Here is a 115,105-nt window from a genome sequence, read left to right as displayed (position 1 = left end):
CCCTCCCCAATGTCTATCACCCAACCACCCCATCCCTCCCACCCCCCCTACCACTTCAGCAACCCTCAGTTTGTTTCCTGAGATTAAGAACTCCTCATATCAGTGAGGTCGATTCCTCTGTCTCTTTAATTTTTCTGATGGCATAACTCCTCTTCTAGAGGCTGGGCAGCTGCAAGTCTTAACCAACCCCTCCTGCCTGCCATTCTCTTGTTCCTTTGGATGTTTATATTCAGAGGAATTGCAGCAAGCTGGATGTGAGAGAAGTGTGTGTGTGACCTGTATGTGTATGATTTGCTCCTTTCCTGAGTCCTGTTTCCAGCCAACATGGCGGGGTGGTGGTTTGGGCTGAGGTGAGACTTGGATACCAGGGCTTGGGAGTAGGGGTTTGTGGGGGAAGTGTCCTACACTGGCTGGGAGTAAGGAAGGAGAGACTTTTTAAAAAAAATTTTAAAGATATTATGTATTTGACAGCACAAGCAGGAGGAGCGGCAGGCAGAGGGACAGGGAGAAGCAGGCTCCCTGCTGAGCAAGGAGCCCAGTGCTGGGCTCCAACCCAGGACCCTGAGATCATGACCTGAGCCGAAGATAGACGTTTACCCGACTGGGCCACCCAGGCGCCCCGAGAGACTTTCTGAAGACTGACTTAAACATAAGTAAAGATAAACACTGCTGAGACTACTCCTGGATCCTGTTTGGAAATACTTAACGATTATGGACAGGAGTAATGAAGCACCTTAGAAGATAGCTTGAGTTCAGTACCGTAGTTCTTATTCAACCTCATTAGAAGTATAAACTCTTCTAAATCTGCTTTCATTTTGCCTGTTTCCCTAGCTCCTAGTTGCACATGACAGACCCTTGGTAAATGCCTTAGAACTAGGTTGTTAGGTGAATTTTCTAGTGAGCTTTTTTATTGCCTCTCAACAAGAAAATTAGAAATATTAAAATCTGATGATAGGTGTCTTGGCTGATAGTACCTTTGGAGACAATGCCATTTTAAAAAACTTTATTTTTGAGATGATGCACTAAAACAAAAAACCCTAATTTTTATTTTGAGGCAGTTGTAGGTTCACATGGAGTTGTTAAGTAACACGCAGATCCCTTACACCCTTTACACATTTCTCCCAGTGGTAACATCTTGCAAAACTATAATACATACCATAATCAGTACATTAACATTGAAATATATAAGATACAGAACATTTCCATTATCAAGGAGCCCTTGTGTTATCCTATGATAAGGAAATCTGTGTGATTTAAAAAGTTAGAGCTTTGGGGCGCCTGGGTGGCTCAGTTGGTTAAGCGACTGCCTTCGGCTCAGGTCGTGATCCTGGAGTCCCGGGATCGAGTCCCGCATCGGCCTCCCTGCTCAGCAGGGAGTCTGCTTCTCCCTCTGACCCTCTTCCCTCTCATGCTCTCTCTCTCAAATAAATAAATAAAATCTTTAAAAAAAAATAAAAAGTTAGAGCTTTTGCAACTTTATTGCTGGTTACATAAATTTGGCCATTATAATGTGCAAGCAATTGGAAAAAAAGTCAAGTAAATGCTTGTTTTTATAGCAGTTCTCATTACAAATATTTATGTGGTAATGTCTATAAACAGCATCACTTTGATTACAGTAAATGTAGTGTTGTGATAAATTGTTTAATGGGGGAAAAGCTTTTCATTATTGAGTCTGATGTTAGCTGTGGTTTGTTATATGTGGTCTTTATTATGTCTACCCTCTTCATTGAGAGTTTTTGCTATAAACAGATGTTGAATTTTGTTAAATGCTTTTTCTACATCCATCAAGATGACCATGATTTTATTATCCTTCAATTTGTTAATTTGGTGTATCACATCTATTGATTTGTGGATGTTAAACTATACTTGCATGCCTGGAATAAATCCCACTTGATTGTGGTGTATGGTCTTTTAATGTATTGTTGAATTGGGTATGTTAATATTTTGTTTGGGATTTTTGCATGTGTATTCATCAGGGCTGTTGGCCTGTAATTTTCTTTTTTGGTGGTATCTGTCTGGTTTTGGTATCAGGGTGATGCTGGCTTTGTAAAATTATTTTGGAAATATTCTGTCCTTTTCAGTTTTTTAGAATAATTTGAGAAGGATGGGTACTAACTCTTCTTTAAATGTTTGGTAGAATTCATCTCTGAAGCCATCTGTCCCTGGACTTCTGTTTTTTGGGAGTTTTAAAATTACTGGTTCGGTTTCATTACTTGTAATCAGTCTATTCATATTTTATATTGCTTCGTAGTTCAGTCTTGGAAGGTTGTGTATTTCTAGGAATTTATCCATTTCTTCTAGGTTTTCCAATTTGTTGGCATATAATTGTTCAAAGTACTCTCTTTGATCCTTTGTATTTCTGTGGTGTCAGTTGTAAGTTCTCTTTCATTTCTGAGTTTATTTGGATCCTCTCTTTTTTTTTTTTTTTTTTTTGATGAGGTTGTCTAGCTAAAAGTTTGATTTTGTTTATCTTTTCAAAGGGCCAGCTTTTAAGTTTTGTTGATCTTTTCTATTTTTTTTTTTTTTTTGCTATTTATTTCTGCTCTGATCTTTATTATGGCCTACTAAATTTGGGCTTTGTTCTTTTTCTAGTTCCTTTAGGTTTAAAGTTAGACCGTTTATTTGGGATTTTTCTTGTTTCTTGAGATAGGCCTGGATTGCTGTGAAGTTCCCTTTTAGAACTACCTTGGCTGCATCTCATAGATTTTGGAAGGTTATGTTTCCATTTTCATGTGTTTCAGGTATTTTTTAATTTCTTTTTTATTTCTTTGTTTGACCCATTGGTTATTTAGTCTCCATGTATTTGTGTTTTTTCCAGTTTTCTTTTTGTGATTGATTTCTAGTTTCATACTGTTGTGGTCAGAAAAGATTCTTGATATGATTTCAGTCTTCTTGAATTTATGGAGACTTGTTTTTTGGGCCAACATGTGATCTATCCTAGAGAATGTGTCCTATGCACTTGAAGAGAATGTATGTATATTCTGTCTTTGGATGAAATGTTCTATATATATCTGTTTAGTCCATCTGGCCTAATGTGTTGTTTAAGGCCAGTGTTTCCTTATTGGTTTTTTTCCTCTGGATGATAGATTCATTAATGTAAGTGGGGTATTAAAGTCTCCTACTGTTTGGGATTATTGTCGATTTCTCCCTTTGTGTCTGTTAATATTTGCTTTATATATTTAGGGGCTCCTATGTTGGGTGCGTAAATACTTATGAATGTTATATCCTCCTGTTGGATTGACCCCTTCCTTCATCATTATGTGTAATATTCCTCTTTGTCTTTTGTTACAGTCTTTGTTTTAAATTCTTTTGTCTGATATGTGTATTGCTACTCCAGCTTTCTTTTCATTTCCATTTGCATGGGATATCTTTTTCTATTCCTTCACTTTCATTCTGTGTGTCTTTATTTTTTTATTTTATTTTATTTTTTTTTAAAGATTTTATTTTATTTATTCAACAGAGAACGCGAGAGTGGGAACACAAGCAGGGGGAGTGGGAGAGGGAGAAGCAGGCTTCCCGCCAAGCAGGGAGCCTGATGCTTGGCTCGATCCCAGGACCCTGGGATCATGACCTGAGCCGAAGGCAGACGCTTAACGACTGAGCCACCCAGGCGCCCCTCATTCTGTGTGTCTTTAGAACTGAAGTGAGTCCCTTGTAGGTCACATATAGATGGGTCTAGTTTTGTTTTTTTGTTTTTGTTTGTTTGTTTTAATCCAGTCACCCTGTTTTGATCCGTGTGTTTAATCCATTTACATTTAAAGTAATTATTGATAGGTATGTACTTATTGCTATTTTTGTTGTTTTTTGGTTTTTGAAGTTCTCTTGCCTTTCTTCTTCTCTTGATCTCTTGCCTTGTGTTTCGATGGTTTTCTTTAGTGTTATATTTGGTTTCCTTTCTCTTTATTTTGTTGTAACTGTTGTAGGTTTTTGGTTTGTTGTTACCGTGAGGCTCGTATTTGAGATATATTTGTTTTTAACCTGATAGTGCTTATGTTTGAGTGCATTCTATAAGTTCCTTTTTATTGCCAAGTAATAGTCTATTATATGGATGAACTAGTTTAAGGATTCATCTGCTGAAGGATATCTATATTGTTTCCATTTCTTTGGCCATTACCAGTAAAGCTGCCACTAGTCTCTTATGTACAGATTTTTGTGTGAACACATTTTTATTTTTCTGAGATAAATGTCCAGGAGTGCAGTTCTGGGCCATATTGCCATTCTGTGGCAATTTTGTAAGAAACTGCCATTGTGGCTGTACCATTTTACATTCTTACGAGCAATGAATGAGGGATCCAGTTTTTCCACATCCTTGCCAGCCTTTGGTGGTATCACTCTTTTTTATTTTAGGTATTGTGATAGATTTGTAGCAGTATCTCATTGTGATTTTATTTTTTTTAAATTTTATTTATTTTTTAAAGATTTTATTTATTTATTTGATAGAGAGAGACGCAGCGAGAGAGGGAACACAAGCAGGGGGAGTGGAAGAGGGAGAAGGCTTCCCACCAAGCAGGGAGCCCGATGCGGGGCTTGATCCCAGGACCCTGGGATCATGACCTGAGCCTAAGGCAAATGCTTAACAACTGAGCCAGCCAGGCGCCCCTCACTGTGATTTTAATTTGCATTTCCTAATGGCTAATGATATTGAACATCTTTTCATGTGCTTATTTGCCATCTGTATATCTCTTCTGTGAAATGTCTCTTTGTGTCTTTGTACATGTTTTAATTGTATTTTTTCAATGTTGAGTTTTGAGAGTTCTTTATGTATTCTGGGTACCAGTCCTTTGTTGGTGAATATTTTCTCACTGTTTTTAGCTTGTCTTTTCATCCTTTCACAGAGTCTTTCATAGAGCATAAGTTTTTAATTTTGACTGAAATCCAGCTTACCCATTTTTCCTTTTATGGATTGGATCTGGCATCTAATAACTCTTTTCCTAGTTCTATATCCTGAAGATTTTCTCCTATTTTTTAAAAAGTTTTATAGTTTTGCATTTAGTAAATGCAAATAATACGAATAACATAATTTTTGTATATGGTATAAGATTTGGGTTGAGGTTCCTTTTTTTTTTCAAGTTTTTATTTAAGTTCCAATAAACACACAGTGTGATATTAGTTTCAGATGTAGAATTTAGTGATTCATCACTTACCTACAATACCCAGTGCTCATCACAGCAAGTGCACCCCTTAACTCACCCCCCCCACTTGAGGTTCTTTTTTTTTTTTTTTCCTCCTGATGTCTGATTGCTTCAGCACCATGTCGAAAAAATATCTTTCCTCTATTGAACTGCTTTTTACCTTTATCAGTAATCTGTTGGGCATATTTATGTGGTCTTTTATTGGGTTTTCTCTCTGTTCTATTGATTTATGCATCTATTCCTCCATTAATACCACACAGACCTGATTACTATAGCTATGTAATAAGTCTTGAAATTGGGTAAACAGATTCCTCCAACTTTATTCCTCTTTTTCAAAATTGTTCTAGCTATTCTAGTTCCTTTATTTTTCCATATAAATTTTGCAGTGTCATTGTCTACAAAAAAGTCTTTGTGATTTTGATAGGAATTGCATTAAATTTGTATATCAGTGTGGGGAGAATTGATTTATTTACTCTCAGGTCTTCTAATATATGAACTCCATATTTTTTTTTAAAGATTTTATTTATTTATTTGACAGAGAGAGACAGCGAGAGAGGGAACACAAGTGGGGGAGTGGGAGAGGGAGAAGCAGGCTTCACCACAGAGCAGGGAGCCCGATGTGGGGCTCCATCCCAGGATCCTGGGATCATGACCTGAGCCGAAGGCAGATGCTTAACGACTGAGCCACCCAGGCGCCTCTGAACTCCATATGTTTTAACTTTTATTTTGATCTTCTTTAGTGTATTTGATCATCAGTTTGTACTTTTTATCATATAAGTCCTGTATGTGTTTTGTTAGATTTATGCTTGTTTTTGAGTGATTGCAAATGATATCGTATTTTTAATTGTGTGCATGTGTTCATTGCTAGTATATAGAAATAAAACTGGTGGGTGCCTGGGTGGCTCAGTTGGTTAAGTGACTGCCTTCGGCTCAGGTCATGATCCTGGAGTCCTGGGATCGAGTCCCGCATCGGGCTCCCTGCTCAGCGGGGAGTCTGCTTCTCCCTCTGACTTCTTCCCTCTCATGCTCTCTCTCTACCATTCTCTCTCTCTCTCTCTCTCTCTCTCAATAAATAAATAAAAATCTTAAAAAAAAGAAATAAAGTTGGTTTTTATATGTTTATCTTGCATCTGTGACTTTGCTGAACTCACTTATCTAAAAGCTTTTTTTCTTGTAGATCCTTTGGCTTTACAGCTAATCATGTCATCTGCAAATAGGTACAGTTTTATTTATGATTTATGTGTCTTTTATTTCCTTTTTTGGAAATAAATTCCTTTCATATTTTCCTTTTCCTTTGTCTTATTGCACTGGCTAGAACTTCCAGGATTGTGTGGAATAAGAGTGATAAGAGAGGAAAAGAAGTGATGAGAGTAGATACCTTTGTCTTGTTTCTCATCTTAAGGGGAAGGCATTTAGTCTTTCACCATTAAATATAATGGGAGCTGTGGATTTTTTTTGTAGATGTGCTTTATCAAGTTGAGATAGTCCCCCTCTATTCCTGTTTTTCTGGGAGTTCTTATCATGACTGGATGTAGAAATTTGTCATATGCTTTTTTTTTGCATTGATGTGATTATGTGATTTTTCTTCTTTGGCCTCTTCATGTGGCAGATTACATTGATCACTTTTCGAATATTGAACTAGCTTTGCTTCCTTGGAAGAAACCCCACTTGGTCATGACTTATAATTCTTTGTATATATTGCTGAATTCTGTTTGCTAATATTTTAAGGATATTTATATCTGTATTCATAAGGCAAAGAGGTCTGTAGTCTAGAAGGATTCTGTCACCCATAACAAGCCTGGGTGGTGAGTGATCCTGACCCGAACGCCCTGTGCTGCAAGGTGGTGGTACTGATCACTGTAGCTGAAACTGGAGACAGATTTCATACCACCTTTTCTAATTGGACGTCTCATTGTAGGGAAAACTACCCAGAGGGTACACTTGAAGTAATGAGCCAGTTAATCTTCCTAGAAGCTCCCCCTGAGTAATTAAGATTAGTTTTGGAGTGATTGCCACTGTTGGTCTGCTTGTTGGTATCCAAGAGCTTACTTGTGATGTTTTTAAAAACATCTGCTAGACTAAGATGCAGTAACAGTGTTTTGGGGAGGGAGGCAAGTTAATACTTCCACCAAAAAAAAAAAAAAAAAAATCACAGGCCTGGGGGTGCACATGGTGTCCTTGGAAAGAAATTGCTTTACAGTTTATGACTGGGACCCACCTGGCCCAGAGGGCACAAGGCGTCAAGGCCTCCAGTATAACCTTTGGCCAGCTGGTGGGCATTAGGGTTTTCACTTGAGTACACATCATTGCATTTGGAACTTACTTTTGGAGGGACTGTCTGAGGGCAGTCAGTCTGGTCTGTCTTGTTTGTCTTTGCCACTAGCTGAGTGGCATTTGTCCCATGGCGTGGCTGTGGGGAGGGGGTGGCGTGCGGCAGTGAAGAAGACACCGGCAAATGTTGGCAGGTGTTTTGCATGGGAGGCAGAGGAGCTGGGATCTGCGTTTCTGATAGTTCTGCTAATGGTGATCCTGTTGTGGTCAGAGCCATCTTTTAGGACTTGGCATTCTCAAGTGTCAGTAAATTGGAGGTCCTTAGAATAGTTTGGGGGAAATTCAGCAGGGTGTTTTGCTTCACGAGGACTTTTGTAGGGGCAGGTAGTTTTCAAGACAGAAGATCTCTAATGAGCGATCCTTCCCGCCCACATCTCCTGGGGTGTAAGTTGTTCTTTGTGTAGATGCCTTGGATGCTGAGGTTATTTCCTTCCCTCCACCTCTACAAAAATCTGTGTGTCTCATTCCAGTAGCTATAACTTTACCTTTCTTCTAATTAGCTCCTATTTGCTGAAGAGATTTTTTTTTAAAAGATTTTATTTTTAAGTAATCTCTACACCCAACATGGGGCTCGACCTCACGACCCCAAGATCAAGAGTCACACATTCCACCGGACTGAGCCAGCCAGGCACCACCCCACCCCCGCGAAGGGAATTTTTATAAAACTCACACAGGCCCATTATGTCCCCCACTTTGGCCTGCAGTGTATTTGACTGGTCATTATGCTTGTGATCTAGGACTTGGTCAGTTCAACAAGAGAATCCAGAATTCAAATCCCCTAAGCCCCTTTTGGCTCCTTGTCACATGGAGGGTGTAGCAGTTGGGCTGGCAGGGGGGTTTCTGTAGAGGAAAGAAAGAAGCATTATACAAAGGAACGGCCAGGGTGGAATCCCAGGATTTCACATGGGTCTGCATAAACGCCCCTCCCCTGCCTCAGTCTTGCGTGTTTGGATCATTACCTGGGAAATGGCTGCGAGAGGCCAGTCCTTTTCTGGGGGTGGCCAAATTCAGTGCACAGACCGCTGCCCCATGTTATGTGCTCCCAGAGGTTGGGCAGGTCGGCTGAGAAATCTTTTTGAGTTGATTTTTCAGGAGGCTTTTTCAATGCGTCACGAAGCCAGATGGCTGGGGATGGTGGAGAGGAGTGGAAAGTCTATGGAATACCTTGACTTTTAGCCCATTGTTCCTTAGTGTTGATGATAAAAGATGAACCATGGTCAGACTGCAAATAGGGTGGAAAACCAAACACATGGCATGGGCTCATTTCACGGGTCACGGTGGCGTGACCAGAGTCAGGTGATTTGGAACATGAATACTGAAACCTGGAAAAAACTGCCATCGGGATTGTGGAGTCCTGAGAGGAGGTCAAAGGCCGAATGTCATCCATCTGCTGGGAGCAGGGGTGAGGGTTGGGCAGCAGTGTGTGCCATGGGGCCTCCCTCACTACAGGACCAATGCGTCAGCTTCTGGCTGTATTCACAAGCCTGGCGGTGGCCCTCCTCAGAGGTGGAGTTCTTGTTGTTGTGCCCGTGCATGAGGACAGACCCAGCTGGCGGTGGTGGCAGTCTGGACGGTATGGGCTCCAGCAGGAGCTGGAGGCCGGCGGTCTCATCTGGGAACAGGGCATCTAGATGAGTTGCCCCGGTGGTTCAGTCAACAGCTGAGAATTGTCACAGTTCACAGTGGATAGTTTTCCAAGAGGCAGAATAAACCATTAGGCCTTTGGTGACAGCTCAAATGTCAGTAAAAATATAAGCTCCATCTGTGGGAACATTAGCCAGGGCTAGGGGAATGGCCTTGAAGTTCTGCCACTGAGCAGAGTGACCATGTCCATTTTGGGTTCTTCAGAAGGAGGGAGGCCGGAGAGCTTGTGGTGGTGTAGCTCTTCCCGATAGGGGAAGAATCCCCTCTGGCACTGCATACAGGGAAGTGTAAGTAAATGTAACATACCATTCATACATTCGCATGTGAAAACAACAGTACTTTGGAATTGGCCTGAAGGGCCCCCATCCACTGGGTCGTGTTAGTCTCTTTCCCACCGTGAATCCTGTCCAAACCCCATTGACTGAATCTGAGTACTTCCTCCCAGCACAGGACCAGGTAGGATGGTACCTGGGTGCTTGTATCCACAGAGCCATGAAAGTTTGAGTCCCTCCCCTCCCTGAAGTTCCCCGGCGTACTTGGATGCGTAAAGCTTTCAGTCTCTCTTAGGGACAGGGAGAGCCCAGCCTACCCATCATCCTCCTCCTCCTTAAAGCAGATGTCAGGGTAGAGAGTGTGGGGAGGAATTGGGGGTGCACAGCAGGAGAGCAGCTCTGTGCCACTCAGCAAGGCATGCTTTTAGTTCCAAGTGGCCTGGCTCAACTTAATGAACTTTTCAGTCACCCAAAGCTCTAGATCCTCATTGCTGACATCATTTGTTTCGGCTTTGGGGACTCCTTCACTGTTGCTGCAGCCACATTGCCTCTGATCAGAGGGGTGGGTGATGTGCAGCATTGCTAGGGAGAGTGACTGACTGACCCACCGATTGACAGCCAAAGCACCACTGGTCAGCTCCTTGCTCCTTGCAGTCCTACCCTTTGCTGCTCATCCTCTAGAAGCTAATTAACCTTTTCTCCTCCACACCCACTGCTTGGACAAGAGCATTTGCTGCCAGATCCCAGGGGATCTTCTTATATCCCCTAAGCCCATGAGACCTTTGCCTGATCCAAAAAGCTGTGTCTGTGGCAGCATCCATTCTTGTCAGCGACAGCTGCCAAGAACTGTGAAGAAACTGAGATTTTGTCCTACTTGAAAGCCGACAGTCAAGCCTGTCACAGTTTGCCAGACACTGGCAAAAGACACGGCACTCTGGGGTCAGAGACAGAGGACTCTATATAGCATGGGTAGAAGCATGAGTTGCATGTTTGTGTCAGTGTTTCTTGCCTCACAGATCCCCCAGGGGCAGTGGGAAGGGCCCAGAAGGATGCTGCCCACTCAGTGGTTTTGAGTCAGGCTGGAGAGCCCTGAGTTCAGGTAATCCTAATCTTTTATAAAGTGCTGCGAACAAACCTGCCCAACCTCAGCCTGGAGGGAGACACTACTTTTATTATACTGGACAGCAAGCAAACGTGCCTTCTCCTCTGGAGAGAGAGGATATTTCTAGGCTGTTTGCTAGACACACACCTGTGCATAGAGCGTTCAGAACTGGAACAGCCAGTTCCTCATAAGAGATGCAAACGTGTGAGAGATCTGTGGAGACTCGCCTCCCAACACACAGTACAGAGATTAACGTTCTCACTGATGACTGTGAATCAAGAAAAGTAGAACTTGTATTCCATATATCGTGTTTCAGAAGGAAAGTGTGTGAAGTATTTTTTCCTAAGAGTTAGGTGTCTAACCCCTTTGGAAAACTCAACTGTCTAGGATAGTCAGTTCTCTGAGTATCTTGCCTTGCTTTGAGCAGAGAACACAAATTATGATTTTGTGTATTTGCCCCAATTTGAGGGTCACAAAGGCAGGTCTGTGGAATTATAGGTGTTGATTTTTCAGGGGGTAGTATACTCAGAGTGAACAGCATTCAACGGTTTGTTCACTAGAAATCCTTATGACCCTTCCGCAGGAAAGGGCAGCTGCTAATGGCATTATGCAATGAAGTACTTATAACACTGAGAAGCTTTTGGTAGCCATCGGATTTAGCTAATATTCCAGAAGAGATTAAATTAACGTTTCACTTTTAGTCATAATCTTCAATGTGATATGATTTCATTTACGAACTTCATAAATGATTCTTATGAACTTTAGAAATACAAAGTTATTAATTGGCCAAGGTTGAGTTCTCTTTAAAAGGTGAACATTTGGGCGCCTGGGTGGCTCAGTTGGTTAAGCAACTGCCTTTGGCTCAGGTCATGATCCTGGAGTCCCTGGATCGAGTCCCACATCGGGCTCCCTGCTCGGCAGGAAGTGTGCTTCTCCCTCTGACCCTCTCTCTCTCTCAAATAAATAAATAAAATCTTTAAAAAAAATAAAAGGAGAACATTTATCATTCACCTACTCAGCAGGTGCTCAGTATTTTTAAGAGTAATAAAAATAATGGTTTTTTCCCCTCTCCTCCCCAGGTCTTTTTTTTTTTTTTAATTTTATTTATTTATTTGACAGAGACACAGTGAGAGAGGGAACACAAGCAGGGTGAGTGGGAGAGGGAGAAGCAGGCTCTCCACTGAGCAGGGAGCCCGATGCGGGGCTCGACCCCAGGACCCCGGGATCATGACCTGAGCCGAAGGCAGACGCTTAACGACTGAGCCACCCAGGCGCGCCTCTCCTCCCCAGGTCTTAAACAACTTTTTTTTTTTTTTTTTTTTTTTGTGAAATGACCTATTTAGATGATATTTAGCAATACATATGATTATTTACTCCATAATCAGTAAGGTGCGATTTTATTTTTTTTATTTTTTGTTTTTTGAAGATTTTATTTATTAGAGAGCGAGTGGGAGAGAAACAGCATGAGAGGGGAGAGGGTCAGAGGGAGAAGCAGGCTCCCCACTGAGCTGGAAGCCCGATGTGGGACTAGATCCCAGGACTCTGGGATCATGACCCAAGCCAAAGGCAGTCGCCTAACCAACTGAGCCACCTAGGCACCCAGTAAGGTGCGATTTTATTTTTTATTTTCTTTAAAGATTTTATTTATTTATTTGACAGAGAGAGACAGTAAGAGCAGGAACACAAGCAGGGGGAGTGGGAGAGGGAGAAGCAGGCTTCCCGCTGAGCAGGGAGCCCGATGTGGGACTTGATCCCAGGACCCTGGGATCATGACCTGAGCCGAAGGCAGACGCCCAACGACTGAGCCACCCAGGTGCCCGAGGTGCGATTTTAGAATCATTTGCATTTCAGTGATTGTCATCTTAGCAGAATTCCTTCTTTATCTTACTTTTATACCTGATCATCTGTGCCACTTTAGTTTCCTCACATAAAGGAACAATAAACTCTCTCTCTTATCCTCTTTTTATTGATTTGTTTCAAAAAGAAGGTTAATTAACTTTTTGCCCTTTAATATTAGTTCCTAACTCTAGAGGAAAACTAGGCATTTAGTGCAATATACAAATATATTCTTTGTATTTGCTTAGAACAGTACTTTTTTGAAAGTTGTACCTTTTTTATGTGGGCAACACAAGGTTTTTTTTTTTTTTTAATTTTACTTTTAAGTAATATCTATGCCCAACATGGAACTTGAACTTACAACCCAGAGATCAAGAATCGCAGGGTCTGCTGCCTGAGCCAGCCAGGGCCCCATATGGGTAAGATGAACTTTGAAGCAAACTTGTTATATGGCAATTTTGGCTTTATAATATTTGCATTTAGGAAGTAGATATAACTTTACAAAGAGTTTGAGTTTTTCCAAAATGATTCACCCTAGGGGTCTGTTAAAATTCAAGTCCTATCCACCACTTCTCAGAAACCTGCGGGTTGCAGGAAGGAAGGTCACCCAGTGCCCTCTTCTGTCTGGTGGTTATAGAATCCTCCTCCATTTTAACTGCTGGAATGTTGAGTGCTTTCGTACTGTTACAGCTTCTAATACTTAACTTATTTTGGATTCCATTCTCTTACAAAAAGGTCAAGAGCATACTTTCTTCAAATGCTTCAAAGGCACATGTCCTTTTTTTGGGTAATAAAGTCAGTCTTCCTTATTTGCATATTCTTTGTGAATTTGCCTACTCACTAAAATTTATTTGTAACCCTGGAAGCAAGACTCAGAGTACTTTTTTGGTTGAAATGTGCAGAACACTGAAAAATTTGAGTTACCAATGTTCACATTCTCAGCTGAGGTCAAACCAGGGGACTTTCTTGTTTCAGCTCTCATATTGTAAACAAGTGTCTGCTTTGCGCTCTGTTTAGTGCCATGCTTTTCACATTTTTGTGCTTTTTGTTGGCGATCTCACTATTTAAAATGGCCCCCACCTGGAGTGCTGAAGTGCCCAGGAAGGCTGTGATGTGCCTGAAGGAGAAAAATACATGCCTTAGATAAACTTTTTTCCAGACCTGAGTTATAGTGCTGTTGGCTGTGTGTTGAATGTTAATAAGAAATCAACAATATAAAATAAGGCATCTTTAAACATAAACACACATAAAACGAGGTTACATATTGGTCAGTTGATGAAAATGGTGCGACCAGATGCACCAGTGACTCATGAGAACCTAGCCCTATATTTCCCTAGGAGCAGCGGTTCAGTATTCACGAATTCAGTGTTCGCGACCACTTGATAGACCTTATCCACTGCGAATAACCAGCATTGGCTGCAGTTAGTTTCATTTATCTCATTTGGGCTGACAGAGGCCCCCCTCACGTCAACAACTGAGTGTTCTGTGAGTATGCATATTTTGTCCTTGTTGTCATGGTAGACTCTGAGCCTTTTACATACTGTGCTTGATTTTTTTCATCTCAGGAGCCCATGCCAGCTGGTTGACAGTCCCCTCACTCAGAATTTTGCAGTGAGGACAGGGGCCAGCTTGGAATGAGAACAGCTGGGTCTTTAGGGAAGCTAGCATGCAGCTTGGCTTGGCTTTCCCTGATCCTTCCATGCTGAATTTCCACCTTTGCCGTTCATGCTGCTGGAGCCTGGGCCATAAAAAAACAGCTCCGACCTGTCCTGTAAGGACCAGGGAATTCTAGTCCAGGAGGGGAGGCTGCTGGGCTGCATCCATTCTTGGCTCTAATGAGACACTGGTTACCTGTCAGGGACGTGGGAGCTCCCTGTGAGGAGATGCCTACACAGATTTTGTGTTTCTTTTGTTTTTTCTTTGTTTTCAAGAGTTGAGTTTGCTTTGGATATTGTGGCTTCTTCATTATCCCAAACCAGCTGGGTAGGTATCAGCCAGAACAGGTTTTTTTAGGCAGGGAGGTTTAAAGACCTTCCTAACCCCTAGGCACTGTCACTTTCTCTCTCTCTCTCTCTCTCTCTCTCTTTTTTTTTACACCCCTCACCCCTCAGTACCGTTCCTTTTCAGATCCTCACCCTACATCATATAAAATGTACACATATCCTATATTAAACCTAACATATGATTATGAATAGAGTTGAGTTGCTGTTGAAATGTTATATGGTGCAGGTATTTGATTAAATGTTACTTCTGATTTTTAAAAGTTTTCATATTCTAGAGCAATAGGGCTTTAAGGTCTCAAATATTTTCTTTTTTTTTTTAAGATTTTTATTTATTTTTGCGACAGAGGGAGAGAGTGTACATGCGCGCACAAGCTAGGGGGGTGGGGGGTGGGGCGGGGGGAAGGGGCAGAGGAAGAAACAGACTCCCCACTGAGCAGGGAACCCGGTATGGGACTCGATCCCAGGACTCTGAGATCATGACCTGAGCCAAAGGCAGACGCTTAACCTTCTGAGCCACCCAGGCTCCCTAAGGTCTCAAGTTTTTTTTTTAAGTCTTTTTTTTTTTTTTTTAAGATTTTATTTATTTATTCATGAGAGACAGAGAGAGAGAGGCAGAGGGAGAAGCAGGCTCCCAAGGAGCAGGGAGCCCGACGCGGGACCCGATTCCAGGACTCTGGGATCATGACCTGAGCCGAAGGCAGATGCTTAACCATCTGAGCCACCCAGGCGCCCGGTCTCAAATATTTTTATGGGAAGTGGAAAAGCTCATAGACCCGAGGTACTATGACTGCAGTGCAGGAAAGGATTCAGGTTTTCCTCAGCCCCTTAGCTGCACTTGGTTCTGCTGACATTGTTGGTTGGGGTTCTGGTGTGCCTCAGGCCACACGTTGCTGTATCCAAAATAATCCGTATAGCGTTCTTTCCCTCAAGGGGCTGATAAGCCAGACTCCTTCAACAGCTGTCTTTCCTGTGGCACGACCAGGTGCTGTGGGCAGCCAGAGGGTCTGGTAGCTGAGCCCAGAGCAGAGGAGTTGCTGATGGCAAGGGTGTCCTGGAGCAGGTGGTCCCGACTGAGTTTTGAAGGCTGCCTGCGTGGTGAGGCAAAGAGGTGCAGGACAGAGGTAGTGTGGGGAAAGCTGGGGGCCGAAGGTATGGCCGATGCTTGGAACTGTGGTATGTGTGGGGGACTGTGGGCTGTCTTGGCTGCTAGAGTGCCGTATGGAAGGTGGATCGTGGTGGTGACAGGTAGCATCAGAGTGGAGGGAGGGGCTGGGTACCGAGGGCCTTTGTGCCATCTCAGACAAGATTAGACTTGTCTTGGGTGTGTGACCTACTTCTGGGACCTCTGACTGTTGCATGCATTTGAGATTTATTGGTATCCCTTAACTGCATGTCAGTTGCATAACTAAATTTCTCACCCTCTCTATCCTTGACAGTATTGATACATCAATTCTGTATTGTTTACTTTTGTCCTGTTACCTCTTAAAAGGAAATGGCTTTGTTTTAAAAATAACTTTTTGTCCATGCAAAACACACCAGAGAAGCACAAATGTTAAGTATACAGTGAAACAGCTTAACTTAAAAACACATAATCGTTATTAAAACATCAAGCAATATTAAAAATATATAAAACAGAGAAGTCTCTTATATTTCTACCATTCAGAGATAGCCACTGGCAACATTTTGGTAAAATGGCACTCTGGATGTCTCCGTGTGCTTATGGAGATACTACATACCTATGGTTTTCTAGCTTGTTTTTTAGTTCACTGGTCTGTCATAGCCATCTTCCAAAATAGTACCCATGGAACCATATTGCCCTGTAGTGGCTGCAGGGGATTTTATCTTATGGTAACTGTGTGACAGAGTTTCCCTAAGCAGTTCTTCGTTGATGGGCATCTAGATGGATTCTAATTTTTTGTTAACTCCTAGAAGCACTTCAGTGAAAAACAAGTTCCTTGAATGTACATCTTTGTGTATTTTTCTTAAAATGTTTCTATTGTGAGAAATTTTAAACATATAAAAAATAGAATAGTATGACGAGGTCCCGTATATACCCAGCTTGAGCAGTTGACAATGTTCTGCCTTTTTTTCTTTTAATCTATACTCTCAACTGACATACTGGTTTTTCCTCTTCCAGGGTGTTTGAAAGCAAATCATTCATACCATTTCACCTATATATACCTTACTCTTATAAGAACTCAAAAATATAATAATATCAAATAAAGAGAATTAATATTAATTCTTAATATGGTCATATTCTATTTTTTATATGTTTAAAATTTCTCACATTAAAAACATTTATGCAAATCAGAATCCATTTAAAATGTTGCATTGGTTGATCTCTTTAAGTCTCTTTTAATTTATAATCTTCATCCCCTTCTTTATTTCTTGTGTTATTTATTGAAGAAACCAAGTTGGGGATGCCTGGTGGCTCAGTCAGTTAAGCGTCTGCCTTCAGCTCAGGTCATGATCCCAGGGTCCTGGATTCAAGGGCTCCCTGCTCGGTGGGGAGTCAGCTTCTCTCTCTGCCTGCCGCTCCCCCTGCTTGTGCTCGCGCTCTCTCTCTGTCTCTCTGACAAATAAAATAAAATAAAATAAAACAAAAAGGAAACCAAGTCGTTTACTAAGCAGAATTTTCTAGTCTGAACTTGGATGCTGACCTCCTCTTTTTTTTAAAGATTTTATTTATTTATTTGACAGAGCACAAATAGGCAGAGCGGGAGGCAGAGGGAGAGGGAGAAGCTGACTCCCCACTGAGCAGGGAGCCCGACATGGGGCTCGATCCCAGGTCCCTGAGATCCTGACCTGAGCCAACGGCAGCTGCTTAACTGACTGAGCCACCCAGGCGCTCCTAAAGATAGCCAATTACCTTTACCCATGTTTCTACTAAGGTATTGGTCTTTTCTTACATATTTCTTTTGTTACACCTATCAGCCTTTTTCTGGGTGGTTGCTGATTTTTATTCACTTAGGAAGGCCTTTCTTACTGTAAGATTATAAAAATATGTGCCCATTTTTCTGGTGCCTCTCTATGATTTTACAGTTAAGTGTAAATATTTGTTCCATGTATGATTATTTTTGTATAAGGGATGCGGTAAGGATCTAGCATTACTTTTCTCTGAATGTCTGACCAGTTTTTCCCAATGCCATTTATTAAATCTTTTCCCCACTAATATCAAACACCACTTTTTTTTTTTAGATTTTATTTATTTATTTGAGAGAGAGAGACAAAGATAGTGAGAGAGAGCACAAGTGGGGAGGAGAGGGAGGAGCAGGCTCCCTGCAGAGCAAGGAGCCCGATGCGGGACTCGATCCCGGGACTCCAGGATCATGACCTGAGCCAAAGGCAGACGCTTAACTGACTGAGCCACGCAGGCGCCCTCAAACACCACTTTTATACTCAGTTCCCTAATCTTGAGTCTATTTCTGAATTTTCTGTTGTGTTCCACTGATTTGCCAGTTTTTCCTGCTTCATTATCACAGCTTGAATTGTTACAGCTTAATTGTCCTTTAAAATTTTTATTACTGACTTTGGTGAATATATGAATCATACCAGCTTATTCATGTATACTATTGTATGTCTGACTATTGCTTAATAATATGTTTTAATAATTGGTGCTGCCTTTTTTTTTATGACTTTGCTGACTAAGCTCACAAATTTATTCTTCCAGATAGGTTTTAGAAATATTTGTGACAGGTCTCCCAAGGTATCCTTTTATGTTTTGATTGAGATTTTATTCAGTTTCTAGATGAATTTAGGAGAAAATTGATTTCTTTACAACTTTGAGCCTTCATAGTTAACAACCTGGTCATTTCATTTATTCAAATCTTTTGTCCTTGAATATTTTTTATTAATTTATTCCAAAGTTTTTATTGGTTTTGGCTTCTCTGTTGCTTCAGTGGGATGCCTTTTAAATTTGACCAGATTTTTTTTTTAAGTAGTTGAACCTCTGGGAAAATATCATATTTTATAATCTGTAATACTAGCTTTCTAAACTGTCTCTTCAGTATGCCTGCCTCCCTAAACTAACAAGCTGTAGTTCTTTTTTTTTTTTTTTTTAAGATTTTATTAGAGAGAGACAGAGTGCAAGAGAGTGAGTGGGAGTGGGGGCTACGTAGCGGGTGGGGAGAAGGGCAAAGGGAGAAGCCGCCTTCCCCACACCCCCCACGTGGGGCTGGATCCCAGGATGCTGGGATCATGACCTGAGCCAAAAGCAGACCTTTAACAGACTGAGCCACCCAGGCGCCCGTACAAGCTGCAATTCCTGCCGTCCTTAGGACAAATCAGGTAATGGTTGCCTCCTGACAGCTATTTTTTTTTTTTTTTTTGACATGGAATGTTAGAAATTTCTTTATTCTTACTTATTTTTATTTTTATTTTTTTATTTTTTATTTTTTAAAGATTTTATTTATTTATTTGAGAGAGAGAGAATGAGAGATAGAGAGCACGAGAGGGAAGAGGGTCAGAGGGAGAAGCAGGCTCCCTGCCGAGCAGGGAGCCCGATGCGGGACTCGATCCTGGGACTCCAGGATCATGACCTGAGCCGAAGGCAGTCGCTTAACCAACTGAGCCACCCAGGCGCCCCCTTACTTATTTTTATTAAGCACCAGCTTAATGCTGCAGAAAATTTCAAATCACCCATTCTTCCCTCCGCCACCCAAATTCTTGATAAAGAGCTCTTCAAGTGAAGACACGCTCTCTTCTCTCTTCTCTATAAAATTTTATCAAATAAAGGCAAATAATTGTGTACATCTTGCTGTAAAATGCTGCCCACGGCTGTGGAAAGTGTCTGCCCAGGCTCCTTTCACTGTCCAGGTCCTGAAAGACTCTTGTTTATGAACTGTCTCTTCACAAAGCAAGTTCACCACTTGCTAGGTTTATCATTCTGAGGGCCAGAAACTTTCACAAAGTCTCAGTCCAGTCTCTTGTCTCAGTTGCTGTTAAGTAGGCCCTCATTACCTCATCTTCCTGTTTGTTTGCAGGCTTGGCATAAATTGCATTAAGTGGAAAACCAGGCTCTCCAGGAATGGGAAAATTAGTGATTCCCAGCGTATACATTTCTTTTTCACCTTGGCTTTTGGAATTGCACTTTTGGAGTTTCTTTAGACACTCAGAAATGTAGAGAGTTATATGTATCAAGGTTCTATCAGCTTCATTCTTAATCTCATAGTTTTTGAAGAAGACATTGGCCTTAAAGTAATAGATGGCTTCATCCACAATATCTGTATCTTTTGTCTCTCTAGGAGCAGGTCCCTTGTACTGACTTCTGATAGGCAACGGTGCCATGTTTCCAATGAGTTTGGTGTCAGGGTCCGTGAGAGAAGAGTGGTAAGCTGGCATCTTGGTGGCGCCCGTATTTCAAGCTAGACGAGGAGGTTGGGGCAGTAGTTATTATTCTTTAGTGACTGAGTACAAATTACAACAAATTTCTGATGAAGACGACAATGCATTGCTGACCAAAATTAGATATGAACACAAATATAAAATTTCAACTATTTAAGTATGACATTTGGGCAGCTTTTTATTAAGTGGAAGGAACAAACCTCTAATTATAAAAGTTTCACAGGCCATGCATGTGACAGTCTGCCCAGCCTCCTTAGATCATTTATATGATTTATTTATTGCACTTGGGATTCTAGGATCTTCTCCTGCCACCATGAGCTGTCCTTATGCCCAAACCTATTTTATCCCAAGTTGACTTGCTAAAAGCGGCTACTATTCATTAAGATTCTTTTTTTTTTTGTTACATAAATTAACCCATTTATTATAGGCTAGTAATGTTTCAAATGGTGAAGCTTCTACTGGTCTTTCAACTCCTTCAGTCTTCTGATAGCCGACTTTACTGTGACAGCAGAAGTGGTGTTGTAGGTCCAAGCGCCACCAGCGACGGTTTTCATGCAGGAGCCACAATGCCAGATCCCCACAGCTCGTCTTTTCATCTTTGTTTTGCCACAGAAGGAGCAAGTGTACTTGGCGTGCAGGCTTATTTCAATCTTCTTCACCATTTTCCTGAGGGAGGCACCACAACGGGTCCCGTATTTACCCACGATTCCGACCTTCTTGGTGCGTTTAGCCATCTCGTCTATTCAGTAAGATTCTATTATGTGAGATCCAAATGTGTGTTACAGCAAAGAGGTGGAGTTGATTTTTAGTTAGATCTGGCCATGTCTAAACTCTTTGGGGACTTGGACTACATGATAGGGCTTCCTGGTATGTGTGCCTGGATGTGTGTGCGTGTGTTTTGGAGGGCTTCTTTGTTGTGGGAGCTCCGTGACAGGAGGAAGTGGTCATGATTTCAGCAAACCTGTAACACTGTTCTAAAATCTTTTACAGAAATCTTTTACAGTATCCCTTTTTCAAGAAGTATACTTTATCAAGTACTTCAGTATATCTTACATTGTAATTTTGTAGATGTCTGCTGAGGTGCTATTACTTGATAGATTCTAAGATCAGAATTTTGGGGGAGCATGGTAATTCAGATTTAAGAAGAAATAATGTCATCGCTAATATTGGAAGTATCCATTCCAGTTGTTAATTTGAGGTCATTAAGTACTAAGCAAGATTATAAGGTGGGCCCTTACCATATTTTAGAGAGGAAAAAAATAAAGTTCATTAAGAACCATTCATTTAAATACAAACGATATAAATTATAATTATAAATTTTTGTATTAAAACAGCTTGAACCTTTGCTTTTCACACATAATGTGCTACATATTCTCTCAACCTTAGTAAAATATTTGTTTAAGCATTCTATGATACAGAGATTTTCTAGGCCAAATTAGTGTGGCTTGTTTGGGTATATTATGAAATAGTACAGACACACTAAAAGGCATAAAGAGTAATACATTATCCATGTACCTAACATTCTACTTAAGAAACGAAAATTCTACCAACATAATTGGCCCATGTACTTCTCTCTAATTGCATAATCCTTCCTTTGCCTCAGAAATAACAATTATCTCCTTTTAAACATAATCAAAGCTATGTTTTTGAACTTTAATATAAGTGGTGGGGTACTGTGACTCTCCTGCAACTTGCTTTTTTTTTTTTCATTTGCCGTAATATTTTTGAGATTCATTTATGTTGATGCATAGGTCCATTCATTTTTGCTGCTTGTACTCTTCCACTGTATGCCATAATTTCCTTATCTCTTCTGTTGACAGACATGTTGTTTCCAGTCTTTGCAGTTAATTAACAGTGTTCTTCATATGCACGTATTTCACAGATTCCCTAGGGTACCTTTGAAAATTGCTGGGTCAAAAGATACCTGTTGGGGATGCCCGCCTTCCCTGATTAAATTCTCATTGCTTTACACAGTTCCTTGCCAACACTAGGTATTATCAGATTTTTTTTAAGATTGTTTGGTGAGTGATAGGTCTCATCTTGAATTTCTCTGATTACTAGTGAGGTTGGACATCCTTTCTAATGTGTCGTATTACAGGTATTTTTTCCTAGTAAAATTGTATATTATGGCTGAAAATTATTATGTAAAGTTGAAAGTACCATGAAGTAGTTACTACAAGATAGAAATATACCATAATTGTATCTTTAGAACATTGGCAACTTTGCAGATTTTTTGGGAGGAAATGATTTGGTTTCCGTTAGCATATTAAGAGCATGGACTTGGGAATTAACTGATGCTTGAAACCTGGCTGCATTGTTTTTTGTTTTTTGTTTTTAAGAGGGGAAGGGAAGGGCAGAGGAGGAGGGAGAGAGATTTGTCATTTTGTGCCAATCAGGACATTAGTGACTATGACAGAGCTGTCTAGGGTCACAGTGGATAGGTGGGAGTAACCTTGGGACCCCTGTGGGTGCCCGGGCTCTGACCTGGGTTTGGGGACTGTCAGTAACCATATGATGTGGGAGAGATGGCTGGGTGCCCTGGAGGTCATGGTGGAAAGGCAGGCTTGTAGATTATTGTGAATTTATTTTATTTAGACTGTTCTCATGTCTCTTACCACAGGAATTTCTCCACATGGCTTCCAAAGAGGTGACCATTACAGTTCGCCTCGTTCGTTCATTTGAGCATCGCAATTTCAAGCCTATAGTATATCATGGAGTTAATTTGGACCAAACTACAAAGGAATTTATAGTATTTCTAAAGCAAGGTATGAGATGTCTTAGTCATTTTGCTTTATTAGTATTTTGAAAAAATAGTTGACTATTACATGGATGGTAATCTTTTAAAAATACTTTGAAATATTAATCTAGTAGGTCAGCTCCTGTTCTGTTCCTTGGCATCAGCCTGAAGTACCTTCCCGAGGCTCATTTAGCACTGTGTATACCCACCTCAGGAATTATTACCCTCATGTTTGGCTTCTACCTTTTTTCCCTCCTTTTTAAATTTTTTATTATTTGTTATTTTAAAAAATTTTTAAAAGATTTTATTTATTTGAGAGAGTGAGAGAGAGCATGGTGGGGGGAAGGGGCAGAGGGAGAAGCAGGCTCCCCACAGAACAGGGAACCCAACATGGGACTCGATCCCAGGACCCTGGGATCATGACCTGAGCCTAAGGCAGATGTTTAACCATCTGAGCCACCCAGGCACCCACTTTTTTTTTTTAATTAAAAAAAGATTAAGATCTAGGTTTTCTTATAATGGGTTTATGTATTTGGAGGTTGATTAACAAGGGAATGCAATGTAGCCAATTGTGTTACCTGGCTGAGCACACAGAGGGCCTCACGGGGAGCAAGCTAGGAAGGTGACAGGCCTCTGTACGGCCAGAAAATCATGAGAGCTGTTGGTCACTGAGATCACAGAAATGACAACCAGACCAACTGGTGCTATTTTATCATTTCGAGCTTAAAATTCAATAGGTATGAAGTGAGCTTGCTTTTTCCCCAAAGATTTTATTTATTTATTTGTCAGAGAGCAAGAGAGAGCGAGCGCACAAGCAGGGGGAGCAGCAGACAGAGGGAAAGGGAGGCTCCCAACGTGGGACTCGATCCCAGGACCCTGGGATCATTACCTGAGCCAAAGGCAGACGGCTTAACTGACTGAACCACCCAAGTGTCCCAAGTGAAGGCTTTTGATAGGACCTCGATGGGTTTCTAAACCCTGTTTTTTTGTTTTTTTCCCCCAAAGATTATTTATTTATCTGACAGAGAGAGAGGGAACACAAGCAGGGGAGTGGGAGAAGCAGGCTCCCCGCGGAGCAGGGGGAGCCCGATGCGGGGCTCGGTCCCAGGACCCTGGGATCATGACCTGAGCCGAAGGCAGCCGCTTAACCAACTGAGCCACCCAGGTGCCCTCTAACCCCTGTTTTTAATTATTGAAGTGTTCCAATCATCAACATTTGATAAAACATCTAGAATGAGCTTTGGTTATTTTAATTGAAATGTAATTTACATATGGTGTACAGATTATAGTTCCATGAGTTTTGACAAATACAGTGCTTTATATCCATCTTAATTTTTTTTTTTTACTTTGACATACTTTTAGACACAGAAAAGTTGCAAAAATAGGACAAAGAATTCCAACTTTGGGTAGTTTTACTGCTCAGTATTACCTGAGTAGGGAGTAGGCAAGGTAGGCGACCTATACAGAAGACAGACCGCTCAGTCTCCCTTGTAGTGACTGTTAAAAGATTTCATAAGGAGAACATCATTACTCCTTAAAGTAACTGTAGGCTGACATATGGAGCATATGTTGTTATTGCTGTGTTCTTAATTGTTAGGGGGAAATTGAGAGTTGGTACTAAGATATTGCCAATTACAGAGTGTCTTGCTTTTGAAAAGATAACACTAGAAGCATATTTGGATTTTGAAATAAAAACAAATCCCTGTATTTCTTATTTTGAAATCTTTATGCATATTATGAATTTTATAGTGTTTCTTAGTATTGTCGTAGTAAGTGCTACGATGTTCTTGGTACAGTGCAGGATAAGTTCTTCTCAAAGCCCTTGAGAATGAGGTATAATCTTCAGCTGCTGCAGTGGTAGGGGAAAATGTACTGTTCCCCTCCACCACCCCCACTGATTCCACCCCCCACCCCCCGCCCCGGGTCACTGTGCTCCTCTCTTCCCAGATACCTTTGGTGCTTTCCCCATCAGAGTAGTAGTACGGATCACAGCTAGATGCTCAGCCCTGCCTGTCCACATCTTTCACCTGTGTTGGTAATAACATAACTGCTACTTGTTTTAATTGTATGTGTGGCAAATGTGTCCCACTGACTAAAAGGTGAACTTTTGGGGTGCGGGTTCTTTTGACTTGTGGGCTCTGTGCCCAAGCCTATCTGATTGGAGGCACTGTGGAACTTCTCTGAAAGGGTGGTGGGCCACATATCTACCTTTTGTAATTTTGTACATAACAAAGACCAAAGAGTTTATTTTGGGGGAATTTTTCAAGTTAATGAGCAAAGCAGGGGAAGTGTTAGAGGGAGAGGGAGAAGCAGACTCCCTGCTGAGCGTGGAACCCGATGTGGGACTCCATCCCAGGGCTCTGGGATCATGACGCGAGCTGAAGGCAGAAGCTTAACCAACTGAGCCACCCAGGTGCCCCTTATTTCATCCTTCTAAAGTAGGAACTGTTTTATCGCATTTTATAGGTGAAGAAACTAAGGAACAGAGAGGGTAAGAAACTTGCCTGAGGTTACATGGCTAATAAAAGGCAAAGCTGCAGTTCAACCCAGGCAGTTTAACTATATGTGTACTATTTTATTTATTTATTTATTTAAAGATTTTATTTATTCATTTGACAGAGACACAGCGAGAGAGGGAACACAAGCAGGGGGAGTGGGAGAGGGAGAAGCAGGCTTCCCGTGGAGCAGGGAGCCTGATGCAAGGCTTGATCCCAGGACCTTGGGATCATGACCCAAGCTGAAGGTAGACGTTTAACGACTGAGCCACCCAGGTGCCCCAACATTTAAAAAATTTTTTTAATTTAAATTCAGTTAATTAACATATAGTGTATTACTAGTTTCAGGGGTAGAGTTTAGTGATTCATCAGTTGCATATAACACCCAGTGCTCATTTCATCAAGTGCCCTCCTTAATGCCCATCACCCACCTCCCCTCCAGCAACTCTTAGTTTGTTTCCTATAGTTAAGAGTCTCTTATGGTAGGGGCGCCTGGGTGGCTCAGTCGTTAAGCGTCTGCCTTCGGCTCAGGTCATGATCCCAGGGTCCTGAGATCGAGCCCCCATCGGGCTCCGTGCTCAGCGGGAAGCCTGCTTCTCCCTCTCCCACTCCCCCTGCTTGTATTCCCTCTCTCGCTATCTCTCTCTCTGTCAAATAAATAAATAAAATCTTTAAAAAAAAAAAAAAGAGTCTCTTATGGTTTGTCTCCCTCTCTGTTTTTATCTAATTTTATTTTTCCTTCCTTTCCCCTAGGTTCATTTGTTTTGTTTCTTAAGTTCCACATATGCATGAAATCATATGGTATTTGTCTTTCTCTGATTGACTCTGCTTAGCATATGTACTCTTTTTTTTTTTAAATTTAGATTCAATTAGGCAACATACAGTGCATCCTGAGTTTCAGATGTAGTGTTCAATAATTCATCAGTTGCGTATAACACCCAGTGCTCATCACATCACAGCGCCCTCCTTAATGCCCATTACCCGGTTACCCCATTCTCCCACCCCCGCCCCTCCAGTAGCATGTATACTCTTACACACCACACTAAGTTGCCTCTCTTCTGTAAAGTAGCTGGTCCGTTGGGTGAATACTAGGAGAGTTTGTTTCTTTGTATCTGATGCTCCTGTCCACATTTTTCCCATTACTAATGTCTTACCTTAGTCTGCTACATTTATTGCAAGGAATGAGCCAATATTGAGTCATCATTAACTAGTCTATGGTTTCTTTTGGTTTCTGTAGTTTTTACCTAGTATCTTTATTCTGTTCCAGGATCTCTTCTAGAATTGCACACTACATTTAGTTGTCATGTCTCCCTAGGTTCCTCTGGGCCATATGGGATCCTCAGATCATCTTCCCTGCTTGACGGCTTTCACAATTTTGAGGAGCACTGGTCAAGCCTATTGTAGGACAGCCCTCTAGTGGAATTTGCCTGCTACATTTCTCGTGATTAAACTGGGGTTATGGGTTTTTGAGAGGGAGGCCACGAAGGTGAAGTGTCACTTTTATCCTGTCATATCGGGGACATGTACTTTCTACGTGATTATGATCATTGCCGTTAGATCACCCAGCTGTGGTAGTGTTAGCTTCTCCACTGTAAAGTTAGTCTCTCTCTTCATCTCGTACCCTTTGGAAGGCAGTCGCTGTGCACAGCTCACATACAGTTCAAGAGTGGGGAGTTCCGTTCCCCCTCCTTTATGGGGTAATATCTACATCATTTATTTGGAATTCTGCAGGGGACATTTTGTTTTGTTGTGCAAACTCTTCTGGCTCTGCCCGCTGGGGACCTTGAGTTGTCTTCTGTGCCCCTTCTCTCTGTGTGCTTGTGTTGAGTACTTTCTCACTTTCTGGTGCTATAAGATGCTTCAGGCTCATCTTGTTTATATCCTGCCCCAGTCCCAGAATCAGCCATTTCTCAGTTCCTGAGAGCCAGATCTGGGTGCTAGCTGGGCTCACTACTCCTAGGGTATTGTTTTTTAAAGCTCTCTCAGCTGGAAGAGCAAAGAAATAGATCACCCTGTACACATACACCTATCTATGAGTATTTTCATGTCACCATCTGTATCTGTAGGTTAAACATGAGTCCTTCCTGATGTTTTCCAGTCCATTCCAACATGTATCCTTTTGGCTTCCTCCCCTTGTGTATTTATATTCCTACCCTAAGTGAGGAGTCTGGCTCCCATCATCTGCCATCCATTTACTTAATTTTTTAATTCCAGTATACATAGTCATTAATCTGTACCCTCTGGGAAGCAACTTGATATTAACTAGAAGTCAACACTTTGGTGCAGTTCCTTTTGCCTTAGATTTAAAAAATGTCTTCATTGCCACAGTTACTGATGTCAGCAGCTTTTCCTCCACTGCCCTCAGGAAGGTTGTTTCATACATTTGCAATACGTCTAGATTCTCTTGTCATCGTCTGTATTCTCGTCCTCCTGAAAGGTGGTGTTTTGTTTTTTTTTTTTTATTTGCATACATTGAAGTTCACTCTTTGTGCTGTAAAGTTCTGCGGGTTTCAACAAATGAGTAATGTTGTGTCACATTACACTGCCATACAGAATAGTTTCACTGCCATAAAAATCCTCCATGCTTCACCTCTTCATCCTCCCCTGCAAGCCCCAGGCAACCGCTGATCTCTTTACTGTATCTAGTTTTGCTTTTTCGAGGATATCATGTGCTTGGATTTGCAAAATATGTAGCCTTTGCAGACTGGTTTCTTTCACTTAGAAACATGTATTTAAGGTTCCACTGTATCTTTTCTTCTTTTTTTTTTTCCTTTTTTTTCCTTTTTAAAGATTTTATTTATTTGACAGAGATAGCAAGAGCAGGAACCCAGGCAGGGGGAGTGGGAGAGGGAGAAGCAGGCTCCCCGCCAAGCAGGAAGCCCGATTTGGGGCTCGATCCCAGGACTCTGGGATCATGACCTGAGCTGAAGGCAGATGCTTAACGAATGAGCCACCGAGGCGCCCCTCCACTGTATCTTTTCATGGCACATCCTGTCTTCCTAATTTCCTTTAATCTGGAACAGCCCCCCACCTTTTGTCTGTCATTGTATTGATTTTTTTTTTTTTTTTTTAAATCCAAGTCCATGTTCTTATAGACTGTCCTAAAGTCTGGATTTATTTGCTTGTTTTCTTGTGATTAGATTCAGGTTAAACATTTTTGGCTAGACTATTCTGTAGGTTGCAGGTCAACGAGCTATGACAAGCTAAGACTGACCTGCTACCTGTTTCTATAAATGAAGTTTCTTGGACCACAGCCACAGTTGTGACCTGGACTGTATGTCACACAAAACCTAAAATGTTGACTAGCACGCCTTTACATAAATAGTTTGCTGAAACTGATGGAGGTGATTCCTTCCTGTTGCATCACATCAGGAAGTGCTTGATGTTGCTTTGCCCTGTTATCTGTCATAAAATTTCAGTCATTTGGTTAAGGCATTCTCTACCAGATTTCTCTGTTGTAAGAGTATCTTTCTGATTAATAAGTAGTGTATGGAGTGATAAACATTGAGACCATTCACATATCAGGTTTCCAGGAGTTTTAGTATCTCTTGATGATCCTTATTTGAATCATTGATGTTTACAAAACTCAGGATTTTTCTTCCTCTGTGAGTCCTTCTACGTTTATTATTTCGCATTCTGCCGTAAAGAAGCAGTCCTCCGGTGCCCCTCTCTTTTAGAAAGGAACAGGGTAATTTTGCAGTAGCAAAGTCACAGCGCATTATCGCCTTATCACAAAGGGACTCCTCCTTCAGTGTTGTGTTGAGGGAGTGTTCTCTTGTTTGTAACTATAAAATGTACTGTAGATTCTTTAGTTTAAATATTTAACTCTATAAACTTAAAACACAAACTAACACTCTATTATTCTCTGTGGCTGTGACCTATGGAATGAGAGTATAACAATAAAGGGGATATGTTACATGAGGGGCAGTCAGTGGTTATCTCTAGGAGGGGGGTATAAGGGGACTAGGGAAAGACATGTTATATTTAATAAAAAATAGTAAAGTGTCTGAAGCAGTCATGACAATATAGTAAATGTGGTTGGTGGGTTAAATGAATTTTGTTCTATTCACCACACTTTTTTTTTAAATTTAGTTTTTAGAGAGAGCGAGCAAGCAGGGGGGCTGGGGGCCAAAGGGGAGGGAGAGAGAATCTTAATCAGGCTCTGTTTGTGCTCAGTGTGGAGCCCAACACGGGGCTTCATCCCATGACCCTGAAACCACAACCTGAGCTGAAACCAAAAGTCAGAAGCTTAACTGACTGAGCCACCCAGGTGCCCCTATTCTCCACACTTTTTATGTTTAGATTATTTCATAATTAAAGTGAAAAGCATCTTGATAGATCTTAACCTTGGAATCTTACTATAATATCAGACAAGACCCCTTATTAGGTTATAATGTTGGCACATTGTTCTGATTAGTGGTGGGGATTTGGTATTCTTGCTCATACAGATTAGTCACTAAATTAGTCAATTTCTTTTTTTCCTGTAGGTGTTAGTGCTTTCCTAAAAGTCTTTAAATGTAGAGCTAGCACCTAAAAATAAGTTACAAATTGTATCCCTTCTATTTTTAGAGGCTTTACCAAGAGGTAAAGAATTATTTTATTGCCCATCAATATTTTAATAATGTTCAAAACTTTATTGATCTTTACACTGAAATGTGATTTAACGTTTCAGACTTTTTCTTTTAAAGATTTTTATTTATTTATTCATGAGAGACAGAGAGAGAAAGAGAGAGGCAGAGGCAGAGGGAGAAACAGGCTCTCCACTGAGCAGGGAGCCCGATGCAGGACTCAATCCCAGGACCCTGGGATCATGACTTGATGAAGGCAAACACTTAACCATCTGAGCCACCCAGGCGCCCAGCATTTCAGACTTCTTTTGTGGCATCCTAACTGCCAGCAGTATATTTATTAAATTACCTTATTTTACTAATTAATTTTTCTATGGATGCCTTTTATGGTGACCTAAATGAACGAGTAAAGTTAGTGGTTACCTTTTTGTGAACTTTGCAGTAATGAAATATTAAATTGATTTTTTTGCAGAATTCATCTTGTAATCCCACAGTCTTCTGTAAAGGTTCATTAGGTCTCAAAGTTAAGTTCAAAGGTGGGGAAAGATAAAATTAAAGGAAAACTCTGTGCAAAGTGGGAAATACTTTCCAGAATGTAATAGATATGCCACAGATTTTCCTTTCAGCCCAGGTGAACAACAGGGACTGAACTTTCTCTTCCATCTGAAACAACTGAAAAAACTATGCAAGATTTATGAAACAGTGGTTTTCAGATATTGGACATGAGGGAGCACAAGACAGTGGTCCCTGGAATAGGAGAAACAAGATGGAGAGAGTCTTTAGGCCACAGAGCAGGGTAAGGGAAATGCAGGTAGAACTTGGTTAGTTCCATGAGTTCAGTAGTCAAAGCTGGCAGTCTGGAGTGGAGCTTGGAGAGTTCATAGAACAGAGAACTGGCACGGAGAGGGCTGTACAGAGAGAACACTCCGAACATTTGCAGAGTGTCTTTGAAGATTTGCAGAATGTGTATCTTCAATTGAATACAGTCAGCACAAGTGTGTGAGGAAACTACCAGAGGCCAGGTAAAGAACAACCTGATGTAAGCAGAAGGCAAAATGCTCAGAGCTCATATAGGCCTGGGACTAGTTTTTTTTTTTTTTTTTTTTTTTCCATACCAGCCAGAGTGGAGGACCTTGTGATTTATAGGTTATCAGGCAGAGTATTTAGAAGGGTATTGCTGAATTGTAAGGCAGAATGAACCCTAGAGTGAATTCTACCCTGCTGTCACCTAACAAAGCTCAAAAGCAAGACTCAAAAGGATCTAACAGTTTCCAAGTAATTTAACCAAAGCTCAGAATGTTTATAGAAATACACAAATATCCAGCACTCAAAAGAGATAAGATTCACAATGACCTGCATCAAATCAGAACTTACCAGGCATGCAAAGAAGCAAGAAAATATGAACCATAATTAAGAGAGAAATCAATCAATTGAAGCCAGCCCAGAAATGTTGCAGATAACAGAATTAGTAGACAAGGACAATCAGAAGTTATTATAAACTATATTGCAAATATTCAAGAAGGTAGAAGGACAATTGAACCATGTTAGAGATGGAGGATAGGAAAAAAAAACCCAAATGGAACTAGAGATGAAAAATATGAATTTGAGATGGATATGCCCTGAGTAGGATTAACGTGTAGATCAGATGGGGCAGAGGAAAAGATCGGTAAGCTTGAAAACAAAGCAACAAAAGCCATCTAAAAGCATAGACAAAAGACTGAAAGAAAAATAAATAGAGCAGTAGAGAGGGGTGGGACAACTTCCACTAGCCAAATATACGTGCAATTGGAGGCCATGAGGATGGGAGCTGGAACAGGGGGACAGAAGACATATTTGAAGAAATGGTTGAAAATTTTACAGATGTGATGAAAACTATAAACCCACATATTGAAGCAGTTCAGCAAATCCCCAAGCAAAAGAAACATGAAGAAAGCTACACAAAGGCATATTTAATCAAATTGCTTATAGCTGGTGATAAAGAGAAAATCTTAAAAGCAGCTGGGGGATAAAAAAACACACACATACATGAGGAGGAACAAGTATGAAGGACATCAGACTTCTCATCAGAATCAATCCATGTCAGAAGATAGTGGAGCGGGGCGCCTGGGTGGCTCAGTCAGTTAAGCGACTGCTTTCGGCTCAGGTCATGATCCCGGGGTCCTGGGATCGAGCCCCGCATCGGGCTCCTTGCTCTGCAGGGAGCCTGCTTCTCCCTCTCCTCCCCACTTGTGCTGTCTCTCACTATCTCTGTCTCTCTCTCTCTCTCTCTCAAATAAATAAATAAAATCTAAAAAGAAAAAAAAATTAAAAAAAAAAAAAAGATAGTGGAGCGACATCTTTAAAATATTGAAAGAAAATCAGTCTAGGATTCTATTCCCGTCTTTCAGAAACGGAGGCATAATAAGACTTTAGACATACAAAAGCTGAGAGAGTCCATCACCAGGAGACCTGAACTATAGGAAATGCTAAAGGACCTTCTTCCAACAGAAGGGAAATGATACCAGATAGAAATTTGGAGGCACACAAAGAAATGAAGAGCACAGGAAATGGTAAACATGGGTAAATATGAACGCCTTTTTTTTTAATTTTATAGTTTTTCTTCAAATATATTTCATAAGGAAAAACAGTAACAGTGTGTTGTGGGGTTAATGGAAAATACATGCACTAGCACAAAGGCTGGGAGGGGAGAAATGGAAGCATAAGATTCTTTCACTATAAAGTGTTAGAGTATCACTTGGAGGTAGAATGATAAGATAAAGATATTTACTACAGACTTTAAAGCAACTGCATGTGTAGGCACACACAGCTCCCCTAACAGTTATAGATAATATGCCAACAAATGTGTTAAAATGGAATCATAAAAAATTGTCAAATAGGCCAATCCAAAAGAAGGTAGAAGAGGAAATAACACATGGACAGAACAAAACAAAACCCAAATAGCAAAGTGGTAGGTTTAAATCCAATCATATTAATAATCACATTAAATGTAAATGGTCTGAACACCCTAATTAAATGACAGACATATAACAGGAAGTCCTAAATTATATGTTGCCTATAAGAAATGCACTTTAAATATGAAGATAAAAATCAGTTAAAGGTAAAAGGATGAAAAAATTATACCATGCTAATACCAATCAAAAGAAAGCTGGAGCGGCTGTAGTAATATCAGATAGAGTAGATTTCAGAGTAAAGTATATTACTAGGGATAAAGACTATCATTTTATAATGGTAAGGCATCGGTTAAGATGACATAATGATTCTAAATGCTTATGCACCTGACACAACAGAACTTCAAAAATATGTGGTCAAAACTAACAGAACTGCAAAGAAAAATAGATGACTCTTCAATCCCTGGGAGACTGCAACATTGCTCCCTCAATAATTGATGGAACAAGTAGATAGAAAGTCAGTAAGTATACAAAAAACTTGAACAACACTCTTGACCAAAGTGACATTTATAGAACACTCCACCAAACAACATAATACACATTCCTCTCAAGTGCACATAGAACATTTACCAAGAGACTATATTTCAATCCATAAAACAAGCCATGACAAATGGAAAAGGACTAAATTCCTATAATGTATGTTTTCTGACTACAGTGGAGTTAGAAATCAATGACAGAAGAATCTCTGGAAAATTCTGAAATATTTGGAAACCAAATGGCGTACTTCTGAATAACCTGTATGTAAACGCAGAGATCAAAAGAGTATTATGAACTGAATAAAAATGAATACACAGCTTTTCAAAGTTTGTGGGAAGCAGGTAAAACAGTACTTATAGGAATATTTATAGGACTAGAAATGTCTAAATTAAAAAAAAGAAGAGGTCTCAAATTACTGATTTCAGCTTCTCTGTTGAGAAAGTAGAAAAAGAAAAGTAAATTAAATCCAAAGTAAGCAGAATAAAAGAAATCATAAAGATTATAGTAGATAATGGAAAACCACAGAGAAAGTCAAAAATCAGCCGTACCTGATTCTTTGAAATCCATGAAATTAATAAAGCTGTAGCTGGACTGATTGGAAAAAATAAAAGAGAGAAGATACAAATTATCGGTATCAATGGTGAGAGTTGTTACATTACTACAGAATCGCTACAAATACTAAAAGAATAACAAGGGAATACATTAAACAACTTTATGCCATAAATATGTTATCCCAGGACAGTGGACAAGTTCCTTGAAACACCCAAACTACCGAAGCCCACTAACAGACAACCTGAATAATTCTGTATTTTAAAATGAGCAGTAGTTAAAACACATTTCCACACAGGAAACTCCAGTCCCAGTTCCAGTCATTGGTGAATTCTACCATATATTTAAGGAAGAAATAATCCCAATTCTACAGAAAGTCTTCCATAAAACTCAAGAGGAGGAAATATTTATCAGAAAGTATTATTTTCTGAGGCCAGCCTTACCCTGATATCAAAATCAGAGAATGTAATTAGAAGAAAAAAACAGCTACCAAAACCAACATCTTTCACACAAAGAGATACAGTATTTAAAGAAGAATATATTATGACCATATGGAGTTTACCTTAGGAATGCGAGGATGGTTTACTATCAAAAATCAGTGGGGGCGCCTGGGTGGCTTAGTCGGTTAAGCATCTGCCTTTGGCTCAGGCCATGATCCCAGGATCCTAGGATTGAGCCCCATGTCTGGCTCTCTGCTCAGCAGGGAGCCTCCTTCTCCCTCTGCTGCTCCTCCTCCTTGTGCTCTCTCTCTGTCAAATAAATAAAATCTTGAAAAAAAAAATGTAAAAACAACAAAAAGCAATCAATGTAGTTCATTATATGGATAGATGAAGGAAGGAAAACCAGATGAATCTCTCAGTAGATAAAGACAAAATCCAGCATCCATTCCTGTTAGAAACTCTCAGCAAAGTAAGAATAGAAGGGAATTTATTCTACCTGGTTAAGGGTATCTATGAAAAATGGACCTCCAGCATCAGACTTAATGGTGGAAGACTGGGTGCTTTCCTCCTAAGATTAGGAACCAGGCAGGGGTGTCTGCTCATAATCACTTCTATTCAACACTGAGCTGGAAGTTCTAGCCAATTTATTGAGGCAAGAAAAAGAAATAAAAGGTATCCCTATTAGAAAGGAAAAAGTAAAATTGCCATTATTCACTGGTGACGTGATTACCTACATAATCTATTATGATTTTATTATGATTATAAAATCCTGCAGAATCTATAAAAACTATAATCGAGGCTTAAGGAAGTTGTAGGATATAAGACTAATATACAAAAATCAATTGTGTTACTAATACGGCTGGAAAATTACAAAAAACCTTTTATAATAGCATCACAAAGTATGAAATGGAATACATTTGCTAGAGTGTAAGACTTTTGCACTGAAGACTCTTAAAACATCACTGAGAAAACTTTTAAAAGACCAAAATAAATGGAGATACCTTGTGTCTGTGGGTCAGAAAAAATATGGTGAAGAGGTCATGTCTCCTCAAAATGATGTATAGCTTCCAATCAAAATCTCAGCACACTTCCTCTCTTCATAAATATATACATAATTATATACTCTACAGTTTAGAAATAAGTTACTCTATTCTAAAATTTATAAGGAAAGTTAAAAAGACCTATGATGTGGGAAACAAAGGCAGAAGAAAAATTATAAAATATCCTTATTGCCTACAGCCCATTACAAGTCCTTGAAACAGGCAGAGTGACATTCCTCTAGGGACTCAACTGCCTCAATGTTAATACTTTGCTAAGGGCAAAAGACAATCCTAGCACACCCCCCCACCCCAGGATCCTGTAAGTCTACTTTAACATATAAAAATTCCTTCAGAAATTTCCTTTATCTCTAAACCCCCCAAGATACGTATTATTTATCTCTAAACCCCCCAAGTTGCGTGTTGGCAATCATCCCCCCCAAACATATGGCCCACCGATATACATCTCAAGGGTCTCATGACTTAGGTTTTATTAGACGGTCATAAATGACCTTTTCCCAACAATAGTTAACCCCCTCAAGGTCCTGGAAACCTCGCTTCCAAATTCCTTAGAGACTTAAACTGTAACCCCCTCCCAACTTGAAAGTACATAATGGGCCACTCCTCATGACCCCGGTGTAGCTCCTCCTGCCCACGGGTCCTGTCCCTGCGCTTTCATAAAATCACCTTTTTGCACCAAAGACGTCTCAAGAATTCTTTCTTGGCCATCGGCTTTGAACCCTAATGTTCTATCTACATCAACCTGTAGTTAAAATAACTCACAAAAAAGAAGAAAAAAGTTGTAGGAATTACACTGATCACATGACTTAGTACTATAAAGCTACATCAACCAAGACATTGTGTGTGGTATTGATATATAGATGACATATCAATGAAAACCAGTGCAGAAACAGACCTACACTTACATGTATATTCAGTTGATTTTTGACCAAGGTGTTTTTGGGGGAAGAGGTGATCTTTCCAAAAAAAGGTGCTGGAACAATTGGATAGCCATATGCAAATAAATGAACCTCAGCTCTTACTTCGTACCCTATGCCAAAATAACTCAAAATTGGTCAAGATGTAAATGTAAATATAAAAGCAGAAACTATATAAAAGAAAACACAGAAGAAAATGCTAAAGACTTTGATTTTGGAAAAATGTCTTAAATACAGCACAGTGAGCACAAACTGTAAAAGACTAGTCAGGCTTCATCAAAATGAAAAAGTTTGCTTTTCAAAATACACTGTTAAGAAAATGAAAAGACAAGCCATGGACTTGGAGAAAGTATTTGTAGAACATCCAACCAAAGACTTGTGCCTAGAAAACAACAAAAAAAAATCCCTTCCAACTACATAGGCAGGACCTAACCCCATTAAAAAGTGCTAAAAGATCTGAACAAACACTTGAGCAAAGAAGATATGTCATACTCACCATCGTTAGTCTAGTGAAGTGCAAGTTAAAGTCATGGTGAGAGGCACCTGGGTGGCTCAGTCGTTAAGCATCTGCCTAGAAAAACACATTTCGTAATTCAGATGTGTGGGTTTTTAAGAAAGTTTTATTTATGGATAATACATGCATGTAGTTTTAAGGTCAGAACATAAAAGAAAATCAGTAAAAACTCTCCTTTCCGCTTCTGTTCTCTGACCAGTACACCGTGCTCTCCCCTACCCCATGAACATATAAGCAAATACAAACATATGCTTACTTTCCCCCCATTTTCCTCAAAAGGTCGCTTACTTTAAAAATAATGGTCTGGGCCTTGCCGCCATCATGAACGACACAGTAACTATCCGGACCAGCAAGTTCATGACTAACTGACTACTTCAGCGGAAACAGATGGTCATTGATGTTCTTCACCCTGGAAAGGCAACGGTACCTAAGACAGAAATTCGGGAAAAACTAGCCAAAATGTACAAGACCACACCAGATGTCATATTTGTGTTTGGATTCAGAACCCATTTTGGTGGTGGCAGGACAACCGGCTTTGGCATGATTTATGATTCTTTGGATTATGCAAAGAAAAATGAACCCAAACACAGACTTGCAAGACATGGCCTGTATGAGAAGAAAAAGACATCAAGAAAACAGTGAAAGGAACGTAAGAACAGAATGAAGAAAATCAGGGGGACTGCAAAAGCCAACGTTGGTGCTGGCAAAAAGTGAGCTGGAGATTGGACAACAGAAGGAGTAAAGATGCTGCAGTGGCTTTATCTGTGGTGGTTGTGCAGATTTTTCATGAGAGGATCAATAAACTAAGAATGTTAAAAAAATAAATAAATAAAAATAATGGTCTGCTTTATGCTTTCCTTTACCTTTAACATACCTTGAAGATATTACTAGAGCACCCTTGTATGTATGTTATATTACATACACGTGTGAGAATGTATGTCTGTGATCAATTCTTGGAGTGGAATTTCTAGGTCAGAGGGTATATGCATATGTAATTTTCATACATATCAAATTGCCCTCTGACGTACATACCTCAGGTCATGGTCCCAGGGTCCTGGCGTTGAGCCCTGCATCGGGCTCTCTGCTAGGCAGGAAGTCTGCTTCTCCCTCTCCCACTCCCCCTACTTATGTTCCCTCTCTCAATGTCTCTCTCTCTCTAATAAATAAATAAAATCTTTAAAAAAATTATTTAAAAAATATAAAGTCATGGTGAGAACACAGCACTCCCACTGAAATGGCTAGAATTAAAAAGGTTTATTAATTAAAACCCCAGTTTTGGCTAGGATGTGGAAGAACTGGAACTCTGATAGGCCACTGGTAGGAATGTAAAGAGGAACCACTTTAGAAGATGAGTTGGCAGTTTCTTAAAAGGGTAAACCAACCCCTACCATTCCACTTTTGGGTGAAATGCAAGTGCACGTCCGCATATGACTACCTGCAGCCTTATTTGTTGTAGCACAAAATGAGAAGCCACCTCTTTTGCCTCTTTCGTAAGGAAGGTGTTTAGTTTTTGTCTCTTCCTCCTCAGGCCTTTTTATATGTTTGTGCACCAAAATTCTTATCTCACCAAATGGGTTGAATGGCTGGTGTCTTTCTGCCATTGCAGAAGAGAACCCCTTCTCCTTGTTGCAGAATGGGAAGATTGGATTCTAGCCCTAACTCTGACACCCTGGGCCAACCAGGACCTCGGAGTTCTTAACTGCCAAATGAAAGGCTTAAGTTATATTTATTCATTCACGAATATTTTTGACCACCTGACATGTGCCCAGCACTCTTTTGGGTACTGGTAACACAATGAAAATCGGCTACAGTCCCTGCCCTCATGGAACCAGTTATCTAATAACCTATGTTGTGGCAGACACGGTCTTCAGTTTCAGGAGCTGTGGCCTACTGTCTTAATCTCAAGGAATTTATGAATTAGTAAGGAAGGGAGACCAACATAACAGAACTACTGTTGTAAGGAATGTTATGAAGGAAACCGTTCGAGGGGAGACCCACCCTCAGCAGGGCCTGCAGGGGAGGCCTCTCGGTGGAGTGGCACTTGAGCTGACATCCAAAGGAAGAAAGAGAGTGCTGTCATTTGCCTTCACTGTCTCTTCTCTCAGAAGTCCAGACTGAATGGAAGACAGTGATTTGATTTCTTCGAATGTAGGCACCTCTAACTGTGAGCACTTTCACGGGGCCCTCTGTTCCTTGCCTCACACCTTCACAGTGTTTCATTGTCTTGTTCAGGAACTCTAAGTGCTAATAAATTAAACAGATCTAACATTTGAAATTCTGTTTTAAAAAGAATATTTAATTTGTTTTTGTTTTGTTTTCTTTGCTGAGTTAGAGTTACATTGTAGGTTATCTGAATTTTGGTAAGAGTAATAACACTCATCTAGATCATTGGTTTCCATTACAGGCCTGAATGAGTTCTCAGGTTCATGTGCTGACTGAATGTCACCTAATAGAAAATAATATCTCACACAGGAATGTTATATATTTTGAATGTACATAGATGCTGTTGTATTTAATAAAATGACAATTCATTTAATAATGTTACTGAATTCTTAGTTCAGCTAGTAACAGCTCAACATTTCCTCAGTGGTTCCATTGTTTTAGATGACCGCTGATTTTTGATGGCATGTTAGCTTCATTTTGTGTTCTATCAAATTTTTCAAAGTAGCTTGGTCTAGAGATCTGGAGAACGTAACAAAAGACTGCATATACTACAGGTGTCTACGTGAATATAATAAAAATAATCTTTCTCTTATAGATATTCCTTTAAGGACCAACCTGCCACCACCATTCAGAAATTATAAATATGGTAACTAATTTTACTTATTATTTAAAAACGTATATTAATATAATTTTACGTTAGTTTTATGTTGATAGCAATTTGAATTTGGTTTTCAAAAATGAGTTTACTATCTGTAAGTAAAAACCAATATGGAAATTTATTTAGGAATATAGGAATCCTGGTGTATCAGTGAAGTAAATTGTAATAGTGTATGGAAGTGGCCTATTTATGAGGAACAAATAACATGTTTGGCAAACGATGTCTAAAATGAATTTCTTTGGTAACCAGGAAAGAAAAATGATTTCAGACTAGGAATTAAAAGAAGAGATTAAACATTTTAAATGCCAATAACTTAAGCATAGTATATAGTAATTTTGCATATTGCAGGGGTTGATTAAACAATGCAGTAATGAGGCAGGAAGTTGGGTTTCATTATTTGGTATAAAGATGGTATGGTTATTAACCTTCAGCATAGTGACACTCAGCAAACTTTGAGTTTGAGACCTCACTTGAAAATTATGATGCATCTAATTTCTGTTAATTGGTACAGACATTTTTTGAAGTATAAATTTTTTATTACCTTAGATCATTTTTTGGAGTGGCTTTTAATTCTGTTCCCATTTGGTAGAGCAACTTATGACCTAAAATACTTTGAAATCACAATCTTCACCGTGTGTATGCATTTTAATATCCAGAGACTAATTGTGAGGTCATAAGGGGTAGTCAAACAGAAGTTGAAGGCACTGAGTGGAAAGTACTTTGATTTATTGGGCTTAAAGAATTTACATACTAAATATTGAATAAGAGAAAGGAATAAAAAGCACAGTTAAGTAAATACAAAACTTCTCAATTCTGGCTTTCGTGGCTTTCAGAGTATAATGACTTGCAATATAACCTTAAACTTGAATCAACCTACAGATGCCATTTCCTTTTTGCATGGTGTGTGTGTGTGTGTGTGTGTGTGCACGCACGCACGTGCATGCATATGCATACATATTCCAACTTGTGTTCCATATAAGTCATTTTGAAAGATAAGTTTTAGATACTGAATGCATTAGAATATCTGACTGTTAATCATCACGGTGGTAGATAATGTACCTCTTATATTGTCCCACCTTATTAACACTGTTTTGTCTTAGGATTTGTATACTATTCAGGTGAATTGGCAGAAGAAATGAACACATTTAACTGTGAGATGAGAAATTAGAGAACCACTGGGGTTTTGATAGACTTTTCAGTGACCCAGTCTGGGTTTGGCTCTGTAACAATCTGCTGCTTTGTGTTCAAAAAGGAAGGCCAAACGTTACTTTCTCACCTGCCCTTGTCCTCCAATATTGCTACCTGCTCTGTGGGAATAGAACACATTGGGTGTTGGGGAGTGGAAAGGGTCTAGAGTCAGATTTCAGCTTTGTTGGTTGTTGTCCCCATGCCCTTGGGCAAAGGGCTGGCTCGCTGGCCAGACCACGGAGAGTCTGAGAGTTCTTAGGGCCCCTCCTCCTATCTAATTGACATCTACATCTATGACGGATTTATCCCGACCAGACTGTGTTCTAAAGCACATTGGATGTGGTCTTATTTTTAAATCCTGATCACCTAGACACTGTGCCTGTGTACATGACATGTACAGTGTCATGTGTACAGTAACTATGGGTGGCTATGCAGTGTGGAGTTGCTGATACTGTTTATTTCATAAGGCTGTGTGTGATTAAACCACACTTGTGTGAACACGTCAAATGCACCACAAATATATTTTTACTTTTTATTTTTTTTAAGATTTTATTTATTCATTTGAAAGAGACAGAGCACAAGCAGGGGGAGTGGCAGGCAGAGGGAGAAGCAGGCTCCCCGCTGAGCAAGGAACCTGTCGGTGGGGCCTAGGACCTGGAGATTGTGACCTGAGCCGAAGGCAGACGCTTAACCGCTTAACCGACTGAACCACCTAGGTGCCCCTATTCTTTTTATTTTTATGAGGTTACTTTCCTCAAGGAATTTGCACTTCAGGTACAATACCCACAGATGTTGTTTCTGTTAGTAATGAAGATTTTTTTTTTTTAAAGAAGTAAAAACAAGTGAAAGAGATTATTCAGCAAGGAAAAGGACATTATTAGTACAATATCTTTTGCTAGCTAGTTGTTTCCCTGACCCTCTTACCAAGTCTTACTAGTTTCTGTTGGAGGGAAAAATCTGAAAATTTCTGTTCAAATAATTTCTTATTCTGCTAAAAAAAAATGTGGCTTTCTTATTGTGGGTTTGCAGGACCCATTAGAGCAAGGATATTTCTAATAAAGGCTCATTAGCAAAATATGTAGAACATGACTAATATTTCGTAAGGTCAAACCACAGTTTTGCTTGTTGGTTGTAACAGACTTTAAGTAGGATCCTTTTAGTTAAAATACTGGCTTTTCTAACTTGTCTATAATAATAAACCAATATCTATCTATAATGAGAAAAAGGTAATAGGTAACTCAGAATAATAGATAATCCAAAAGCCAATTTGTTTATTTTCTTGCATACATTCTGAGCTTATTTTTAGCAATTGTGGTGTATTTACATTCCTAATATGCATTTTTTCACCTAGATTAGATTTATTTTTAGTTCTTAACGGTACATAGTTGCAGTCCTAGGATTAGGCTGACCTTGTGTTAAAAATTGCAATAGATAATTGAAAGTTGACTATTTAAAATAATGGGTAATTCAGTGCTGGTTCTTAACTGGGTAGCTATCCTATTCTTTCGTATTATTAGAACAGAGTTAAATCAGGGCCTGTTTTTTAAGTAGATCCTTTCATTTCATTTTACTATTGGAATTCTTTATTGAATCAAATGGCATGATTGATAGAAATGAATTTTAGTTTAAGGTTAAGAGTTTGTCCAGATATAATAATACATGTAATCATAATACATTAGTTGGATGGTTAGACAAAACTGAAGAATTGGAAACTTTCTGACTTGAATCCCATTAAATGCTGAGCCCCTGCTATAATTAAGAGCTCACTGATGCAGAGTCGGACTTCACCGAATGTGGAGAAATGACTTACTGGAAAAGCACAGCATAGCCTGACATCAAGATAAACAGATTAAGGAGCAAAGGAGGATTGAATAAAGCGGTTAGATGGTGTGAGCCTGTGCAGTGTTTGAAAACCAGGAGGCAAATACTGACATTCTTTGGGCATTAGCAGCCCTGCTCACATAACCAGTGAGCCTGAGCTCAGAGAGTGGTAGCAAGTTGTCAGGATAATCATTTGACTCCTGTCACTATATGTATTCTGAGAGATTACTAGGTTTTTTTGAACTGCTTATGTTAATGTCTGACATTTTTTACATTATTTGCTAATTATAGCCTTTTGCAACTCCAAAAAACAGGATCGAGTAATATCCACCTGTCTTCTATTCTAAGGGAAAATGTGCCAAGTTCATTGCAGGTTATGGCACCGAGTTGTGTGTGTCAAAGATGAAGGCTTTCAGATATCTTTAAACAGCAGTGACCTTTAAGGTGATGATATATAAAAGTAATTTTTTTTTTTTTTACTGTATACTAGATTTTTAAGTGAATGGATCATAAGGCAAGGACTTAAGTTTCTCAATTTCATAGCTGCACCCTCCTGTTTCATATTATTCAAATGAAGTTTTAAAATAATCTTTTATGAAGACTTCTTTTTTCTTTCAGATAAACTAAAGATTGTTCATCAAGCACATAAGGCAAAGGTACGTTTCATATGTACAGTAGTATCTGGCACATAGCGAGTAATCACTGTTGGCTGTCTCAGTGAATAAATGAATGAACACATGTACTTCTAAGATATTTCCCATTATAATAGCATTTTTTATTTTGTAAGTACCCTTTCTACAGCCATTAAGGAAAAAAAAAACCCCACTAAGCCCTTGTTAGTAGTAGATCCTTTAAAAAAGTGTTAATTTTTTAAAAAGTGTGCATGTTCTATATCAAGCAAATATTTAACGTAAAAATTAAATTTGCAAAAAAATGGTTTTTGAAGTTACTAATTCACAGGCGACAGCCATACCCTCATGCCATTTTCTTTGTAATCTCTGGTATACAGTTATTTGAAAGCTGATTGAGTTTATGGTGGGTATCTAGGACTAGAGAAGACAATGAAATCAGGTGAATTAAAAAATAAATGCTTGGGGCACCTGGGTGGCTCATTTGGTTAAGCATCTGCCTTTGGCTCAGGTCACGATCTCAGAGTCCTGGGATTGAGCCCTACATTAGGCTTCCTGCTCAGTGGGGAGTCTTCAAAATGCTAGTGAGGGTCATTCAGTTGTCCACACTCATTGAACTGAACTCCCCTTAAGATCTGTGCATTTTATTTATATGAAATTCTACCTGAATTTTTTTTTTTTTTTTTAAATTTTTTTTTTTTTAGAGAGTGAGAGAGAGAGAAGAGAGCCCCAGAGGGGGTAGGGTCAGAGGGAGAGGCAGACTCCCCGCCGAGCAGGGAGCCCGATGCGGGACTCGATCCCGGGACTCCAGGATCATGACCTGAGCCGGAGGCAGCCGCTTAACCGACTGAGCCACCCAGGCGCCCCGAAATTCTACCTGAATTTCACAAAACAATAGACATGCCAAAAGGGATCCAACATAAGACTTAAATGGAAATGCTTAGGGTATTTGGATGGGAAGATGCAACAGTATGAAGATGTCCATTTTTTCTTAGTTTACAAATTTAATGCCACCCCATATATATATATATGAATGAAAGAAGCTGATTATAAAACTAATATGCAAAAAATAAATAAGAATAGTTGGGAAAAGGAAGAAAAAGGGGAGTGACTAGCCCTGACATGTATTACCCATATTATTAAACTCTAGTAATTAAAACAGTGTGGTGCTGCCATATGAACTCTTAGGTCAATGGCACAGAATTAAAAGTCCAAAAATTGACCCAAATATATATCAGAATTTAGTATATAGTAAATATGACATTTTAAAGCTATGGAGAAAACATGAGGATTCAGTAAGTGTTACTGGGACAATTGGGAGACATCCAGAAAACAGTGAATTGAATCCATATCTTTTTTTTTTATGCCAAAATAAATACCCACTGGATTAATGACTTAAATGTGAAAATAAAGCTCACAGGTGAGGACAGAGGTGAAACCAACTGAACATGAGTAGATCATTTGTTCAAGCTGGGTGATGGGTGCGTGGAGGGTTCATTGTGCTGTTCTGTATGTTTGAAATTCTTCATAATTAAAAGCTTTAAAAAAATGAAATTGACAAAAACATTTGAAAAGAATGGGGAATTTTAAAATTAATCTTAGAGTGAAGGTCTTTCTAAGTGTGGTAGAAAACCCAGAAACCATAAAAAATTGATAATTTTACTTTAAACATTTAGCACCTTTTTCTAGGAAAAAAAACACTAAAAAATCGAGAAACAAGTGAAAATGGGGAAAATTTTCTAACTTATATTACAGAAAAGGCCTGATTTTCTTAGTATATGATGCTATTTTACAATTCCATTTAAAAAATTATCCTTCGGGGGCACCTGGGTGGCTCAGTCATTAAGCGTCTGCCTTCGGCTCAGGTCATGATCCTAGGGTCCTGGGATCGAGCCCCGCATCGGGCTCCCTGCTCAGCGGGAAGCCTGCTTCTCCCTCTCCCACTCCCCCTGCTTGTGTTCCCTCTCTTGCTGTCTCTCTCTCTGTCAAATAAAAAAAAAAAAATCTTTAAAAAAATAAAAAAATAAAAAATTATCCTTTGAGTCCATTAAAAAACAAAATAAACTTGACTCAAAATAAATGCAAATTCAGATTACACTTACTCTCCATCTGTTAGGTTGGCAAGGATCAGATGGTTTTGATAATATACCATGTCAGTGATGCTCTGGGGACTAGGTACTCTCAGTGATTGGTAGCGTTCCTGTAAAGTGGTACAGACTCTGGAGCATCATTTAGCAATATCTGCCAAAATAAAATTGCACGTGCTCTCTGACCTAACGATTCTACTTCTAGGAACTTATCTTACACATAAAACTCATACAAAGGCAAAATGATACATGTTATGAGGATATTTGTTGCAGAGTTGTTTATGGTAGCAAGAGATGGAAACAACCTGAATGTCCATCCCTGGGGACAGTGTGTGTGTGTGTCCCTTCAGTGGAATAGCCCATGGCCTTGATAAATTGAGGCAGCTCGTATTACTGATTTTGAATGATTTTAAGCTATATTTTAAGAGGAAAAAGTCATGTGTTAGAATATAGCATACAGTATGCTGTTATGTGTTTGGAAAAGTTTACCTGCACATTTCTGCCTGCATGAACGTGTACAGAGACAGCCTCTGGAAGGATACGCCAGAATTAGTGTAAGTCTCTGGAAGGAAACTAGACTACCTGGTAGATAGGGGTTGAGAGGAGACTTACTTTTCTCTCCTTCCCTATGTGCTTGGAGAATTTTGTATCATGAGTATATGCTACCTATTCTTTTTTTTTTTTTAAAGATTTTTTTATTTATTTGACAGAGAGAGAGACAGCTAGAGAGGGAACACAAGTAGGGGGAGTGGGAGAGGGAGAAGCAGGCTTCCTGCTGAGCAGGGAGCCTGATGCGGGACTCGATCCAAGGACCTTGGGATCATGACCTGAGCCAAAGGCAGATGCTTAATGACCGAGCCACCCAGGTGCCCCTATGTGCTACCTATTCTAAAATGATTTTTTTAAAAAAGATTTTATTGATTAATTTGACAGAGCGCAAGAGAGCACAAGCAGGGGGAGCGGTAGGCAGCGGAAGAAGGAGAAGCAGGCTCCCTGCCGAGCAGGGAGCCCCACTCAGGGCTCAATCCCAGGACCCAGGGATCATGACCTGAGCCAAAGGCAGATGCTCAACTGACTGGGCCACCCAGGCGCCCCTAAAATGATTTTTTTAAGATAACATTCCCTCCCCTTTAATCTGTGTACTCTGGAGGTGAAGCCCTGCGCTCTCTAGTGGGTGAAGTTGTGGACTGTGGAGCATGGCTTCTGGGCCTTCTATTTTAGCTGCTGGAGTGGCCTTTCTGTTCTCTCTTAGCCACATTCTAGAAATAGATTATGTTGCTAAGCAGCTGCATTCTGGTTGACAGGTGGTACTGTGTGTCCAACTAGTGGTCACTTCTATGTGCTTTTTAAGGGCAGATATCAACTCAAAATCTTCTCCTATATTATAATGTTTAACTGGATTTGTAAGTTTCATTGGAGGGCCAACTCATCCACTCCCACCCCAAACCTCATAGAGAAAGGTTACAGTCGGTATGACATGGGGTCAAGCTAATATGACATGGGATCAAGTGTTTACTAGGTAGAGCAAGGTTTTTAGATACGTGGACTTTCGGCCATACAGGTAAACTTGCTTTTCTCCGAAGTCAGGCTGGTCAGAGCTCAGGGGCCTCAGTTCCGTGTACTCTGGGGTCTGTTTCTTTTTCTTTCTCTCTCTCTCTTTTTAAAGATTTTCCTTATTTATTTGAGATGGAGCATGAGTGGGGGTGGGGGTTGGGGGAAGAGGCAGAGGGAGAAGCAGACTCCCCGCTGAGCAGGGAGCCCAAATGGGGCTCAGTCCCAGGACCCCGGGATTATGACCTGAGCTGAAGGCAGGCACTTAACCGACTGAGCCACCCAGGCACCCCCCTCTGGGTCTGTTTCTTAACCTCTCTGACTCTTGGAATATTGTGAGGATGAGATGACAGTGACGGTGGTGAGGACAACAGCCACAGAACAGTGGCAGCTAACATGGAGAGGCCTTGCTCTGTGACTGACACTCCCCTACGGTTTTCTGTACTTCATCTCATTTCATCCTCACCACAGGGCGAAAGAGAAGATTCATCCCCCCCCACCTTTTTTTTTTTTTCTTTTTTTTTAGAATGAGAGATTGAGGGAGCAGGGTGTGGGGAGGGAGAGAGAGAGAGTCTTAAGCAGGCTCCACACCCAGCGCGGAGCCTGACATGGGGCTCCATCTCACGACCCTGAGATCATGACCTGAGCCAAAATCAAGAGTTGGATGCTAAACCAACTGAGCCACCCAGGTCCCCTCCCCGTTTTTTTTATAGAGGAGGAAACTGAGTCTGGGAAAGGCTGTGTAGTTTGTGGAGAACACGGAGCGGGGCATCAGTGGAACCCAAATTTTCATCCAGACCTGGCCCCAGAGCTCCATGCTTAGGGCGTTGTCTCCCCAGCACTTACAGAGTGTGCTCACACGGTAGGTGTTCACATCCATTTGCTTCTGCCCTGATGATGACGGGAACAGCAGGTGACTTTGGTTATTGCTGTGACCCAGAGTAACAATTCTGTGTCTTCGAGAAGCCTTCACCAAATATGAAGCACATATGGGTACCGATGAGATGCAGGTTTTCTTTCTTCCTAGACGAACGAGCTTGTGTTGAGTCTGGAAGACGACGACACACTCATGCTGGAAGAAGACAGCACGCTGCGTGCCGGTGGAATCGGTGAGAAAGAGCGCCCCGTGGTGCTGGACGGGCGCTCACTTCCCCAGCCTTTCTGCCAACGCCCGGCTGATTATGTTTGGATAACTCACCGCAAAGTAAATGCTACCCTGGGTGCTCTTTACACTCCCTGATAATTATTCAGAGGAGGAGGATGAGAATGATGTGTGTTCAGAGTGTTTGACTGAGGGCAGGCGATATCTGCTCTCCAAATGTGCAGAATGCAAATAGTTCTTTTCTGCAGGTATGCTCAGAATTCTGCTGAGGGTTGTTTTAAGTGATTGACAGGTTATTACGCACTTAATAACCTACTTACTCTTATCAGCGTCATTTGAACTGACGGTTTGAGAGAAATGGACCTGGTAGAACTAATGTGGAATAATGAAGTGAGATGTTGTTTGTATAACGTGTAGTGTGGTTTCTAATAGTCCTCCAGATCACTCAGGGCCCGCCGAGTCGTGGAATTTCAAATAGGAGCCTAGCATGTGTGCTTGAAAGGGGGCCTAAATTAGCTTTTCAGCCTAGAATGTGGATGTAGTGCTATTTTAAAGAAATGCCATGTGACGTGTTTTGTGACCATTAGATGTCACTCTGATTCTGTGTATGTACACCTTAAGGTTATCTGGCAATGGGAGTGAAGATTTTCAGAGAGGTTGGAGCTATTGAAGGTGCTGTGCCTCTGACATACCTTTGTGGTCTGTGACTCTAAGGAAACAGTCCAAATCACACTTTATAATTATCCAGACACACTGCTTAAGGGGCACGCTAAGTGAGGTCCGTGTTAGGAAGCCTTACTTTTTTTTTTTTTTTGACAGGTGTTCCATTGAGTTATTTTAAGGACATATGTCAGGAATTCAGTATTGAGTGACATGTGTGGCTAAAGTGAGTTCCTGACTGGTCTTCTAATTTAAATAGGATTCTAAATTACATGTTACAAAATCTTCGACTTACTTTCCTTGTTTGTCTACACTATTGGCTACATTTAGTGTCATTTCATATTATAAATATGTAAGGTTGCTATTGTTTGAAAACAGTTTTTATTTTGGCATTTATTTCCTCAAATGCTGTTATATTATTATAGCAAGTGGCACCTGTGTTACTGAGGCATGGGGCACCTAGAAGCTAGCCCCGCTTGTTGTTAAAACATAAAGCTATAATTATTATAACAGACTGGTTTGGTATTGATGTAGGGATTGAAACCTCTATAGAAAAGATAAGAAACAAACTAAAAAAAAGTAAGATCTCCCAATATGATAAAGTTTTGACCTCTCAAATAAGTGGGGTAAGAATGAATTAGCCGGAAAATGATGTTGGGCCCATTGCCAAAGTATTTGGGAAAATAAAATTTTAAATCCTATCTCAACCTTTATTCCAAAATAAATTGTAGATTGATTATATGTCATAATGTAAAACACTTTTTTATTATTTTTAAAAAAAATTTTTTAAAGATTTTATTTGTTTATTTATTTGAGAGAGAGAGAGCACGAGCAGGGCAGAGGGAGAGGGAGAAGCAGACTTGCCGCTGAGCAGGGAGCCCAACATGGGGCTCAGTCCCAGGACCCTGAGATCATGACCTGGGCTGAAGGCAGACGCTTAACCGACTGAGCCACCCAGGCGCCCCTAAAAAAATTGTTTTTAAATAAAATGTAGCTTAGGAGTTTCATAATCTTGGGGAGAAAAGCTCTTCAAGCATGACCTTGAAGGCAGAGCCATAGAGCGGGGAGAAATGATAGTTTTGTCCGCGTAAAAACTAAAAAATGTAAACAGAGTTAAAGGAGAAGCACTAAACTATGAAAAAGATACTTCATATATGACAAAAGGTATTAGCCTGAATTTATAAAAAGCTCTTATAATTAGCTTGGAAAAATACAAGAAATCTTACTGATAGAAGAAATAGCTAACATATGAAAAATAGTTTAGCCTTACGAGTCCGGAGAGAAATGCACATGAAGATAGATGCTATTTTATGTAGCATACTAGTCTAGTGGTTAAGAATTAGAGACCGGAGCCAGAGGGCGTGGGTTTACAACCCGATTCTGCCACTTACTGGCTGGGTGACCTTGGATAAGCAGTAATTTCAAAACTAACAGACGTGAAGAAAGTGGTAGTATCCAAGAGTGTTGTGAAGTGGATACTCTCTGGTACTACTATTGGGAATGTATATTACCTCTAACTTCCTGTAGGTCAATTTGGCCAGTAAGACTTTGTCACTCTTAACTTCCTGTTGCGTCTGTTACCAGGCCAACAGGAGTATGCTTCCTTAAGCTCCGTGACTCCCCCGAGGTTGAGATGTGCCTTCAATGGGGTGGTGGGGTTCTCTCACCTTCCCCATTTGTGAATCACTGATGTAGAGCTTTCTTTATTGCATGGAAGTAGAATATATTGTGTGATGCCATTATTGTTTATAAATGTATATATTACATGTCTGTATGTGTATATGAAGAAAAAATCATGTAACAAAATTGTAGAAATGGTTCTCTGGCCGGTGGCACTGCAAGCATTTGATTTTTTTTTTTTCCCTCTAGGTATTATCTAATTGTTCTCGTAATTTAAAATTTTTCTACAGTTCCCATGTAAATTAAGGAACCAATTTTAAAGGATAGACTTCTAAAGTTGGAGAAAATTGGTTTGAATGAGGGCTCTGTATTTTACTTATTTTGTGGCCGTTCATAAGCCATTTAGTGTTTTTGAACTTCTGTTTTAATTCATGTAAAACAAAACAGAAACCACTGAACCTGTTTCAGAGCGTTGTCCTGAGAGTTGACTGAGAAAAGCCTATGAAAACTTCTGGAACAATGCATTTTACTTATTTTGTGGCCATTCATAAGCCATTTAGTGTTTTTGAACTTCTGTTTTGATTCCTGTAAGATAAAACAGAAACCATTGAACCTGTTTCAGAGCGTTGTCCTAAGAGTTGAATGAGAAAAGCCTATGAAAATATCTGGAACGATGCAGGTAGAGACCCTCAGAAACACGTATTTGGAAGCCATTTTAGAGAAGGCAATTAGTAAATGTTTTGAATTTATTAAAATACTGAGTTGTTGGCTTCACTGTCATTTTGAGACTCATGTAATGAACCACCTGTAAAGGTAAGAATCAGATCCATCTCTCTGTCATTCTTGTTGTAAGGCCATGGGTCTTTGATGAGCATCAGATTCTTGTCACAAGTTCCCCACTAGTTCCAGGGTGGTCCTGGAACCTCACACTGCCTGCCAGCCCTGGCAAGCCCACAGTCCTGGTCTGGGGTGACTCCTGGCCTGGCTGGAACGGTTTCCTGTCCGTGTCACCTGGAGCCACCATGCTGTGCTCTGGAGAAGCTTCACATCCACATGGGGAAGGAAGCGGTGGTCCTCTGGAGGCCACAGAAAATTCTGAGTGGGAGGAGAGTTGTAAAAATGATACCTGAAGTGTGTGATTTTTCTAGGGGATTTCCTCTCCCTCAGTGCCGTGTCTGGTTAGGTTTTTAAGTGGTTGAAGAGAAGAATTCCGAGTCCTCCCTCCCTTTTCCCCACTTGATCTTGCTCAGAGCTGTCACTCTGCCATCACAGTTGCCATGGGAATAAGGCCAATGTAACAAATTTATCATTATGACTTTTCTGCAGAATTCATGAAAGGAAGAGAAGGACTGTGAGCAGGGGGAAATTAGGGGAACAAACTTGTTTGAAGATATCTTTTCTCAGGGAGAAATTCTCCAGTTCCTGCCCCGGCCTTTTAACTGCATTGCGGATCCCAATTTTATATTCTGCGCCTGACGTCAGGGCACATTTTTGCTTCTGGACTCAGAGCTAAAAGACCTCAATAAAAAGATGTGCGGTTTTTTTTTTTGGAAGGAAGAAGAAAGCTTTACTTAGAATTGTTATTTGTAAATGTAAAGATTTTTTACCTTGTCATTAATGATTGTAGTTTTATGGACTCATTCCCCTAAGTGGTAAATTTGCATGTCAGTATTTTTGGGGTGGTGTTTTATCTCTTTCCTTTGGCTACATTCTACTACTATTATCTTTTGAATCCTCTTTCCTTAGGAAAGAAATGGTGGCAGGGTATCTCTTTTCAAGCCTGTTGTGTTTTACTGGAAATATTTTTTTTTTAAGATTTTATTTATTCATTTGAGACACAGAGATACAGAGAGAGAGAGAGAGAGAGAGAGAGAGAGAGAAAGCATGAGCAGGGAGAGAGGCAGAGGGAGAGGGAGAAGCAGGCTCCTCGCCGAGCCAGGAGCCCAATGTGGGGCTCAATCCCAGGACCCTGGGATCATCACCTGAGCCTAAGGCAGACGCTTAACCATCTGAGCCACCCAGGCGCCCCTACTGGAAATATTTTAAAATGAGATACAGCGGGCCAAACCCTAAGTGCTTTTCTGAGGGAAGAGTTTGCATTAAACTGGATCCTGTAATCATTCCAAAGCTCCCCTGTGGTCGGTTTTCATTTTATGTGTCAACTTATGTTGTCTGCCCACAACCAGAACCCTGACTTTGTGCCCAGCACCTTTTGATTATCTCAGATATACAGCTAATATTGCAGGATTCTTTGACTCTCACTTCTTTATCAGGATCGTGTTTGATTTGTGTTTCCTGAACATTCCAGGTGCCTTTCCCATCCTCTTTTGAGTAATAATATCTTAGGGCATACATGCTTTCCTCCCTTAATGGCATCTTACAGGGGCTGTTCTTTACCTTAAACATCAAAACAGTGGTAGTCTGGTATTCAAGAAGGTAGGTGGTGGGCCCAAGGAATTTGGGATTCCAGAACAAGGGGTCTGGATTGTTCTTCCCTTTTTACCCTCCCTTCATCACTGTGGGAATCCACAGGCCTGTGTCCAGTCTCTAAAAGGTCAGATTTATTTTACTATTTGTTCTCTTCAAACTGAACCTTGAAATCCTCTCTGCCCACTGATCTAAACAACAGATGCTTGAAGCAAATGTGAAATAAAGCACTGTGTTTGGGAACTCTTGGCTGGATCACTTTGGTGCAAACTTAGAAATATAACTCAGCTGTAAAAAAAATAAATATAAATATATAACTCAGCTGTGAGCATAGTTTTGAATGATTTGTAGTTTCAGATTTTATGAACCTTGGAAGGATAGGATATACTCCTGGATTAGGAGAGAAGGTAAAACTTTGTCGTTTTAGTCTCAAATTGCTGCAGAAACCAGACCTCATTCCTGTATTTTTTTTTTTTTTGGCCAATAACCTGTACTTATTATCACATTACAGCTTGCCTGATCATTAATTATCTGTACCACAGAGTCCATGTGCATGTCTCTGTCTCTCTTCTCAGACAGCAGTTGCTGTGCCTTATGCTACTTTGGTGCCGACTGGTACAGGCTAGGGAGTTCAAAACTATGCAATAAATCCTCATTGATAGGTGAGTTTTTGGAATAAATTAGTTAGGAGCTTAAGTATATTGGCTTGAATTTTTCTTGAGCTTTTACATTTAAAATTGGTTTTTCTTACATTCTTTTATTTAAAGTCATTTTCCTGTTAAAGGTGTGTATATATATGGAGCTGACCTGTTTGGACACGTTATAAAATTATTAATTTCAGGGGTGCCTGCGTGCCTCAGTCGGTTAAGCATCTGCCTTAGGCTCAGCTCAGGATTCCTGGGATCAAGCCCCCCCCACTCCTGCCCTTGTATTGGGTTCCCTGCTCAGCAGGGAGTCTGCTTCTCCCTCTCCCTCTGCCCCTGACTCATGCTTTCTCTCTCTCAAATAAAAAATAAAATCTTAAAAAAATTATTAATTTCATTTTCCCCAAAGTTTGAATGTCCTGGCTTGTGTTCATTGCATTAAACTTGAAAGTCATATTAAAATGGTGCACAGTATTTGGAGGGTTCTTACTTGATTTCATTTGATAGTAAGACAAAGGGATGAACAGGCAATGTATTTATTGGATTTTAGATTTTACATTCATTTCAGATTCACACGCCAAGGCACTCTGCACCTGAGTGCACTGCGCCTGCAGCACATTTAATTTAAAATCAGGTGCCCTAGGGGACTGGCACACAGTAGACTTCCTTGGGGTTCTTTGGAGCCATTTTAAGTAGAATTGGGGAAGCAAGAATTTAAGGGATAATGGTCGAAAGGGTGATGATGCAGAGGTCTTGAAAATCTTCTGTAATTTGTTTTCACTCTAATTGATAAGTAAATTCATGGTGTAAATACAGGACATCATTCTCAAACATTTTCAACAGCATTTTACAAATTTTAAAAAAGCATTCTATTTGGTTTGTTTGAGGACCACATTATTCAAGTTTAAAATACATTTTATGGGGCGCCTGGATGCCTCAGACGGTAAAATGTCTGTCTTTGGCTCAGGTCCTGGGATCAAGCTCCACTTCAGGCTCCCTGCTCAGTGGGGAGCCTGCTTCTCCCTCTCCCTCTGCCTGGGCTTCTCCTGCTTGTACACCCTCTCTCTCTGTCAAAAATAAATAAAATCTTTGAAAAAATTAAAAAAAATACATTTTACGTCTGACTTTTGAATGTTTAGAGTAACCCACTTTGAACTTGTGTGTTGTTTTCCAGTTTTTGAAGGGTGTAAATTTCATCAGCCTTCATGAAGCATTAGGAGTTGAACCTATTTGTCAGTCTTGTTTTGTTGTTGTTTTGAAAAAAGTATTCATCTGAAAATCTTTATCTTAGGGGACCTCATGTTGAGTGTGTATTGTGAGAGATGGTATATAAATACTTCAGATAAGTAATGAATTGATCTGTAAGTTAATTAGACCCAAGAAAACCTATGTGGCAAAACAAAAATGCTTTGTCAGTTCTTTCTTTACTTCAGCTTATCCTGAACCTGTTATTACCATACTGAGGAACTCTACGATGTATTTGTTTCTCAAAAGGGGTACAGATAAATGTCAATGCAGTAAGTGAAAATTGTAATTACAGTTAGTGTGTATTGAGCAAAGTGCTGCGTGGGCAAAGCGCTATGTAAAGTTCTGTATGTAAATAGCACATTGTAGATAAAACCTTGCGTTGTGATTTTAAGAACAGGGTGCTTTTAGCTCATTCTCCATTTGGAGGATGATTAGAATTACTTGCAAATGATATAGGTGTACCTTTGGGCTTGCTTCCCCTCAAAAAAGGAAACCCCGGGAGCTTTTTATATAAAGGAATAGATCTCAAAATTATCTTCTCTCTGAATATTGAGTTTTCTGAAGCCCCCCCCCCCAATCCCTCTTCAACATTTTACTGATTCCACGTGTGGAGCCTCTTAGCCATTCTTTTATTTATTTATTTTTATTTTTTAAAAGATTTTATTTATTTATTTGACAGAGAGAGACACAGCGAGAGAGGGAACACAAGCAGGGGGAGTGGGAGAGGGAGAAGCAGGCTTCCCACGGAGCCGGGAGCCCGATGTGGGCCTTGATCCCAGGACCCCGGGATCATGACCTGAGCCGAAGGCAGACGCTTAACGACTGAGCCACCCAGGCGCCCCTTAGCCATTCTTTTAAATGCTATTTTCATGTCAAATTCAGCTGTACAAACTTCTTGTTTGCCCAGGGTTCATTTGTTTCCAGCCTCTTCTCACTGATTCTCAGTTTGTCGCAGCCCTGTCTCCCCCTCACCGCCAGGCTCATTGTGCCGAGAGTTTGCAATCTGATTTTCATCAAGATTAATCTTCATTTAATCTTGAAGATGCACTGGGACTGGAATGAGGATCTGAAACTATGGGTGACTTTATTTTCTTCTTTCAGCATTTCTGTATTTTCTGTAATGAGCATGGGTAACTCATGATTGAGAAACAATAAATTTGATATTCTTAAAACCAGCAAAAACATTTTTTTTAACTGAAATGTCATGCTAAGCTCCTTAATTTCATTCTTTTGTGATAAATTCTAGTGATGAGATGAGTTTGGTAAACTAAGAGACCAGTGGTAATCCTTGGCATCTTTCCCTATTATCCTGTTTATTTGGCTTGAAGAGTTTTTACTTGTCTGTTTTTAGAGGATATGTTAATTGAGTGATCGGTATTCATTACAAATAATCTCGTCTGTTTTCTTGTTGAGAGTCTGCAGGCCCTTTTGCTCTTCTGTAAAAGCTAAGCAGACTGTATTAACTTCTGGTTTAATTTAAAAGAAAAACAAATGTGGAATTTGTTGGCGCACACCTTAAAGAATTGCATGTTTAATAATTGGAAGGCTCTCCATCAGATTTGTCTCCAGTCTGAATTAATAATGTTGCTGACTTATTGTTTTAGAAGACGGAGTCCTTGACCTGCTAGGTTGAAAGAATTGTGACTGCTCTGCTCCTTTGTGGGTCCTTTAGCTGTGCCATATCCCCTGTGAATAATTAGAGGTGTTTGAAGGTATTGCGGGAGAAGCCAATTTGTGTCTTTCACTTTGCATATTGTTGAAGCCTCATGAATTAGTCATAAGCAGGCCAAAAATTAACTTCTTCAGACACATATTTTGATGGGTCATGAGGGAGAATGTAAAGTGATCTGTAAAGTATTCTACTGATCCTCTAAGTATTAAATTATTATACCTACGGGCTAATTTCAGAGAGAAAAAAAAGCATTTTTCCCTCCTCCTTCAGTAACTGAGCAGCACATTTGGAAAAAAATAAATGTTTATTTTCTAGGATTGTTACGAGGACTCTAACATGAATAATTTTATGGTTTCCTGGAAACCAGTCTTGTACTCATTCTTGTTTTTAATTTTTTTTTGGTTATTTTTCTTTTTACTTTTAAAGTATTTGAATTCTAAATTCTTATAGTGACAGCTGATACTTCTTATTGATTTGGTGAAATGTGAAACCAAACAAGTAGCTCATCTTTCTCACTTTAGGCATCTGAAACACTGAATCAGAGTAATATGGATTTCAGTGCTTGCTTAAAATCTAGTTTTACATTAAAATTTTTTTCCATTGTCTTCTTTTTTTTTTTCCAGCTCATGAAACTGAAATTGCATTTTTCTGTGAAGAAGATTATAAGAACTACAAAGCTAATCCCATTTCATCCTGGTGAAAACCTCTTGGGGGCTCCCTTTTTGCATACCTGTATTAAGCTCTTTATTCCACTAGTGAGTTTTGGAAATTGACAAATAAACTTAAAAATTAATCTCAGGCTCTGCTATTTGAGTTGAAGTCTGTGGTGTTTTCTCTAACTGCAGGTCTGCCCTTTTTCTTTCTTTCTTGTTATAAAATAATATATATATTTATGAGAAAAACATTTTTTTAAGTGAAAGAAATACTTATTCAAAAATTGTCATGGAGGGGTGCTTGGGTGGCTCAGTCGGTTAAGCGTCTGCCTTCGGCTCAGGTCATGATCCTGGGGTCCTGGGATCCAGCCCCAAGTCTGGCTCCTTGCTCAGCGGGGAGTCTGCTTCTCCCTCTCCCTTTGCCCGACCCCCACCCCCTGTTCATGCTCTCTCTCTCTCAAATAAAATCTTAAAAAAAAATCATCATGGAATATTGGTTCTTTAGTCATAACTTATTTTTCTGAAATTAGGGGTTATTTGGGTGGCTTGCATGTTGGGTTCTTTAAAAGTTTGTTAAGACTAAGGTCATTCTGTTCATTTTGTATTTTTTTTTCAGTTTCTGTTAGAGCCACTATGCACTGTTACTGTCTGTAGTTAGCAAAGATTATGAGTCTCTGATGACCACCAGTGCCACCTTTTTGCTTACGATGATATGCTGCCATGCATGAATTGAATTGTGTATATTTTAGGGAGGTTTTCTGATGTAAGAGAGTTTCTTCTTTTCATATTTCAGCCTACACAAATAACATGGCTGAATTTTTTTTTTTTTCCTGAGCTGTGTTCCCTTACTTCAGGAACAGACTATAATAGAACCAAACTAATTTCTTTGGAGAGAGAAGGTAGCAGGATATTTGCACTTCTGGAAGAAAACTTCATTGAGAACAAGTCTAAGTCATGAAAGATACATTCTTTCAAAATAATATAATAGTCTCGATTCCTGATAATGGCTATCAGTACCTGAAGACTAGTGATTTCAAAGGGGCCTCTCAGCCAGCATGTATATCTAATCAGGACTTCTACGAGGTTAGTTGGCTCTAGAATTTTTCTAAAAACCTTTAAAATAGCTAGTAAGGCAAATGGGTTTCATTGTGGTAGAGGCTAACTTAAAAAAAAAAATCAGCTTTGAAGTCTGGTTAACATAATCAGAATATGCTTTTTTGCTTTGTTGAAAGGTGTGGTAGAGCCTTATTTAGGTCATATCCTGGAGTCCCAGGATCGAGTCCTGCATCGGGCTCCCTGCTGAACAGGGAGTCTGCTTCTCCCTCTGACCCTCCCCCCTCCCATGCTCTCTCTATCTCATTCTCTCTCTCAAATAAATAAAATATTAAAAAAAACCCAGAAAATATATTTTATTCATCATTTCATTCATTAAAAAAGGACCAATGACCCAGGCTTCTGGGGAGTTAACAAAGAATTAAATAAAAGATGCAGTTTTTGCCTTGGTGAGTGGGGAAAGATATTTAAGCAAGTAATCTTAATATAATGGCAGTGAGAACTGCTATGGGAGCATTGATGATGGGGTAGTTAATTCTATGTGGGATTAATTTTTATTTTAAAAGAAGTATCAGTTGAGCTTGTTCTTAAAAGGTTGAATAGGAATTTTTGCTTAGTAGAAGATAAGGGAGAGGCTTTTAGGAAAAGGGACCAGCATATGCAAATGCAAAGCACGGTGAGAGAGCTTTTGATTTTCTGTAGAAAGTACAGATTTCAATGTACTGGTGTGGAAAGCCCTTAGACCAGAGTGGAGGAAGAGAAGGTCAGGAGGGAGGTTGAGGTGGGCCTTATCCCTCATGCTAAGGAGTTGGACGTTTATCTAGTAGGTAGTGGGAAGCCAGTGGAAAGATTTAAACAGATAACATCACATGGCTAGATTTGTATTTTAGAAAGGGAGCTTTGGCAGCCATGTCCTGATGGCAGAAAGATAGTTGTCATGGACCAGATGAAGACTGGAGAGCCTGACCTAGGGCACGGCACAGGAGAAGGAGAGGGGAGGAGACCTTCGTGAGATAGTGTTAACATTTGCTCATGCATTACACAGCAAGCATCATGCTAGGTACTTTACATATATTATCTTATTTAATTTTGACCACAGCTTTTCAGTCTTGATAGTATCCTGTCTATTTATAGATCAAAAAATTGGGGCCCAGAGAGGTAAAGTAGTTCATCAAAGCAGGGCAATCATGTGCAGTGGGATTGGAGCTGGGTGTGTCTTGACGTCCTGACCTTGCCCACTCTGCCCTGTGGCCTCCCATTAGAGGCATGGGGTAGAGTCACTGGTGGGATCCTGGGACTTGGTGAATGCTGTGTGTAGAGGGTGTAGCAGAAGGAGGAGTGGGGGCTTCGGTGGATTCTGGCTCCCGTGAGTGGCCTGATGGTGACGACATTAACCCAAATTTAGTGAGTAGAACAGGTGAAAGCACACACTATTTGCTCATTTTGCACACATTCAGTTTACACACATTTTTCTTTTCTAAGAAAAATTAAATCTATCTTTACCTGTATATTTTCTTTTTTAACAAAAATGCAAAAATATGCATATATGACCCTTTGTTCTGGTGTGTACTTTCCTTGTTAGTTACATATAGTTATAAACACAGGTGTGAAAATCAAACAGACCTATATTATGACTAAAAAGGGCTATCACCAGGAATGGAAGATTGGTTCAAAAGTATAGAAAACCGATCAAAGTAATTCACAAAACCTACAGATTAAAGGAGAAAGAAATTACGCTTATTTCAATAGATGCCAAAAAAGCATTTGATGATCTGCAACCCCAGGCATGAATAAAAACTAAGACTAGAAGAGGATTTCCTTCACTTGACCAAAGTTACCCACAAAAACTGCTTAATGGAGAAGTGTTTTAAGCAAGTGTATTAGAGAAGATACAGGACCAAGATGACTGCTGTTGCCGGGACTATTCGGGATTGTCCCGCAGGCCTTATTATAGCCAATACGATAAAAAAAAAAAAAAAAAAAAAAGTCATAGGCATCGATACTGGAAAGGAGGAGGTAAACCATTTGCAGACAATAGGATTGCAAGAGGATCAACTGACACGTTATGAGAAGCAATGAGAGACTTCCAGAGTGCTTGATAACAAACCTACAGTGACATGTGCACAAAAGCTACAGAACTATTACTGGAGGATATAAGAGACCTAAACAAAGAGACCTCACGTGTTTATAGATGGAAGCTTTGGTATAATAAAGACATAGATTTATACCAAATCTGTAATTTAGTGTGACCTCCAACAAATCCCAAAGGGTTTATACTGGAATTTGACAAACTGATTGAAAGATTCATTTGGAAAAGTAAATGTACAAAAGGAGGCACGATCACTTGGAAAAGCAAGAAGGAAGGGGGATTGCCTGCCAGATGTAAAAATATATCTTAAAAGTGCAGGAATTAAAACAGCTGTGGAGTGATACAGAAATAGACCAAAAAAAAAAAATCAAAGGAATAGAATAGCAAACTAAGCTGACTAATGTATTTGGAAACCTATTATATAATAAAGGTATTTTTAAGAAAAAGATATTTAACCCCTGACTAGGCATTAAAAAAATGATTAAGGGTCCTTTTTCCTGCCATTCACTAAAATTTCAAATGGATTAAATAACTTGACATGAAAAATGAGATGATGAGCTTATTAGAAAAAAAGTGGATTATATTTATGACCATGGGATAAAGAAGTTCTCCCTAAAACACAAAATGCAAATACTCTAATTTGCTAAATTTGATGTGTCTGTATGAAAAACTAGCTCCCCCCCAAAAAATCAAAGGTTGAAGGACAAAGATGGGGAGAAACTACTTGCACTTATAAAGGAGACAAAGGATAAGTTTCCAGATTTTGTGAATGACTTTTATAATAAGTCTATGAGAAAAGGACAAACATGCAGCAGAAAAACACATTTTATAAAGAAGTAGTTCATAAAAAAGGAAATCTATATGGCTTATAAACGTGAAAAGATGCACATCCTGTTATTCAAGGAAATTCAGAACAATAGGATACATTTTCATTTGTCAAGTTGGCAAAGAGTAAAAAGGGCTTGGTAATAAGTATTGGCAGTGATGTGTGCCCACTGTACCAGTGGGAATATAAATTCGTATACAGTCACTTAGGCAAGCAATTTGGTTTGCTAGCTATTAAAATAAAAAATGTGCAGATTCCATTGATCCAGAGGTTCCACTTCTTAGACTCTGACCCAAAGAAACCCTCACACCTGCAGAAGGAGGCATTTTATAAGGGAATCCACCACAGTGTTATTTGCAATAGAAAAACACTGTACACATCCTAATTGAAGTCAGTAGCAGAATAGACAAACTACGGTGTATCTATGTTCTCAACTACTTAATCTGAAACAATGAAGGACGTATATCTTATTTGTGGACACGTGACCATCTTTGGGACATCCTGATGGATGGAATTGCAGAACTCAAACTGTGATGTCATTTGTTTAAAAGCACAAAATATCTATAGGGGCGCCTGGGTGGCTCAGTGGGTTAAGCGTCTGACTCTCACCCTCAGTTCAGGTTTTGAGCTCAGGGTCATGAGTTCAGGCGCCACATTGGGCTCCATGCTGGGCATGGAGCCTATTTAAAAAAAAAACTATAATGTATATATATATGTGTACATGTATATGAATATACACATCTATACATATGCACAAAAGCATATACACCAAATTGATCACATTGATTACCTCTGGGGAGGGGACTAGTACTGGGAGGTGACATGGGAAAAGCCTCTGTAATGTTTATAAGGAGAATGTATTTGTGTTAAGAATTAGTAAAAACTAATACCTGTATAGAAGTTAAGCAAGAAATAAAAACCCATTAGGCAATGGCCATTACCATTTTGGCATATTCTATTTAGGTTATTTCTTCTATATACGTTTTTCAGTGTTTCTGATCTTTCTGGTGTGTTTTAAGTTACACAGGTAACCTCGGCTTTCTAAAAACAACCAACTCTAAGGTAATGTGAAAATCCCCTTCCTCAAAGGTCACTCCTTTGCATAGACTGATATTCCATACCTTTTTCTGCACATATGTCATTATTTAAAAACGTGCGTTCTAAAGCATTATCCTTTGATGTTTAAAACGTTATTCTCTTAAATACAGTTGAGGTGTCTCATTTTCCTTTTGAATCCTCACTGTGTGCCGGACACTGCATGTGTTTTACCTATTATCTCATTTAAGTTGTCTCGTTGGAAAGAACTGGGGGCAGCCCCATCTGTAAAATGGAAAAGACAATCCCCACCTCCCAGAGTTTGGGGAATGAAGCGAGATTGCCTATGGGAACTTAGTAGACAGAGCCTAGCACGAAGTTACATGCTCAGTAAGTGTCTTATGATGCTTATTATGAGCAGTGCAGCAGAATTAACTTTATTTTGGAGCCAAGAACCTTGATGTTGTTGGACATTAAGGCACTTGCCCAAGACCTGAAATTTGGTTAAGTCCGAGGGCAGCTTTTTTCTGACTTCAAATCCCACATTCTGCCATTCTTTGAAAACAAGGGGTGTCGGGCCCTTGGAGAAACATGGTAGGAAGGGGGCCAACCACAGGCCAAGAGACCGTGTCCCACTGTTGGTGGTTGGCACTCCTATGTGATTTTTTGCCCTTTTCAGTTGAAGAGAACTTACTTCCTCTTCTTGTGCCACAAGAGCTTAATAGGCCCTAGTCCCACTAACTAGCCAAGCCTAGTTATGAGTTCAAGGAGCTTTTTCCACACCAAAGGTGTTTTATTTGCCTTGTCTTTCTGCCTGTTCCAGATGCAAGCAGGAGAGGGGATGATGTCCCTGCCTACCTGGGACACCCCGAGAGGTGGCCTTGCCTGGACCCCTTTGGAAAACTGTCGCTGCATGTGAAGGCAAGAAGGGTGCATCTAAGGTGGTGGAACCACCTCCTTAGTGGGAAGAGAAGAAGTCCAAGTATGACGGTGTCTGAGGACCCGAGTCTTGTCATCTTTTCTTCATTATGTGCGTGTGTATTGGGGGCAGGGCTTTGATTATCGGTTGCTGGCAGTTGCCCCCCCCTTTTACTCAAAGCTTTTCTGATTCATCAGATTAGCAAAGGTAATTGAAGTCAGAATAGTTCCTTAATTGATGTGAGGTCAGTATTTTGAACTCCACTATGAAGACAGTGGGATTTGGGTTCTGCAGGCCTGGGCAGCTCCCATCTCCAACTTTGGACCCACAGCGTAGAACTTGTTGCCACTCTCCACCTTTCACTCGGCACGACCAGCACTTACGTACAGGAGGGAGGCTGGTGGTAGAGGAGAGCGCAGCTTTTGCCATTTCTTTCCATCAAAGGAGATCTATTTATTCAATGAATCAGACCGGAGACTATTCCCCACCCTACCCCCCATCCCCAAAGGTGCATTTTGGGTTATAATACTAACGTTGACTTTAGATAATGGCCTTTGGAGACTCGCTTTTCGATCATTAGTCAGAGGATTATATCATTTAAAGAAAACATACAGGATGTGTGTCATGCAGCTGTCTCTGCCGTGTGGTTTTTCAGAGAGCAGTGACCCCGCTCTGCTGGGTGCTTTTGGCACTTACAGAAGTATTCAGTAAGTAATGTCATTCATTGGGTAGTGAGATTTACGATGGACCACATCCATTTCAGGTCCCAGGTAATGTCATACGACTCCCGAAATAAATGAAAGCAGGCTGTTTTGGGAATGCTGCCTTAGAGACTCAAGCTTTTGGTTTTAGCTTCGTTCCTGTTAAGTCCAATACACAGGGAAAGATGTCCCTGCCAGTGACGCTGTTCTGGGGGTCAGAGCCGTGACCGGGGTACTCTGAAGTTCCCATTTCTTCAACAGGACTAAGGCAGATGGGAAAGATGAGGATCATGAGGGCTTTTCCCCGCTCCACTTCTCACCTGGTGGGAAATGAGAGCCAGAAAGATCAAGAGCTGTCTCCTATCCTTTCGGTGTTAAATTCTCTTTAGCAAAAAACAAAAAGCTCATTTAATTTCTTAATCATTGCCCTGCCTCCTCTCTGTATGCCCCAGCTTTGCTCCTTATGCCATCAGATTACGCACTGCTACCTCCCTACCCCCTTTGCAGACACCTGCAGGCCCCCAGGCCACTCCCCCTCATTCCTTCACTGTGTTAGCTCTCGGCTCACTGTCACCTCTCCAGTCCTGCTCCTGCTGTAGTTCAGTATAGACAAGCCCTCCAGTACCATGGGGCTCTCAGGCCACTGACCAGCTCGACTGCAGTGTTGTGATCATGGACTCAGTCTCAGCCTGCTCCCACAGTCACACCTTAGCTCTAGTCGCCACCAGCAACCACACCCCAGCCTGCAACATGATCTTCATACCATACCTCCTGCCCTTCCCTCTCTCTCGGTCTGGTGCCCCCTCCAGCAGTTCTTCAGCCTCACCAGACCTGGAGTTTACAGCCCCTACCACCTTTTCACGCCCCCCCTCCCCCAACCTGAGATTCTCTGGTCCTCCTTCTCATCCCCTCAGCGCCCCCAGGCCCTGGGGTTTCATCCCGCTCTGTGCCGGGAAGAACTGAACATGGCCGGGTAAAAGGATGTGGGCTGACAAAGCTCTGGTTCATGACTGCCAGGCTCGAGGAAGTTCCTGACCTTGCCCTGCAACTCTGCACTTCTGGGTCCCTTAGTCCCCCAGGTTCTCTTTGGCCGTTGACCCTGACATCTCCTCTCTTCCTCATTCTGGGCTGCTGCCCTTGCTTCCTATTTCACTGAGAAAACAGGCCATTGGCAGATGGCCTGCTCCGGCTGCACTCCCGTGTCCCCCTGCTTGTGACAGTGGTGAGCCAGTGGCGCTCCTTTCCAAGTCCGTCCTCTGTCTGGACATCGCGCCCAGAGCATCACTGCAGGGCTGTCCTCCCATCTCTTCTGGGTCATTCCCAGAGGCCTCTGAACGTGCTGTGGTGTCTTCCATCTTGACCCCCGCACCAGTTGCCCCCTCTTCCCTTTACAGCAAACCCTTAACAGAGTTATCCACACCCTCCTTTTCCCGCTTTCTTCTCCTTTTCTCTTCACCTCTCTCCGGTTGGGCTTCTGTTCCCATCAGTTGACTGTAACAGCTCTGGTCTGGGTCACCAGTGGTTCCCCTGTTGCCAAAGGAATATGATTCTCCATCTTCAAATTAACCTGTCAGAAACATTTGACATGAACCAATGGACACCTTCCTTCTTGCAAACACTTTTTCTTTTCTTTCTTTCTTTTTTTTTAAGATTACTTTATTTGAGAGAGACAGAGAGAGAGTGAGTACATGAACATGAGTGGGAGAGGCAGAGGGAGGAGGAGAGAGAATCCCAAGCAGACTCAGTGCTGAGCGCAGAGCCCGACACGGGGCTCGATCTCATGACCCTGTGGGCAAACACTTTATTTATGTGGCTTCCTCATGTTCCACTGGCCACTCATCCTCATTTCCTCTGTGGGTCCTTTGTCATCTCCTCCAACATTGGAATCCCCAGGGCTCAGTCCTTGGGCTTCTCTATTTGCATGGAACTCCCCTGGAACTCATGCATCTCGGAGCTTTAAATAACAGTGACATGCTGCGGACTCCTCATTTTATCCCACAGCCCAGATCTCCCTGCTGAACCTAGCACTCATACATTGAACTGGCCACTCTCCATCTCCATTAAGGTGGCTAATCAACTAACAGATATCTCAGACTTTAACATGTCAGAAAACACGCTTCAGATCTGTTTTCCCTAACCTGGTCACTCAGTCTTCCCCACCAAAGGAAAGAACTCTCATCCATTTGTATAGGCCAGAAACTTCCGAGTCCTTTCTCTTTCACGTCTTAGACCCCATATCCGGTCCATGAGCCAGCCCTGTCTGTTCCGCCTTTGAAATATATCCAGCATTCAGCCTCGACTCACTTTCTTCACTGCTACCACCTGGTTCGAGGCATTCAGCCTCGACTCACTTTCTTCACTGCTACCACCTGGTTCGAGGCACCACTGTCCCCCATTGGGATTACTGCAATAGCCTAATGGGGCTCCCTGCTCCTACTCCTGCCCTGCCATTGTTTTCCACCCAGGAGTCGGAGTGATTGTTCTAGAACATAAATTGTCATGCTCTACTCAGGAAAGAAGCCAGTCTCTTGCTGAGGCTTGCAAGGTCCTATGTGATCAGCCTTTACGACCTCTGTGACTTCATCCAGCATCTCTCCTCTCTCCGTATAGCCACCTTGGCCTTATTTCCCTTCCTGGTGTATGCCAAACACACTCACACCCCAGGGCCTTTGCACTTGCTCTTCCCTCTGCCTGCAGTGCCTTTTCTCCTAGTTATTTTTGTGAGTTTCCCTATTTCTGTCAGGTGTCTGCATAAATGCCATTAGGAAGACTTCCCTAGTCACGCTATTTAAAATAGCAAATGCCTGCCTTCTGCAGCACTCCCTGCCCCTCTAACTCTAAAAAAATTCTTTTTCTAGTCTCCCGCTATTAGGATGCCTCCAGCATATAGAACAGTCTCTGGCACTTAATAGGCCAGCATAAATCCTTCTTGAGTGAATGAAAGACTTTGAGACTATATTTGAATCTTAAGGCAAAACCTTACGGATTCTCGAAGCTCATTTCATGGCAAAGTAGACCTGTTGTAGATTGGATGAACTCTAGAAGCTTCTGTACTTGAAGAATGGTCATCCAGATTTATGCACGGTCATAGACTGGGCCCTGGAGTAATTGGTTAGCAGTCCTGAGTGCATACGTGTTTCAAATGGAGTTGAGGAAATGAGATTAAAGATCTCATCCACAGTTTGTTTTTATTGGTCTAAAGCTGGTTGCTGCTGCACCTGCGAATTCGTGGAGCCGACAGCTCTTTTGTGTGGTGCGATTGCTGTGTATGCCTGGAGGCGATCCTGTGCCTCATGTGAGGGCTTTTTACCAGGTGGAAAAGCGCCGTGGTGGTTATTCACAATAGGCAAGATAAGTGTCCTAGGTTGTCATTTGTTTCTGTTTGAACTGTCCCCGGAAAGCCGAGCAGAAAACTGAACAGTGGATTCTACAACTACAAATTGCAGCAGGATTTTTTTCCCCTCACCTGCCTTAAAGCAAAGTTGCTTGTTTTAAAAAGTGACCTAGAAGCGAACTTGTGGTGACATTTAAAATTACACAAATTGAAAAAGGCAAATGGTGCACTTTTGCATGTATTGGAATTCTCTTTCCCTCGGTGTTTGGTTTTGGCAAGCATGAGGAGGAGGAAAGGGGATGGGTTTTAAAGTCAGACAGTCCTGGGTTGGAAGAATGCACACACTGTTGCTAGTTTGCAGGTGTGACCTTGGGCCAGCCACCCGGTCTCTCCGCGTCTCCGTTTCTTTCCCTGTTAAATGGGGGATAACGGCATCAACTTCACGGAAGTGCTCCGAGGTTTTGGTCAGATGATCAGGGTCGGTGCCTGGCACACACGTACTCAGTTTTGGGGAGAACTGCCATGTTGCTTTTGCACAAAGCAGATGACTCCTGTTGCACAGAGGGAAGGTTTAGGCACAGAATGAGACACAGGGAAGGCACATCAAACACTGGGGAGCAAAGCTGGGCCTTTTCCTACAAGTCACGTGTTTCCCAGTGCTTGTCAGCTCTTTCCTGTCCACCTGCACCTGTCAGCTCCCACAACACCGCCCAGCACTGCTCCTGTGACCCAGGGAAGGACTCACTTCTCATTTTCCAAGAAATCTTCCCTCCCCATTCCCTCGCCTTGGGTGTCCTCAAAGCGTTACCTGTCAAATGTTTCCTGTACATGTCCTCTTTCCATGGTTGGAATTTTTCCTAATTAGGGCCAAGTTCATTAACAAAAGCAGAATAATTCCAAATTATTGGAATTGTTTTCGTAAGAGTAAGGCCATCCCTATTTTCTGGCATAACTTGCTTAACAGGAGTGGGATAAGGGTGGTAGAATGATTGGATATAGAGATGGATTCAGAGGTTGTTCAAACAAATACAAACTTTGGGAAGAGCGATCTTGCAAAGGCAGGATTTGCAGTGTAGATATCCTCATATCTGCCCAGACATCTTCAGTGGTGCTCATGCCTGGCCATTACTCTTTAGATCTTGTAGCTCTTCCTCCAATGTAACACCTTTCTGCTGTTTTAGCGAGCATTCATTACACAGACTCGAAATCCGGGCGGCAGGTCAGGTAGAGGGAAATCTGCTTTGGACTCAGCCCCGTCTGCCTGCTGTCTGCCACCAGGTGTCAGCAGAGCCTGCCTAGACCTCAGAGTCTCAAGGGCGAGAGGGCTGGGCATTTGTCAGTGACTGTGCTTAGTGGGTATGTTTGTCCACCTGTCAAATCAGCCTTTAGCCGGACTCCTTTAGCTGAAAGTCAAAGCCTTCAGCCTGTAAATGGTATGGAGTTTTGTACTTTTGTTTAAAAGTGATCATATGGCTGCTACTGCCTAAAATTCAGATTTATTTCAAAAGTCAGTGCCGAATTATTTCAAAGCCAATACCTACCTTTAATCGGACCTCAATAATCTTACTTATTCCTAAAAAGAATACCATGATGCATTTATGCTTTGCAAAATGCCTCCGCATATTTGTCGAGCATTATTTTTTAAAGCTAAAGATTGAAAAGTGACAAGCAAGTGTTAATAGGTCCTTTCTTAAAGCTTCCAAGGATACTGCATTATGTGCAACTTCCTTTGTTTAGCTGAGCTTAGATGCGTAAACAAATCCCTTTCCAAACCAGTGATATTAGACAAGACACTCTGCTCAGTGGAAAGGCCTGGAAGCGATCCTTCTGCACGTGAAAAGGTGAGTTGATGGCAGAGCCCAGAGCTTTGGAAGCAGAGTGACTCCCACCTCAGGGACATGGTAGCATGAGGTGCTGTCTCTTCCCTTCTGAAGGCTGGAAGTGCTCACATGCAACATCCCGTTAACTCTTCGATAGTTTACAAAAAGCCTTGTGTTTATTTCTAGGTTATTTAATAAGTTAAGAAATACAGCTTTAAGGTCATAAACAGAATAAAGAAAAAAAAAACAAAAACCCAAACCAACCTCCCAGAGCGCAGAACTGCCTCTGTGGGCTTTCTTCATGATTCAGCTCAAGTCTGTCTGATGGAAACAAACTCTAGGGCAGAGGGCTGGATTAGCCCAGGAGCAGGGCCTGAGATGGCAGGATCTCTGTATAGCTGGTGACTCTGTTGGGGTTGAATTTCGGTCCCCAGTCCTGTCAGTGCCACTTAGCTCTTTAAGATGCCGGGGAGAGACTTGGTCACACTTGGGATGAAACACAGGAGCTAGAAAGGAGAGAGGACCATCCTAGGAAGGTCTGCATCAGATGGGAGCTCCTCAACTCCTCCCAAGCTCTCCCTTTTCCAAACTGTTACAGGCCTGGGCAGAATGGGGCTTTCCTGACCTCGAGAGCATTCTATGTATGGTCTTAGGTCTCCTATATGTGATGGAAACATGTTGAGACCTGTGTGCAGAGGTTCTGCTGACTGGCCTTCCTCAGATCTCTAGACCAAGGGGACAGAGTAATTTATTGAGATGGGAATTTGTAGGCAATCCTCTGTATTCTTTTCTCCTCTCATTCCAAGGTAGTCAAGGCTCTTTGGTCTTTTAACCCAGGGGTGCTTGAAGACTGAAAGCAGAAGCAGCTTGAAGACAGATTCTTTCAGTCTTTCCTGGAGCCTTATCCTGGTCAGGCAGATTTTGCTACGAGGCTTGAGGTGGAGGGAAAGGAGGAGCGGACTGGATGGCTGGAATGATTCCACAACGTAGGTTCTACCCCTGGCAGGGGTCTGTGTTCTGGGGAGGAAATAGCTACCCCCGAGGGGGCAAGCCCTCCCACTCTACCCAAGACTCTGGACCTCCACTCCTCACAGGAGCCAACAAGTTGCTCAGCTTCCCAGGATCACATGGATAGAGACAGCAGGCACCTCTGGGAAAGCCAGTGTGAACCGAAGACTGAAAGAGTCTCCCCGGAATACTTTGCCCCAGGACTTTTGCATAGCCTAGAAGGTAGAGGATAAGGAAGCTCAATAATGTGAGTGGGTGAGATTGAATTTCAAGCCAGATGGGGACCTGGAATCTGACTTAAGAAAAGAAAGAGGATGTATACGTGTAACTAATAGTACACTGTATGTTAACTAACTGAAATTTAAATAAAAACTAAAAAAAAAATAGGAAATTTCTTTCACAAATATTTGTAATCACAAATTCATACACAACATACTAGAGTTGGCCCAACTTAATATTTAAGGAAGGACAGTGTAGCCTCTTGGTTTCTGTTGCCAACCAAAAGGATAATTTGATAAAAATGGAGAACAGAATAAAATTCTACTTCCAAATTATCAAAAGAACCCTCTCTTCTTTTTTGAGAATTAAAAAATATGTGCAACTTTTTACCAAGTTAAAAAAACATCAATCATACTAAAAGACTTTTACCACAGTTTCCTGACCTAACTCCTCTCTCTTTGGTGAAGGGTGTGTTTTAAATTTGGTGTGGACACTTTTAATTTAGAAACTCATGTCTTTCAGTTTGGGGAAGTTTTCTTGTGTAGGTTCTCTGATGATTTCTTTCTTCTCTGTTTCCTTTGTTCTCTCTGGCATTTCTGTTAGCCAAATATTGGACTCCTGGAATTGTTCCTCTGGGCCTTTAACTTTTGTTTTTTGGTTTCCCTTCCTGGCAAGTGTACTAAGTTTTATCTTTCTATTTTTTTCTATTTTAAAATATTTTTGCTATCATATTTTCAATTTTTTTTCTAATTCTCTATTTCTTTTCTGTAGTGTCCTTTCCTTCTTTTACGGGTATAATATCTTCTCTTTTCTCTCTAAAGATATTATTAATTGACATTTTATCTAAATGTTTTAGTCTGCTGCCCGTATTGTCTCTGTTTCCTCTGGGTTCCTTTTCCCAGTGGTTTGCTTTGGGTTCTTTCTTACCTGGTAGAGGCTTTCCCTAAATGTCTGTCCACTTATATTTAAGCTTGAGGTGCTAAAAAGCTCCAAAGTAGTACCCTACATCCGGGTGGAACCTGTTTCTCCATGGCGTTCCAGGCCCCAGAGCCCAGAGAATAAACCTCCAGAGTGGCCTGGGGCTCCCAGGATTTGGAAGGGTGAGTGAGCCAGCTTCTTAGGGATGTCACTTTCCGTGACCACTCCAGTTGGAGCTTCCTCCAATCAACTCTACCTTGGCAATTCCTACTTCTCTGTCCACTTTCCATCTCCAAAATGGAATGAACGCTGTTGTCCTTTTATCTTCTGGTCTCTCTGTCTTCAAGGGCTTATTATACCTATATTATCCCTTTTCTCCATTTTAGTAGGGTTTCCAGAGATGCTATAGTGCATATGGTCATTCTATCATGTTTAACTGGAAATCCTCCTCTGTCCTTCCTGCCTTGAAAAAAATTGAAGTATAATTTACATGCGTTAATATGTGGAGATCTTAAGTGTATAGTTCAAGAGTTGTGACAAATGTGTAACCTACAGCCCAATCTGTGTCTTTACAGAGCATGTCCATGACCTCAGACATTTCCTTCTCCCCTTCCCAGTCTCCTCCCTGCCTCTCTGCCACCAGCAGCCGCTGTTCTGATTTCTGTCACCATAGATGAGCTTTGGGGCCTCATTTTTGGATGTTTGAGGGAAATATGTACACAGTCTAAATTACTCTCCCAACTTAACTCACTGAAGAATAGCTCTACTACAAGAAATTGGAATTGAAGAGAGAATAATGCCATTTTATTTTTTTAAAAAGCACAAAATTTGGCCAATTCTAACCTCGTTTTTCAGGAGTGAAGAGAGATTTATTGTCTCCTAGATAGGCTTTTGAGGAAATCTGTTTCCTCCATAACCAACAGAACTTCATATCTCGTATTTAGTTAAATACTCGGTAATCAAAAAAGATCCTTAATGTCTTTGAACCCACATCATGCCCCCTTTACAGATCTTCAAGGTCATACTCTTCTTTGTTCTTCTGAACAAAAAATGAGATTTCCCTGTTTTCAAATATGTATCTGACCTCTATCAAAAAACATTTGACTAGCCATCCTTCTAGTACCTTCTGAAGTGTGTGCATTCATGGGCACAGGGCCCTCATGGCAGGGGTGGCAGTGAGGGGTGGGTGTTGGGGGGCTGCCATGTGCACAGAGGGAGCCTGTAGTATTGCTGTGTTAAGAACTGGGTGTGCTAGTTGCTTGGCTTCCGGTTGGTGGTTGCTCCCTTCGTGTAGACCTCTTGTGAATGACAAGAGCCATATTTAAAAAGGCCATGTCTGAGAATCTTTCCTACAAACAAGTTCAACAACCTCTGCAGGACAAGCCAAACCATGGGAAGGGAGACCTCATGCAGTAGTGCAGTAACAGCTAGTATTTAGTGAGTGTGTAGTCTCTGCGGGTCCTCACCACTTTATGTAAATTTTCTCACTCAGTTACTCTGCTAGTAAATGATGGAGGGGGCATTTAGAGCCTGCTCACAACCGACTATACACTCTCTTTGTAAGGAAGGCAGGAGGGACTCTAGGGGTAAAAGGGAGGCTCCTTATACTCACTGGATGTGCTAGAAAAGAATTCCTAACTGTAGCTACCATGAGTGATACTTTCTTTGCTTCTCAGTACTTTCTGATGACTCCTCAGGAGGAGTCAGCTCAGAATTCCGAGAATGAACACTGCACAAGAACGCCCTTCCTTCTCTTTCCATTGCTCCTGCCCTGGTTTGGGCCCTCATCATTTCTCATCTTGACCATCGAGACACTCTCCTGTCTGGTGTCCTTACCTACAGACTCTCATCCATCGGGTCCATCTGTCACGCTTGCTACCAGAGTGCTCCTTTAAAAATGCAAGTCTGACTGTGGCCCTCCCTTGTTTAAAACCACCAGATCGTCCCCATTTCCTTCAGGATAAAGTGCAGACTCTAGCATGGCGTTGGGGACTTCTTGGCTTAATCTCAAGCCACATCTCCAACCTTTTGCTGGTGATTTGGCAATGCCCTCCTCTCTCCCATAGCTGTCTTCTGTCCCTACCATGTGTTCTTTCTGGACACACCAGGCTTCTACCTACCTCAGGTTTCTCACACTGTTCTCTGGAATGTTCCACCCTCTCTCCACCAGACTATCATTCATCTTGGGAGACAGTCAAGGACCACCAGTCTCGAAGATCTTTTCTGACCCACCTCTCCCACCACCTCACAGCTAGTAGACTCGATTATGCTCTCCTTTGGGTCCTCACCATGTCCTGGCCAGTCTTTTATAGCCGTTAGAATACACTGTTGCCTTCCTTTCTTATATGTTGATCTTCCCTACAAGATGGGGCTCTCTTCAGGTTTGGGGATCAAGTCTTATTCACAGTTGTAGCTCCACTGCTTGGCCCATATCAGGACTTAATAAATGTGCAGGTCTATTTATTTACATATGAATGAATGGGTTCACTTTCCCTATTGCATCTATATTCATCTAAAAGCTACTGGGCTTTCTGGAATTACATTAAGGAATTCACGTACCAGCAATAACAGCCAGATAACTCAGCCTATGCCCAAATTGCCTGATGAGATTATCTGTGTCTCACAGCTAGGACCACAATTTCTCCTTCTTTTATATTCTCTCCATGTCCTGACACAGTGTTGGATGTGTACTATCTGTTTAAAATGTATTTGTTGATTTGAGTTGGCTAGGTTGGGGGATACGAAAGACAGGTAAAATGTGGTCCCCACCATTGAGGACCTGACACATAAAAAGGGAGACAGGACAGGTCCTGGGGCGGCGGGGAGGGAAGCCTCATTAAAACCAATTACTGAGACTTTCTTCCAAAGTCCCCAAAGATGCCTGCACATATCCCCAGAGAAGCCCTTCCAAATTACATGACCGTGATGAAGGTCTTCCTTCACCATATGATTTGTTGCAGGAAAAATAAGGAAGGAATTTCGAAGCAGTTAAGGTCACTTTGTACTAAGACGGTGGCACTCAATCATGTTAAATAAAACGTCAGTTGATAGTTACTGTGTCATTCTTTCCACATAATTTTATGCACAGTGGATAATTTTATTATATATCGGTGTCTATGAATTGGATTTGACTAAATTATTGATTTTTAAGAATTTAGTAAGAATATGCAAACAAATGTGTGTCCCTTATTTAAGGAACCTGAGAAGGAAATGACAAGATACTGATGTGTTGTGAGGACTGTGGTGGGCTTTTTGTGTATGAATACCTTTATCTGATCTTGTGCACAACCCTGGGGCATAAATATTGCGTCCCCTCCTTAGAGATGAGAAGACCGAAGCTCAGACACACTAATTTGCCTCAGATCTCTACAGCCAATATCACAGAGCATAGGCTCGAAATTTTAGAGGTTTTCACATTATGCTACCTACAGATACTCAAATCTAAATTCATTCACATGAAATTTTGGGTTCAGTCCTTCACGGATTGTCAGCCATAAGATTCTATTGGCGAATACCTATGGTGTGTGTGTGTGTGTGTGTGTGTGTGTGTGTATTTTTTTTTTAAGATCTATTTATTGAGAGAGAGAGAGAAAGTACGCATGTGTGCACACACGCATGAGTGACGGGGGGAGGGCAGAGGAAGAGGGACAGCGAATCCTCAAGCCATCTGCTTGCTGAGCACAGAGCTGACTCGACTTGGGGTTTAATCTTATGACCCTGAGATCATGATCTGAGCCGAAATCAAGAGTCCAACGCTTAATTGGGCCACCCAAGCGTCCCTGTATATTTATTTCTTATATGTGTACATGTATTTAAGTTTTAAACATGAGAAATATCTTAGCTGTTAGATTGCCAAAAAAGAAAAAAAAGATGCATAGTATACAAAATGAACACAAGCTTATATATCTCAGTATTTCTGTGTAGTAACAGCATGAGGAAACCTAGAATAGCATTTGCAGTGTGGAGGTAATTTGACAATATACCTAAATCAGTATCACACAAACCCAGTGACTCATTGAAATCTCTTTGGGAATTCTATGGGCACAGCAAGACAGTGGTTAAGATCACAGATTCCGGGGTCTGTAGGACTCTGGACAGTTTACTTTGAGCTCAATTTTACTCATCTGTAAAATTAGGCCAGCAGTGCCTACTGCAAGGGCTGTCATCAGGATTCAACATCAGGATGTCTGTCACGTGCTTAGCAGGTGCCTGTTCACAGCATGGCTCAGTGATGGGTAGGTAGCTCTTGCCGTTGGCTGGATATGCACAATTCTTAGCTACCACCTGAAATCATCGCTAGTACAGCACTAGGATTGGGCTGTACATACTCTGGAAAGTTCTGGAAAGGCCAATAAGATATTAGCGAGATGCACTCTCCTGGTCATGAAGATTGAGAGGGCATGGGGAGGCTGATGTTGGGTGCTGGTTAATCATGGGAAGCTTCTAGGAACGCCAATGTTTGGAGGGAGAAAAGCGTGTGGCACAGAAGAGGAGTCAGCACAATGTCTGAAACTGTTTTCATATCACGGTGAGCAGGGTGAACAAAGCCGGATTCTACCAGGCAGCCAACTTTGAATGTCTCAGCTGTGCTCTTGAATGTCTGTGGGTATTTCATCGTGCAGTCGCATGGAGCTTGTATTCTGGACTTTCTGGGAAGCCTCCGTTTCCAAGATTCAGTCCCATTGTCAAAGCCCAATTTCTGATTTTTGGATTTGGCAATCTGAAACCCTGAAATGGGAAAACCTGCCAATCTCAGTCTTTAAACACTAAAATAGAAATGAGGCATGGGGGTGCCTGAGTGGCTCATTCGTTTAAGCATCTGCCTTCGGCTCAGGTCTTCATCCTGGGGTCCTGGGATCAAGCCCTGTGTGCGCTCCCTGCTCAGCAGGGGGTCTGCTCCTCCCTCTCTCTCTCTGCTTCTCCCCCTACTCCCCCCCACCCATGGCTTGTGCTCTCTTTCTCTCTCAAATAAATAAAATCTTAAAAAACAGGTCATGGAGAAGAGACAGGGGAGCAAGAGGAAGAGGAGGGAGGCATGTAAGGGCAGAGAGAGGAGAAAGAACCAACGCAAACCCGGGGCTCACACCCAGGCAGGGGGGCTGGGCAAGCACATTACATAGAGCAGAGCACGGGAGGGCTGGGAGGATGCTGGGCATGAAACCCCTGTGCACGCCCGACCCCCAAAAGCCCCTTGGTGCCACCACTGGCACCCCACCTGAAGCCTGGAGGGAGACTTTCAGGGACCCTGGGCCTCCTGTCAAGGGCCCTGTGGACAAATTTCCAGGGTTGGGAGAGGGGCGGTAACTTCTCACTCCACTGTGAATGGCCCAGTGAATTATCCTGACACTCAGCTTAAGTGGCCAGGCTCCGCAGTGTCTCCACAAAGAGGGAACCTCAGAAGTGGGCAGTCTTTCAGAGGGACTTAAGATAATTCTCCCAAGGGCAGGAATGTTGTTTCCTACCTTAGCCTTGAGGTTTTAAAAGACTCAAATGAGAGTGTTTTGTGATTCTGGGCTTAACGCTTTCACCCTATTTCCCATTCCATCACACCCCTCAGGGCTATGAAATTTGGATTATTTTTTAATCTTCCCTTCCCATTTCCATTGTTCTGGTGTTGAACTGATTATGCAGAACTCTGTATTGATGGCTCTGTGGCACCTTCCCTCCAGGGATGGAGCTCTGCTTTCTAAACATCCCCCTTAATCCTTTTATGGGGGGGTGGTGGCTGCACCGGGGTGCTCACCCCGTCCATCAGGGCCCACAGAGACTGAGCTTGACAGGCGCTGGGGACGTGCACCACACAGAACAGGAGGCCCGAGGTGCTAGGACCCCACACCTGCTGCCCTCCCCTCCAGCCACCCTCTCAGGTGACACTGGTGGTTAAAAGAAAGTATACATGGCAATTGAACCAGACCTGCCCACGGAAGAGAATAGGAGGCAAGCTAGCTGGGAGCTGTCACCTGGAATCACCCACTGGGAAGTGCGGAGTCACCCCCAGGTGAAGGACAGCCAGGAGGATAGGGGAGTGACAGTCCCACCCGCAGGGACAGGCATAGCAACACTTCAACTCAAAGTGAACACAGATTCTCTGCATCGGAGCCAGCCTGGTAGTGTAAGATATTTTGCCTCAACTTGGGGATGTTTGTGATCAACGGATCGACACGGGGTGCCTGCTTTCATTTTCATTTATATTTGTTACTCGGGACACCTCTCCCTTTCCCAACTTTTTACCTCTGGTCCTTCCAGAACTTTCCAGGGTGTATATACACTCAAGCCTCCTCCTAGCGCACAAGGGGATGATTTCAGGGGGGTAGCACAGCGAGAAAGTTAGTCTTGTTTCACTTCTCCAGGTGTTCTGGTTGGGTGGAGGAGGTGGCCTCGGGTTGCCCTTGGCAAGTCTTGAAGATTTCCTTCACCTCTTGCCTTCCTCTCTGTTTTACATTTTTTAAGACGAGACCAGGCCTACTGTGCTAAAGTATTTTAGCAGGCAACTATCTCGCTAGAATTTAACAGCACCATTTTGTTTTTATCTTTAATGTTTTATTTAGAAGAAGCAAGTGATCCTGGTTTCCCACAGATGTTAGAGGTCTCCTTTAGCCAACTTATATAGCACTTACGCTGTGAAAGTCTTGTTTTAAATGCTTAGAAAGAGAGAGCAATGATTCTCATAACCTAATCATAAACCTCTGCGATAAGAACTATAATTGCCCTCATAGATGGGGAAACTGAGGCACGAGGGAGTTAAATCAGGTTCAGAAGTGGGGAGGGCAGCGTAGTAACCCTGCCAGCTTGGCTCTAGACTCTTGTGTTCTTAACCTCTGTGCTACGCTGCTTCTCCGCAGGAGCGCGTTAAAAATTAATATATTCAAGGAAAAATGTGAGTCGACTTGAAGGAAAGGTTGCTGTAAAGACAATAAGGCTCCTGCACTCTCTGGGATGGAAGAAATGGTGAAAGGGGAACTAAAATGAGGGCAAGTTGCTGGCTACCCTGGCCGACAGAATCAGGAAGTGCCTAGCCAGTTAAGCACCTGACCTCAGACACAGCACACTCCACCCAAAGGATCCCTGGAACTTCTGATACAACTTCCGGCAGGCTGGTCCTGTAACAGAGCCATCTTGCGGGACCGGCTGTATGTGTAATAGTATGCGCATGCGTACACGGTGCGTGTATATACACTCACGCGGAAGTCCACACCCTGGTGCTCTTGGGTGCCAGGAATGGAGCCAATGAGCGCTCTCCTTACATGCATTCTCTTCTACAATCCATGTGGTATCCCCTTTCATTGTCGCAACAGCCTGGGAGGTGGCTTTCATCCCCACTGCTGGATGCAGGAACTAAGCCCAGTAGAAGCTGCTGACCTTGTCCACTCTGTGCTGGGAGGTCAGCCCAGGCGGCTCCTGAACCCAGGCCAGTTCTCTTCCAGCACATGACACTGCCCGTTACTTGTGATTAAGGGGTGAGCCCACTTTCCCTGTGTTCCTCTTTTGAAAAAAGAAAGTGTGGGGTTCAAATACGACTCCAATGATTCTGAGACTCTGAGATTTAAATAATAAATAGTTTAAATCTTAGGAATTGATTTGGATTGACCAGCTCTCTATTCTGCCAAGTAAGGACACTTAAAACTAAACAGTACTTTCCTAAAGTGTAACAAAGCCGGGCCACCGTCCACCGTCACTGTGAATAGGTAACTGAAAGGCAACCGGGGGAGGACATAAACTCGGAATAACCTGGGTGTGCGCCTGTATGTGTGTGTATGCATGTATGTATATATATTCTGTTTTTAAGAAAATTAAAATTTCTACATGGAACCGAATCAGCAGTGTTGGGGGACCTCGGTCTTGGGAGTGCTGGTCTGCCCTTTGTGCTGTTTCCTGTTGACTATTTAATTGCCTTAATTTTAAAATCACCTCCCTCAAGGGATACTGAGAGGGGATCTCCCACCTATTGTGACACTGATCCTGCTGACTGCGGATGCTCCTGGCTTTTACCTTCTGCAGATGTTGAAAAGTCGCTTCACACTCAGCACCATCTCCGGTCCTCGGAGCTTGTGTGCTCCCAGAGGGTAGCAGTGGGGTCTGTTCTGTTCACTGCTCTGCTCTAGAGCCTCACCCAGTGCCTGGCATACAATGGGCACACAGCAACCATCTGTTGAGCCACTGAGTAAAGGAGCGGATGGGCGGTAAAAGGGAGAATTCCATTTTCATTTCTTCCCCTCTTTGTCTGCAGATCTGATAAGCTCTTCATGAAGAACATATTTGTAAATTATGACAGGGTAATGGGAAGTACACTGCCAATCAACCCACCATACCACCTAAGAAGAAAGTTCATGAGCACCTTCCTTATCTCATCCTTGTTGCTTCCCTCGAAGTGAAAAACCATCCTGAATTTTGGGTTTCTCATTCCCTTCCCTTTAGCACATAGTTTTAAAAATCCCATATGTATATTCCATCCTAAATTTTGTATTTACCACCCTTGCCTCCCTAAAATAGTTTTTAACATCACATATGTATGTAGACTCTCAACAATGTAATATATAGCTTTTGCTTGGTTTCCGAAGTTTATAAAGATGGTATCCTACAGCTTTTTCTTGATTTTTTTTTTAATGCTGTTGGCTATTTTCAGTCTATATTTTGTTTAATTGGAGCAATGGGTGGTTTATTTTCATCGCTGGGTAATTGGCCATCGCCTGAATAGTACAATTTATTCATGCGTTCTTCTTTCAGTGGGGTTTGGGCTGTTTCCATTTTGGAGCAATTATGAATAATACTTGTGTGAACATTCTTTTTTAAAAGAAGTTTAGTTGTTAACATAGCATTATATGCTCACATATATACATGTATATAGAGCATAAAACAAAATGAAAGCTAATTAGTTAACAAGGGAATGCATTTAAAGACCCGCAAGGCAAGGAGACTGACTCTGACCCCATCAGCCCGACATGCTCCCTTTTCCGAACACAGTGCTCTCCCTCCCCCAGCCTGGTTTTTATGCTGATCACCTCTGGTCTTGCTGTTTTGTCACCAGTCCTAAACACTACAGTTTAGCTTTGCCTATGTTTTTTTAAGAGTGTCTTTTAAATCTCCCTTAACCTGTAGGCTCACATTCCATCTCCTCTCTTTCCTCTTGCCATTTTGAAGTATGAGGCTGCAGGGGCCCCTGGGTGGCTCAGTTGGTTAAGCATCTGCCTTCGGCTCAGGTCATGATCTCCGGGTCCCGGGATGGAGCCCCACGTGGGCTCCCGGCTTAGTGAGGAGTCTGCTTTTCTCTCTGACCCACCCCCCTCTTGTGCTCTCTCTCTCAAATAAATAAATAGATCTTTGAAGTATTAGGCTACAGTTTGCATCTGTGCATTTCTCCGGCATGCTTCCATTATCCACAGGGATGTTATTCTGCTCCTTACTTTTTCCTTAAATAACAGTATGGGATTTGGCTTTAATTTTTTTACTGTGACTTACATTTACATAATATTAGAATTCCTGAACTTTAAGAAAGGAGGTATAGGAGTTGTTCTAATTTCACAACTTTAGAGCACATTCTTCTGTCATTTTTGTTAAGTAGTGACGAACTATGGCACCTCCCTTCCTGAGATCTCCTGACTCTGTTTGCCTTCTTGCTTTTATCTGGGTCCTTTTATTTCATTTATTTTTTCTTTTCTCTGTGTTCCTGACCTGCTCCCTTTGGATTTTGTTCTTGGCAGTTACTCCTCAGCTGGAGTTTGTCCTGATTGGGAGCCTGGCCTGGTCAGTTCTGAGTGTTTCTTGGGCCCAGTCTTCCCCGGTCCCTTCAGACTTTGCCCCTTGGACTCACCTGCTGTCAGAATCTGTGGATCGCTGCCTGGGTCAGGTGCCTTTCTCTAGTTGGCCCACTGGCTTTCCCGTGGTTGCCTGTGGTTATTTTGAAGTTCTTAGGTCTGTCGCCCGCTCTGTAACTTCCTCTGATTCAGCTGCTGTGCCACGAAGATCTTGTAGGTGTGTCTCCACCCGTTCAGTTTTAGGATTCGCGGGATCTGTGGGATAGTCTGTCGTAGGTACTGCCTGTGGGATTTTAGTTTTGCAATCCTGGCTGCTCTATCTTTGTGGGGAATCTGGAGAGATTACATACCTACAACACCAAGCATGTTGCCTTCCCAGAGTGCCCAGGAATACTTGTATAGACATTTACTGTTGTACACCTACAGGAATGTTTCTAAGTATCCCGGGGGGGTGGGGGTGGGGTGGGAAATGACACATTCATTAGGGCAAATATTTGACATTACAACATAGCGCTAAATTGTTTTCTAATGTTGTTGCATCTTGGGGCCTCTAGGTGGCTCAGTTGGTTAAGAGTCTGCCTTCAGCTCAGGTTATGATCTGCAGGGAGCCTGCTTCTCCCACTCCCTCTGCCTCTCCCCCGCTTGTGTGCTTTCTCTTGCTATCTCTGTCACCATCTGTCTCTCTCTCTCAAATAAATAAATAAAATCTTTAAAAATAAATAAAGTTGTTGCATCAGTTTATGCTGTCACTGGTAGAATATGAAAGCCCTCATGGATCCACAGGTGTGCCAATACTTGTCAGATTTCTTAATTTTCCACATCTGCTTGGTGGAAATAGTTTGCTCTTTGTGGTCTTCATTTGCATTTTCCTTAATTTTCATTTTCTCTTCGTATGTTTACTCCCCCCCCATATATCCTATTCCATGAATTGCCTGTTCATGTCTTTTCTCCAGTTTTCTTTAGGGCTGTCTTTTTTTTTTAATTGATTTTAGTTCTTGCAAATTATTTTTCTCTCTCTTTTTTTTAAGGAGACTTTAATTAATTAATTAATTTACATTCAGTTTTAATTTTAATTCCAGTATAGTTACTATTTCATATTATTTAAGGTGTCTTTCAATAAACAAAGAGTTTTTAATATTTTTACTGAGGTGAAATTCATATAACATCAAGTTTACCATTTTAACATGTACCATTCAGTGACTTTAAAAGTTTTAATATAGTTGAGTATATTTTTTTCTATTATGCTTAGTGCCTTTTGTGTCTTGGTAAAGACTCTTTCTCTGCCCCTTTGTCATAAAGATGTTCTCTACTTTCTCCTGTAAGTGCTAACGTTTTACCTTTGAAACTTGAGTCTTTATCTGGAATTGTTTTTAATAAATGGTGTGAGGTGGGATTTGATTTTTTCCCCCACATATGTAATTGATTATCCAAGAACCATTTATTGATTATTACCTCCTTTTCCCTAGTAACCTGCAATGCCATATCTGTAAAGTCATATTTCTAAGAAGCCATCTATGTAAGATATAACATAACTTTGGTACAACAATAAAAGAAAAATTATTGTCAATTAAAAAATAACAATGCTTTCTTATGACTTAACATTTCTTATTTCTCTGAAATGTCTTTTCATCATAAATCACTCTTCTGGATACACATCAGGAGAATATATGTGAATTAAATTGATTAAGGTATTCTGAGTTTCTTCACATTTACTTCTGAATCACTTTCTTTCTTTTAATTGGGATATAATTCACATACCATAAAACTTACCTATGAAGAATATAATCTGGTGGCCTTTAGCATTTAATCAGGTGTCTTTTTACTGTTGGATCGTAAGAGCTCTTTATATATCTGGATACAAGTTCCTCATTAGATAAAGGATTTTAAGTATTTTTCTCCCATTCTGTGGGTTGTCTTTTCACTTCTTGGTGGTGTCCTTTAAAGCACAAAAGATTTTAGTTTTGTTGAAGTCCATGTCATCTATTTCATCTTTTGTTTCCTGTGCTTTACATGTCATGTCTAAGAAACCACTGCCTAATCTATAGTCACGACGATTCACATCTATGTTTTATTGTACAAGTTTTATAGTTTTAGCTCTTACATTTAAGTTGCATATCCATCTGAGTTAATTTTTGTATATGGTATGAGGTAGAGGTCCAGGTTTTCCTTTTGTGTGAGACTACCAGTTGTGTCAGCACCATTTGTTGCAAAGACCATTCTTTCACCATTCAGTCAGCACCCTTGTTGACAATCAACTGACCATAGTTGTATGGGTTTATTTCTAGACTCTAAAATCTATTTCACTGATATATAAGGCTATCCTTATGCCAGTCTTGTTTATTTATAGCTTTGTGTAAGTTTTGAAATTGAGAAGTGTGAGTCTTCCAACTTTGTTCTTTTTCAAAATTGTTCTGGCTATTCTCTGTCCTTTGCATTTCTATATGAATATTAGGATCTGCTTATCAATTTCTGCAAAAAAAGCCCAGATGGAATTTTGATAGAGATTACAATGAACCCGTAGATCAATTAGGGGAATGTTGTCATTTTAACAATATTAAATCTTCCAATCTGTGAAGATGGAGTGTCTTTCTGGTTGTTTAAGTCTTCTTTGATTTCTTCAATTGATGTTATATAGTTTTCAGTGTATTTACATCTTCTTGTTAAATTCATTCTTTTTGTTTTACTTATTTTTAATTTTTTTTTATTTGAGTAGAATTGATGCACAATGTTACATTAGTTTCAGGCATGCAACATAGTGATTCAGCCTCTCTATACATGATCCTGTGCTCACCACAAGTGTAGCTACCATCTGTCACCATACAATGCTATTATATCATTGACTATATTCCCTATGCTGTACCTTTTATTCCCATGACTTCTTCATTCCATAACTGGTAGCCTGAATCTCCCACTCTCCTTCATCCATTTTGGGCCCATCCCCACACCACCTTTTAGCATTAGCTTGTTTGCTGTATTTATAGGTCTGATTCTGCTTTTTGTTTGTTTATTTACTTGCTTTTTTAGATTCTACATATCAATGAAATCATATGGTATTTGTCTTTCTTGGCTTGACGTATTTCACTTAGCATAATACCCTTTAGGTCCATCCCTATTGTTGCAAATGATAAGATCTCATCATTTTTTATGACTATGTAATATTCCCCTGTGTGTGTGTGTGTGTGTGTGTGTGTGTGTACCACATCTTCCTTAACCAGTTTTCTGTTGATGGACACTTAAGTTGTTTCCATATCTTGGCTATTGTAAATAATGCTGCAGTAAGCATAGGGGTGCAGTTATCTTTTCAAGTTAGTGTTTTCATTTTCTTTGGGTAATAACCCAGTAGTATATTTAATAGATCAAATGGTATTTCTATTTTTAATTTTTTAAGGAACCTCCATACTGTTTTCCACAGTGGCTGCACTGATTTACATCCCCCCTGAAGTGTATGATGGTTCCTTTTTCTCCACATCCTCTCTAATATTTGTTATTTCTTATCTTTTTAATTTTAGCCATTCTGATAGGTGTAAGATGATATCTCTTTGTGGTTTTGATTTGCATTTCCCTGACAATTAGTGATGTTGAGCATCTTTTAATGCCTCTGTTGGCTATCTGTATGTCTTCTTGGGAAAATATCTGTTCAGGTCTTCTGCCCTTGTCTTTAATTGGATTTTTTTTTTTTTTGGTGTTGAGTTATATCAGTTCTTTATATATTTTGTATACTAGCCCCCTATCAGATATATAATTTGCAAATATCTTTCCTATTAGTAGGTTGCCTTTTTGTTTTGTTGATTTCCTTCACTTTGCAAAAGCTTTTTATTTTGGTATAGTCCCAATAGTTTATTTTTACTTTTGTTTCCCATGTGCAGACATATCCAGAAAAATGTTGCTATTGCCCATGTCAGAGAAATTACTGCCTCTGTTCTCTTCTAGGATTTTTATGTTTTGGGTCTCACATTTAGGTCTTTAATCCATTTTGGGTTTATTTTTGTGTATGGTGTTAGAAAGTGGTCCAGTTTCATTCTTTTACATGTAACTCCTAGCACCATTTATTGAAGAGGGTATCTTTTCCCCACTGTAAATTCTTGCCTTCTTTCTCATACATTAATTGATCACATAAGTGTGGGTTTATTTCTAGGCTTCTATTCTGTTCCATTGATTTATATGTCTGGTTTTTTGGGGGGTTTTGTTGTTTTTCTTGTTTTGTTTGTTTGTTTTTGTGCCAGGATTATCCTGTTTTGATTACTGCAGCTTTGTTTTTTGTTTTGTTTTGTTTTAAAGATTTTTGTTTAATCATTTGACAGAGAGAGACACAGTGAGAGAGGGAACACAAGTTGGGGGAGTGGGAGAGGGAGAAGCAGGCTTCCCGCAGAGCAGGGAGCCCGACATGGGGCTCAATCCCAGGACCCTGGGATCATGACCCGAGCTGAAGGCAGACGTTTAATGACAGCAACCCAGGAGCCCCTGCAGCTTTGTAATATATCTTGAAATCTGGAATTGTGATAACTCCATCTTTGTTTTTCTTTCTCAAGATTGCTTTGATTATTCAGGGTCTTTTGTGGTTCCATACAAATTTTAGTATTACTTGTTCTAGTTGTGTTAAAAATTCTGTTGATATTTTGATTGGGATTGCATAAAATCTGTAGATTGCTTTGGGTAGAATGGTCACTTTAACAGTATTAATTCTTTTAATTCACGAGCATAGAATATCTTTCCATTTGTGTTGTCTTCAATTTTTTTCATCAATGTTTTATAATTTTTAGAGTTGCAGCTCTTTCACCTGCTTGGTTAAGTTTATTCCTATGTATTTTATTATTTTTGTTGCAGTTGTAAATGGGTTTGTTTTCTTAATTTCCCTTTCTGCTACTTCATTATTAGTATGTAAAAATACTATTGATTTCAGGGTATTTTGTTTTTTAAAGATTTTATTTATTTATTTTACAGAGAGAGCAAGAGAGCAGAAGCAGGGAGAGCAGCAGAGGGAGAGGGAGAAGCAGGCTCTTTGCTGAGCAGGGAGTCCAATGTGGGACTTGATCCCATGACCCTGGGATCATGACCTGAGCCAAAGGCAGACGCTTAACCATCTGAGCCACCCAGGTGCCCCAATTTCAGGGTATTTTGTATCCTGCAACTTTACTGAATTCATTTTTTACTTCTAGTAGTTTTTTGGTGGAGTCTTCAGGATTTTCTATTTAAAGTATCATGCCATCTCCAAACAGTGACAGTTTCATTTCTTCCTTACCAATTTGGATGCCTTGAATTCCTTTTTTCTTGTCTGATTGCCATAGCTAGGACTTCCAGTACTAATTGAATAAAAATGGGAAGAGTGAACATCCTTGTCTTGTTCCTGACCTTAGAGGAAAAGCTCATTTTTCTTTTTTTTTTTTTTTTTTACCATTTTTACCATCATATTTTTTGAATATGATGTTAGCTGTAAGTGTTTCATAGATGGCCTTTATTATGTTGAGGTATGTTCCCTCTAAACCTGCTTTGTTGAGAGTTTTTATCATGAATGGAGTTGAATTTTGTCAAGTGCTTTTTCTGCATCTATTGAGATGATCATATGATTTTTTTTATCCTTCATTTTGTGGATGTGATATATCCCATTGATTGCAAATATTGAACCATCTTTGCAATCTCGGAATAAATCCCACTTAATTGTGGTGAATGATCCTTTTAATGTATTGTTGAATGCAGTTTGCTAATATTTTGTTGAGGATTTTTTGTGACGCTATGTTCATCAGGGATATTGACCTGTAGTTTTCTTTTTTTGTGGTGTTTTGGTTTTGGCATCAGGGTAATGCTGGTCTTGTAGAATGTATTTCAGAGCTTTCCTTCCTCTTTATTGGAGTAATTTGAGGAGAATAGGTATTAACTCTTCTTTAAATGTTTGGTAGAATTCACTTGTGAATCCTTCTGGACTTTATTTTTTGGTACTTTTTTTATTTCATTACTAGTAATTGGTCTGTTCAGATTTTCTATTTCTTCCTGATTCAGTTTTGAAAGATTGCACATTTTTAGGAATTTATCCATTGCTTCTAGGTTGTCCAAATTGTTTGCAGATAATTTTTTTGTAGTATTTTCTTATACTCCTTTGTATTTCTGTGGTGTCAATTGCTACTTTTCCTCTTTCATTTCTGATTTTATTTATTTGAGTCCTTTTTCTTTCTGGATGAGTCTGCTAAGGATTTATCAATTTCATTTATCTTTTCAAGGAACCAAATGCCAGTTTTGTTAATTTTTTTCTTTTTTCTCTTTCCTTTTTTAGTCTCTATGTCATTTATTTCTGTTCTGATCTTTGTTCTCTACCGTTAAGAGTCTCTTATGGTTTGCTCCCCGCCCAACTTTTCCCCCTCTTTGCATATATTCATCTGTTTTGCTTCCTAAATTCCACATATGAGTGAAATCATATGGTATTTGTCTTTCTCTGATTGACTTATTTTGCTTAGTATACCCTCTAGTTCCATCCACGTTGTTGCAAATGGCAAGATTTCATTTTTTGATGGCTGCATAATATTCCACATCTTCTTTATCCATTCATCTGTCGATGGACATCTAGGCTCTTTCTATAGTTTGGCTATTGTGGACATTGCTGCTATAAACATTGGGGTGCATGTGCCCAGAAGCTTTTTATCTTGATGAAGTCCCAATAGTTCATTTTTGCTTTTGTTTCCCTTGCCTCTGGCAACATGTCTTGTAAGTAGTTGCTATAACCAAGGTCAAAGAGGTTGCTGCCTGTATTCTCCTCTAGGATTTTCATGGGTTCCTGTCTCACATTTAGGTCTTTCATCCATGATGAATTCATTTTTGTGTATGGGCAAGAAAGTGGTCCAGTTTCATTCTACTGCATGTTGTTGTCCAGTTTTCCCAGCACCATTGTTGAAGAGACTGTCTTTTTTCCATTGGATAGTCTTTCCGGCTTTGTCAGGATTAGTTGACCTTATAGTTGTGGGTCTATTTTTGGGTTTTCTATTCTGTTCCATTGATCTGTCTGTTTTTGCACCAGTACCACACTGTCTTGATGACTACAGCTTTGTAATATAGCTTGAAGTCCAGAATTGTGATGCCTCCAGCTTTTCTTTTCTTTTTCAGGATTGCTTTGGCTATTCAGGGTCTTTTGTGGTTCCATACAAATTTTAGGGTTGTTTGTTCTCTGTGAAAAATGCTGATGGTATTTTGATACGGATTGCTTTAAATGTGTAGATTGCTTTGGATAGTATAGACATTTTAACCATGTTTGTTCTTCCAATCCATGTCTTCTCTGATTTATTATTTCTTTCCTTCTTCTCACCTTGGGCTTTCTTTGTTCTTCTTTTTCTAGTTCTTTTAAGTGTAATGTTAGATTGTTTATTTGAGATTTTTCTTGTTTCTTGAATTAAATTTATTCTTTTTTTTAAAGATTTATTTATTATTTCAGAGAGAGAGAGAGCATGAGTGGGAGGGGCAGAGGGAGAGGGAGAGAGAATCTCGAGCAGACTTTGTGCTAAGCATAAAGCCCAATGTGGGGCTTGATCTCATGACCCTGAGGTCACGACCTGAGCCAAAACCAAGAGTTGGATGCCTAACCAACTGTACCATACAGGTGCCCTGAGTTAAATTTATTTTTAAGTATTTTAGTATTTTTGATGGTATTATTAATGAAATTGTTTTTGTTTTTAAAGATTTTATTTATTTATTTGAGAGAGAGTGAGAGAGAGCACAGTGGTGGTAGGGGAGAGGCAGAGGGAGAGGGAGAAACACACTCCCTGCTGAGCAAGGAGCCTGATTTGAGGCTCGATCCCAGGACCCTAGGATCATGACCTCAGCCTAAGGCAGACACTTAACCGACTGAGCCACCCAGGAAGGAACCCCATGGAATTGTTTTCTTAATTTCATTTTTGTGTTGTTCATTGCTTGGATATAGAAGTACAACTCATTGTTACATATTTGATCTTGTATCCTAAAACCTTGTTGAATTTACTTATTGGCTCTAATCTTTTAGTAGATTCCTTAAGATTTTTTTTAAACATTTTATTTATTTATTTGACAGAGAGACACAGCGAGAGAGGAAAGAGTAGGAGAAGGAGAAGCAGACTTCTGGCAGAGCAGAGATCCTGATGCGGGGCTCAATCCCAGGACCCTGGGATCATGACCTGAGATGAAGACAGATGCTTAACGACTGAGCCACCCAGGCACCCCCCTTAAGATTTTCTATATATAAGATCATGTCTTCTGTAAACAGAGATAATTTACTTCTTCCTTTCCAATCTAGCTGCCTTTTATTTCTTTTCTTACCCAATTGCCCAGGATAGGACTCCAATACAGTTTGGTGAGAATGATCATCCATGTCTTCCTCTTGATCTTAGGAAAAAGGCACCCAGCTTTCACCATTAATTATGTTGTTAGCTAGAGGTATTTCATATAAACCCTTTATCAGGTTGAAGAAGTTTCCTTCCATACTTAATTTATCATGTATTTTTATCATGAAAATGTGTTGGGTTTTTTCACATGCTTTTTTTTTTTTCCACATCTAATGAGTTAGGTGATTTTTGTCCTTTATTCTATTAATATGGCCTTTTACATTGATTTTCCGCTTGGCCATGATGTGTAACATTTTTTAATATGTCACTGGGCTCAATTTTCTAGTATTTTATTAAACACTTTTTTGTGTGTCTGTATCTATAAGGGATATTGATCTGTAGTTTTCTTGTGATGGCTTTGTCTGGTTTCATTATGAGGGTGATAATGGCTGCATAGAAGGAGTTGGGAAGTGTATCTGTTTGCTAGGGCTGCTGTAACAAAGTACTACAACCTCGCTGGCCTAAACAATAAAAATTTACTGCCTCACAGTTATTGACATATTGTCTCATAGTTCTCATAGGTCTAGAAGCCTAAAATCAAGGTGGCAGCAGGTTGGTTCCTTCTGAGGCTGCCAGGGAAGGATCTGTTCCAAACCTGTCTTCTTGGCTTGCAGATGACCATCTTCTCCCTGTGAGCCTTCACATCATTTTCCTTCTATATGTACATCTGTCCAAATTTCCCCTTTTTATAAGGACATAAGTCATATTAGATTCGGGCCCACCTTAATGACCTCATTTTAACTTACTTCCTCTGTAAAGTCCCCATCTCTACATAAGGTCACATTCTGAAGTACTGGGGATTAGAACTTCAACATGTGAATTGGGGCAGGGGAGGCGGGATATGTGTGGAGGAGACCCAATTCAACCCATAATAGGAAATGTCTCATATTTTCTGTCTTGAAAGTGTTTATGAAGGACTATCATTGATTTTTTTTCTTAATTATGCAGAATTTACCAATGAAGCCTCCTTGTCTAGAGTTTTTCTTTGTAGGAAGTTTTTTCATCACTAATTCAATCTTTTTTGCTTGTTGTGGGTCTGTTCAGATTTTCGTCTTGACTTGGTGTCAGTAGTTTTTGATTTTCTAGGAATTTGCCCTAGAAATATATCTAATTTGTTGGCAGACAATTGCTCATAGTATTCTCTTATAATCCATTTTATTTCTGGAAGGTCAAGAGTAATGTGCCCACTTTCTTTTCTTTTCTTTTCTAAGATTTTATTTATTTATTTTACAGAGAGATAGAGAGAGCCAGAGGGCACAAGCCGAGGGGGAATGGTAAAGGGAGAGGGAGAAGCATGTGGGGCTCAATCCCAGGCCCCTGGGATCATGACCTGAGCTGAAGGCAGATGCTTAATCATCTGAGCCACCCAGGCACCCCAAAAGTGCCCACTTTCATTTCTGATTTTATTCATTTAAAGGTTTCTTTCTGTTTTTCTTGATCAGTCAAGGTTTGTCAATTTTGTTGATATTTTCAAAGAACCAACTTTTTGTTTTATGAATTCTCTGTATTGTTTTTCTCTTCTCTCTTTTCATTATTTCCACTCTAGTCTTCATTATTTCCTTCTGCTTTTTATGGGTTTCATTTGCTTTTGCTTTTTTAGTTTTTTCAGATTATTGATTTGAGAAGTTTCTTCTTTTTAAATATAAGTATTTACAGCTATAATTTTTCTCTAAGCACTGCGTTAGCTGTATCATACAAGCTTTGGTATATCATGTTTTTGTTTTCATTCATCTCAAAATATTTTCTGATTTCCCTTGTTATTTCTTCTTTGACCAACTGGTGTGTTGTTTAATTTCCACATATTTGTGAATTCCCCAAATGTATTTCTGCTATTGTTTTCCAACTTTATTCCACTGTGGTTGGAAAATGTACTTGGTATGATTTCAGTCTTGTAAAATGTATTGGGACTGGTTTTATAGCCTACTGTATGGTCTGTCCTAGAGAATGTTCCATGTGTACTTGAGAATGTATATTCTGCAGTTGTTGGATGGCGTGTTCTATAGATGTGTGTTTAGTTGTTTTATAATGTTGTTCAAACCTTTGATTTATTGATCTTTTGTCAAGCTTTTCAACCTGTCATTGAAAATGGGCTAAATATTATTGTTGAGTCGTCTATTTCTCTCTTCAATTCCAATAGTTTTTGCTTCGCGTATTTTTGTTGTTAGGTGCGTGTATGTTTATAACTGTTCTTGATAGGTTGACACTTTTATTGTTATAAAATGTTATCTCCAGTAACAAATATTGTCTTAAAGTCTGTTAGTCTTTTATCATATAGTATTTCATCATGTAGTTCTCTTTTGTTACTGTTTGCACAGTATATCTTTTCCCATCCTTTTACTTTCAACCTATTTGTGACTGAATCTACAGTGTGTCTCTGCAGCGAACACATAGTTGGGTATGTAAAAAAAGAAAAGAAAATCCATTCTGCCAATCTCTGCCTAATCTTTTTACATTTAATGTAATTACTGATAAGGTAGGATTTATGACTGCCATTTTGCTATTTGTTTCCTTTGTCTTTTTCTTTTCTTTCCTTTTGAAGAGAGGAAGTGGGGAGGTACAGAGGGAGAGAGAATCTTAAGCAGGCTCCATGCCCAGTGCAGAGCCAGACATGGGGCTTGATCTCACAACCCTGAGATCATGACCTGAGCCTAAATCAAGAGTCAGACGCTTAACCAGCTGAGCCACCTAGGCGCCCCATGTCTTCTTTTTTATTCCTCAACTTCTCCATTATTTCTTTTGTGTTAAATAGACATTTTCTAGTGTGCCATTTCAATTCCCTTGTCATTTCTTTTACTATATATTTTAACTCATTTTCTTATTGTTGTGTTGGGACTTATAATTGATATATTAACTTACAACAATTTAGTTTGGGTTAATACCAACTTAATTTCAGTAGTAACTTAATTTCAGTAACTTTGCTCCTATTTACTCTATTTCATCCTCCCTCCTTTGTGCTGTTATTGTACAAATTACATCATTATACACTGTGCCCATCCAGACAGATATGTAATTATTGCTTTGTGTTGTCTTTTAGACCGAACTGAACTAACGTGAGTTCACTCCATGGTGAGTCACAGATAGAAACTACACCAGGTGAGCTGTTGTACAAAGGAAACTTTATTAGCAGCAAATGAGATGATGGGGAATAATTACCAAAGCTATGAGTCCCTGAGCAAGGGTGAATGGGTTCCTTTTATTTAGGATTAGGATGCATATTTAGATAGGGGAGCTTGTCCTCATATGTATAGGCAGGCATAAGTCACGCATGCACCTTATAGGCCTATGCATACATTGTATATTATGTAATGAGGCTTGTGTTCCTTGTTGGGTGGAGATTTTAGTATTATAATGAGGTAAAGATGACTGTTGGCCACTCCCTGGTCCAACTGCACTGGCATGAGTTGGGGGTTAAGCTCAAACTGGTCTGGGTGGTCTGGGCCACTAGAGCTCTTCCTCTGAGCAGTCATTATTGCTTGAGGGGTAGTTTTGGTTTCTGTCACTGGGATGTTATGCATTTAGGGTCTTTTGCATGAGTTAAGAGACCAGCTGGGAAGAAGAGCTTGAGGAAAAATGTGGGACAGAGGTCAGTGGATACAAGCAGGTGAGCAGTAGAAGTCAGGTCTTGGGGTCTAGCCGGTGACAAGATGGGAGAAAGAGTTATAAATAAAAAGTACATTTATATATTTTTATATTTATCTCTGTAGTTACCTTTACCAAGTTCTTTATTTCTTCATGGGGATTTGAGTTACTGTCTACTGTCCTATTAATTCAGCCTGGAGAACTCCCTTTCGTATATCTTGTAAGAGCAGGTCTGCTAGTGATGAATTATCTCTAATTATATTATATATAATTAATATATGTAATTATATATAAACTAATCATATTAGTTTTTGTTTACCTATGAATATCTTCATTTCTCTTTCATATTTGAACATATTTATAATGGGTATTTGGAAGGCTTTTTCTATGAAATCTGATATCTTGTTATTTCCACAGGCAGTTTTTGTTGCCATATTTTTTTTCACAGTATATGGGTTATATTTTCCCGTTTCTTGCATGCCTCATATATTTTTGTTAGAAAGTAGACATTTTAGATAATATATTGTAGCAACTCTGGGTACTGCCCTCCCTCCCCACCAGGGTTTGTTATTTTTATTTGCTTGTTTGTTTTTTAGTGACTGGATTATTTTAATGACATGTTTCCTCCCTCCTATGCAGTGTTAGGCTTCTGATGTTGCTCCTCAGGGAGATGCAGCTTGGAAATACCCATAGTTCCCTTGGGATGACAGTGGTATTGGTAGAGTTCTTTCTCTGACCACACCTAGTTGTTAAACTCCACTAATTGCTAGCTGATTCCAGTAATGCCCTGGGGCATAAATTGTTCTACAGACTAATCCAATCAAAGTGTGGCTCCTTTGTTTGTTTGTTTGTTTTTTTAAAGATTTTATTTATTGGTGTACCTGGGTGGCTCAGTCATTAAGGGTCTGCCTTTGGCTCAGGTCATGATTCCAGGGTCCTGGGATCGAGTCCCACATCGGGCTTCCTGCTCGGCGGGAAGCCTGCTTCTCCCTCTCCCACTCCCCCTGCTTGTGTTCCCTCTCTCGCTGTGAACAGAAGCAGGGGGAGCAGCAGAGGTAGAGGGAGAAGCAGGCTCCCTGTTGAGCAGGGAGCCCAATGCGGGGCTGGATCCCAGGACCCTGGGATCATGACCTGAGCCAAAGGTAGACACTTAACGACAGAGCCACCCAGGTGCCCCAAAGTGTGGCTCCTTTGAAGGAGTAGTTTCTTAGGTCTGTGTTTGATATTTGTTCTGATCCTAGGAGGGTTCTTTCCAGCCATCTTACTCCATGGTTCTCTTGTAAACTAGCCTGCTGACATTCTAGGCTGTGTTTTCTTAAAATCCATGAATCTCCCCATTGCCTTTCTCCAAAACGTCTGGTGTTCTAGACAGTGCCCTTAGGTTTGAACTTCCTGTGCTCTGTTGAAAATGAAGTCAGTTCTTGGGAAGAGATTAGGAGCTATCTATTTTATAGCCTGCTTCTCCACTTAGGCTAATCTCTGAGCCAAGGCTCTAGAGCTGCAGGTGGGAACAATGGCAAGCTTCTGAGTCATACCCCTGCTCTAGCAGGTGAGTGGTAGAGTAATGGCAGCAGCCTGAAGTCCCTTTGGTTTGTCTCTCCTGGCAGGGAACCACCACCTGATGAGCTGAAACAAGGGTAATTGGGGCCCCAGTTTTCTTAGCATGCCACGCCCAAGGTAGAGCCTCTGTTCTACAAGTAGGGCTAAGCAGAAGAAGGGAGCCCACTCCTCTCAACAATACTTGCTTGGAATTAGCTTCAGCAGTAGGAGGCTGGGAGTACAATGAGAAACACTGAAGTTCTGCTTCTTCTAGGAAGACAGCCCTTCAACTGGTGGCCTGGGGAGAGGGAGCCTGGGTTCTTGGCTGCAGCATTCTGGAGTCTTTACCTTACCAAGCTGGAAGAGGGAGGAAAGGCATGGTCTTAGTTCAAATACCACCACTCTTGCCTTTCCTACCAATTTTGGGGGGGGGGTAAATTTTCTTAAATATATGTTTTGTCATTTGCTATTTGCCATTAAAACCATTTTAGAGGCTTTAAATGCTTGTTTTCAAAATTAATTTTCACCAGTTTCACTGGGGAGTGGTCACTGGAGCTCCTCATGCTGTCATGTTAGAAGTGGACCTCCCTGTCCCTCATTTTGCAAGTATAGTTTTGCTGGATTTAGAGTTCTTGGTTGACTCTCTTTATCTTTCAGCAGTTTAAATACGTCATCTTTCTGCCTCTGGTCTCCATGGTTGTCCCAGTTGGCTCAGGCTTCCATAACAAATACCATAGACTGGATAGCATAAATAACAACCTAATTTCCTCATAGTTCGGGACACTGGAAAGTCCAAGATCAAGGTCCAGCATGGTCAGGTCCTGTCTCTTTGTTGATACTCTATTTGATAAGGCATCATTCTCATGTTTTCCTGTAGTTATTGAGAGATGGTCTCCTTTAGTTCTTTGAACATGTTTAAAAGTAGCTGGACTCTCTTATTACTTACAAAAATTTCTACATTCTTTTGGGGTTCCAGTATAGGAAATTATTACTTGTTTTTTCAAAAAAGATTTTATTTATTTATTTGTCAGAGAGAGCAAGAGAGAGAAAGAGCATGAGCACAAGCAGGGGGAACGGCAGGCAGAGGGCAAAACCGGCTCCCCGCTGAGCAAGAAGCCCAATGTGGGGCTCGATCCCAGGACTTTGGGATCATGACCTGAGCTGAAGCCAGATGCTTAACTGACTGAGCCAGCCAGGTGTCCCAAGAAATTGTTATTTGTAAATAATCAGTTTTGTGTCTTCTCTCTCTCTCTCTCTATATATATATAATTTCTTTTTTTTTTTAAGATTTTATTTATTTGACAGAGAGAGAGCACAAGCAGGGGGAGCAGCAGAGGGAGAGGGAGAAGCAAGCTCTCTGCTGAGCAGGGAGCCTGATGCGGGGCTCTATCCTAGGACCCTGGGATCATTACCTGAGCAGAAGGCAGACGCTTCAACTGAGCCACCCAGGCGCCCCTGTACCATTTATTTCATGTGTTATTTTCTTCTTTTGCATTGGCTAGTACCTCTGGTACAATCTTAAATAGGACTGGTGATCATGGGCATTTTTGTTCTTGATTCTATGTGAACTGCTTCTAACATTTCACCATGAAGAATAATATGTGCTGTAAATTTTTTTCTGTAAATATTTAAAAAAATTTTTTTAAAGATTTTATTTATTTATTTGACAGAGACATAGTGAGAGAGGGAACACAAGCAGGGGGAGTGGAAGAAGGAGAAGCAGTCCTCCCGCTGAGCAGGACCCTGGGATCATGACCTGAGCCGAAGGTAGACGCTTAATGACTGGGCCACCCAGGTGCCCCTTCTGTAAATTTTTAATACATTATCAGGATAAGGAAGTTCCCTTCTATTCCTATTTTGCTATGAGATTTTTAAAAAATTAAATCATGAAGAGGTATTGAATTTTATCATGTCTTTTTCTGTAATTGAGATGATAAAAATTTGGGGGCTGCCTGGGAGGCACAGTGGGTTAAGCATCCAACTCTTGGTTTCAGCTCAGCTCATGATCTCAGAGTCGTGAGATTGAGCCCTGGGTCAGGATCTGCGCTCAGTGCAGAGGTGGCTTGAGAGTCTCTCTCCCTTTCCTCCTCCTGCTCGTACTTGCTCTCTCTCTAAAATAAATAAATAAATCTTCAAAAAAAATTTTTAATGTAGTGCATATTTATAGAGTTTCTTATATTAAATTACACTTGTATTCCTGGAATATGTCAAACTTAGTCATGGTATTCAATCTTTTTATATATCACAAGATTAAATTTGCTGATATCTTTATTTGGGATTTCTGCATTTATGTTCATGAGTGAGACTGGCTTATAATTTTCCTTTCTCATATAGTTCTTGTCTATTTTTATTATCACTCATTGCCTCCTAGAATAAGTTGGAGAATGGTTTATCTTTTTATAATTTTTGGAAGAGTTTATGTAAGATGGAATGATTTGTTCTTTAAAAGTTTAGTAAAATTTTGCTGCTAAACCATCTGGGCCTTGGGTTTTTTGTGGGAATCTCTTTTTGGGGTGGGAAAATTTTAAACTACTGGTAGAATTTCTTTAATGACTGAGGAATATTCAGACTTTCTTTTTCTGAATCAGTTTTGGTAAGTTATATTTTCGTCCATTCTAAGTTGTCCAATTTAATCACATAAATTAATGTGTAGTATTCTCTTACTATCTTTTAAATTTGTTTCATCTGTAGTTTTGTCTTCTTTTTATACCTAGGATTTCCTCAGAGTCTTTTCTTTTTTTCCCCATGACTGGCCTTATCAAAGACTGATCTATTTGATTCGTCTTACCATAAAACCAGCTTTTGACTTTGTCAGTCCTTTTTACTGACCTTTCTATTTCATCAATTTCTGCTCTTACATTTAGTGTGCCTTTCTTTTTACTTTCTCTGAGTTGATTCTTAGTATATTAATTCTTAGTGCATAATTGAGACTACTGATTTCCTTCTAAGTAATATTTTTGCTGCATCCTCAAATTTTTGATGAAATATTAATTTGGTAATTAATGGAATTAATAATTCCATTTTAAATTTTTGAAAAAAATTCACTTTAATTTCCTTTTTGATTTATGACTTATTTGGAAATCTGTATTTTAAATTTCAAGATATATGGGCATTTAAAATGCAGCCTTGTATTCTTGATTTTTAACTTTTTTGCCCCAAGTTTAGAAAGTATATCTGTATGACATTTGTTCTTTGAAATTTTTTGAAATTTGCCCAGGTCTATATTTTCAATTTGTTTTCTTGAGAAGAACATAATTTCCTTATTCTTTATGATACCAAGCTTGTTATGTTATAAACACAGACACACAATTTTTTGTTTGTTGCAATTTCCCAGTATAACGATGAATTTGTCTACGTTTCTTTTTTTTTTTTTGCCTCATGTAGTTTGAAGCTGCATTATTAAATGCATACAATTCTAAAATATTTAAATCTTTATCATTATATAGTGACTCTAGCCCTAATATTGTCCTTTGTCATAAAGTATACTTTGTATAATAATCTAGCCACCTCAACTTTCATTTGGTTTGTTTTTGCCTAACACATTTTTTTACTATTACTTTATCTTTAGTTTTTAAGTATGCTACTTATAAATAGTATATAACTATATTGAAAAATCCAATCTGGTAATCTCTGTCTTTTAACTCAAGAATTTAATCCATTTGTATATGTTGTGATTATTGATATATGTGGATTTGTTTCTAACATCTACTTTTTGTTTTTGATGTCTCCTGCTTTTTCTATGCTATTTTTCTCTTTTCTTGCTTTTTAAGAATTGAAATTTTTGCTTGTTTTCCTATTTTGTTTTTTCCTCTCCTCAGGATTTGGATGTTATATTTTTAGGTTTTTAGTGCTTACCCTTGGCATTTTTCCAGGCTTACTTAACAAAATCTAAATTAGCCCATAATTTCTCCCACCCCCGAACAAGTACAAGAGTCTCAGAACATTTTAACTCAACCATTTACTCAGTCACCTTACATGTCATTGTTGTCCAGTCCTTCAGTGTCCCCTTAAAAAAAAAAAACAACTCACATTAAATAGACATGAATGTTATTTTACGTAGACATGGCTTGTTTAGGTTTATCTTCATGGTCACTATTTCTTTGTTTACCATTCCTTGTTTTTTGGCTCCCCCATGAGAGCATTTTCCTTCTATCTGAAGTATACTTTTTAGAAGTTCTTTAGATAAAAACTATTGATAAACTCTCCAATTTTTGCATATCTGAAATGTCCTTATTTTTTTTTTAAGATTTTATTTATTTATTTGACAGAGAGACACAGCGAGAGAGGGAACACAAGCAGAGGAATGGGAGAGGGAGAAGCAGGCTTCCCGCTGAGCAGGGAGTCTGATGCGGGGCCCGATCCCAGGACACTGGGATCATGACCTGAGCTGAAGGCAGACGCCTAAGAACTGAGCCACCCAGGCGCCCCTTGCCTTCTTTCTAAGATCAGTTTTGCTAGATTTACAATTCTAATAGAAGTTGACAATTATTTCCTCTCTGCACTTTCGAGATATTAGATCACTATTTTCTGATTTCCATTGATTTATTAAGTTTGTTATAATTTCACAATTGTAAATAATCTGTCATTTTTCTCCAGCTGCTTTTTGAACTTCCTAGTGTGTCTAGGTGTGGTTTCATTTTTCACATTTGCTTTCCTGCTCAGAGGTATACGTTGTACTTTCTGCTTTTCTAGAGTCTAGTCTTCTATTACTTTTTGGAAAATCCTCAGCCTTTATCTCTTTAAAATTTGCCTCTCTACCATTTTTTCTTTCTGGAGCTTCACTTATTTGTATGTTAGACTTTTTCATTTTAAGCTCTATCTCTTTTAACCTCTCTTTTATATTTTCTGTCCATTTGTCTCTCTTTCTCTCTCTCTCTCTCTTTTTTTTTTTTTGCATTCTGGACAATTTCTTCAGCTCCATTTTAGAATTCACTAATTTTTTCCAATCAGCTGTTAAATCCATCAGATTAGGTTTGTTTCCAACAATCTTTCATTTCTGAATTTTCTATTTTTCATCATACCTGGTCCTTTCATTGTGCCTTATTTCTTACTTATTTTTGTGACTCTATTTTTTAATCCTTTATTATATCATTATTTTCTATTTGATAATTCTGTTCTTTGAAGTCTTTGGGAGTTGTGTTTCTGCTGATTCTCACCTGTGGCTTGTTGATCTTAGATACTGAGCTCCCACTTGGTTGGTCTGAATTGAGGCAGGAAGGACTTAAATTTGCCTCTGCCAGGAGCCAAGGACAGCACTGTCTGGTTTATTTGTATGTGCATGCATACTCCCATTTCTTTTCTGCCCTGGTGATTTCTCTTACCTCCGAGAGTTTAGCAGTACATTAAAAAGTATGTCTTTTGTCCAAGAACCAGTTGCTTTGTAGGAGGAAGACTCCTCAGGAAGTGAAAGCCTTAATGAATTCTCTAGTTAGGAAACAGTTTTAACTGTTGGATAAATTAGATTTTTTATGAGTAGGCTCTGCATATGATAGAAACTGTAGAAATAAGCTAGGTTTCTCATCTGGTAGATGAAATCAACACTCAGTAAACAAGGGGTTGATTGTTTACTTTATGGGAGGATTGGCATGGAGGCTTTTGGTTGCTAAGTGTATCAAAAGTTCCATTTGTGACTGTCCATTTCTCAACAGAGAAAACAAAAATGAATCCGAAGCATTCTGAGTAACTATTAGAGGTCAAACTGAATAAGTTAAAGTACCTGGAATTATTACAGAAATTGGTGGGGGAAAATAGAATTTACCTGAGCAAAAACTCCACTTTGCACACTAAACAAAATTAGTACGTTTCATCTTAGACAAAAAATGTTATAAACAAGTTGTTTGTTTTGTTTCGTCTTGGCTAACTGTATCAAGTTTCCCTGGACAGCTCCCTTTTCACTTTCTCCAACAATTATTTTTAACCTTTTCCTCCCTCTTCAACCGTCAGTGTCAAATCTTCTTCCCTCACGGTTATGCTTAGCAAATGCCACTGACTTTTCTACAAAGGATACAGACATCATCAGAAAAGAACTTCTACAACTTACATCACCAAAGGAAATCCTCCACCCATTGGCACCTATCCTTTTCTCCTAATTTAATTAATTAATTTATTTTTTAGCGAGGGAGGGAGGGTAGAGGGAGAGGGAGAGAGAGAATCCCAAGCAGCCTCCATGCCCAGCACAGAGCCGGATGTGGGGCTCCATCCCACAACCCTGAGATCACAACCTAAGCCAAAATCAAGAGTCGGACACTCAACTGACTCAGCCACCCAGGCGCCCCTTTACTAATATTAAAAGACAAGCCACTCCTTCCTGTGTTCTGGACTTCATCTCCTTACATATCCTCTGGGACTTTGATTCCCATTCTCTTTCTCTCTCTCTCTCTCTCTCTCTCTCTCTCTCCCCTTCAACTACTCCTGTTCATCTTGTTCTTTTCCAGGAATACCTAAAACATGTTCAGGTTAAAACCATGGGGAAAAGATCCCCAGCTCCCCTTCTTCTACCCCCCTATTTCTCCCCAGTTTCCAATCCTCTCTCTCCCCCACTTCATTGCCAAATCTCGGATGAGTTGTCCACTGCTCCCCATTTCCTCAGTTCTCATCCATCCCCAGGCCTCCAACACATTCCATTGACATTCTCACTGCAGAGTTTCCGTATTTCCAAACCCAGTGGTGGACATTTATTGGTCTTCACCCTCTTTGACTTCTCCATAGCATTCAACCGTGTTTCAAACACTCAGTGCACACGTGTACACGCATACACACTCATACACTTCTTTAACCCTTGCTTTAAAATGTCGGTTATAAAGGAGGTCGATAATGTTGCGTTCATTGTATTTCTCTTAAAACCAATTACCGTAAGATTATTACTCGTAATAATCACTACTCATTATTAGTAGAGTATATAGTAGTGTAATTATTCTAGTTCTACTTCATGTTTTAATTAAGACCTTATTCTATTGATTTAAAAAGTGTATGCATAGGTAGGTTCTATTTCTAAATTTCATTTTAGGTGAGTAAAAAGCGTTTTCAAATTATCTATTAGAAACAGTTGGTGCTGGTTTGGTGGGACTGAGAGTTTCTGCCAGCTTCCTCTTTGTAAAGAGAGCAGGGCAGTGACCCAGTAGAAGCCAAGGGCCCACGTCACTGCTTTTGGAAAAGATTCAGCTTGTCAAAGAGCTGAGTGACAAATCTTCTCTTAAACTTCTAGGAGTTATTTTGGTTGCTCTGTAGTTCTTGTGTGAACCACCTTAATAATGGACGTTCTTTCATCACTTCTTTTAAAGCTTAACTCTCAGCATCATGTGTGGGAGGACACAGAGTAGAAAAACAAAACTCCAAGCGTGAGATGTTGTTTGCTGTTGAAAATGATTTGTAGTGAAGTTGTTTTCTGACCGTCGTTCTTTCTTTGGAAGACTCTTCTCGTGGGCTCAAGGCCATCTTTTGGTTATTGTTCCCAAGAAATGGTTTTTAGCCACTAGACTGCTTTATGCACGTGGGTTTCTTTTTTCTTTTTCCCCCTATACAGTAAGACAGTTCTGCTTTAGTAGAAAAGCTGGACTGCATAATAGGTCGGTGTTCTGCCTTTCAGAGAACGGGCTGCAGCTGCATCTGCAGTGTGCACGGGCCTACCTCTCCAGGGCTGCCAGGGAACCAACGTCCTGGGAAGGATTAACACGGCAGCAATGCAGCACAGCAGGGACAAAGGGAGCCATCTAAGCCCTTGTTACTTAGAGTGTCTGAGGATCAACACCATCCATGTCACCTGGGAGTTTATTAGAAATGCACAGGCTCAGCCTCATCCCAGATCAGTGGTCCAGAGCCTTTTCGTTTGAACAAGATCCCTACGTGACTCCTGTGCACATTCTAGTTGGACAAGCACCACTGCTCTTAGCCTACGTTCAAAGCTGCAGCCTTCCGACCATGGCACAGACACTGCTTCCTCTGGGAAGCTCCACTGGCTTTGGTTAGGGGGCTCCTTTCGCACACACAACCGATCCCCATCCCCCACCCCCACCACGTTGTCGCCTGGATCTTGTCTGTCCTTCCTAGCCTGTTGCTGTAGGTCTGCATGCCTGTCCTTCCTCAGAGGTGAGCTCTAGCCCAGATCATTCTGTGCCCCACCTTGCATACTGCCTGACTCAGAGCAAGCGCCAATCAGAAGGCTCATGGAGCCAATGAATGAATGAGTGGGCAGTGATCGGCAGGACAGAAATAAAAGCCTGAAATTCACAGAAGGTTAGGTGTTTATTTTTGCTGCTTCTTAGACAAGCTCTACAAGGTAAACGCAAAATACAGACTGTTTCAGTGGCATTGATTTTAAACGTCAACCTCAGACCATGGCATTTAGGACTTCTGGAGCACATTGGTTCAGGCACTTTTGTACCCAGAGGCACACAGAGTTTACCAGGCTGAAAGGGAGTGACTTGCTCTCATGGGGATGCTGTTGCCAGCTGCCTGGTGAGGTAGGGAAGAGCAACAGACACCAGATCAAGCCCAAGCACACAGCACACCCTGCCTTTCATGAGCTGATTGTCCAGCTGGTAGGCAGCCAGGTCCTCTGCTGCACTTGTTCCCTCCTGCCACCCACCTTGGAACCAGTTCCCTCCCCTAGGAGCACCTGCAGCAGGAGGTGGGCAGGGAAGGGGAGGGCGCATACTGGATGTTGCTGGATGTCAGCATCTTTGGTATAAGGAAATTCCCTGGGCCCAGGGAGGGCTGGAGAAGGAAGGCAGCCAATACTGACTGGGGTTGGAAAGCCCTAGTGGATCCCAGGTGCCCCTGTTCTCCCTGCTTCCAATCAGCAGGAAATGGACGGGCCCTCATTTTATGAATCGAATGCTGGAATCTGTGCTTCGCCTGCCTCCTTTCCAGTGAGCTTCTCCGAGGAACACGGCGGCCGCTCCATCGGGGCCCATTTGGAAGACAAGCTTCTGCCGCTCAGCCTTGAAGCAGCAGATGGAAAACATCAGCAGGAAGCACACAGCTTCGCCTGCACCGCCTTCCCTCCATCAGTCACTGGCCTAATGAGATATTCTTGCACTTGGCTTTTTTTTTTTTCCCCCCCTTTTCACTAAAGGACCCTAATGTGCTCTACAGACATGGGCTCCTGAGGCCTCCCTGGGGGAAGCAGGGACCTCCTCTTCTCACAAGGGTCTTATTAGCCTTTGCTGGCTCGACTCTCTGTTCCTAAGATGCCCTCTCGCCGGGAAGACCTGAGCCATAAGCATGACCAGAGCTCCCCATTCAGAGCAGAGTTCAGCGTTTACCTCACTTGTGTCTTCCATTGGGGCTTTATCCCCTTTGTGTTCACAGGTGCTTTTTTTGTGGAGGTGACAGATCATCCTGGTTCTAGGGTGCGGGGGCTCAGCCCAAAACAGCTTTTTCTCCACAGGGGACATAAAAGCGGTTTCAATAGGAACAAGCATGGGATTTGAGGACATGCGTCCTATGACCCTGGCTGTGGTCCAGCCTCTTGTGCTTTGGGGTAGCAGCACTTCAAGTTTGTAGCTTTGGTAGAAAAGACCCTCCCCAATGATTCTGAAGTGTGACTGCCTGGCATTGGTGATTCTTGGGGTGTCCTGTTGCCCACGTTCTCCCTGTTTCCCTGGAGCAGTGGGGAACTTGGAGCCAGTGTGGTTTTCTGGCAGGTTCTCTGCCCGGCAGCAGCAGCAGGGACATACCAATGAGGTCCCCCGTGTTTTTCCACGGGACAGATTCAGTGGAGACAATCAGTCCTTCCGCGTGCTGGGTGGGGCCCAGGAAAGCCTTAGTTGGGATGCTGAGCGCTGTCTGCCTTGTTTTCCCCTCCCCCTCGGGCTGACTTTTAGAGGGCCTGCTCTGGGCCTTCCTAAGAGATACCCACACTAATGATCTGCAAGGTGAGAAGGCACAGTGGTTTAAAGAACGGTCATCACCAACTTAAAGGAGGGAAAGAAATTACACTTGTTCTCAAGATGGTTCATTAGTAGCTCCTGCACGGAGGTGACTTCACACTCCCACAAGAGATCAATGTGCCGCCCCTGTGGTGACTTCGGACTTTCAGGGAAAAAAAAAAATCTCCCCAGCTCAGGGAGGACTGGGGAGATCAGCTTGGGCCCCGATCCCCCTGCCCCCTCGACCTGGCAAAGGACCACTCAACAATTGGCTCCCAGGGTACAGACAGCAGCCTCACCCCCCACGGGCCCTGACCTCCTGCTGCTGCCGAAGGTGAATGAGGGCGGAGGCCTCCCCCTGCTCTGCTTGCTTGCTGGAGACTCTTTAGCCCAGTGCAGGCCGCGCTCTTATCTGCCCCCTTAGAGCCCCGGCTCTGCAAAAGCCTCGGGAAAGCGGCAAAAAGGGAGTGGGAACACAAATGGATCGAGTCCACCAAGGTACAAGCCACTCACTGCCTTTTCTGTGCAGAGTGTGTGTCCGTCCCTGCAGCGATCCCAATAGGGTGAGGTGCTGTTCTCCTAACGTCTGGCACTGGCTTTTAAATCTACAAGTTGAAATCTCAGGGACTCAACTTTTTAGCTAAGTAAGTATAAATGCAAATCCCGTTATATATATGAAATCTATATGAACGTATATGTCACACCTGTGTGTGTGCCATTCTGAATATTACCGCATACATGTGGGTCCCAGGAATTCAGACCTTGAACCACCACTTGGCGCATGATTTCACCAGACCGCATGACCCAGAAAAGCAGCCCTGACAGGCCCAGGGCACTGTCCTGCCCGTGTCTGGTTTCTGGGGTCAGAGGCAGGCACCTCACACGTGGCTCGTCTTCTGGGCCAGGGCGTGGTCCATGGGCAGAGTAAACTTGACGCCACCATCCTTCTCCCAGCCCCTCCGGATTTTGGAGAGCCTGCGGCTGAAGCAGGGGAGCAGGAACAGGCCTTTGGCCAGGATCACGACACAGGGCACGAGCAGTGTGAGCGTGAACGTGGGAGGCAGGTAGAACTTGTAGTGGCTGTCTTCGAAGGCACGGGTCCAGCCATAGGTGAGTGTGTGCAGGGTGCTCAGCACCAGGGCCACAAAGCCCAGGGTCGACTGCAGGAGAAAGGAAGGATGGAGTTAGGGCCAGGGTGGTGACACGGGGTGATTCCACCAAGGGCTCTTCTGCCTGCCTGGCTGAGGGGGAGAAAGGAGGACTGCTCTGGTAGTCGAGACTCTGGGTTCCAATCCCAGCCCTGTCCAAATGCTCTGAGCCTCAGTTTCCCCAACAGAAAAATGAGAATAATGCCTCTACCCTGCAGGTGTGTCAGGATCGACTAAATCATGAGGATCTGGTAAATGATGCTGCTTTTCCTCAACCTGTGTTATTCGTACCTCTGGTGGGCTTTAGATGGAATGAAGTTCAACGACGTTTAAAAACACTTTACTAGTTTTGTGCATAGTTTAATGTATAGTAGAGTAACAGATGTCTGACAGCTACCCAAGCCATAATTTCACCAATAATATCTGGCCTAAGATGAGGCCAGATAAAAAAGTGAATTGGTTTGAAGTTGATTTAAACATGGACACAAAGTAACAAACGTACTTGGCGTGTGGATTTGGCACCAGTAGTGAGGGCGGCTCCGAGGCCTGTAGGCCGGGTGACCTGACACTCTCTGTGAAGCCCTCGGCTTTCGAGCATCATGTAGATGCTCTTGGTGGGGGCTGGTCCCTCCCCTCCTACCCACACCCTGACTCATCAACACCTCAGATGGAAACCCCGCCAGGTTCCTCTCTTGCCTAGAAGGGAGTGGGTACTGCATGGAGACCGGGACAGTCACAAACCCAAACGGAAGCAGTTTAGGCCATCCTGCAGGGAAGGTGAACGTCCCAGCCCTTGAGCCACAGGTGGGCTTCTATGCGCCACCTCCAGCCAAGAGCAGCTCTTCATCACCCCAAGGGCCATACAATCCTGACTTTCCACGGGAGCCGGGGCATGGAAATAGCTGGGAAGTGCTGATCTGTAGCTCTAGCCTTGGAATCTCTGGCAGTTTCTTGTGGACAACAAATGAGGCATTCCAGAGTCTACTCAAATGACACTGTGACCCTGGGCAAGCCACTAACTGAGCCTCAGTGACAAGTAAGTGGTCCCCAAAGCTAAAGTTGGAGATGTGGGGGAAGCGCTATATAGATGGGCATTCTGCAGCCGCCAGAGAAGCCAGGGATGATGGAGAGCTTGGCGCAGCAAGGGGCAGGGCTTTGTGGAAGGCACAGAGAAGCACTGGGCGGTTCTGACTGTATTCCGTAAGCACCAAGGAACCACTGAGAGATCTGGGGCAGGAGAGCCCTGTGTTTATTACATAAGGAATGAAAATAGCAGTGACTCATCAAGCCATGAACACATATGCATTTTCTCCAAGGAGACACTGGAAGGGCTTAATTGAAATGTGGCAGTATGACGGTACCTCGGGGTACTCTTTATAGGTTGGCTTGGAGCTTTGCACAGAGAAGCTACAATTGGGCCTCCTGGATTTCCTTCTAGCCCCACTTGTCAGCATTGACCCAGGGGGTTTGGCTGAGAGACACTGTCTGGCCTGCACTCCCCTCCGGCACGGGTCTAAGCGGGTCCGATTCTGCTACCATGCCTCATTCTTGCTCCTCTCTATTGTGGGGGACGCCCTGCCTACGCCAGGATGGCCAGCCTCGGTACGTGGGAGAACACTGTTCGGGAGAATTGCTCTCAATACTTCTATGAGAAAAACAAAACATTTTCTAATGGCTCTACACTATATGTTCATAGATAGGTTCCCAGGTACAGCATTTTTGACCCCTAAAAAACACTAGCTGCCAAAAGATCCCCAGTTTCTAGCCTTCCTAGCCATCTCTGTGTTTTCTTGGCTTTCAGTAACTTAGAAGATGTTTTTATCCCACCTTTAACAATTTCCTGGCTCCACACAGCCTGTTGGGAAGAGCCATGGGGTGGCTCTGTGCTTCTACCCACAGTTATGTCATATTAAAATGGTCATCCCCCAAAATAGAAGGCTCCCTGACTGCGAGTCACAACCAGCTCCTCGTCACTTCTAGATGTATCTATCAAGAATTCCAAATCTCGGGGCGCCTGGGTGGCTCAGTCGTTAAGTGTCTGCCTTCAGCTCAGGTCATGATCCCGGGGTTCTGGGATCGAGCCCCGCATCAGGCTCCCTGCTTGATGGGAAGTCTGCTTCTCCCTCTCTACTCTCCCTGCTTGTGTTCCCTCTCTCACTGTCTCTCTCTCTGTCAAATAAATAAATAAAATCTTTAAAAAAAAAAATCCAAATATTAAAAAAAAAAAAAAGAATTCCAAATCTCCTTGAAACTTCTGAACCACACCCACTTTGTCTAAAAGTTCTGATCTGTCGATATTGAGGACTGGGGTTAAGAAGGTCTCCAGCACTGGGCGCCTGGGTGGCTCAGATGGTTAAGCGTCTGCCTTCGGCTCAGGTCATGATCCCGGGGTCGTGGGATCGAGTCCCGCATCGGGCTCCCTGCTGCTTGGGAGCCTGCTTCTCCCTCTGCTTCTCTCTCTCTCCCTCTGTCTCTCATGAATAAATAAATAAAATCTTAAAAAAAAAAAAAAAAAGAAAAGAAGGTCTCCAGCACTGAGGAACTATTTGGGATTAAAATCCAAACTATACAGAGAACTCCCAAACTCAATGACAGAAAACCAAACACCTCATTTCAAAAATAGGCAAAGTACTTGAATAGAAATTTCTCCAAAGAAGACGTACGAAATGGCCTATAAGCACACGAAGAGATGCTCAACGTCACTCATCATCAGGGAAATGCAGGTCTAAACCACAATGGGATGTCGCCTCACACCCATGAGGATGGCTACAGCCAAAAACCCAGAAAACAAGGTTGAGAGGATGTGGAGAAACTGGAAGCCTTGCGCACTGTGGGTAGGTGCAGCTGCGTGGAAGGTGGGGGGCGGTTCCTGAATAAATTAAAAATACAATTACCGCACACTCGAGTGCTCCTACTTCTGACCTGTACCCCAAAGGAATGCAAAGCAGGGTCCTGAAGAGATATGTGGACACCCTATACTCACAGTCGCCGAAACATGGAGGCAGCCCAAGTGCCCATCAGCAGAAGAATGGACAAGCAAAACGGGATATTTCTAAACAGTGGAATATTATTCAGCCTTAAAGAGGAAGGCAGTTCTGACACCTTGGTGTGACATGAACGGACCTTGAGGACATGATGCTCCGTGAAGTCAGCTGGACACAAAAAAGACAAATACTGTAGGATTGTCTTATAGGAGCTGGTGAAGTCATAGAGACAGAGAGTGGAATGGCGGTCGCCAGGGGCTGGGGAAGGGGACCGTGGGGAGTTAGTGATTCATGGGGACAGAGTGTTGCAAGACGGGAAAGAGCTCTGCAGATGGATGGTGGGGATGGTTGCCCCACAGTGGGGATGTACTTAGTATCACTGAACTGTACACTTAATGGTTAAGAGAGTAAATTTTGTGTTACGTTATTTTACTACAATAAAAAAAATTGAGAGGGAAGGAAAGGTCCCTAGCACTGACCATCAGAAATAAATCTTGAACAAGCTGGACAACTGCCCTGACATTCCCAACCAGCTGCCCGGCCCCAAACCGTGGCTCCCCTTACTCACATGGATTTACTGGGCTTTGCTCAGATGGCTGGGAAGTGCCTTTTACCCCTGAGTCTGAGACTGCGGTTTTCACATCCGGCTCCATGGTAAAATAATGGGGAGCTTGGGAAAAAGATGAATGCCCAAGCCCGGCCCGGAAATGCACATGAGATTGGTTTGGGGTGGGGCTCAGGCATCATTAGCTTTTAGAAATTCAGTGATGATGCTAATGTGCAGTAAGGACTAAGAACAACTAATTTAGGGGACTCTCATCACGCAAGCCTTTCCAGCATCAGGATGAGAAGCCTCTGTGTGTCCCTCTGCCCAGGCTATTTGATTAGGATGGACCTGATACTATGTGTGCCTTCCACAAAGATCCACTGAAGCCTCATGGGGCTTCCCCAGATGCTGAAGAAATGGGAACCCACCCAGGCCAAGGGACCTAGCCCTGGTGGCCCCCCGGGGGGGCCTCAGCATTTCCTTTAGGGACATGTCCTAGAGCTCCAGTGTTTGACCCACGTGGGCCAGCATCCCCAGCCCCTAATTTGGAGTCATGTATTGTGCTAGACAATGTGGACGTGCACTGGGAGGGCACCAAGATGCTGCTCCCATTGCTGCATCCCCATCCTTTCGCTATCCAAAATTTCATGGTGACAGATGGCAGGAAGCCCCAGCCTCAGGCTAATGGTTTACAGAGAGGGCTGACAGCCAAAGATCAGCCAGTAACAAAGGGCATTTGGACTTTGCAATCCCAATGGGACACCTGGATGGTTCCAGTGAGTTTGTTTTCCTCACACTCTCTCTCCTTGGCAACAATCTGAAACAACAATCAGCCCACACCGCCCCCCCCCCCCCCCCACAAACACCCCCCCCCCCCCCCCCCCCCGCCCGCACAATTCCCCCCCCCCCCGCACTCCCCAAGCTAAGGCCCTTTATATTGTATGTAAGCTTGTTAGCAAAAAAGAAACAGCCAGGTTGTCGGTGGCTCCTGCTCTTGGTCACTTACTGTGGTGTAGAGGGGCTGTTGGACGATCGTTCACGGAGCTGGGGTCAGAGCTGGCCTGTCATTATTTCAGGCAGGTGGCTAGAGTGGGCGAGGTCACGGGAAGTCCCTCTAACTCCGGGGCAGAACTGAGCTGCTAGAGGAGAACCCTAATGTCTCTGTGCAGGTGAGAGGCCCTGACCTGGCAATTCTGCAACCTAACAATGTTTAGCTGGCTAACTTCGAGCAGTGAGCACACCAAGACCAAACCAAAGCCATAAAGCCATAACCACAAAACCTCAAATTTAAACCTTTGAAACCAGCCTCAGGAACAAAAGGATAAACATAAACACAAGTCACCACTATAGAGTCCACACACTGTTTTGATGACTTTTGGTTCCATAAACTATCATAGACCCAGGAGTCAGGCCAAGTCCATGGAGAAGCACGGCTCTCCACAGCCAGCTGCTCAGCCCTGGTGACCCCCTATGGTCGTGCGCGGTAGCGGGAGAAGACGGGGTCGGGGCACCGGCGGGCTTGGGACTGAAACCCAGAATCTGCTGGCTCCACAACCTCGGTCCGCCACCCCAGTGGTTACCACACAGTGCCTGTCACCCAAGGAGCTCACGAAAACAGACTGCTTGGACATCTGAGTCCGTAGGTCAGGGGTGGGTCTGGGTATCTGTCATTCTCCAAAAGAGCTCTGTGACTTCAAACTTGGAGATGGTGGCTTGCAGTAAGAACCACACTTTTCATTACTGTCCTGGACACAACCAGGTACGCCACATATGTAAATATAACTATCGAATCAATATAATTGAAAAAAAATCCATTCTTAGACCATGCAAAGCCCTCTGACATTTTCGTAACATTATTTAAAAAAAAAAAAAACTGGTTGTGGGCCACCTGGGTGGCTCAGTCGTTAGGCGTCTGCCTTCGGCTCAGGTCATGATCCCAGGGTCCTGGGATCGAGCCCCATATTGGGCTCTCTGCTCCACAGGAAGCCTGCTTCTCCCTTTCCCACTCCCCCCTGCTTGTGTTCCCTCTCTCGCTGTCTCTGTCAAATAAATAAATAAAATCTTAAAAAAAAAGACAAAAAGAAAAGAAAAAAGAGAAAATCAACATTAAAAAAAAAATTCATTTCACGACCCACCAGTGAGTACTGACCGCGGTTTGCAAACCCAGCCCTGGACCATTCTGACGCCCAGGGCGGGAGTCTCTTGGCTGCTCGTGAACTCAGAAATGGGTGGTTGGTCGCTTAGTCAGGGGTAATGGAAATGTGGCCGCATACCCTAAGAATAATAGCAAAATACTTTCTACTTTCTGCCACATGTTGTTTTTCTCACGGTGGTTCATGACACCTCCGTGGGCATTAACTCCATCTTACAGGTAAGGTGAGGTTCGGGTGGGGTTCGTCACCTGCCCACGATTCCAGAGCTGGGACAGGGGGACGCAGAGCTGGACCCCAGGCTCTGGGCACTGACTTCCTCCTTTGTATATTAGCGCTCTTGGGAGACAGAGCGTTTGTTCTCATGGACAGACTGTGGGCATTTGACTTCCCCAAGTAAAACCCTGCCTTTCTTACCCAGCTCCCAGCCTTGCAACCCCCCCACTGTTCTTGCAGTGGCCGAGGGACTTCCATATTTACATTTCAACTCTTCAGTAGGTAAAGTCGAGCACGGCTCCTCAGGTTCCAGTCCGCTTTCGCTAACAAAATCAAATCCTCTGGCTTTCCCCGGCAGCCAGAACCGGGCTTGTAACCTACAGCTGCTTAACGGAGCAACTTTTCGGTGAAGGGAGCGACCTGCAGTCTGTTTTAATTGTGGATAAACCAGGCACCGCAGGATACTCCAAGCAGGAACAGGAAAATCCGAGATTTGGGTGTGCGACACATGGGGATTAGTGGCAGATAAATAAAATTCTGTTTTCCCCCTCTGCTGCCGGCATGTGTCAGCCCTGAGCATTCCTCCGGAGGCCTTCCGAGATGAGCAGAGCCAGTGAGATTCAGAAACAGAGAGACTTCAAAAAACAAAAGAAAACAAAACAAAAAACAAAAAAAACCAGACCCAAAACAACCACAACTGTGTTTTGTTCTAGGTATGTTAGCGTCCCCATTCGGGAACAGTTAATTTGGATTACATAAGAGCACTGCACGGTCAGCGTCCCTCTGTGAATCCTGTACTGTGTCCTCACCACACAGAGAAGAGATGTGACAGATTTTTGTTGATACTGGGGGTGGATATGAGCGCTGTTCTCTGCCCTGATCCAGTATCAATGGCAGAATCCAGTATTAGTCACCACCTATCCACGGAGGGGATGAGTTAATCCGCCAACACTTGCGGGCTGACCGCGTACTTTGTATAGAGAACAGTGGGGGATGCCAAAGCAGTGTAAAAACTGTCCCTGTCTCAGTTGGCCTTGTGACTGAAACGTGGCTCTGCCTGTCTTGTTCCCTATCGCATCGGAGGCCTAACACAATGCCTGGCATGCAGTAAGTGCTCAATAAACACCTCCCGAAGGAATACCTGCATAAAGGCCCTGTGCTATTAGCAGCATTTCCTAAACGGTGTTTGGTGGAGTGCAGTTGCCATACTCTGAAAACCAAAAACAAGACAAAAAACCAAACCCCCAAAAGTGGGGGGAGGGAGGGTGTTCATGCTCAAATAAGTCTGGTTAACAGGGTTGGTTTGTTGTAGATACTACCAGAATCTTTGATGTGCCAAAGTGCATTGTGAATATCTTAGGGAAGGCAGATCTTTTCTCAAATTTATTTGACTACAGATCTCCTTTTCTCTGATGTCTCATAGGAATGGTGTCCTTCGGGACATGCTATGTTTTAGCCCCTATAAACCGGTGATCCTAATGCTCACCTCCTCTTTGGCCCTGTATGAATCAAGGAGCTAAAGGGGACCAGAGAGCCACGAGAGAGGAGGTTGCTGAGTGGTCGGCGAGGCTCCCTCACTGGCTCACTGACTGCTGGCTAGACCAGTGAGATATGCAATGACTGCACAAAATCATGCAATTTTGTTTGGGAAGCTCAAGAACTGTAGGAATGGAGAGTGTTTAGTCCAGGGTTCACTGTTCCCTTGTCTAATTTTTTCACATGTCTATATCTGGCTTCCCCAGATGATGAGCTTGTCCCGCAGCCCCTTTATCGGGAGACTTGGGGGGAGCCCTCAAGGCTCGGGAAGTCCCCGGCGTCTGAAGGAGTGGTCGTGTCACACGGATTATGAAGGTCAAGCTGGTTCATGGAGGGTCAGGGCCAGCGTCACGCGAGCTGAGGCTCACCAGCACAGGCAGAACTACTTTACCTGAACGAAGCTGAACTCTCTCCAGTTGAGCGAGTTGGCAATGGAGGGCAGGGACGTGACAGCCAGCAGGGACAGCGTGCCAAGGGCCAGCACTCCCAGGGAGAGGTAGATCTCCATCCGCCAGACTTCCTCCTCGATCCACAGGTGACTCTTGTTGGCCAGGACCTGATGTGGGGGGAGGAAAAACCATGAGCACAGTGGCAGAGGTTGGTGCCCCGGGGTGTGGGCGACAGGGTAGCTTAGGGCCGGAGAAACACTGTGATGATTAACACTCCCACCACGTCCCACATGGGCCTGGTCCCGTTCTAAGTGTTTTTCAGGCATCAGCTCCTCTAATCCTCAACAACCCCACGAGGTGGGGCGCACTATGATCCCCATTATACAGATGAGGGAAACGAGGCACAAGGATCAAGTCATTTTCCCAAGGTCATGCACAGGGCAGTAGAGGGTAGAGCTGGGATTGGGACCCAGGCAGTCTGGGTCTTGGCTTTCTCAAATCTTCCTGGGGCCAGTCAACCAGCCCAATAAGCCACGCAGACCACTGGCTTCCACTCAGGGCACACAAAGACGCATGGAGACACTAGATCCCTCCACATTTCCTGACTCAAAGCCACCAGCTCCTGACTTCCCACTCGGTTCCCCATTTCTACCTGAGGAATATAGCTTTGGCTCAACCGTTGCCAGGCTACAGAGACTGACATCTATCACCATCACCAAGTTGTGAGCACATATGGAGCACCTGCTGTGTGCTGTGCCCTGGGCTGCAGGGAGCCAGGGTGCCTGCCCTCCCGGAGCTCTGGGATCCCCCAGTGAGCAAGAGGTAGACACAAATCGGGGAGCCCCTGCGGGCCCGGAGATTTCTACCCCCCGCCTCCTCACTCCCAGCCCGGCCGGCACTCCCTCATACGGCGCACACACTCGAGGAAGCTTTTGTTAAGGTCTTTCCATTGGAACCGTCATTTGCCAACCAGACCAGATAGCAGAGTTCCTGGAAGTCAAGGTGTTCTCTGAGAAACCCCATGAAATGCTGGTCCTTTCATTCTAGCAGCAGATCACGGAACAGTATTTTCTATTAGGAAATGTGGCTCTGCCTTAGCAGGCTGGTCTCTGCTTTGCAAAATAGAATGACTCATATAAGTTTGTGAGAAACTCTTTCAGCAGGAAAAAAACAAAACAAAATAAAACAAAAAGCCCAGGCCCAGTTACCAGACACAGTATTAAAGATGAGTCTGGTGGGCCGAGCAAAATGGTTGAAAAGCTGATGAGACGAAGCTTAAAGAAACGGAGAAAATGCCATCCCCCGGGTGCTTTTCCTGCAATTGAGAAACACGATGGCCTCGGTTCTATTTTAGGGCAGGCTGGCTCACGTCGGTGTCCTTAAGCCACAAAAGGACCAGGAGTCTGGGGACTTGGGTTCTCATCCTGACCACAAGTCCTATGTGACTGTGGGCAACCCTGGCTCTGGGCCTCGGCTGCGGGCTGGGAGAGGTGATGTCTACGATCCCATAACTGGGCTTGTGAACCAAACACGCCGGAAGGCTCTGACTGACACTGCCCCGCAGAGGGCGGCGAGGTCTCCTGCCTAACTCGGCTCCGAGTCTTACTCACCCCTTCGAGGTGTTGACAACTGTCACTAAGTAAGTCATCTCACTGCAAATTGTTTGTTCTTCAGATAGACTTCATTAGTCATTCCTCTCTGCGTTTCGGTAAGATCAGGCGGTTAATGTCACAAGTCAGAGTCTGGATGATTACACACACATACCACACTTGCTTGCAAAATGTCTTGTTTTTTTCCTCTAATAATTTCCACTCTGCAATGACTCTGGGAAGCGGTGGGGTGAGGTGGGCAGCGGAGCAATGGGTGGTGAGGAACCTGATTGAGGATCTGCAGCCCGGCCGCCTTCAATAGCCTGTGGGATTCTCACCAACCGGCTGGGCCACCGTGCTGGACTCAGGGCTCCCCAGTGCCCAGTGTCACCCACGGCTACCTGGAATGTCGATTCAACAGCTCTTCACTCCCCTGGTAATTCTCCCACATTCACAGCTCATCCAGTTGGCCACCTTGAGAATGACAAAGATAGTGCTCGCCGACAGGAGATGGAATAGTGGTGTTCACATGTAGGCTTTCCTTTCCCCGTGGGTTGCAGGCTGCAGCCTGAAGAACCCCGGGGCAGGAGGACCAGTGAGGCTGTGGCATGAGCCCCTCTCCTTGTCCCAAGGGTGGTCAGAGTGTGGGAAGAGGGTGGTGCTGACCCCCAGGCAAACCCAGAGAAGGGGGATACGGACATAGAAGAGGCAGCCTTTGGTCAGTCCCCAGGCCGGGCTCCATGCTGATGCTGCCACTAGGGGGCAGTCACGAGACCCTGGGCAGTCCCTTCCCTGGCTAACCGGGGCCTCTTTCTGGCTGTGTTATCACAGGGGAAAAAAGGATGATGTTTGTGCAACGAGTCGCATATGACTGGCACACAGTAGGTGATCAGTACAATAAATGGCTGGTGCTGTTTTTAACAGCAGCTAGGAAGTTAGACTAGTTCTTGCCCTAAGCCCTACATGTTCTCCTCCTAAGAGATGCCTTGTACTGGCTTCATGGTGGCTAGTTTAACAGCCGCTCCATGAACGTGCGCTGGGAATCTCTCAGGAGCCATGG

The 115,105-nt window shown here is 41.8% G+C and overlaps 2 protein-coding genes and 2 pseudogenes across 14 annotated transcripts in view; 2 read left to right on the top strand and 2 right to left on the bottom strand.

The window, feature by feature from the left end:
- Positions 1–19,020: 19,020 nt before the first annotated feature.
- On the bottom strand, positions 19,021–19,660 carry LOC112812541 (actin-related protein 2/3 complex subunit 3 pseudogene; annotated as a pseudogene).
- A 397-nt stretch (positions 19,661–20,057) lies between these two features.
- Positions 20,058–89,315, top strand: CUNH2orf76 (chromosome unknown C2orf76 homolog). Of its 9 annotated transcripts, none has more exons than XM_073884996.1 (7): positions 20,058–20,409; positions 22,284–22,428; positions 39,125–39,175; positions 42,815–42,852; positions 47,491–47,572; positions 62,316–62,522; positions 88,190–89,315. In XM_073884996.1, coding segments are annotated over exons 1-7 (837 nt in total). In that variant the 5' UTR covers positions 20,058–20,097; the 3' UTR covers positions 88,192–89,315. The 9 variants fall into 9 exon arrangements, with proteins under 9 accessions (XP_073741097.1, XP_073741101.1, XP_073741093.1 ...); XM_073885000.1 differs by lacking the exon at positions 88,190–89,315 and adding an exon at positions 69,073–69,764 and having other exon boundaries at positions 20,058–20,383; XM_073884992.1 differs by lacking the exon at positions 88,190–89,315 and adding an exon at positions 69,073–69,764.
- Positions 22,290–37,216, top strand: LOC112812575 (small ribosomal subunit protein eS24 pseudogene; annotated as a pseudogene).
- A 12,524-nt stretch (positions 89,316–101,839) lies between the features above and the next one.
- Positions 101,840–115,105, bottom strand: part of STEAP3 (STEAP3 metalloreductase) — a 62,048-nt gene continuing 48,782 nt past the window's right edge. For all 5 annotated transcript variants that reach the window (XM_073885083.1, XM_025857337.2, XM_073885105.1 and 2 more), the window contains exons 4-5: positions 112,459–112,623; positions 101,840–104,646 (exon numbers count right to left, since the gene is read on the bottom strand). In XM_073885083.1, the coding sequence (XP_073741184.1) occupies positions 104,365–104,646; positions 112,459–112,623 (447 nt within the window). In that variant the 3' untranslated portion in view covers positions 101,840–104,364. The remainder of the gene's footprint in view (positions 104,647–112,458; positions 112,624–115,105) is intronic.

This window comes from Callorhinus ursinus, unplaced genomic scaffold, assembly GCF_003265705.2.
Source record: "Callorhinus ursinus isolate GAN/ISIS: 27379988/994484 unplaced genomic scaffold, GSC_fseal_2.0 scaffold2, whole genome shotgun sequence".
NCBI lineage: Eukaryota > Metazoa > Chordata > Mammalia > Carnivora > Otariidae > Callorhinus > Callorhinus ursinus.
Note: the sequence above shows the minus strand (reverse complement) of the source record. Positions and strands in the feature narration are given on the sequence as shown.

Bases quoted from the DNA above. Each gene is read 5' to 3' on its own strand.
- CUNH2orf76 (XM_073884992.1), top strand. From the start codon at position 20,098: ATGTTTCAAATGGTGAAGCTTCTACTGGTCTTTCAACTCCTTCAGTCT. The intron at 20,410-22,283 runs GTAAGATTCTAT...CTCTTACCACAG, and splicing joins TTAGCCATCTCGTCTATTCA to GAATTTCTCCACATGGCTTC. The intron at 22,429-39,124 runs GTATGAGATGTC...TTTCTCTTATAG, and splicing joins TATAGTATTTCTAAAGCAAG to ATATTCCTTTAAGGACCAAC.